Below are 144,179 nucleotides of genomic sequence, written 5' to 3'. Positions count from 1 at the left end.
CAAATGTGCAGCAGGCTACACAAGGTCTGGTAATGGCAAGCACATTTCTGTCTTATATAGCTTGTTATAATATATGCAGCACTTTCCAGCATGTAATGAGTGGGCTTCCCCTTTAAGTTTGGTGGACAGCAGGACAGGGCTTTGATTTTCTGGCTGGCCTGTTTGTGGTCATCCTTCTTTGCAGTTTGGTTTCAAAATGATTAAATCCTGATCCAAATGATATTTACCCAAAGTGTGATCATTTTCTTTTGGGGCAATAAGCTATTCCCATGTATCAGAATAGCTTATAAACACAAAAAACAAAAAAAACGATTAATTTACAAATGAAAGTGAGGATATTAGTGCTCACCTTTGTTATGGGTTAGGAGGACTCTGTGTCAGGCTCATAGCTTTGATAGGCCAGTGGGGAGAATCAGTGACAAGTTGAGTGACAGTCTGATTGATAAGAGAATAGAGTGTAACTTTATTAGTGCCACCCATCAATCAATTTTAACAAAGATTTACAGACAACTTTATGAGAGAACAGACATCATGGTGTTTTGACAATTTGTAAGATTTATTGGACCATATGGACACTTCTGTCTTTCTCATTACAGACTTTTGTATGTTCAAAAGATATAAGTTCAGATATATTTTGTCATTTTGTCAGAGTTTTGGGGGAATTAATGAATGTGGAAGGGGGAAAATTCAGAACTGATGATAGCAATCAAAAGTAAGGGGTGGCTGTAAGCAAGTGTAAGGTAAGTGACTTTACCCATTTCTTTTTGGCCATTTGTATCTCTTCATGTCTTGGTTAAGCTATATGGTTATGTGGAGACTAAATCAATCAGTCTAAGTGCTTCTAAGCAGTGATTTATTGACCCAAGAATTTTGCAAATTTTTGTTAATTATATTTGTAATGAAACAATCTATTTATACTACAGTTACATTGAAAAAGTAATACCTTTTGGAGGAATTTGTCTCTGAGCATAAATATGCTTTAGATGTGTGTTTCTGCCCTTTCGTGGGGAATATTATTATAAATAATATTATTATTATTTTACAACCCATATTTACACTAATTGTTAGGTGAACTATAGTGACCATAGGAATTATGACAGGAACACAGGAGGAAGTCATGTGACTTTCTGATGGTGTTCAGACAGCTCAAACAGGTCTTTCACCCAGGAGACCACTGTTCGTGTCCCATGCGAAACCCAAAGTCAACGTCGATTTAGTTTTACTTGCATAAGTATGTTTACTTACATAATGCACTTAACTTATATTGCATACAGAAGTTAATGTGTGTAGGTAATTTAAGTTACATAACCAAAATACCAATTTTATTACAAACCACGATCTTTTCTTACACCTAACCAAATAATTTTGTGCTATGACTGATCTAGAGTACCAGCAACAGGCTCACCAGACAGACATATGCTTAACCTTTTGAAATAGCTGCAGTTTGGTTAAGTCATTCAATTCAATGCAGTTTATTTATATTGCGCCAATTCACAACAAAAGTCATCTCTTGACACTTTCCATTTAGAGCAGGTCTAGACCAAACTCTTCAATTAAATTGGAATATAGAGAACCCAACATTCCCCCTTGAACAAGCACTTGGCTGACAGTGGCGAGGAAAAACTGCCTTTAGAAGGCAGAAACCTCGGAGCAGACCCCGGCTCAAGATGGACGGCCATCTGCCTTGACCAGTTGGGTTGAGAGAGATAGAGAGAGAGAGAGAGAGAGAGAGTGTGTGTGTGTGAGAGTAGGAGAGAAAGAGAGAGAGAGAGAGAGAGAGTCATGGTAACAAGTGGTGAACATTATTAAGAGGTCACAGTTTGGTTAGATTTAGATGCCATAACTACTTGGGTAGGTTTAGGAAAAGGGCACTGTGAGGGTTGAAATATGTACTTTAGTTACATAGGTTCAGTTACACGTGTAAGTGAAGTTACATGACATGGAAGATGTAACTTAAAATGATCATATTTGGCAATCAAGGACTTGTCAGATGTAACAGACCAAAAACTAAACAAATAGTACACTATAGTATACAATGGTACACAGTTGCTTTCAGCACACATCTTTCAAGACATAAATAACTCAAGTTTAACTCAAGTTTCTGATGTGAACACACACTTTAGGTGCAGAAACAAAGGAACAATTAGGACACCAAAATAAAGAAAATATAATGAAAAGGATGCTTATCAAATAAATACTGTAATAACTGTAATAGCAGATACTGCAACAGATTGAACATGTGATTTTGCTGTGTTTATTTTCCCTTGTATGTGCTATTGACTTTTTTTTGTTTGTTGAGCATCTATGTTGTTGCAGTTTTATTCATTTTTTTCTTTTCTTTTGCAGTGAGGTCAGTTCTACTGAGGTCTGTTACCACCTCCTCCTCAAGCCGAAACACATTATGTTATGTTATCCACTGAAATCATGAACATGGGCTCACTGGATATCATTATTCAGTCATTGCTTCAGTGATTGCCTTGCAATTTGTGCCAATAAAATTCAGACAACTTATAATGTCACCTGTCATATTCAAAGCGTAATTTGCCTATTTATCTGCCACTCATGATCTATCTGCAAAATGCTCAAAAAAATCTTGCTTTCTGTTATCAGTTCTTGTGTGTGTCATGTACTTTGCACTGATCAGAACATAAATTTCCACCTTCAGAATACAGTTTTATCTTGGGAGTACTTTGACATGAGTAATTTGTTTGATCCACAGCTATAATTTTCTTAACTAATCTCACAGAACAATGAGAGACTGTTTGTTACAAAGCTGGGAGACACAGATAGATGACATGCAATCTGCTCTGCCTCCTCCATTCTTTCACTGCATTCCCCCCTGGTTAACAACACGCCAACACACAAAAGGATGAGAAAGGGTCATTTCAACTTTAGCTCTGACAGAATCAAAGACCTAATGGTAGAACATTAAATTATGGAGCTACAAACATATTTTTTCTTTCAACTACAAGTAAATATTTCAAGCAAATGGACAAAATTAGACAAATGCTGCACACAAAACATGTTGCGCTGCTGTACCATCAGCTCACATATCACTTATATATATTAGAGAAATATTTCATCAGCGGTTGCAAGTCATGAACCAGACTTAAAAACTTTCTACATAATTTGTTGGTGTCATTTTTCCCAGATAAATGGAACATCTTTTTTCTTAGTTCTGTCCTCTATTTTATTATGATCACAGTTATTTGGCATGAATATATGTTCTTCAACATTTAAGAAGATATTTTTGTTCTATTCGGTGCTGCTTTTTTAGAAAACAGCTATTCACTCCCGATATGAATCTCATTTTGGCAGGGAGCAGCACAGCTTTGCATGATTGGCTGTATTGCTGTCCTCTCACACTCCCACAGACATGTATTTGATTTGTCACCAGCATCCAAAGTCTTATCTAAACACTGCAAAGAATCTCTGAGTAAATGTCCCCATTGGCACACTTCAGCAGCACAGAAACCAGCTATTCTGCAAAGGGATCTTCTAAGTACCTTTTTTATATGAAGGGAGATTAGAATGCACTGCAAAATAAAGAGAATAAATGATGTGAAGATGACTTAGCACATAAATACATGCAGGCCATGGTACATTATTACCATATGATAAGAGAGCTGAAAGAGGTTTTCATTCAATACTGTCTTGTGAGAGGAGAATGAAAGAAAACAGGCAAAACTTAAGTAATTGGCTTCAGAAGTTGCAGCTTTCTTGTCTTCCATTTCTGGGCTGAGAAGAAGAAACCTGCCATGCTTGTCAAATCTTCCTGACTGTTACTGTGATGGCCAAAGAGAACAAAAATGGCTTCCATCTAGCAAAAGTGTGTGTGTGTGTGTGTGTGTCGGGGGGGAGGGGGATACAGGTTTAGTCATGTGTGAAAGAACGTCTCGTTATGAAAGTGAAATATGTCAGGCTGGCAGCCACCAAATTGACATTTTTAAAATTCCATTTTTCAATTCACTGTGTTGTTAAACAATTATGAACTTTTAAAATCACTAATTATGGCAACACTGAAGAGTTGGGCAACACAATATGTTTCTGTGCACTCTGTCCCGTCTCATATGAGACATGTGGCATGCATGAAACAAGGTCTGATTTATGGTTAACTGTAGAAACAGTGTAAATATTAGTTTCACGTATGACCATAAATGAGTATGATTTCTATGTAGAAAGATTACTTGTGGAAGGCCACATTATTTTATTTTAACAAAAGGAATTTGACAGGATTTAAATAAGAGAATAATAGGAAGCAATAGTAATATAGATTACCTATAAAATGGAGAGCAACAGCAGTTTGTTATGAGGAGACAGAAATAAGTTTGATCCTTGGGAGGGGACAACACCACCCTCACCCTCATTATTAAACTGCTTAGCACAATATAATATAGATTCAGAAATGCTGGATTTATTCCAGTTGCCAGACCACTAAAGAAGCCGAGAAGCTCAAGCGTGTGTCTTATGGCTTTTGACTAAGGCATTATTTTATTTTGTGCATTTTTTTTTTCAAATCAAATAACAAATTGCAACTTTAGCAACACCACAACGATATAATAAAATAGAATCCCCAACATTTGCAAAGAAAGGCTTATAGACCTCAAACAGTTATGCAAGTACATCTTTTTTTTCTTTTTATTTTCATCATGTGTCCCTTTTTGTACACAGATTATGTGCTTGCATTTAAAGACATTTTGCTCATTTCACAAACTTTCAGGCTGGATAAGTTGACAAGTGAATCCAAACAGAAAGCTGTAATCCCAGTAAATGATAGCAGGTATTGTTGTGAAATCTTTTTAACTAAACTCACATTTCATCACTGTTTTAAGATTCCCTTAAATACCGTGTAATGAGTTATCATCATTGGATTGCACCGGTGCCAAGCAAACACAACTTCAAAACTCTGGTGTGCATTACCAGTGATACTTGTAATCAGCTGAGTCCTGATTTTCCAAAACTGAATGGCTGCTGCCATTCAGTATTTGGCAAGCAGCGTCCCCAACTGTTCAACTTTCAGAGCTGAAGCTCAGAATGCCTCTTTTTTCTGAATTTGTCTTCCCTGTAAAGACTCCAAATGTTCTGAAGAAAGTTCTATCACACCAAATTATCCTTGGTGAAATAGGAATAAGCATGAACTTAAGTTAAGCACTTAAGGTAGCACAAAATCAAGCCGTCTTCAATGCTCAATAAATCCTTAGGAGTGGCGTTTTAAGTTCAATTCTGCACTTGGCAGCCAGATAGAATGCATCACTTTCCCGAGAAACTGGCTGCTCAGTAGGAGATAAACAGCCAGGGTACAGGACATGAGCAGGTGCTGCAGCCTTACATTACATCCTGACTCTCCTAACAGAGCCACCCCCTACCATGTTCCCTACACCTCCACAGCATGCAGTGCAAACCTCAAGACATTGATTTCATCTCGCCAGAAAAGAGAAAAGTAAAGCCCTCGGTGAACAATTCGTATTGGTTTTGAGGCCTTGCATTTAATAGAGTGCTACAAATACAACTTGTTCAACGAAAATAAGCTTTTCACATATGAACCGAGTGTCAGATCTCATTTGACTCAGAATTTTGAATAATGTTGCTGCATTCAGAAGATCTGTGGAGCAATTGTGTAACGTGAAAGCATTAAATGCAACCATGTAACACTGGTGTTGCAGTTAAAGGTTGCAGCACTGCACTAAGAACGTCATTAACATATAAGTTCAGCACACTACAGCTTAAGAAAACACATGCAAATATACAAAACACTCTCAGTCACCATGTATAATGGCAATTTCTCAACACTAATATTTGATGTGTATATGTGTATGTTCTTGTCTTAAGGAAGGCTATCCACTCTTCTAATCTTATCAATATCAAAATCAATTGTTTGTATGTTTGTCAAAGCCTTTTCATAAAAGGATCGTAAAGCCTTTATCTTCTAATGGCCATGCAAAACTAAATCTAGTGCAGATATTACAGCAGTTAGAAGAAACTTTCATAAACCTCAATGCCGTGCCCTCTCCAGACATATTTACAATTAGGGAATTGTAATCACAACATGCAATACTGGAAGAAAATATATTGTGTGTTCACTCTGTTTTTATATAGGCTACATGCTGGGGAAAAAGTCTAGAAAAGATAAGATGTGATGTTTCAGCATCCATCATTGAACAGATTTGCGTCCCATATGTCTATGGCAACAAAAGAGAAGAAAACAGAACCTTCGGCGGTGATACAGGAAACAAATGAGATGTTGAGATCTTAAACATCTAAAGCAATAGGCTCAAATCCAAAACAGAGGTCTGGAGTTGCAGGGAGGAAGTAAACAAGCATGAAAACCCCACTGGCTGGGAACTGAGGTGAGAGGTGTGAAGGAGAAGATAGAATGCTTAAAGCCTATGAAGGCAGAAAGTGATATCCAGTCACGGATTTTCTAATTTAAGACATGAATGCAGGAGGAAACAGGAGTAAGTGAGTTTATTTGGTTAGGATCAGAAAGAAAAGGGAGAGAGTGAGACCTTTATTTGACGAGTCCTAGACATACGAGGTGAGAGAAAGAATGAGAGACCTTTAATTAGACAAGATCGACAGTGAGAGGTTGTGAAGTCCAATTAGGCATGTTTGAAAGTGAGATCACTCAACTGAATGAGAGACTTCATTATCGCTGAAAGAAAGCGAGAGATGGTCGGTGTATTTTTTTAAATCACTATGGGCGACATTTTAGATAACAAGTGATTAGTTCTTTTGTCTGATTCATTAGCGAATGAATTTCCTGTCAATTTAATTTTCATGATACAGAGAGCCCTAATTTTGTACCACAGCAGATCAAGCTCAGCGACCTTGTAAAGTGACAGTCTAGTTGAACAAAAGCGGGTATTTCCTGCCTGCACCCATTTAGTTAGTCAATGGTTCTGGATAACATCAGCAGTAACAAAATGCAAGGGGTTGCACACTAAAGAGAAATGTCAATACAAATCGGGCAATTTGGCATTGAATATGATGTTGTCTACAACTTTCAAATGACTTAACACAATGGCTCCCATTTTGTGCTGTTTCTTATGCTTTAGCAGGAGAAGGCACAATATGGGTGTCTGAAAATCAATACAAACCCCTCAGCCACTTCTGTACAAATTCCCCAAATAGCAGCCAGTAAATGTGTTATCCATGACTGCATTTATATTGTGGAGAATGTGGATGAGAAGAAAACATTTTCTTATTTTTTTTCTCTATGCATACATGTCATACTGATGAAAGGCTTAATTGCAAATAAAAGGCTGAAGAGATACTTTAATTTGCACACTACTGGAGCAGTCACATGGTAATCTAGTGGTTTATCATTCCTAAGATCATAAGATTTTCTTCATTAAATGATCAGCAGTTAATTAACCAGTTGGATTTATATATTATACTCATGTTTGCAGTTTATAACATGACATTATAAAACCATCATTCAAATTTCTAACTGTTTAAAGATATTAAGAAACAGACTAAAATGTTTCAAAATAGACAAAATATAGCTATAAAGAGAAACATGTTATGAAAAAGAGGAAGACGCCTGTGATCAGTACAATCAAAACACACACTAATTTTTAAGAAATAAATCTTCCCAATAAGGCGAAAAACTTTTTTTTTAAGCTGATGCTGAACTTATAGAAGGAGACTGGATTTATTTACCTGCAATAATAGATTTTCTGCCCATAATGGGATGACGGAAACAAACTATGGACAAAACATTTACATATTATTAACTTTTAAACATACTATGAGGAGTGTTTAACTGGTTATAAAGCAATGTCACTTTAATACAGATGTTGCTATATGTCATGTATGTTTATATATGCTATAAAAGAAAACATCAGTAAGAAGACTGGCTCTTGTTATATAGTTATTCACCATGTCTGAATTCCAGAGAAATCTGACAAAACAACTTTCTTGACATTTGCATCAGGTTTGCATCAGGTAAAAACGGACAGTGATAGAGCACAACAACAGAAATCAAAACTGTCACATTCAACAGATGAAAAAATTGCAGGTCCCACTCTGATTACATACCTCCAGACAGGTATGTAATACTGATAATGCTTAATAAGTTTGCCAAGCAACCTTATCTTTAAGTTGTAGGCGTACATGTAAGGTGTATAAACAGTGCTAAATCAAAGTTCACTAAACCATCTTATAACAGCTTACACAGCCACAAATCAATACATTAGCTCATCCCTATTCATCCTGCAAACAGCTGTCTTTAAAAAAGAAAATTATTATTTCATATCCCTGCGACCCTGACGGATAAGCGGTATAGAAAATGAATGGATGGATTATTTCATATCATGCCTTTTCACGTGCTTCCAAAACAAATTCATGTGCTAGCCAGATCAAGATCTTATGACACACAGCGGAGGAACCACTCAGAATCAGAATCAGAATCAGAATCAGAATTCCTTTATTTATCCCTGGAGGGAAATTCTTGTTTTTACAGACATTGCACATGCAGTATTCCCGACCAAGAAAGGAGAAAAGTGCAGAGTATAAAAAATAGGATAAACAACTTGTAAGTTGACATGATGATTTGTTGCCTATTTATAGCAGTGAACACGTTTCTAGCTACTTTTTGACTTTAAGTCAAACGTTCCTTATTAGCTCAGTCTAGTCTTGACCAATTTCTATTATCTGGCTAGTTACGTACTTTGTCTGTCTGTTGTTTGGTGCTGCACTGTTAGTCTACAGTGGGTTTTTCACTGAAAATAGCTGCCTACTATGGACAAAAGTGATGCTATTAAGAGTGAACCAAGAAAGTAAAATTGTGAAACTGAAAGCCAAAACAATGAACAGAAAGATAATTTTAAAAAATCCTTAGAGCTGAAAGGAACTGCCAGCTGTGACCAGGAGCTAACCCTTTCACTTTACATAGTCATTTGAGTACAACAGATCACATGTGCTGTCTGACCTGTGCTGTCTCATGTGTGAGTATTGATGGGTTAGGTTATGTAACATAAGAAACGCTGAAACTGGATGAGCATGGATTTTTTTTGTTTCACTTACAGTGATCTCAAACCAATTTTGAATTGGTGCTAAAACACTTGTCATCTAATCATCACAGAGAATGTGTCTTCCTCCCGTTCTCTTTCAGCCTAAACAGTTGTGAGGGAGTCCGGTAAAACTGAATGTAGTCTTTATCTCCCTTGAAACCATTCTGGAATCATTATAAGTTGAATTAATAATTTTTTGGAAATGGTAAATTGAAATCTTTCCCCACAGTGATTTTAAAGTAGTGGATTTAATAAACTTGAAGGAGAACAATACCTAGTAGTCAATATTTGTTTCGCATGCAAGAGCAATACTCACCCCAAACGTTCTAGGTAGTTGCTGGTTAATCAGGGATGAAAGTATCTCCATATTGGCAGTTTGTTTTCCTGACTGAGTTTTAGGGCCTCGAGGTATTGCTGTCACATGGATCTATTTCAACAGAGATGTCAACACCCTCTCCCATCAATATGTAAGCTACTACTGGCTTCCCTCTCTCTGCATTTACAGAACTGACTCATCCTGTCATGATCCCACTATGCTCATGGCTCCATTCAGTATTGTGCACGCGAGTTTCCCACTCAGCCTCATTGAACACACACAGCTCACTGACATCAACAAAACCTCTCTATACACCCACCTTTTTGAATTACATTTCACAGTCTCAACCGGACATGTACTCGAAAGGGCTCTTGGTTTCGTTTTATGATTCCGTGTATTCTTCCTTGTTTTCAAGTATCTGAATACTTCAACACCGTTCAATGTTGCAACTTAATTCAGACTTCAAAATTTTTCAGCTCATTGCGCATGATTTCAGGATTACAATTACTGATTGTATCTTTCATGCTTTCTAATTTTTTTTTACACTTTTCCAGAAATTTTGCCCTTTTCAAATGAATAAAAGGAATGCACAGAGAGTGCGGGCCTCACATTCAAAGCGAGGTAAAGCAAGACTTATACATTTAGCACCAAGAACCTCATGAAAGTGACTGGAGTGCCATCCAACTGCCTCACTGTCTCCAAATTTAACCTCGACCAGAAATTTAGGATCATATTTATGACACCACCAGACACATGTTTTACAACATGTATCGTATACAGTCTTCTCTGTCACGATATAAAAGCTTTGGTGATAGGAAGTAATATGGTCTTGAGAAATAAGCCAGAGTTTGATGTGCGCTTCTCAGCTTAATCTCAGTTTAGTTCACTGCAGGCTTCATGAGTAATGAAGACTTTGAAAATAAATCTCAGTTTGTCTTTACACACACACACACACACACACACAATCATGTACATGGCTGTGCTTCGGGTTTACCTTTTAGTCTTTTATCTCACTAAGACATCAGTGACGCCTCAATTCTTCTTTAAGCTCATGTGAGTCTAACTTCAAATAATTTCATGGTTTACAGTTTATTGTACTCCCTGTATCCCGTTCCTTCTATTCCAATACTCCATACGCCTTTAGCTGCTCCTTCTTACACAGTTAGCCATACAGTTTAACTCTTAGCCATTTATGGAGCTATGCTGTTCGTCCGCCTGTTATGAATCAGAATCAGCTTTATTGCGTGTACAAACAAGGAATTTGACTCCGGTTAGACTTTGTTCTACAAAGAGTACAAAAACAAACACCTAGTAGTAAGAACACAAAGGTACTATATACAATAAGGTAAAGATAAAAAAATAGAAAAAAATACTATATACAATAGCAGTGAATCTGTGGAGTAGTGCAATGACAGCAGTACAGTCAAGTTCACCCGCTTTTCAGCAGCCAACAATCCAACCTTGATTTTTTCAGTAATTATATTCTCTCCTTCTCTTTCTTTCTCACTCTCTCTCTCCCTTTCTCTCTTTTTCTCTCTGTTTAGGATATATGACCAAAATGCAATGTTTCCACTGCATTAAATAAGTCTCAAGCCAATTAATAAAATCATGCAGAAAATGGCTGCGGCCCTGGAAATCTACTGCAATGTCCTTGAAACCAGTTGTAAACCACTGACTGCAGCACCAGAAATAAATTTCTGATCACTGGACCAGAAGTAAACAGCTGACTACACAACTGGAAACAAACAAGCAGCAATGAGACCAGAAATAAATGACTGACCCACAGAGCTGAAACCCAACTAGTGATCACAGGAGAGTAGAGAGATGACCAATTATCAAGTGGTGAACAGGCAAAGCTCCAAGGGTTTGACATCCGTGAGCTGACTGCGTATTCCCCTCAGCAAACCGGTGCCCTTTCGGCCGCCTCTTAAAAGACTTGGTCGCTGTATATTTGCTGTCTACGCTGACTGTCCCTGAGGAGATGGGTCAGTTCCTCATAAAGGTTACATTCTGTCACTTCAGGGGAGAGGGTCAGCTGTTTGTAAGGACTACAATCAGCTGGTGATTACTGGACAGCAGGTATGTGTGTGTGTGGAGAGGGATGGACCGATAAAAAGTATGGATGGGGAGATAAGTATAAATGCAATAGATGTAGCATATAATATTCATAATGATTTTTTACACAATATGGAAACAAAATCAATACGTTTCCATATGGATTTCTCTTTAGGGGTAAAAGTGTATTGCAATAAGTAAGCAAATAGCATTTAAAAGGCTCTGAATAAGCTGATAATATACACTTTGCTGCTATCTAATATTGATCCCTACTGAAGGCACAGATCAGTACAGAAGGTGCAAGTTGAAAAATGTTCTCTGTGGTTTTTAAAAGAATGTAAGACTGTAAAATCCACATCCTCTTTGCTTTATTGTACTCAACCCCAAATTACCAGTATTTTGGACTATGCTACACTTTGACAATTTCAAACTCATCTCAAACTCATGACCAAATTCAGGAGTGTTTAAACACTGCAGTATGTTGTTTATGAGACTGGTAAGCACCAATTAATTCAGCAATAAAACCCCCGGTGAAATAAAAGGTTGCTGCAACCAAGTAACATAAAGCGTCACACAGAGATAATATGATGTTTAGTATAATGAGCCAATCAATTATTTGGATCTGCTCAAGTGACAGTTGGCTCCCACCATTCAGCAAAGTCAACTTATTGCCTGCAAAATATCACTGGGTGTTACTATTTCACAAAAGATTCCACTGTCACCTAACTACCCTCAGAGAGTAGAAGGCACATAAAACAAAAAGGAACTACAACATCTCCCTCCTGGAAGAAAGTGAACCATAACCAATTATTCTATCACCTAAAGGCATCTAAAAGCTGACGGATTGTATGAGGCAGGTGATTAGTTCTAAGTGTCAGATGATTGGGCTGTGAACTCAAAGAACTATTACAAGAACTAATGGAAAGAAAGCTAATACTCCTCAGAAAAACTCCCTAACAAGCTTTCTTACTTTTTTAGTTAAACATAATGAAACAATTCAAATGTGAAACAGCTTTCTCTGTCAAATACCTAGAAACCCTTTTACATTGCTGTCACAGGCATAATGATACAGGCAGTGAACAGAAAAACTTATAAGTGAGAACTACTACTGTACTTTTATTTAACATCTAACGTTTTAAGTTACTGAAGGTTGCTCTGATACTGTGAATTACTCACCAAGAAAGATTCAGCTAATTAGACTTAATATTTAATTACAAATCACGGCCTGTAAAATATAATAAGCCAAGACTATCTTCCAACAACAGACTGTAATGCCTGAGGGCATTACAGTGTTCTACACATAGGTCTTGTTTAACATTTAATTTGCCATGAGATTTCTTCTGTTCTCACACATGACTTTGCATGTGTCATGCTATTTCACGTGCGCTTAAATCTTGAATTTTAATGAATGAGCATTCTAATATTGTAAGCATTTTTACTCCTTCATTTTTTTGGAGCAATGAGTAATCATGTTTTTAAATCTTTAACATGTTTTATGTATATATATATATATTTTTTTTTTGCCTATTTTTAGTCTTTATTGGTATCTTGCTTAAACCTTGTTTATGTCTCTTCTACTTAAGGACAGACATGCATATTTCATGGTCCCTGTCTGCCTCTGTCATCATTTAGCCCCAGCTTTTGTGAGGAGCCTATTCTAGTCCTTCTTGTGGTTCTTTCCAGCAGCTCATATTACTCAGAGCATTAAGTGCTGCACAAACCTCACCCAATCTTCCCTCCAATCACTGAAGTTTACTTTCCATTCTTATCTGTACCTGGTTTGAACTGGGTAACATCAGTCTCAAAAATGTTTTTCCTGTAATTGCACTTGACAAAGAGCCTGCTGGCCCAAGTAACTGTTTATTGACTTGTCTCTCTACAGAGTGCTGCTGCCCCTCATGGTGCAGTGCTACTGTAGTTGTTTGTGAGGTATAGGGTGCTGGCTTGCACCAGTCCCCACCCAGGTGCCACAGTGTGTAAAGGCAATGATCGATTTCAAATTTCTTGAGAGCTGCAGGGAATGCCTGTGGTTACGCAAACTGTCCCATAATCATAGAATCCAAACTTCTTTCTGCAGGGTGCCACTGGGCAGATAGTATTTGCTTACATGTGATTACATGTCCCTCTAGCAGTGGTAACTAAAAAGGCTTAAGCTTGTGTTTGCAAGTACGTCCAGTGTGCACTCTTGTGTGCCTGCCTACTCCAGATTAGTTCAGCGGCATAAGGCATGTTATTGATATGCCTTTCATTGTTTTTGGATAGTTTAACATATTTGTATTAAGGGAAAGTATCAGGTCTTATTACAACTCCATGAATTTTATTGCCATAAATGTGTATTTGTAAAAGGTTTGGCTGGAGTTCTAACGGTATATCTAACTCAAATTCAAATGGGCTCATGGGAAAAAAAATGAAATTCCCACCACGACCTCTGATGCTGAGAGCTTCTATTAGTTATTGCAGATACTGGTCAACATTATAAATGCACAGCTTAGACTGCTAATGGAAATAAGTTTGAGAGAAGGGAGAAACTGCTAATGTAGCTGAGACATCCAAAGACATCAATGTATATGCTGAATACATCAAACCATCTTGATTCCATTTGGGCCTGTAGTGGCAGCTCATTAGATTACTGCTTAAATGTCATGTTTATCAGGTTTAGAGATGTAAATGGAAATCATTAAATGTGTCCGGTAAGGCTACAAAGATGTAGTAAGTGAGCTCTCCCATGCTAGAAGAAGGCTTGTGTCGAATCTGGAACAGAATTTGTGGCTGATTTAATGTAAAATCAGATCACTACTGGCCTGAATGCCTTTGAGTATGTGGGTGGTTTACATTAAACTAAATGAATATTTGGTGCCCAGAAAGTATTTGGACAATAAAATCCTGTTTGATATTTTGGCTCCACTCTCTTTCTACTTCAGATGTTCAACAAGATGATGCTAACGAGGTTAGTTGATTTTAATTTTAGAGAATCTTCAAATTCAAATTAATATTCAATGAAACACTCGCTCTTTTCTCTTTATTTTACTGTTAGAGCCATTATGTGCATGTTGCGCCTGCAGACACAAGTGTCTCTCCACGAACAAGGGGCTTGTTGTGAACAGAGGCCAGCAGTGCTGAAGCACCGCTCACCTGTTCAGCCCGACAGCCAACTCTGCTCTGCTCTGCACTGCCAAGCTACACCACAACCAGCTGGTAGCAATCTTCAATTACAACACCTGAGCCGCATTAACTCGTCAGCCCCGACCCTGAAAGCCAGCAGGTGCATGAGGGAGAGGTGCAGGGGGCTCACTGGTGTCTGTGGAGAAGGTTTGGCTCATGTCATAGCAAATAAAGTTGTTTATTAATTTAGTGTTGTACAAAATTTTTGTTCCTTTTTTGTTCAGCTGTTGAATGGGTGAAATACAGGAAAACAACAGAGTCCTTATTAAGAGCTTTGAAGAGTGATGGATGAGCAGAATATACTGTTAAAAATGTTTTAATTTTCCATTAAAATCATAAAACATCCATGTAATAGCAATTTGCAGCTTATGGTGTTATAATAATAACTCTAATACAATACATTTCCCATTAATGAAATACATTTTACCTGCCATTGATGTGACAATTTTCATCATGTCAGTGTAACAAATATCACATTATTGGATTTTATTGGGCAACAAATGTATTTCAGTATAAGAAAAAAGGACTTAATTAAAGGATGAGATTTTTTATGTGTAACAACTAAACTGATGCTGTAAAATGGAAATAATTGCACATTTGGTCTTAAACTAAGACAGTGATGATTTTAAGTAATCAGAAAGCCATTAACATTGTGGGAAGTTATCATATTTTACAGCATTTGGTGTCAGTAGGATTATTTTGGAGAAAGAAAGGAGAAAATCTTCAGGATGAGCAGCCTGTAACAGTCTGCACATATTACTACATACCACATTCAAGGAACTGAGCAAAAGTCAAGGATCAGTCCCCTGTGGCATTCTTTACAAAGGAACGTGCATGGGAAGAAAATAAGGTGTTCAGGTTCACAGTAATTGAACAAGAAATCTTCTGACTGGTTATCTGACCAATTTCTATTCACATAATTAAAATAAAGAATGAAACATAGCCAAGGTGTACTTAAGAGATGTGTTTTCATATTGACACCCTTCATTTAAGTAAACCTTCAGTCCTTCAACCTCACAGTCATTATATGTTTTCTCTGTAAAACAAATCATTACAACAAAGTCAAATCCACTCAGCACAGTCGCATCATAACAAGTCCTTGATCTTGGTGGCAGAACGCTGCATGGTTTGAATTCATTTTGAAACACTCTCACCCACTGTCTGTATTTAGACAAAGATTTATTGAAGTGAAGATATCAATGCTGAAATTTATTTTCTTATATTCTCACAGAGGAACTGAGAGTGACAGTTAAATTTGAAGATTCTGTGAACTGTTGAAGGGTTTGGTTTTTCAAGGGTTTCAGGGGCATCCGTCTTTTTGGTTATGATAGATTACTTTATCTATGGGTTGGGTTGAATACATTGTCTTTAAGATAGATGTTCTGATACTGTGAGACTGAATGGACCACTGCAATGTTTAAGACTGTGGACACCTTGAATTGGACTTGTCATTCGGTTACAAAAGGTCTGTCAATGCAAATGGATAGCTTGTATGTAGTTCAGTAATGACTGAGAGTGTGTTCAGATGGAACGTAATAGAGTGTTAAATGTGTGACGCGAGGCTTCACAGACACAGCTGAGTGGAGAGAGGTTGCACCGACTGCTTTCAGTGGCTGCTGATACACATACAGTGTTTTTTTTCTCAGTTTTTAGTATGTGTGAGAGCAACTGATGGTGAAGATTAAATTAATGATGATGTTGTACATGAAACACACCAAGTGCACTTCTCAAGAGTACTTATTCACTGAAAGCAAGTGTCTTGTAATGATGATTCACTTTACTTCATCAATTTTAATGTTGTAATAACATCCTGAGTTAATCAAAGTAAAAATGTTGGGCAGTGATATAAATTGCTGTGTTTGACCAGACTTAGAAATTAAAAATCATTATTGGGCTAGAAACATTTACTTAAAATTTTGGCATCAATAATAATATTTTGCAATAATAACAAGATCTGAAATGAAAAAGAAAATACTGGCATTGAAGCAGTTGGAAAAAGTTTTACTGGCACTAAAACAAGACAGCCAAATAGTACTGAAGAAAGTTCTACTGAAAACCAAAACAAAACACTCAAAATTATTAATTTTTTTTGTGTTGTGATGTGTTTATCAATGACAAATCAATGTTTTTTTTTCCTCATGACTTTCTATTTTTCAGTGACTGTTGTCATGTTGTTTTTCAGTTTCGCATTTCTGTCACCATTTTGGCATAGCAAAAAATGGTTTAAGAAGGGTTTTGAGGGGAGGTGCAAGAAGAGTGTGACTTGCATAACTACATGCTAGTGAGAAAATCTCACTACTATGGACTGGTCCAGAGCCTGTGCCATGATCACACCCCTGGCATGCAGCCTGGGTGACTGGATGGTTGCACATGCATGTGATTGTGTATTTTAGTGCAAGAAATCTTCACCTATCATAAACTAGAACATGTTTCTAAGAAATGAGAACTAGACTATATAGTACAGTATTGTTTCATATTTGATTAGCACTGCCTAATTTTACAGTTTGTATTTGGATTCACATTGTTCTCTTTTTTTTTTTACAACTTTATTGAGTGAACGATACATTACTTTTGGTATAGTTCAGGTTTTGTATTCAATGTCAAATTTTAGTGTCACTGTTCTAGCCCCCTAACCTTCGCTCCACCTATATATCAATCTGAGAACCAAATGACTATCATCTGATGACAAGTTAGCCTCTAAGGGCAATGGCCAATTTTTCAGGTCTTCAGGTGTAGCAGATATCTGGAAAATGGATGTCTGACATAAATCTTTACAAACTGATGCACAGCTTGAGGTGCTAGAATGTAAGTTGAAGTTGAGAGACAACAAACAGGTATACACCAATCAGCCACAACATTAACACCACTGACAGGGGAATCCGAATGCTTGATTGATCCCTGGGGGAAATTGGGTGAATAATATTACTCATCTGTCTGCAATGCAATATTTTGTGAGGAAACGTTGGGTTCTGGAAATCATGGGATGTTCATTTTGGCAGCACAAGCAGGTGGTTTTAATGTTGTGGTTGATTGGTGTATGCCCTTTGTTTGCCTGTTTATAGGTGTTGTATTTATACAGAAACTGAACGGGTGACCAAGAAACTCCTCTGTGTAATTCCTCTCTCCAGTACTTGAAAAAAATAATGGACACACAAGGATGCAGAGTTGGGCTGATCACTCAGACATTTTTCTTTCTCCTGTGAGATAACTGTGACATTGTCTTGAACATTCTTTTGTTTATTTGAGTGCAGAGTAGACTTGAAAAAGCATCACAGTAACAAGGCAGTGTCTGATCCACATTGCAATGTGATAATAAAACACAAGAATTTTGAAGTCTTTCAGTGGTATAGCAACCATAGTGCGTGCTTTTAGAAGCATAGTTCCCAGGTGCATGGTTTATTATATGAAGAGCAGATGTAAGTTGAAGAAACATTGCTATTTGAAAGTATTTAATTGGAGACTGCATTTCAAGACAGCCAGCCCTGCCGCTGGTTTTTATTCTAATTGCCAGCAGCAACGCACTTAATGAAGCGAGTGGTGAAGAGTGTGGATAAAAGAGTGAGAGTGACCAGGTTTCCAAGGCAACAGCAGCGGTAGCCGAGCAGTGTTTTCATCTTGAGGAAAAGGCTACAGAAGAGCTGTGTTTCCCTGCAGTGTTTCCTGCAGCTCTATAATGAACATCTATATCGTAATAGATATATTTGTGGAAGTGTTGCAAGGCTGAAAATGTACGCAAACCTGTAGAGTCCTCTACAATTCACCAGAGGAACACCTTTCTCGCAAACATCAGGATTAGACTTGTGTAGGACATTGCTGAAGTACAATAGTGCACCAGCTTAAAAGTAATTCTGCAGGGAGAGAGCTTGTGTCTGATATATTTCTGCCTTAAGATTTGAACAAAGAAACAGTACTTTTTTGCCCTGCTTATCTTACAGATTTGTATTAATGCAATTTCTTTGGAATGAGGAAACTGTCCATTTGTAATATTTCAACCACAGATGCACACAGTGGATCATCGTTCTGTAAACTGACCCAAGCCCAATGGTCCAAACACAAGAATGAGCTTTAGGGTTTATTTTTTCCTGCACTCCAGCTATGGGTAGCATTCAAGTTTGGTTATTTTCAAATATTATTTATAAACGCTATCTGTGTTTTTTTGGCCAATGGTCTACATCCATGTATTGTCCAAGTAGGACACACTATGCCTATCAGGAAAAGAAAAAGAGAGGCAGAATGTGTTGCAACATTCAGTAATGGATGAAATAAAGCAAAAACTTGCTAAAGGGAGCGTCTCCAAATCCCCAGTGATTCAGGGTGGACTTCTTCACCATAGGAACATCATGACCTTGTGTGATCCACAATTGTGACTGCCCATTGACCTGGCAAGTTCATTTGGCATTTAAAGTTTTAACATCCTGGATTTGGCAATTATTTGGAAAAGGCAATATTGAGCTTGATAAGGACTAACAAGTTGTCAGACCAAAATGGTAGTCTGCTCTTGCCTAAAATTAAAATGTGAGAATTCTACCACAGCTACAGTGAATTTAAGGTGCAGAAGGGTTAGGGTTGAGTTAGGGTTAGGGGTAGGGTTAGGTTGTAGAAGGGTTTTGGGTTTTATTTCTTCACCGACTTTTGGTTTTTTGTGCACTGGCACAGGGGTCCGGGGAAGATCGTCAACCACGTCCTGCTGTGCCCTCCTGTGTTTATTGATGTCCCTGAAATATGAGTCTACACTGGATCTTGGTAATAGGTAAGTATGGGCTGAATAACATCTCATCTGAAGTGCTATAGTATTAAATAAATAAATAATAAATAAATAAATAGATAAAAATCATTAACAGGAGAGAGTCAATACATAGATAAATAGATCTTATATCACAGCAAACATGCAATTAAAGGTAAGTGCTCTATATAATAAATTATCCACACAATCCAAACAGTAGGGTTAGGGTTAGGGTTAGGGGGAACGTATCGGACCGGAACGTATTGGTCAAGTACGTGTGCAACAGTCCCATGGACAAGGTGCCCGTTCGCAAGGCGACCTTCATTAAAGTGTTTGGGGAGTACAATTTTAAAAGCATGCTAACGTGACATGGAAACTACTGATAATAGTACTAGCCCACTGATGTCATTGCTATAGAGCAGGGGTAGGGAAGCTAAGTGTGTGTGTGTGTGCTTTGAGGTTAATAAAAAACTGTAGGTTGTTGTTCGATTTAACAATCATTGTTCAACATGTTCAGACTGAGCCAACAAACCATTTTAACAGGAAAAATTGAATATTAACAAAATGTGTAGGTCTAGGTAAAAAATGTAATTTTCCCAAAAACTATTAAAATGGATATATAGCGTTTTGGAAAAGACCTCTTCCAGTTTAATTTTGTTGTCACTTAATTTTCAGTAGACAGTGGATCACTTTAGACCAGATATCAGTTTCTTTCAAGAACCAACGATGTTAGATAACATTAAAGAGTGCACAATACACTCAAAGAGTTAAAGCAAGGCATCTGGACTTGTGAAGATTGACTTGAAGACATTTCACTGCTAATCCAAGCAGCTTCATCAGTTCTGAAGAAACTGTTAGGTGGGGAACAAGTATATGTACCTCAGTGGGTGTGACTATTAAAGAATGCACAATACTTCTTATTATTGGTAGTCACAACAGGTATGGTGGCAATCAACTACTAAACAAGTTGGTTTTGAATGGAAGAGAATACTGTTTTACAAGTGAGGAACTAGAGGCTATAGTGTGTGATTCTTTATGGAATAAATACAACATGGTGTCAAAAAGCGGTGTTGTCACTGACGCAGAGTCATAAAAGGGCAGGCAGGCAGAGAGCCAAAACAATAGGCTTTAATCCAAATCAAAAGAACTCAAAGGATCAGGATCAACAAAAAACTGTGGCAAAGAAATCATGGCATGGTAAGCAACTCCAAGCCAAAGACAAAAAACACAACCTGACAAGGAGTGACAGGGAAGACGAGGACTAAATAGACAATGTAACGAGAGACAGGTGAAACATATTAAGGGAGGAGAAAGCAATCAGGATAACCAAAGCAAAGTTACATGAAACAGACACACAGGGGAAGTGACACTTTCAAAATAAAACAGGACATGACAAAAACCTTGAACATAACACATGGAAACAAATACACATGACAAGACAAACATCAAACATGGCACATGGACTCAAAAACCAAAAGACAAAACACAACTTAAACACAAGGCGTGACACATTGCATTTATACAGTAATTAGTTCAATTGTCCATTTATCTGTCTTTCATGTTGTCACTTCCACAAGAAATGGGACACATTTTGTCATAGTTCTTCTTACACATATGATTGGGTATCTTAAACCATTTGTTTAAGATTATCCAAAGTGCTTGTTCATAAGATAAGATAATATAGGCCTTAATTCACGTGGCTTATTATGGTAAGTTCTACTCTTATTCGCACGTTTCACTGTGCTCCAAGGCATTGTTTTCTGCTTCACCATTGTATAGAAACACTGGCTGCTGAAAACTGTTTGAACAAGCAATAAGTACACTTTTCTTTGTCTGCACAGGAACTAACGAGCAAGACAGGTGGTTTATTATTATGAGATATTATACTTTGATCTGCTGTCACATGCCGTAGCTGCCTGTAGTTTGTGTTATTTTCATTATACTGTACATGGAACAAGAGGAGTTATATATTTGCTTGTATAAGCTGCTTGTTGTGTCTTAGCATGCTGTGTATTTTAGATATTTCGGTTTAGGGATATTTCTTTGTGACATGGGAAGAAATAGTTAAAATCAAGTCAATCTCTAGTCTCAAATTTGTCAGTATGTTGGTAGATTTAACCTATCAAAATTCCTCAGTTTGATATTTACACTTTCCAACTTTAAAACAAGCTCACGTTACCACATTTGATGCAGGCCTAATACACAGTAATAGGAATATGATCGGTAAAACCGAATTTTAAGTCAGACTGCTCATGAGATATGTATTGAATTATTGACTCAATTTAACATCTTCAATTTATCATCTTCTAGGCCTCATCTTTATTGCGTTGTCAATTACCACATGGTCTCAAGTCTCCCTCGGCCAATTCCAGGTGAATCTCCTGAATGGCAAAATGCTTCCATGAGTCAAAAAGCAGATAATAACCATAATACTGAGACAGCACATCCCTCAAGTAAGAGGGTCTCAAGCAGAACATAGACACATTAATAATTGATAGATAGAAAGCCAGCACTACATGGCAATTTTAAGAATCCCAGCACCTGCCACAGGAGAAATTTCCAGCAGCAAATAGGTCTTGAAGGTGCCAGTTATGTCATCTTTCACTACAACAGTGAAAGGAAGTGCCGTGCAAGTCTAATAGGCTAATAAATCAGAAAATGGAGCCCCTTACCCTAAGTTAATATTCAGTGGAGATTAGAGGTGCTGCAATGTCTAAGTAACAATTTAAGCAGTGTTGCTGAGATCACAAAATATCTGTGAATGGTAAAAATACAAACAAAAAAAAACTCCCCTCAGCCAAAATCTAAAACATGGGTGCAAAATTACCTATTTGGACAAATAATCCTGGGCTTACCAGCATACTACCCTACTTTTGCCCCGATTGTAAAACTGGGTTAGTAAAAGATGTAGAACATCACTGTACTGTAGCTGATAGCATATAGTGTCATAAGCTTTAACATTTTTTTCTGTTACTGGAGTAGATGATGTACTGTGCACAGCAAGCTACCTGCCCCATGTCCAACTTTAAGGTTACATGCTATTGATAATATTGACTTCCTCTCAGTCCTTAGGAAGCAGACAAAGCTAAAATTAGCAGCAAGTTAAGCATGGTATCAAAGCTGATAAACTCAGTGAAGTTACTCATGCAAGTTCCTTTTGCAAGGAGCGTATTGGGATTGAACACTGGAGCAGAACAATTATATCTGCAAGCTCTTGAAACACTTGTACCTCCACCCTGCTGCTTGGACTCATAGACAGAAACTAATTGATTAGCTGGACCTTCTTCTTCTTACTATTATTATTATTATTCTTGTTGTTATTATTACAATATAACATAAATAAACAAGACATAACAGAGTTGTGACAGATAATACAAACAGAGACAAACCCATGGATAATGTACAGGTGAAGACTGGGGGTGACAAAAGACACTGTGCAAAGGAGGACAGACTATGAAGTGGTTACAAGTATGTGGTGATTGTGAGTGTGTATGTAATTCCTGAATAAAGATACATCAAGGGCATTATTCCATTTATACCATGGTCACTTGCCAAAAGAAATAAAAAATGTAAATCTTTCCAATCAAAAGATTTTCACAAGCTGTAACTCAGTTTTCCTGGTAACACCTGGGAGTTTGTTTTGGTTGACAAACAAAAAGTATAATTTAACAGCATGCTTAACAACAGGACTATCTAGTTATCCAGCCAGGCCATTGTTCCCAAATCAAGTTCCAATTCTTTTCTTTAAAAATTATATGCCGCGTGTACTGCCTGAAGTTGCTGTATCAATCATTCAATTGAGATCAATCATCTAAGATGGTGGTGTCCACAAAACAGTGAAGACAGTTTCAGTAGAACTGCTTAGCAGGTGTCCATTATCGGGGCATCCTGCAGCCTATCAGAATCAAGTATTTTGATACTGATGCCATGAATACCTTTAATATACATCAAGCGAACCCCCTTTGGCTTGAATGTAATCTCAAACTGACTTGATGATTTTGAGATTGCAGCTCTGTGTGGCCATGCAGTCTATTGCAGGACACTTTGTTCTATTTTTTATTAAAAATCCATCAAATCCATTTTTTGGCATATCTAAACGGTACTCAGATTGTATTTAGAAAATCTGAACAGCAAAAAATAATTGAAATCCATCCATCCATTTTCTACACCGCTTATCCGTCAGGGTCGCGGGGGGGGCTGGAGCCTATCCCAGCTGACTACGGGCGAGAGGCGGGGTACACCCTGGACTGGTCGCCAGTCAATCGCAGGGCCAACACACAAAGACAAACAACCACACACTCTCACATTCACACCTAGGGGCAATTTAGAGTAGCCAATTAACCTAATGTGCATGTTTTGTTTTTGTTTTTGGTATTGTGGGAGGAAGCCGGAGTACCCGGAGAAAACCCACGCAGGCACAGGGAGAACATGCAAACTCCACATAGAAGGGCCCAGACCGGGATTCGAACCTGGAACCCTCTTGCTATGAGGCGACAGTGCTAACCACTGCACCACCGTGCCGCCCACAATTGAAATCCGATTTTTGCAAATTGGACTCAAACCTCATTAAGAACGGTTTGAAGCACACACGACGACGACACCAAAAACAGAGTGACAGAAGTGCATTGGTTGCGCTGAGCAGAATTCATGCTAGTACTAGCAGAGCAGTGTGCAGGGCAACACAGAGAACGACGACGTACGGACGACACTAGAATAAACTGTCTGCTCCACAACTTCACAGAGCAATTGAAGATGTCGGATCTCTTTTTCTCTTGTTTCTGCATTGAGAAGATGTGCCACCGATGTACATAGTTATGTTACTCCTGTGTTGTTACCACAGCAACCCATACAGATTGGTTGATGATGTCTGAACACACAAATCCAATCTGGTCACTTGCCAAAGAAAAGAAAAAAAAGTGGGCACCCTGTTTTATATACCTAATTTTCCTGCAGTCTGAACAAAACCTATGACTCATGACTATGTTTGGAGTTTCTTATCATGCAGCAGATTGAATTTGGGATGAATTAAATGCCTTCCTGGTTGTCACATGATGGATAACATTCTGCTTGTAATTCTCAGCATTAAGGAGACTGCTAACTCAGACCAAATACCATCTCCACTTGTAAGAGCGCAACTTCAAATCTTCAAGAACCCTCTACTATGCTTCACTGTTTCCTGCACACACTCGCCCCTTCTGTGAACAAACTGCTTTCCATTAGTACCATATATTTCAAATTTGGATCCTTCAGTCCGGAACATCTGCTGCCATTTTTCTGCAATCCATTTTTAGTGTTTATCGTGCAGAGGTGAGCAGCTTGTCTTTGTTTCCAAGTTGGCTTTTTGATTGTGAGGCTGCCATGAAGACCACTTCCTGATTGTCTGATTTCTTTAGTCTGGAAATTGGTGTACTAGGGTCTTATTGGTTTCTGACAGTTTTGAGCTGAGGGTGTTTCCTTGGCATACCATTGCATTTCAGTCCTCTGCAAAAGAGCTTGGACAGCACATCTGGACAACTCTTGTTTGTCTTGAAACGTTTGCCCGAGAGACCTTGCTGATACAGGATGAACACCTTTTGTGTCTTGCTGCTAAATTTACTCTGGCCATGGTATAAGAATTGGTAGATTAAATGGTCATGAACAACCTTGGGTGGGTGGATTATATTGGCAAAGGAGAAGAATCAAATGTGTTGCATTTATATTTTGTTTAGTTTAATATTAATAATAGGAGAGTTGACTTGGAAGTTGAAGGCACTGGGGATTACCAACCCCTGATTTCTATGACTCTTGTGTTCCATGATTGATAGTGGTAGTCCATTTTTCATATGTATTATGGAAGAGGTCTATCCATTATGAGATGTTCAGTTTTTCTGCTTTTTTACTTTAAGCTTAACTTGGCCACGGTTAGCACAGTCAGTGTTATTTTTCAAAGAGTTTTGTGTGACTGATGATGGGTCACCTGGTATACAAAGAGATGGGGAGAGTGGAACCCGCACTCCAAAGTCAGGGACAATTTATCAGTGATTTCCTTCCAGACATCTTGTACAGGTGGACAGTACCAGTTTGCATAGGTGTCATCATCTAAAGCATCAGGGGTGTAGAGGAAGCAGTAACTTAAAGCAGAGAGACCTATCTGGTGCATTTTTGTTGACTGTGATATATGTCCTGTGGGTTCCTATATTGAGTTTATTTGTCATTGAGAATGTATTTGTAAAGATTTTCACCAGGAGTCAAGATCAAGTGATGTGGATAAATCTCTTTCCCATTTTTGATTGGGAAATTATTGTCTGATCAGTTTTGTTATTTCATCAGAGAATTGATTGGCTTTGCAATTTTTATTGGCTAGAACAGTTTCATATTGATTTTATGTGAAATATTATTGACTGATTTGAGTTGTAGGTATTGAGGATTCCTGGCCTTTGTCAAACTTGTTCTTCAAAGATGTTGAAAGCAGAATTTTGTATATTGTGCTGTGACATACCTTTAATCTTTTAAGCATTGTAGCTGAGTATTTCCTAACTGAAATTCTGGGTTGTTCCGTAGTGGCGTGTACTTACAAGACTGTGTTAAGAGCAGGATTTCTACCAAGAGCTGTGGCTGTTGATATGATAGTATCTAATCAGGGGTAACATTGTTCAGTGGATCTGCTAATGCAGAATTTGATGAGGTTTCTTTTGTTTGTTTTGGGGTAAGGTCGACAGTTGGACTCTGGGTTTTTCATTTTCCCAATAACATTTAGTTATTATTGTGATCTAGATAGTAAAGTAAGTACTTGGTGGGTGAACTGGAACTAGGTAAAAATGTTATTTTCAGTATGGAAATCTTGATGACTGCAATTTTTCCACTTAATGAAATTGGTAGTTTCATCTATTTCTTAATGATTTCCAGGACCTGGAAGCTATTATTGTTAGGTTTATTATCTTGTGTTTGTTTTTTGCTCTTTGTATCTGCTGTTTTCTTTGTCTCCTCCCTGTTTATAGTGATTCGTTTGTTGTGGTTTGAATATGCTTACATGGTCCGAGTGGGTCTCTCTTCCTATCAGTATCCTACCTGCATTGTGAATTTCAATTTATATTTCCTCCAGTTATTAATTTCTTTTCTTTTTATTGCACAAGTATTGTCAAATCTTTTATCCCCACTGCCGTGTTGTTCTCATGTTTTCTTCTTCTTGCAAGTTGAACTTTATTTTACACAGCATTATACTTCTCCCAGAATAATTGGTGAGCTGTTCAAAAAATCATTTGTGTCCATGAAGGATGTCCATTTAAAACTCGTCAAAGTCTGGATCTCTGAGGAGTCAGACATTAAAGTGCCGACTTGAAGGGTGTTTCTAAAACTGCTTACTGTGGAGAACTAAAGAGATAAGTACATGGACATTTATTATAATTGAACTGATTGATATATCAGTGATGTTCTGTATAATTGAGTTACTAGTGAGTAAAAAAAGTGGGAGAATGAGTCATATAGCAGAGAAAATATAAATATTCATTCACAAATATTCATTGCTGTTGGATTATTTATGAGCCAACTGTCACCAAGTCCTAACTCCCCAATGCAATGTTTCATTGTCTTGGTGGATGCAACTTCCTGTTAGTTGATGATCAGTCTATTGTTTGGTTAATAACTGTTTTGAAATTATTTCTATTTATTTGTTATTGTTTATAATCTATGAAAACAGGATATGAAAAATTTGTGGGGGAAAAAAAGGGATTTCTGTTATTTGAGTTAATATCAATGAATACGCTATCTGGGTCAGTCATGGTTTAAGTGGGGAAATGATGGGTTTTTGGGATGTTGCATCCTGGTGAGTATTTGCCCAAAGTAATGTGTGTTTGTGTTTGATTATGCAACCTTGCGTGTGAAAAATTTGGATGTGAGAGTGTATATGTGTGAGTGGTTGAGAGTGACCTCGCTTGAAAGTGACATGCATGCAGGAATGTATTTCAGTGGGGAGGGCTGCCCTGTTGAACTTTTGTTTTCAAGCAGCGGCAGGGGGCCTCCATGATGGAGCTCACCTCCGTGTGTTTGGGTCTCGCAATACTCAGAGTGCCATGCCTCATGAAAATCCAACTGATGAGCAGAACTTAAGTTTTAGGTTGTTGCATAGCTGTGTTGGCTTTTCTGATTAAATTTGCATTTGTGTGAGCAATTGTTCACCAATTCAAATCTCGCACATCCCATTATTAAGTTTAAAAAATGTCTGTTTTTAGGGATTCACTTCTTGGTGTTCAGAGATGTCTCCCTGTGCAGTGGTCCTCAAGGCACTCGTTAGGTACTAGGTTCTTGGAACCCATTAATTGAATCCCTCTCAAGCTGCTTTCTATTAAGACTGCTTGCCTTAACATCAGTTAAGAGGGTGAGGGACCTTGGCTCTCTTGGTCTATCCAAGTCTCAGTCTAATCAGACTAGACCAGAGCTGGGCTATGCAGAGACAGAACGTATCCTTCATTCCTAAAAGCACTGGGATTTCTCATTATGGTCCGTGCATTGCAGTTATGCCCTGAGCTTGCCATAACATGTTATGTGCAATGAACTGGTGCAACACGACACACAGCCGCACAGCAGTCTCTTATACTGTTAGTGGGGCGGGTAAGGAAGAGATCATGGCCAGAACTGTGCAACCTCTTAAAATGCTTAATGTATCAAGATCTCTTTTAAGGTCTATTTTAAACTCTGGTCCAAGTGACCTATGAGTTTTGAACTGTTCTCCGTTAGTTTGCCCATTACCCTCATTTTCCATTGTGTATTGTTTTCAGCAGCACACATCCTTCTGCCTCAACCTGTGCTAAGCACCACTTGTAAGGTCAGCAGGAGCAAGAGGCCATGGAGAATACCCATATCCAAGAACATACATTCTCAAGAGATTCATTTCACATTCAGTTCTCCTAAACTATTATTAGATTTTCTTATATATATTATTACTATTCTTATGCCATCGTTCAATTAATATGCTGTTTGGTTATTGGACTATATTCTCACATTTATACATGACTGGATCTAATCTTGAATTCACTGTAAAATTGTATTTGGAATATGTTGGCTTTTTGTAGAAAATCAATGATCTGTGGTGTCTGCAAGATCCAGTAAACTGTGATGAGCCATTTTATACTTAAGGTCTCTTTTTGCCAGTGTTCACTGAGATATTGTATGAAAAGAATACATACAACTACTCACAACACATAAATCTTCATACAACACAGGCATACATTGACTTAAATCTTAGCTGTAATGCTCAGCGACAGCTATGACTGAGGATCATGGGTGCAGATTAATAGGCTTATAACAAGGGACATTGTTGTCTTTATTTATTTCCAGAGTTTCAGTTTCAAATTTTCAGAGAGTTACTAGCTACAGTTCTTTTGGCCAGTGCAGGTCAGTAGTCTTAGGGTACCAACAGCATATGTTTTATTTTTGAAGTAATTATAATGCAGACTGTAGACTGGTCCACTGTTAGAAGGAAAGGCAACAAAGAGTAAAATGTGTTGTGGCATATAGTGCTATATTCTTTCTGATTGTATGTGAGAGAATTACACAGTTAGGACTACATTACTAAAACTTGAATCATCCTGGGAACTGTTTGTGAAAGATGCCTCAAATTGTTTAATCACTCATGTTACATTATTGTAATTTACACATTATTAAATAATATAGTATCTGTGCGACAACAATTAAGTCAATTAAGTTCACAGCTCATGTGCTAATGATCAAACACAGTAGAAATGCATAGAGCGTGAACATCCAGACGTGGAAAGAGTTCCCCTCTTCAGCGAATGCTTTCAACTGTAACTCATTGTCCACTAAAAATAAACCTCTCTGACTTTTAAGGAAATGCACATGGACATCTCATAATTAGCATCACAATAAAGCAACCTTGTAAGCTTTGCATTAAATGTGTAGCAACGGGAATCTAATCAATGCTTTAAAGAAATGTTCCGTATTAAGCTAAATGAATGATGGTGACCGTGTGTCTCTGGCACATTGTTTTTCCAGTTGAAGTAGTGAACAGAGGTCCTGGGACTCTCCTACTTCAAGCCTTGGATTGCTTCTCTCTAAACATTCTGGAGCTTCCTGACTCAGAAATGAGGCTCTGGTACCCACATGACAAGAATACTAGTTTCCCTTAATGAGCCTGAGTCCTAGAGTGAGACACATTTTACACAATGTAGCTCCAAGGCTGCAAAACCTCTTATAAAAATGCAACAACCAAACCCTTGTTTAACACTCAAAAGTGATGAATAATAATAGAAAACAAAGAAAACACTGACAGCATTCTTTTTTTTTTTTCCCTGAAGTGATTTTATTACAAAGTTCATGAGGACTTACAGTATTACAAGAGAATTTGTCAACATGCGAAAACGGAACAAAGCAGAACACAGGAGTTTAACAAACTGGTAAGATAAGACAATCCACTGATCACAATAAACATAAAAACTGATTAAGTCCTCAGGAGGTGGGAGCCGGTGAATGACTACAGTGCAGGCATAGAACGGCCACATTCACACTGACTCAGCAAAGGTCAATCCAACCAAGGCAAGATGTGCACATCTCAAGAAAACATGTTACAATTTTTATATGCCATCGGCTTTTCTCAACTTTTAGAAAGCTTCACTTGTATGTACATAAAACTGTACAAAAACATGGCATCACAAGCATTTTATCCTATATAAATATACCAACAATTAGAATAACAACTAGATTCTCTCTTGCAAAGACATATTTTCAAGGCAATTGTCTTTGTTCTAGATGAACTGTGAAAAAGATGAAATGTTCAGTTAATTTCAGTTCGTTTGGGAGAGGGCCTTTTGAATCTGAACCAGTACTGACATTTCAGAAAGTAAAATAAAAGAAAAAAGAGTAAACAGTTTCTACCAATTATCTTTGGAATTCATGCTAAAATCATCACCTGCTTGACAACAGACTCAGGGTTGTGGAGATCTATGTACACTATACCACCAACAGATTTCGTTTTTTTTTGTTTTGTTTTTTTTTTTTCACACAACCAGTTTGCTAAAAGTCTTTGATCATTACAAAAAAAAAGTCCTTTGCCAATTTCAGTACAGCAATTTGTCCATCTGTCCACAGAAATGATCACCATACGATACACACTACAGAGAGGCAAAAGATACTCAAGTGAATTCAACATTAAAATCAATGTTAAGTACAAATTAAACATTATTCAACATACTTTTGAGTGTATTTAGGTGCTTCATGATGTCCTCTTTGATCAAGGAGGACCATTCTGTGTTCGAGAGAGAAGTAAACACAGTTCATTCAGCATGAGTTCAAAAGAAAGGTCAAACCTGGTGATGTATTGTTCCAGGGGTGAGTAGCAGGAGGTGATTATTGGCTGGAGTCCGACTCATTAAGAGAAGCGGAAAATAGGCCCAGGCTTGTTCTGAGTTTGCAGACGACTTAAATCAAACTCCTATTTGGAGTTACCCCATTTATTTCATGTACTGTTGATCAAAGAGACAAATTTGAAGGTATAATCCAGATTCATTTAAGCGATAAAGGTACTCAGGCTGGAATCAGGTTAAGATTTAACCCAGAGATGAATCTGGACGCGAAGCAGTTGTGAATCTGAATTGAGTCAAAGCATTTAAATAGATAAAGTTGTGATTGAGGCTATTTGACGCTGGTTTTTATCACTCACTGCTGTCCTTCTCACTTGTCATTAATTCCAGGTCAGTGATCTTACCCGCTGCTTTGAGTTCGTGGAGCGGCTATCTGGAGCTCTGAGAGGGGTGCTTGGGGAAGCCGTGGGGGTTTAATCACAGTGTATCATGGCTGTTGTTTGAATTTTATTTCAGTCACTAAATGGCTTTGAAAACGGCATAATGTGCTTTCTCCCCCTCAAGGCAGGATAATCGCCCACCTTATTTAATCATGGCCATGTCCAGTAATTTCCATATGTTTCCAGTTTAATTATTCTAAATGCAGTTTTCAATGGCAGCGTGATGAGGCAAGTGCTGATAAAAATACCCCTTTTAACTGATTGTAGCTCTGCGGGTGGATTTGCATTATCTGGTGGGTGCCTTGTCCTGGGGGTGTGCTCACACATGCCCTAGCTCAGGACTCATTACTCACCCTAATTAGGAAATGTCCATTCTAAGCTTTTCCACCCTTACTCAGAGACACAATCTCACTCAGAAGATACTCTGCAGAGGTGAAAGGTATCTACAAATCTAATCAAATCAATGTTTAAATCAAAGACCCTGGCTAGCTCTACGATGTTGTAAGGCAGGCTAGTGTTGTCATCATTAACATCAAATTACTGACTAATACATGGTGTCCTTCAGACATATCCTTCAGATTCACTTGGAAAATCTTTGCAAAGATAAATGAAGCCCACGGGCATGCCCTATTTTTCATTCTCTGTTCAATAGCCAGACGAGGGAAAAATGCCTAATAATTTATGAAGCATGTTGTCCTCAATACAAGGGAAATCATAATTAACAGGAGTTGCAGTAAATTTAGCCTGATTCCTATAATCTAAACCTTTGTTTAAAGAAATTAAAAATACATTTTTTCCTCTTTCTTCTAGTGCAATTTGTCCATCTACATTGTTCTGGTGTGAGTTGCTGAGTTTTGGAGATATCGACACTAGAGATGTCTGCCCTCTCTTGAATATAATGGAACTAGATGGTACTTTAATTGTGGTCCTCAGAGAAGCAAAAAAATATATTTGAAGCTGGACAGAAACCTTGTTGTGAGCAGTTTTGTATCATCTGTTTTCTTTCAGTATCACCACACAGAGGGAAATGTGTAGCTACTCAGGCATGTTTCCTTCTGCACGGTGATATGTAAGTAGAAAGAAAATAGTTTGAACATGAAACTGCTCACAACAAGGTTTGTGGATTATTTTGAGTAACCAGGTTATGATTTCTGGGAAGAGACAACATTGTTGGTGAGTTTTTCAAGTGTATTTTTTTTTTCTCTGAAACTTTGCAACCCACACCAAAACAGTATCCACTACACCACTGACCAAAAAACGGATAACGGATTCAAGAATTCCCCTCCAGGGATTAATAAAGGAATTCTGATAAGTAACACTACAGGTAAGAAGAAAAATGTGTTTTTTTAGAATTTGGAATGAACTGCCCCTTTAAGCTTACTGTCATGTTTTTGATGATAATTCCCAAGATTTCTTCATCGCTATCTGTTTTTTAACTTGACAGTATACGTTGTCTGTTAATTCATGTCAGTGGGTGAACTGTATATTGTAGTCACCTCTGAAGAAGTATATCTACTGAGATTTTTCAAAAACAAAGCAAGTACTCTCGACATAAAGCTCTCATCTAGTTTACATTAGTGGGACATTAACCTCCTATGTACTCAACCCTTGCAGTGGCTCTCCACACTGAAGTGCCCTTTTATGTAAATAACTCCACAGAAGTTCTTTTTTCATCGTAAGGGGAAAGGACTGGGAGCTTTAGGGGAAGGGATTGTGAGTTACACATAGAGCCTGTCTGATTGTCACATTAGAGAAGAGCTTTTAAACCTAATACACTGGTGTGATTCTATCATCAGGGTAAGTCACCAGGTTTTATATGAAAAGCCAATCACAACGTGTCTAGTGAGAACTCTGTGATGGGCACTGTGACTCGGGGGGTTTCTGTGGCCAAGTCGACCGTTTTCATGATGAACAACAGGTCACAGTGCTGAGAGTCAGAGAAACATAATGTCAGTTTAAATGTTGCCACACAGCTTTCTCCACCAGTGGCAGAGCTCTAGAGGGAGTAGAGGTAAAGGCCATTCTACTATGATTAGGGGTCAAAGGTGTGTGTGTGGGTGTGTGTGTCTGTGTGATTGTGTGGAGTGGATAAATGCCTACCACAATACCGAGCTCCAATTCTGGAGATGGTTTCAATCAAGTCTAAACAGCAGCAGCAAAGAAAAGCTTAAATATGCTAAGATTCTGAGGCAATTTTTTTTTCAGCTTATGCCAGACAAAAATATATGTAGAACACACCATTCAAATGTATTTACAGCACTGTACATTAAGATAGACAATTTCATTTGATTGTTAGTCAAAAGTGTTATGCCTTCTGATAGGGCCTGGCTGGCTGTCTATTAAATTATATCTAATAATGGCACAATAGCACTGATCACAACTTTCAAATTCAAGAGATCACTTCACGGAATGGGACTTGGCTCACTACAACGATAATTAGTTACTACTTATGTAGCAATTGCCATCTGTATTTCCTTTTGATCAGTTTGAATTGTATCCTTCAAGATTTTCTATGAATAAAAGAGTAAGTGCATCAATTAACTTTGTGGGATTCTTCATAAATATCCTCATAAATTAATAATTCAAGGAGGAGATGACAAAAAAGAAGTGTTCATGCCAGTGATTGAATGAGTCACAGCCTATTGTTAACTACAAAATGGGCATTGGCTTTAGCGTGTGGACAGCCTGTTTCTCCTTCTGAAGTGAGTGTATCTTTTCTTCATTTGTGCACCAATGGGATGATGATATTCTTCACAGGTAAATTTCTCTTTTTGGAGTGTGGGCAGAAGGAGAGGTGGGCGGGAACTCAGAGGCTACGCTCAGGGGCATCTCCTCCAAGGGGCAGTCCTGACTGGCGTCGCGACCACTGTTGGAATAGGCACTGCGGGAGGGCGGGAGGCGCGACCGGTGCTCCTCGCCGCCCAGCCTGGCGCTCCCGTTTGCCAGGCGTCCCAGGCTCCCTCTCTCCTGGTAAGGCACGAAGGTGGAGAGTTTCGGGGGGTTCCTGGTCTTGCGTACGGGGGAGGGATGCCCGGGCATCCAGCAGGCGTCTGAGTGGCCCAGTTCGCTGCACTCGGTGGTACAGTTTCCAGTCATCGCAACGTCAGGGAGGGAGCGGATATCTGTGTGTAGAAGAGAGAAAACAGCACCATCAGAGAGCTTCATAGTGATCTGAACAACATTCAATCAATAAATAAATGAATTGATTAATTAATAAATATGTCCTAAAAGGCATTTGTGTACAGAAATGGTGTCATCTGAAACACCCCGTGAAAACCCCCTCCACCCTCCTTGACGTCTTTGCAGCTGTTGCTAAGCAGTCAGCAGCAGTTGCTATGTAGCTGTTGCTATGCAGTGTGTAATGAACACTACTGTGTGTGTAGTCCACAAGCTGATGTGATACAATCAGGAGATGGCGAGCTGTATCTGTGTCACTTAGAAGTATCCAACAGCAGTTTGTCTGATATGTTGCAATGTATAACTATACTGTTATAACATTAATCAGCAAGATATTAATTTCGAGGACATGTGATTTGTATGAACATGTCAACATAAAAAAGGACTCAACAAGAATCGACAAAAAACAGGCACACACATATTGTAGACATGCAGTGTTTGGTTACAAAGGGAAGCTGGTTGCCTTTGGGCAAAACCATTGTTGAATGAGCTATTGACTGACAGTGCTGAAATGAGTTCTCTGCCCTTGATTATCATCCATTTTCTTTTCAACTGTTCCTAATTAAATAAATGGGTCTATGACCGAGTGACCTCATTTTAACGTAATAGCTGTCAGCGCTCCAAAATAAGTTTGCTTCAGCTATCACTCAAGACTGCATACCGTTTCTGAAAGTAAAACTGCACTCAAGAACCCATATTTGTTTAGCAGGAATGTGCAGCTGGCAGCCAGCAGACTTGTTAAGCAGCCCACCTGTTGACAGGATAAACATACAGGCCACACTTAATGGAAATACCACTCAATTTATCTTTGTTATCCCTTCAGAGTCAGACTAGGACAGCCAAATCAATGTCTGTGAAGAGAGGAGCAGACAGCTAAGATCTGCAAGACTATGGTGTCATCCACATGTAAACTTTTGATTGCTGTGATAAATGCATTAGTGTAATGCCTCAGTGCTGTCCACGCTATGAAAGAACGTGTCCATCACCGTTGCACAGTCTTGTTTTGTGGGTACGGGATAGTGTGAGAATGTACTTGTGGAGAAAGCAAAGAGCTCAGAGCTGCGCACACATGGAGTAGAAAGATGTTGCTGCATGTGAATGATGCAACCACAAGAGATGACGTATTAGAAGCTCTAGCGAGAGTTCACAGCTAACAGAGAAAATGCCAGCTTGACAGTAAGCCTATGAGACGCACCATCAGTATTGTACTCATGACCAGTGGCAAGATAATTATCCTGCAAAATGTCAGACCGCTGTGGCTGGAAAAACTGCATCTGGCCCACCAAGACTTCAATCAATCAAAAGCCAAAGTCAGACAACTTGTGTAGTGGCAAAGAGAAAGATTGGTAAATACTTAATAAAATTAATAGAAGGTACTTGCTCTCATTTTCCTTATTCATGCCTAAAATATTCATTTCTCGTGGGTAATCCATATACAAATGTCCCATTGTTTATTAAAGAATACATAGCTTGATCTATTGTTGTTGTTAATCTCATTGTTCCAATAATCCCAAATTGCTCGATGTTTAGGCTATTTAATACATTTACTTTACAATTGAGCAATGTTCTGCCTTATTCATGCTTAATTATATCATTATGCTTAAGTGGCAAATTCTTCCCTCTGTTTACTAGTCAGTGGTTTACATGTCAATGATTCCTTTCAAATGAATGAACTACACTTTTATGCCTGATTAAGAAAGACGAAACAGGTTGAAACTGTAAGAAATGACAAGAAACCAAGGCAAGAGAATGTGTGCCTGTGCATGTCCATGCACTGCCTCATGCATGATGATTGGAGTTTCATTTTCTCAGCGCCGCTAAGAGCGTTGTCTGCATGCATCACTGCAGTGAAATGGGCTCTTACTACAAAAGATGTTCATGGGAAGACAGTTGGGGAGAGGGTTGAGGAATGTGCTCCCAAGCACAAGCACAGTCGTGTAGGCATCTACTCCAAAAGGATTTCACACTTGATTAAAACCTCTGCACAGCTTCCAGGAGGTTTATGCCACACCAAGCAGCTTCGTGTAAAATTTGGAGTAGCTCCACATCAAAAAATCAGTTTACAGGGGGAAAAAGGTACATTTACAAAGGTTTTCTAAACTGCTTGCCACAATTGGGCATGTTTCTTTCTTTGTGAATTAGAAACTGCCATTTACATGTGAGCATGTGAGAGGGCTTGGGATGTATACATGCACAGGGAGCTCATAGTTAAAAAGAAAAAAAAGAAAAAAGAAAGAAAAAAAGCAGATATGGTCCACGTTTTCCCATTTAATGAATCGTTTCTCTTTGAACTCATTCAGTCTCACAAAAGGGAGGATAAAAGACATCAAGGTTAACACTGAGTGCCACATTCTCACTGACGGTCGGTTCAGTAATTGACTTTAGGTCGTCTGTGTTTTTAGAAAATAAAATTTGGACTTATGTAATGGAATGCCAACTAAAAGAAAACATGTAATGTAAAATGATATCATGCACCGGTGACAGGAATTAAAACACATCCTGAAATGTACTCATCATCATCAAGGGCCATAAAATCAGCAGTGACAGCTAAATACATCGTCAAGCTTGCCAAAGTCTGCCCTTTTCTTCCAACAGTGCCAAAGCACATATCACACGTCATCGAGAGAGAACATAGATGCTCTAATGCCAGCTATTTTAGTAGGCCATTACCTTGTCTGTTAGTGTTTCATCAAAATTTTATATGGTTTTATTTATAAAGTCACTTTGACATATTGTGTGTTCTTAAGAGACAATTTAACAAATGAGAGGTCGATATCCAACTCCAAACTGGAGGAATTGTTCCTACATGCTGTCATTAGCAGTCTATAGTGCATAGAATTTTCAGTCACACATGTCAGCTCAAAAAAAAAAAAAAAAATCAACATAAATTGCTTATTGTGTAGTTACAGCATGTGATGAGAATTTTCTGTATCATTTGAGTCATCATCATTTCCCTGTTTCAACAAAAATGAAAAATTCCAGTTGTGAAAAATATGTCACCAAATACAGTGCAACAATGGCATATCTTCAAAATAAAAAGTTATTCAAAGACCTGGGAGCATCTGCAGAAACTGTCCACACACTTTATTGGACTGAAATGAAGAAACTGATGATACAAAAGCACAGTATTGGCTTGGCTTTCACACTATCAAACACAGTACATGCTTCAGCTTTTAGATGTATTTTGTGTTTGCAGGTGTTTCCTCAGGTTGCAGTGAGTGTTGTTGAGTTTTGAAAGTGTCGCCACATTTGCAGGGGCGACGTTTCTCTTCACTGTAAGCTGTTCTCTAACACAGATGGGGTCTCAAGGACCAAAATTTGGCACCAATAGCCTGAATCAGTGCTCTGTGGTACCAAGCTTATTGGTAGTACTACCCTGGTAGCCATTCCTAGTTCTTTTACTTGATGTCATTGACCTCTGTGTTACACTCAAATCTATCTGTACAAAAAAAAAGTACTTATAATTACACTTTTTCCATTTGTGGTTATTAGTCATAAGTAGTTGTAGTACCCACCAGGTGTGTGGCAGAACACCGTCTGCTTTGCACATCAAAACACACTCCCACACTTGATTGTTTGAATATTTGTTGGACAAGGTGGAGCAAATGAGTCAACCATGGGGTGAAGGAGCAGCCAAAGGCAAGGTGGGAAAATTGGTATTTTCTCACCCACTCAAGCCTGTTTTCTCCTGTACTTGTCCCTGAAATAAATCTGTTCAGAGTCTGGAACAAACCCTTTACAGTTTATAGTCTTGTATGTCATGGATGGAGAGCCAAGGTGGACAATGGAGAACAGATGGGCAAATCACAGCACTATTATGCCAGTGGCTGGAACGGACTGACTGGATTTAGAGAGCTTGTGAGGAGCAATGACATTTCTTACTTTGCACAGAATCCTGTTCCTATAGACGTGGAGATAGATTGCACCTGTCGCTTTCTCCTTTTATATTGGGTCAGTCCCATCTGCTTGCTTAAAGCAATATCATGGAAAAAGTGAAGAAAAAAAGAAAAACAGTAATTTCCATCTTCTACCACCTCCAGTACCACATCGGCGACTGAGAGTGAACCTTAGCAAAGCTTCCAAAAGCACCTCCACTGCAGTAGTGTAACATGCACTCCACAGTGCAGTTACAGAGTGGGGGCACACACAGAGCTTAACCCCCCGGCTGACAGATACATGTGAGGGGTGGGTTTGCATGCTGCTTGCATCAGGGTGCCAGTGGGAGGTGTTGAGTGTCTGAGGCAGGCTTCCTCATCGTCTGATCCCCTGCCCACAGGCATGGGGGAAGCTGCCTCTTCCTGAGATTTCACACTGCTCCTCGCTGTTTGATTGCAAATGCTGCCTCTCCCCACCGGCTGCTTTCCAGCGTGTGCGCCACACTGCTATGATCGATGGCGAACAAATATGAGAGACCCACAGCTCATAGAGGGATGGCGGGGGTAAAGCAGCTACTATCATTTGGGAGTGTGTGAGTCATATTAATGGTATATTTGTGGTCCCTGCAAACAGTTTATGTGGTAAATGACTAAACCGTTCCAAAAAACAAATGGAAAAAATACGAAATATCTCACATGTGAGCAGACATTAGTGCCTGGTGCCGGCTGTCAGTATAATAACTGAGTGTGAATGTATTCTATGGTTGTCAACCTTTGTGAAGAAAAACAAGAAACCAGGGTTTTGTATTTCTTTAGCTACGACATGTCATGTCTTGTTATTCAGGTGCTCAGAACAGTTTTTCACAGTAAGCAGAAGCTACCAAAAACAGTCTTTTTCCCCTCCAGAGTGGTGAATTTTTAAGAGAGGAAAACTTGCTACAAGCACACAAACATAGTGTTGACATGCAGATGTTCCTTGCTCATTGTAATGGAATACAAAAGAACAATGGAGGAGTTTTTAACCTCAGGCATGCACTTTCTCATCTCGCGAGCAAAATTAGAATGTGTAGGTTTGAAGGCTTTGTCTCCTTGCCTATGAAGAAGGTAACAGGGGAGAAAAAGCTGCAGCTAACAATTTAGTTACAATACTGTGATGCTATTCTGTAGATCACCTGCCTTCTTAGACAGGCTTGTGGGAAAAGTTTATTTTTAAAACGTATCATAAAAAATTGTTTTCTGCCTTTTTGTTTCATGAAAACAACGAAAAACATGAATGTGAATGCATGTGAGTGTAACCTGTTTGGCCTGTTCGTAAATTGTTAAATACTGAGGTGGAAACAGCTTCATCAATTCTCTGTGAAATTGTCTGCAGGAGGTGATGCAAAGATAAAAACTGGTATTGAAGTTTAAGGCACATGTATCAAAGTCCCTCACAAGACTCAGTAAAGTCTGCATACTCTGCCTCCTGAGCAGGTGAGCTTCTTGCTGCCTGATGAGTGGACATGTCAGCCAGAGGCATGTCAGGAAAAGCTGCGGTAGATGGTTCAGTGAGTGATGGTACACTTCCTGTCAGTTTTCTCGCCATCCACCATTTTGTCTTAGAGTTCCTTTATTTGAAGACTGCCTTTTGTATCACTGCATTTGACAAAGCCTTAGCACCTGCTGACAGATCACGGCATGCACCAGCTCCTCCAATTGAGAAGTTGATGTGCGGTGTGAAATGTCAACCAGTACTAAGGCTTTGTCAGACTGTGACACACACACACAGGGCATCTTCAGATAAAACAGAATCAAAACATAGGTGGCAGACCAAGAGGAAACGATATAGTTGCTTTTGTAAGTAAAATAATCGTTTCCCTGTTGGTGCACAGAGGTGTTTGTAAAATGCCTGTGTGGACAACAGCTTCATGGCTCTGCCCACAACAATATGTTTGGCTCACTGGCCAATTACTGTCTGGAAATTGCATTGTGAACCTTGACAACAGAATATTGATCGGCAGTGGCTGCCAATGCTAAAAAACAAAAGTAATTATTTATCATGAGCGTAAGAGATTCAGCTTTATGATTATCATATAATCCCAGTTTCAAGACTATTTCTCAATCGACTTAATTCTAACAACACCAACTCTGTTTGTGCTGTCAATAAATGTCAATAAATCCATTTGCATTAAGGCATTACATAACCTACAGTAAAGTATGTCTGGACCATAGATTTATTGTTACTCAAGTTAATTCCAGAAGGAAAGATGCTCACATTGTTTTGCCTAAATCTTTCATTGGAGCAGTCAGCTTGGATTAATGAACAGCATTACTCTATATGCTGGATTTAATCTCATATTCATGCAGAGAGACCTTCAGGGACTCCAAGTAGAATGCGCATGTTGAGTTTGAAAAGCATTAGTCAGACATCAGTGGCTAAATTTAGAAATTTGCATTTGTTCTTTAGGCCGGTGCAGGTATTTTATAAATGCTGTTCATTTAAATCTTTAGTGTGGGCTGCTCCACAGCTGAAGTAGGGTGTATTACTAACTATAGGGATGCTGATTAGGATTAAGATACAGCCTTGAGCCACTTCTTTATACATATGCTAAATAAGATGAAAATGAATTTGAGGATAACATATAAATGGCACAATGAACATTAACAAAAAAGTAAAACTGAATAATGTAGAAAATAATTGCATGGACATTCAGCTGTCATAGGTTGACTGGGAAACGGATTTTGTAAAGGGTTAGCAAATTTTATAATCTTATCATATATTTGTGCTAACCATGTAATAACCTACTTGCATTATTACATTTAGGCCCACTCGTTTCCTTCTTCTCTCTGATTCTCTCACTCCTGAAATAGGAAACCTCGTATTTCCCTTTCAGTTTACTGTGTAATTTAATTAGAAATGCTCAAAAAATAAGGCTAAATCCCTATGGTGTTGAGTTATAGGCAGATGATATTTTTTTTACTTTTTCTTTTGCCACAAAGTACATCTCCATTACTGATTCTTCACAGGTCAAAGAAAAAGAAAACAGCATCCATCAGTTTGACTAAAAAACAAAAAAATAGACAAAAAAAAACAAAAAGCAAGACTTTTATTTGGCTTAATAATTGGTGACAGCGCTGAGGTCAGAAGTGAAGATGGCGTCGGAAAAAAAAACCAACACCAAAAATACCTTTTTGTGATGTTCATGACTGATTTCATGAGAAACATTGTCATGATAATTAGACTGACTGTTTTATTATCCAACCCTTCTCTGATTCCTGTGTGACATTTACTTGAAGAGTCACTTGTCTATTCCTGTCTCACACGCAAACGTTCTTTCTTCTTCTTGTCTGAATGCCTCTTTCTTGGTCCCTGCCTTTGAAGCTTTCTTCCTGCTTTAGGCTTTCACATTTGCACTCTATGGCCCTTTCTCCCTCAATGGCAGCACTCCATGGCCTCAGTCTGGCAGGTAGAGGATGACTCATTATGCAGAAAGGAAAACATGCAGTCTTACTCTTAATTTTCATTGCATTAAAGTTTTTTATTTCCTTAAACCAAACATGTATAGAGACACTTACAGTAATGGGCTTTTTCTGCTAAGGTCGCAATATGTTGCTTTTCTGCTTTTATATGTGTTTGTCGCACACATACTAACCTGTCTATAAAAGCCTTTGTTTAACCTCTTACAGAATTCATTTTCTTGCTTTTATTGGAAAATGCTTTTTTTTTCTTTGTATTGAGACTAAGAGAGAGGCGAAAAATGGTCAAACCAAGTAACGTGGGTGCAATTGATGCGCAGTTTTATTTTCATCATTACAAAAATCAAAGTCTTCCTTATATGTGATCTTCAGCTCTAATTATCAAAGGGGCGAATTTTCCCCTGGAGTTAATTCCTATGCAGTACCACTTTCATGCTCACTATCTTTCACTCATTGATCTTATTGACATGTAAAACAGATGTCTTCCATGATCCATTTGTTGTTTTTCATCCCCTTTCGATCATGATGTTATCTCTTTGTTAATTCTGCCTCTGATCTCCACAGTCTGCAGTGTGAGACATGGTTAACTTGGGAAAGATAACATTAGCTGCTAATTATCCTATACCTGCATAGTCTGAATAGAAAATCAATAAAATGAAGAGCACAGTTTCCCATTTTTTTAACTGTGTGGTGACATTTTTCTGTATCTTGTGTGCTACAGAGCATTGCCTATGGCCATGGTTGTTCTAAGACCACTTTTATCATTTGATCATACATCATATCCTCAAACCAAATTATCAGGCTCAGGTTGCTATCAGAGTATGATGGAGCCTGGAAGTATTCCAGGCAAAATGCATAAATCAGCACAAGTGATAAAGAGATAAAAGTGATAAAAGTTAATACACGCAGATTTAAATAATATAGTCACAGCACTTATGTCGTGGAAAAGTATGGACAAACATCAACATAATCTCACAAAATCTGATCTGTAGAATCGTGTAAGCAGTCCACGCTGTGGCTAAATAACGACCCAGGAGAGGCAAAGCTTTATTTGACCATTTACTTTAGATGGAGAGTTGCTGCATGACTGACAATTCTCTGGGAAAGTCAGCATACTAACGCAGTCAAATGGAAAGCTCTGTTCCCACAATGCACTGAACAGTACAGCTATGCGTTTGGAGCAGGACAATTCAAATTTATGACAAGATGAAGTATGAAAATTGCCTTTTGTGTTGCAGAGAGGCAAAGCAGCAAATTCTCAGAGCTGCTCTACCAGTCTATACCCTCTACCAGATGATAGCTTTTCTGACAAGGGTTTGATTAACGGAAGGGGAAGAAATATCACATGGAATCAAGACCATGATTGAACACATAATTATTAAGGGAAACTGCAAATCTAAGTCTTTAAATATGGACTTAAAGAGAAACGCAAAACACAGAAGGCAGCAGGGGGTCATCAAATTGGGCTTTGAGGCCAGCAGGATTCCACCATCCCCTGTTGTTCCTCACTGATCCAATGCATTCATCTGTTTGTGTTTGACTGACTTTTATAAGCTTTAGCATGAAGAAGAAGGGTCAACATTCATGTCCTTTGATGTTGTTGAAACACCCCCAGCAGAAATCTCACACAGTTGACCTAATATTTGCTCAGATATTGGAGTAAATGTGGGGGAGAGGCAGAACACTTAAATCTGGGAGGCTAAGTATTTTGGTTAATTGAATGAAGACCATATCTTCACTTTAGTGCTGTCCCATGTATTAAAGCACCATTAAAACAGCAACATAAATGTTTTATCACATTAATATAACATAAATGGACAAGACATCCACTACACTGTGAGATAATAAAATTAAAATTTAATCAACTGATGGGCAAATTGGGTCATGTAGAGTAGTCTGGGTCAGTCTGCGAACCTGGGTGCTCATGGCTTGGCATTATTATGAACAACGCTGGGCATATTTACTGTAGTTTTGTGTCGTGCAAATGTGACTTGTGGTGAACTAAGTTGGGGCTATCAAGTGCAAGGAAGCCATAGCAATTACCAATAATCAAGAAGTAAAAGCAGGTAGATAAGAAAATAAATATACAGCAAATGGACAACAAGAGTAAACACTGCTGTTGCTTTTTTACTCTTTTTTTTTATTAAAGTGTCTGCACTTGCCATCTGTTTTTAAGTGCCTGCGATGGATGCTTGTCTGATGGGTACCTCATTTCCAGGCTAGAGACTGTTTCAAAGTAGACAGCACATCAAGATGAGTGACAAGTGTTGAGGCCTTACAACATGACCATCTGAGAGGGAGGGACCCAAAGGGGAAGAGAAAAAATAACATGCATAATTGTTTTAAGTAAAATAGACCTTTGGTAGTGACCAAGGAATTATTTGAAAATCTACATTACAGGTCTGTAGTTTGGAACTACAGAAAATCTGTCAACATTTTTACAATGAAGTCAAGCATGCTCTCTAATTAGAGCAGGGATCCAGCAGAAATGCATGGTTGAAACAAGATACATCGTCATGCAAAATTCTGTCAGAATTACTTTTGGCTTGAGAACAAGGGTTCTTCAGGGATAGTCTGAGCTAGAATGTGAGATACAAAGTGTGCTTTGAAAGCCAGAATTTTTGGAACCAGTGAAGTAGTCACTGAAATGGGATCAAAAACTCTGTCAAAACCTGCAGAAACATTCTGATGGTTATGTGTAGTAGGCCAGTAAACTGTTTGTTATGTCACCTTAAATTCATAACCCTGTAACGTTGTTGGTCATGAGGTTAAGTAAGAATAATTCGAGTAATTTCTATTTAGCTTAAGGCATGTAAAATATTGACTGCATGATATACCATGTTAACACAAAACTGCAAATTAAGAATTGATCCAACCCCAGGAGGGTATTTCCATTTGTTTAAAAAAATGTACTGCTGATTTCCATTTAGTGTAAAGAGGAGTTTTCAGTTTCACACAGTACATAGTTCTATTGGAGTTTGTAAGGTTCTTGAACTGCGGTAAATTGCGAGATATTGTCTACTCACTGTGAGAAAGCCTTAAAACAAGAGTGGTTCCATTCCTCTTTAACTGACCAGAAATAAGGAAATACATGTCAGACCTATAGAGTACAATTCCAGTCCCTCAAGTGCCATTCATCATTGAAGGGCAGAACACCGGTTAGAGGGAGGTTCAACAGCTCACAGTCCCTATCACACTATGATGGAGAGATGACCCCCCGGGGCCTTTCTCTTGATGCAGGCCTAGGCTGCCCAACCAGCTGAGGTTGAAGTGGATCTGGCCCCTAGCCAGCATCCTGTCCCTTCTCTATCTGCTCTGTGAATCACATCTGGGGTGAGACTTAGTAAGGCCCACTGAGAGCAACAGAGCTCTACAACCACTTTCTATGTCTGCCTACATAATTATCCTTAAACTTTCAACTCAGGGTCCCATGAACCCGCCAGTGGACACACAGCTATAAGAAGTGTCCATTAGAGCCATAAGGTACACCAGGATAATTAAGAAATTTTTCTCCATGTGTTTTTTTTACTTTCAAAGCCCACGTTTACACGCACATTACCACCTCCAAACCTGCTGCTTCAGCATGCTGTTGCCCAGACTCACTGGCGTGGCAAGAGCAGGCCGCGTGCCATCCAATTTTTGCCTTAGTACAGAGAGCCATCCACTTTTGTTAGAGTAATACATGAGCACATCTAAAGCTTAGGGATAGTGGCTTAGGCATACTGGCTCACTCATTCATTTTACAAGCTTAGTGCTAAAACCGGACATTTTCCAGTGGCAGCATGGTGTTAAAAGCACTAGTTATGAAACCTAATGTGTGCTTATATATATGTGTGTCTTTCGGCAAACATGTTATATACATGTGGATAAGAGCTAAGTAGCTCATGTAGATCTCAATTACAATGAAGAGGACTGGGAATCTGTCCCTGAAAAATGTTCTAGAAGTGTTCTCCAAAATCACTTGTGATTTTATGCTTTCCTTTTTTTCATTATTTAAACAACATTTATAATATATTTTCTCAATTTTTTAATATTTCTTCTCTTTTTTAACCTAACATGATAAACAAGCTCAGAATACTTGACATTTTTTCAATAAAAAATACCACCTCTCTACAACAAACAGTTACAAAGTTTGGTTTCCTAAATCTGTCCTAAGTAAACCTTCTTCCCTAACAAATCAATCAATTGTCTACTGTCAGAGTTAGCTGAGCCACTGGTCAGTGAATCGTCTTATTGCACACAGGATAAATATTTTATAGTGCTGCCTGAGGCTTCTTGTAAGATTTGTCCTTAAAGTGATTTAAAGTGTTTTGTTGTTTTGTTTTATTTACTTTGAATGTCCACAGAGGTGGAGAGAAACAAAATATTGTGAGAATCACTGATCCTGCTTTTGATTTTGATGATCGGAACTGAAAAGTGATTTTGATCAATTCATTATAGGAATCATGCTACTTCTGACAACGAGTGATATAGAAAATAGGGAAAAATAATTTAAAAGAGGAAGAAAATAACACATAAAAGCCACTTATGACACGTATTAAAACTGTAAGAACTACAGCCCCAATAATTTTCAGCTCTTGACAAAAACAGGCTATTATTACTCATGTTACCAAAGTCTTCCAGTCAGCTGGACACAATGATGAAACTATAGAGAAATCAACTTTATGTGTAAGAGAAGGTAGTTTGAAATTGAAGGCAAGCGGAAGATTTATTGGGATAATGGGACTTCTATTCTGGTTCCAACTAGATTTCATACATGGCTGCAATCTCTGCCACACAATAATACGTCAGTTCACTCTAAAAGAAAATAAGTCAATTCTTTACTTCAATTCTTTACTTACTATAGTTAATGGTCTGAGCTATGATACATGTCCTTTCTCTGTTCAAAGGTCTGGTCTGTCTGTAGTCATTTGACAAAAAACTATAATGCGTGCAGCCAAAGTTGGGGATGAGCGTGTGTAGGTGTCATTGTCAGTGAGCACACGGGCGAAAGCACAATTTCAGATTCAAATTGGGCGAAGGGAAATCTAGACACATTCAAAACTGTGAAGTGTTGATGCATCATCATCCAGATTGTATTCAGCTGCACTGCCCCATAAAGTCATTTGTAGGAGGGCTATAGTCGTCCATGGTTGTCCATGGTATCAAAGCCTAATCCAGGTTATAGCATTTAATTCTGCTCCAGTTAGGCTCTTTCAGTGACCTATTTGCTCCAAAAAATATTACAAACAATTGGGGGGCAATAAACAGCAGCAGCTGATGCGAGCGGAGCATAATACGTGAGCTAGAACGCGCTCAGGATTATAAGCGTATTACTCATGACAACTTGCCTCAGGGGACCACTTGCAAGGACTTTGTTTCCACAGAATCTTCCACAAAACTGCCAACCCTATGACCTGTTCCTTCTCGAGCGGTGGCAGTTCCAACAGTGGCTGGCATAGGCCACAGTGCTGGTGCAGGCTGGCATGGTCTTACTTCACTCAATAGGCAAGGACTCTGACAAGGCACAATGACATCTGACTGAGGAAACCCACACCCCTGCATCGGCATGCTATTCTGGCACATGGGCAGGGTCCCAAGCTGGCACTCGTACGACAAACAAGCCCCATCAGGCTGACATTCTGCTTCTCTGTCTGCATGCTGTCTTCCTCCACATCTGAATTTGTTTAATTTGGCTTATTTGTGTTTGTTTTGTACCAAAAATTCAAAGGGAACTCATGATGTTGAAGCAGCAATGGCTAAAGCGGTGGTACCCTGTAGGATACTGATACGGCAAGCACCGAAAGCAGAGGAAAATCCATGACAGGAGTTAAAAAAGAACAAGTATACAACGTTACATGCATCATCTGTGAGATCTAAGGCAGGGAAATCAGACAGCATTACTAAAGAACCTCATTATCATGCAAATGCCATTTATTCCATTTTATCTCACCCTTCGCAATAGCCCATATGGCAATGAGTGTGTTCAGAGGAAGACACAGGGAGACCTCATGCTGGGCAACTGGCCACATCAAAATTCCTCCGTATGTGGTCAGTTGAGTTTGTGTCTGCAACCTGATTTCAATCCACTAGTGCTGTATTGGTGCTAACCCTCATACCACAGCCAAGATACCTAAACACCGATCTGCACAAGAGTGATTGTTGCCTAGGTTGTACAGGACATGACAGGATCGCTGGTCAAACCTGTATCTCAGGGAGAGGGAAGAGGCCTCTCATGGGGCCTGAGTGATGCTCAGGGTTTTTAGGTGGTTTATGTTATGATGGGACTCCAGGTGTGTGCTTGGTCTAACAGCTTTGCTTTAAGGCTTGGGTCAGTAGAGATAAAACATTTGTTTTCTTTGTAATAAAAATTTAATTGCTGGAAAGAGTTGAGAAACTATGTGAAGTCAACTCAAATAAAAAAAAAACAAACAACAAAAAAAAGTCGACAGGGAATTACAGTTGTGCTACTGACATTTTGCACTTTTACTTTAACATACACTTTGATACATGTGTCCTTTAATAGAACTTGTAATGTAAATGCATGTAATGTAAACAGTAACTCCTGGAAATGTAAACAAGTCAGTAATAAATACTGTAAATCAGGCTGATTTGACTATGAATCAAAATCTGATCAGCAGTGTCTGAGATATGGAGGATGGACAGATGGAACAGCCAGAGACCAGTGTTTGGTCTCCCTCTAATTTCACTGTGCAGAACAAACCATGCATCTTGCTCAGGCTGTCTGATGCAATCAATTTAAAGGGAACTAAAGATTATGAAGAGAACTGATTAAAGTAAAATAACGCACTTATCAAACTGATTGAGAAATTTGGGGTGTGATGCAACACTCTTCAGTGCAAACAAATTCATCCACCTGCACGCACGCGCACACACACACACACACATGCATGCATGTACATAAACATCTCTGATAAGATTAACCAACAGTACAGCAATGTGCACCCTACATGCATGAACATAAGAGTTTAAAATCCACATGGGGAAACTGAAATGGACTGCACTCTAACACAGCCTAAAGACAAGAATTAGATGTGGGACGGGGAAGCAGCTGCTCAGGCATACAGAAAACGAAATTAATTGGTGCAGATCAGGCTGCATACATGACATATATCAGAAATTTTTACTGCTGTTGCTTGAATCTGCTTTTAATTCCTTGGCCAAGCACCACAAGGGAATATGTTGATGTCTGCTTCACTGAACCACAAAGAATCTTACAGACCACATACTATTTCCTCTCTGCCACCTAGTCCAATAAACCTAGGTCTTCTTACTTCAGTCTGTGAGAATCTTCAGAAGAACACATAGCACAAAATTCAAAAAGGTCTGACTGATATCATAATTTCAATAAACAGCTACAAGTGGATCTAAAATGTATCATGTACTACATGACTCTCCACTGTGGGCCACTGACACCTTCTCAAAATGTAGATGTGCCACTGTCAAAGTTCAACTTGTAGAACAAAACACACATCCATGTCGATATTTCTGGGGCCCAGTGATGCAGAGGCTGACAGTAGGGGGTTCATATATTGTGTTTTAGTCAACTTAAATGGAGTGACACATCATGCTCACCTCCCAATTTTTTCCCTGTCAGTCATCTCTACTGCAATGAATAAAGCTCTGCACCAGTACAACCTGTCACTCTGTCACTCAAGTGCTTGAAAAAAGACTTCACGTCACCATACAGGTGGAGCTGGGGAGGAATTCCTCTGTCTTGTTTGATTTTTCTGTCTAATGCTTCATTTTATGTGGGCTCTTTGTTATCTCCCTGAAGGGGAATCACATTCTAATTAGGTATATCCTTGGTTAGCAGTTCATCTTAGCATTTCCCTGTTCTATGTGCTCCTCCTATGGGTTATTCCTCTTTATCAGAGACTCTCGGTCCCTGCTCCCTGTCACAGTCTAACATCTTCTCCATCTTGTGCCATCTTTTCATTCTCTAGCTGCTCAATCTCTGTTCACAATCTTGCTCTCCTGCTGCTGACAACAAAGAGCACCCTGTTTGACAAAGCCTGTTTTCTGCAGATGGGAAAAACACAATAAAGAGTCACAACAATAGAAAAAAATGAAAAAGAAAATGCATATATTACACATCCTAAGTGCAGAGAGCAAATGTAGATAGTCGACTGTTGGCTCCTGGGCAATGAACAGCTCACCTGCATATGGGGTTACTGAATCTGTTTATTAAATGGAATATTAAGCAATCTCTGACCTCTATAGGACCAAATTGAACTTTAGTACAGTCAGGAGTTATCCTCTTTTCCACCTACCTCCTATTCTTGAATTATTGAACTGACATAAACAAAAATAAATGATGAGATGAATAAGCTAGTTAATGAGATCCAACACAACTGTCTTGTAAAGAAACAATGCATCACAATGTTAAGATACTACACTAATAATAGAAGTTTGTCACCTGATGTTTTGGTGCAATGGTGACACATTTTTAGCCTTTGATTCTGTAGCATTTTGCAAAAGGGAGTGCTTGCGACTGAATTTTTTTTTTTTTCCCCTCTCACTTAAAAAAGTCAGCAATCTCTCTGCCTTCGGGACGTACAGTCCCATTGACAAAAGGTACATCTGTGTCTTTGGCACTGTGACAAAGTAACTGTCAATGCTAATCACCTACTCTATCAAGTCCTTGCCGCCACACAACCCATTTCGCACTGTTTAAATGTTCATACCCGTGTACAAAAAGCATGACTGCACATGCTTTTGTGATGCAACCATATATTATTACAACAAAATAATGATATACAAGTATAAGGAGAAGGGGTGAGACGTTCTAGGTGAGCAGCGAACCAGCACAGTATAAAAGTGTTTGATCCAGAGAGCAGCGCAATGGAAAATGCAATAATGAGTGGAAATGCACCATGTGAATCACTTATCATAGTGTCTTATAAGACACGTAATGGATTATGTTTGGCAGCTTAAGGCAACAAAATTGTTATTATGATACACAGTTCACAGAACAGCAGTCACAGCTTTGGCTATGACTTTTTTTTAAATATGGACCTATGCTGAGACCATCAGTGTTCAGCCTGTGGATTGATTACTGTGCGTAGAAATTATGGCCCCTGCACACCTAAGCTGCAGTGCAACGTGGGTCCAGCTAGCAGCAAGGAAATGCTTTGGGTAAACACAGTGATGTCTGCACAGATGTCGTGGTTCAGATTTATTTAGAGGGCAAATGCTCCATTAGTTGGACTTTTTAATTAGCACACTTGTGAGAGAGGGTCATTAAAGAGGCCTGACAGAAGACCTGCTGATGAGGAGGATGGAGACACTGCTAACCCCAGTCCTGATAACACATACACACCTACACCTACACAAGCACGGATCTGCTTAGAAACCAATAACATCTCGCACAGTCATCGACCAACACAGCAGCTCAATGTCTTGGGTGCCACAACATTTCCACTAAAAAATGGCAACAGAGCAAAAACAAATCTCCCACAAATGTCTCCATCGCCAGCCACATCACACACACACACACAAAACGGGCCTATTAGAGTCATTTACATTTAAATACATATTCATAGAGAGACATAACAGATTGGGGGGGATTGTCACTGTACCATTTTCAGGGTGCTCGGTCTCTCCGATGCTGCCATCTGGAGTGGTTCTCTCATAGTGGTCCTCAGGCAGGGTCAGGGGCCCGATGCGAGGACCAGACGATGACTTGCTGCTGGGAGTCTCCGATTCCTCCAAGCCGCTGTCATAGTAGCTGTGCTGAGAGGCATCTTGCAAGTCCTGCACAGGGTTGGCAGTGGAGAAGGTCACTCGCCGATGGGGGTGCTAAAAAACAAACGGGAACAACAAATGAACATCTTCGACACAAGGAAAGTATTTCTCCATGCACTTTTCTTCTTCTTTGATGGTGTGACAGAGACAACCCACAGGTTGTATGGCAACAGTTACAGCTCAAAACTCTACCATTTAAGACAACTGTATGAATTTCGCTGACCTTATGAAGTTCACTCTTCAAAAGCCTGAAAATAGTATTAAATATTAAACACTCTTAAATATTAGATAGTCTTTTGCAGTATTATTATTCTGAAGATTATATAAGGTAGAAATGCACGACCAGAGTCAGGTTATGGATTTAAATAATAACAGCAGAGCAGCATCATTTCAATAAATTGACACCAAAAAGCATACACTATTAAAATATTCCATGCTAAACCACAAAATTTTAATTTTGAAAGATGGTTTATGTGTTTAAATATATAGAAAGAATGAATTTATTAGCATGCAGTGCATAATAAATGAAAGGATATAAAATCCTGTATGCTTCATTTAAGTTGAAATAGCAGGTACAGAGTACAGAATCTACAGAATTTATTTCGTTGAATGTCCATCTTATCAAGAGCACCAGATGGAGGGAGCATAGAGTACATGCAAAAAAAAAAAAAAAGTAAGCGCCATGTGTATTATTGTCATTGTTATGTTCACAATTACACCAGGACACTTATTTGGATAGAAGCAAACCCTGTGTAGGGATATAGAAAGACATTCCTATGGAGACAATGCCTATACAAGTGTTCCAATGTGAAAGCAAACATTATAAACAAGAGTCACGGGGTGTCACAGAGATTGAGAATGCGAGAGAATTATTATTAGTCAGACAAAAGTTTCATTTTCTAAATCTGCCACTGCTAAATTAATTCTGACGACAATGATTGGTACACTAATCAGTAGCCCCAGTGAGATACTTCCCATCTTCATATTTTAATATTTCCCTTTTCCACATCTTTTGATGTTTAACCGAGTGGAAAGCTTGACAATATTTCTGCCCTTTAACTAAATAGGAATCCCAGTCTAAATAAGACTAACAAATAGAACACAACAGGGCTGTGGAAATATAGTTTGCGACACTCACTAATCTGCCAGCATTAGAATATATTATTAGATCCCCTTTTGCTGTTATGTACCGATGAGATTTGAAGAAAGAATGAGAGAGTAAATGAATGAATGAAAACATTGATGAAATCTTGAATCTGATAGCTTGAAGTGGAGCATTGCAGCATATTATAAATCATTCAAGATCACACCCTTTATCAAATTGAATGGCTTGTAAATACAGTTAGGAGACCATTAAATTTCCTCCTCCAAAGATCAGTTTACTAATGGCTACTTACCACCGATCCACAACAGAAAGATGACTCCTTACAGTGCACATGCACTTCCCCCACCCCTACACATACGAGCACCACTCGTAAAAGTCAGGAAAGCACTGATACAGCAGAACAGGCCTGCCTCTGCTGTACAAGTCAGCCCAGATCAATAGCACGGTTCTGTGCTTTCCACCATTCACCACCACTTTTCTGACAAACAAATCCATGATCAAAATCATTCGAACCATCAGCCTTTTAGTACACACACATCAGATACTGTGAAATGCTTTTAGAGCTTAGGTAAGTGCTATCAACACTGTGTCCTTAATACTGTTAGTGGGCTTCAAAATGTTTCCAGAAACCTGCTCAACTCTCCAACTAGGCATATTTTTCTCACTGCACTGATGCATCTCTTGGTCTTTCATCTAAATAATGATTATTTGAGTTCTGACATGAATCAGATTTTTTTTTTCCCAGTAGTGCTATTACATCACTACATCAATAAATCATACATAATATATAAGAATGAGACTTTGAGCTTCTTGGTTATCTGTAACATTTAATAATAAAACTCTAAATTAAAAAAAAAAATGGGAAGAGTTTTGAAACATTGTGCTCCTTGCACAAATGAGAACAAGAGGGGAACAAAAGGTTCTTTGGGCATGGAAGTATAATACAATATACAGTACATAGACGGAAGTATAGTATAGTATAGTATATATATATATATATATATATATATATATATATATTTATATTTGTTTTCTATCTATTAAACATAATGTTCAATTGTAAAAATGTGCTTCTAAGTTCTATGTTGAGCTGAGTTATTTAAGTAAGAGCACACTGTTTATCATTACAAAAGAATTTAAATTGCACTGATTGTTCCCATTCAAATTCCAAAAGGGCTACATTGTGAAAACAGACCATACTTAACAAAAAGTCTCAATAGAGACCCACGTCAACACATCAGACGATATTGAGTTATTCTTCTATTTTTTGAAATGATACATTTCAATGGTGCATCCTTAAAATATGATTGGGGGTCGCAAAGCTCCACAACTATTCAAATGTGAGGGGGCATTTACTTGTTTAAATATGGATTCTTGCTTAAACTTCTCCTCAAGGCATCACTCCAGAGAGTCAGCATGTTTCCTGGGCATGATAACTAGCTAAGACTGCAGAGATGGGAAATAGATTCTCCTTTTAGTCAGAGCACAAATCCTTTGCCAGGCCTTGGGGGCTGTGGGGATGCAGCAAGACCGAGGAATGGAAGGGGAGGCTGAGCAGGAGTGGAGAGTTGGTCAGGCAGACATGGACGGCACTTTGGCTGGAGGGGACAAGCAGAAGGATTAGATTCTGGGAGACTGGAGGCGGGAAAGTGGGATTGTCTGGGCATTGTGGTAGTAGTAAGAAGCTATGGGGCTGGGAATGAAAGAGGGGACATTTATGATGACATCTGAATTCATAACCCCATTTAGATTGGACTAAAATGGCCCCATTTATACCCCTATTATTACAGTCCCAACGCAGATGGAAAGAAACAGCAGGATTCTGTCTTTATAAGGAGACCAAGATACATTTTAACGCAGTAATAAACAGCAATCATTCGCTGCCTACCTAGAGCTCCTGGAACCCATTGGAGCCCCCTATTTTCTGACAAACTGCGAGAAATATCATATTACATACAACCTACTGCTTCAGGATATTTTTAAGCCACACATGGTTACATGCTGAATATTTCCACTGAAAAGCCAGAAAGAGAATCTAAAGATTTGATAATAATGTGGCTATTTCCTGTTCATTAGTATATAAAAGAGTTCCCCTTGCTATAATGGAAAACCAGCTGTACTAAACAGCAAAATTTGTCAGGAAAAAAAAGCAAAAAAAAAAACAAAAAACAGTACAGTCTGTGCCTTTATTTCCCATCTGTAACCTCACAGGCAGATAATAGTGGTATTGAAAAAAAAACAAAAAAACACGAGTGAGTACCTGAGCCAGTCAACTTTGAATGGAAAAATCAGTTGCTTTTCATGAAGACATCCAGATATGTGGTTCATACATCATCGCCTTGATGCAAGTTCACTCATCTCTCTCCTCTCTCTCTCTCTCTGTTTCTCTCTCATTTTTGCAAATATTTCATTTTTGTTTTGGCAACATATGAAAAGTATTCTCCACACAGAGAAGGCAATGTTTTGACTGTGATTGATTTTTCCTTCTTTATGCGGACAATAAAACATTTAATAATCTAAATATTGCCACCCAACTGGAGGAGGCATTTTTAAAAAGACCTTGTCACAGAAATCAAACATTTTTCAAGCACTCATGGGCACAGAAAGGAGAAAAGATGCGCTAAAAGCCTTTTGATGTGCTTGTATTGCGGTTGTTATGTAAGTTGAGTGTACTCATTGTTAATTAACCAAACTATTGATGTCTTATAAAAACGCCCATAAGAAAAGACATTTGATTTCAAAAGAGCTACACCTTCACCCCCTCTCATCCTCCAACTGATTTATACAAGCCAACACACATACAGTATTTTTCTTAGTAGAGACGGTTACAAAGATCACTTTTCTTTTGTTTTCTTTTTCTATTCTTTTCATCTTTTAACTTCACTTTTTTTGGTGCTACCTCTGATAATGAGGCATATCAGATATTAAAACAATAAGATACACCAATAGCCAAAAGTGTTCAGTCACACCTCTTTGTTATTGAATTCAGATGTGGTATGGGGCTTCATGTTCAGGGGTTGGACTTGGCCCCTGACATCCAGAGAGGGGAAATCTTAATGCTTCAGCATACCAAGACATTTTGGACAATGCTATGCTTCCAGCTTTGTGGCAACAATTTGGGGAAGACCTTGTCCTGTTCCAGTATGACTGTGCCTCAGTGCACAAAGCAAAATCCACAAAAGAGATGGTTGCATGACATGTGGAGGAACTTGCCTGGCCCACACAGAACCCTGACCTCAACCCCATCCAACGCCTTTGAGATGAACTGGAGCAGAGACTGAGAGCCAGACCTTTTCATCTACTGCATGAATGGGCAAAAAATCCCACAGAAACACCCCAACACCTTATGGAAAGCCTTCCCAGAAGAGTGGAAGGTGTTGCAAAGCTGTCTATGTATTTAGAATGTGATGTTGTTAAAGTCATTGTTGGTGTAATGGTCAGGTGTCCTAGTACTTTTGTCTATACAGTGTACCACAACATGATATGAAATAACTTAGCTCGAAACATCTATAATATACTATAACTATAAAGTCAAACAGTCTGAAGCAGATAATGGTAAGTGGTGATGTTTGGAAGTTAAATCACAAGCTCAAGGCTTAAAGACAGGGAAAAGTGCTGGTCTGAATTTATAGTGCATTTCAGGTGACATCGGAATATATTTTTCATTTATCAAAACAGATTTAATCCACCTTCATGGGTGGTTTGATATCTGATTTGAACATTGGCTTTCAAACTGTCCTTTATATCAGCTGCAAATTGACACATAACAGTGACGTCACGTCCAGAGCGCTGTTAGCCCTGTTATCGGCCTGCGACTGGTGCAAAAAAAAAAAATATATCAGCCACCTCTGTCACTAATGTTGTCTGGTATGATGGAGGACTTCTGCACTGAGACAAGATATTGCTATGGTGTGAAGACTGAGAGAATACATCTCCATTATTCACTCAGCCTGCAGCTTGCTGTTTTGTGTCTGTATCAGAAAAGTGCACCACCAGCTTGCAAATGTACTTTCACATGTGCTGTGTCTACAGCAACCATTGGGTTATCATTAATGGGTTTATCTAATCACAATCCTAAAAATAGGATTATAGGTAAAATTAATAAAAAAAAGTAATGTATTTGCTTGCAGCTTGAAGGAAGGATATGAAGGGATTCCTGGGGCAAATAGCTGTGCCTAAGCAACAGCGATAGCATTTTGGTGACTGTGCAGCATTTCTATTGCCACTGCTGATTTGCACCATTGATCCCTGATGGGACAGCAGACCCCACCGATGCTGTTCCAGTTCCCAGTCCATTGTGAATGCCCTGGAGCTACCTGACACCACTCTGCCATCAGGTGCCCTGTCATCCAGCCAAGCCTCGTTGATTGCCACTGCAGAGGGCTGCTGGTACTCATGCAGATGGGAAAACTTTTCTATCTTCTCTGCTACTTTTCGAGCAGCCTTCCAGCAGAGTCGCAGGTGAGTTACATTTTTAGTTTGACTGTCTGAGTTTTCATTTGTGTTTTGACCGATCTGTTTGTGAACATGTTGTGATCAAGCTGGTTGATGCATATGGTTGGGACAAGCACAATCCATATCAGTGTGGTGGCAGCAGAATATTAACATAACCGTAAAGTACATTCAACAAATATAACTCAAAAGATGATATCATTACTACAGTATAATAAAACCATAGTTGCTTTTCTACATAAGCCCCCTCATATAATATGAATTTTTATAATAGCACATCCTTTAATATCTACCATAAGATTTGAAACTTGAGGAATCATCCAATCTTTTATGCATTAACCTCTGAATTTTAAAGCACAGTGGTTGATACTTCATTCATGCCGCTCTGATTGCATCTCCATTTATGTTGCTCCGACTGTTTGCTAAAACGTATCTCAATCAAAGTAAGAAACTGTATAATTTTTTTATGAATTAATCATAACAAAAAAAAATAATCCTTTTAAATCAATCCAGATTTCTATTTTCTTCCAAAGACAAACAACATGTGCTAGATGGGTGCAGATTAGTGAACAAAACTAGAGGATGTGCTATTTGTAGTAAAACTAATCTAAATCTCCACCTCTGTATTTCATTGCTGTGAAGGCAAAATATTATCCAAAGGGTGAAATAATCAACAACGGAGCAAGTATCACAACACTGTCTTTGAAGAGAAGATCTTGTTGCTTCCCATGTCCAGTGGGTAATGTCACAGTTAGTTTGTTGCCGAAGGTTTTTATTACACAGAGGTATTGTTTAAGCTGAGTCACTGTGGCCACTGAGACATGCTGAATATTCAGAATTTTAGATGAAGGTGGAAAGACCAACAAGCGGCAGAGTTTCATAACTTTAAAGAAGACATATGAATGGGAGCAATAACCAACTTAAAATAATCATTGCTGTGTTGTATAGCAACTTGGGTGCAATTTGCCAGTGCAAAATATGGCTCCTGCAAAGACATTTAGGGTGCAATATCTTTTTTTCATAATAAAAGCAAACTGGTAAAATGGGGAGCTTCAGAAAGTGAAGAACAATTGGTTCACACAGACACAGCTGGAGAGAAGGATATCTATGATGTTATGCTTTTTATTTACAATGGAATCCTTTAAACCCATTGTGAAGCCAAACAACTACGTATACTCTACTGGAATACCTTCAACTTCTCAACCTGCAGGAAAACCATGTGGCCCCGTTTATCAGTCCTGAGTTGAGGAATGGTGTATGTGAACTGGTGCTAGAAGCCAGCTTTTGCCTTTTGAATCACAGTTATGTGTCTCTCTCTCAGATATTACGAAATGGGTTTTCTGCCCATGTTAAAGGAGACGGCTGATGTCTCAGTGCCCCTGTGATATGAAAAATTCAATTTAAAAGGATGAGAGAAAGAATGGTGCACGGCCTATTTTCATTCCCCCACACTGAGAGATATGAGAATGATGTTCTGTTGTGAGGAGGAAATGATGCCAATCGTACTGCGGAGAAATTCCTTCATAATTCAATTCAATTTCTTCTAAATCCCAATGGCAAGCTCCTCTGCCAAAGAGAGGCAGAATGACAGAGACAAAGAGGGAGGGCTAGAGACTAAGATGGAAGGAGAAGGACTAAAGATTGAGACTGAAACAATGGAGAAATAGAGACAGAGAGCAGCCAGACTTACTGAAAGGTAAAAGAAGGAGACAGTAATACAAAGTGGAGGGGAAGTGGATGGAAGAAAAATGTTTTTGTAATGATTAATTTTGATCACTCTGGCATTTTAAGTATAGCCAACTAATTTCCTCTAATTACCTCTCTGCAGCATCTGACGGAGGCAGAGAAAATCATTTCTTGTTGAGATCTAACAGCACAAACTGTTAATTTTCATGAAGTAGTCTTCAAACCGGTACCCTTGTGTGTACTAACTCTGTGGTATATACATTTTCTGTTATTCGAAGAGTATCATTGGTTACAAAATGTGCATGTAAACTCTTTGATAGCAGTCTGAGAGCTCCCTGAGTGTGGGACTAAGAATTTCCATTTAGTTGCAATGTTTGTGAGTACATCCTGGCTCTGGCGTGAGGGAATCAATGAGCTGCTGCCTCTGAAGGCACAGAAAAAAATGAGCTGCACCAACAAATATGACAATGAAGAAGTACACCTCTCAGTGTATGCAGCAAGCATAAAACCATAAAGACTGAAGCACTTGCAAAGGAAATGCATATGGAACTGTTTTTATTTTCCATTCCACCATTATGTCCTCCATTCTCATCCAATCTACTGCTCTCTTCTCTCTTGCTCTCTTTCTCTACAGACACACACACACACACACACACACACCCCCACACACACAGTTGTTTTTGTAGGTGCAATAGCTCCAAGGCAAGCAGCGTGGAATTGGAGTCTTCAAAGAGTCTTGGATTATCAAAGAGACACAGCTACCAGAAAACTAGGGGACACACTGGAGAGGGGGGGAGGGGGGAACATAAGCGAGAGGCGGGGAGGGGGAAAGAGTGCAGTGGAGTCAGCATGGGTTTGGGAGGAGTATGAAGTGATCAGACAGGGGAGGTGCGGGGGTGAGGGGTGGATAAAGACCATAAGTCCCTTTGTTCGCGTACTGTAAATGGAGAGGGGGAAAAAAAGGCTGGAGTGAATGCATTAAAAAACAATCACATAGATGTTAATGGTCTTGATAGGCAAGACTGAATTCACATTCTTCACTGTCTGTGTTGCTGCCTCTTCTGGACTATTTCCTTTTTCCTACATAGAGAATTTCATTTCTGTGCAAGCACTAGCCTTGAAATACCATAATGTTGTCACAGTAAAACCAAGTATTACTGCAGTAGGACCCACCATGTGTGAATATAGCTGCCACATCTGATGACAAATCTGACTGTTCACGCCATTCCATATGACAGGATGTGGGAGTGCTGGTGTGAATGCATCACCCTTCGACAAAAAGCTCTCCGTCAGCCTCTCTGTCCCACAATGAGCTATGGGTGTCTTTTTTTCCCATTACATGAAGACCTCTGACTATAGAACACATTTCAAGTCAGTGTATGAAACTGATTCTGGTCGGTTCAGTGCTGTCAGCTGCAGGGTATCATCCAACAATGAAGCTGTCCCACTGGCACAGCTAACACACACAAACCTCCCACCTTCGCTGACCTGCTTTGAACTAAATTAGACTCATTTAGTGTGTAATGAGAGCTCCTCACACACAATGTCAAAAACAAATCAAAGTCCTCAAAGTTGAAAAAGTGGTCCTTGTAGGTGTGTGCCAACAAATGATCATTTGATCATGTGCTTTGGTCAAACTACTCTTGATTCTTTAAGATTCTTTAAGTCATTTGTTTTGAGTTTCTGTGGGTGTAATGTGAAATTCAATATTCATGGTGAGCCAGAACTGATTAATAATACACAATATATTTTGTTTAATTGGTATTTTTTTTTTTGACATAATGAAATAAAGATGATGGAATGGGGAAGCAGAAATGCAATATTCTTTGATTTGGAGAGGAGGGATAAGCTTTGGGGAAGTCAATGAGAGGATCAGTGGTAAAACTTAATTGGGAAGGGCAGAGGATTAAAATTTTGATTGGTTTAGGGTTTAGGTGGTGATGCCTTTCTACTGACACTCTCATTGTCTTAAGCTAAATATGTTAATATGAGCTCATAGGGCCAAGAGAAATCTTGGAAAATGATTTTTAGCGTTGGGGGTTTGCAAGCAGTGTGCATACTAGACACTCTGGAAAGAAATCAATGCTGAGAACAGAGGAATAAAAGGTAAGTACGGGAGAGTTAAGACAGACGGAAAGTGCAGAAGCTATTTTCTGCCACAACGCAAAGGAAAAAGAAGAACTTCAAAAGAGGACATATCGCCATAGCTATTAGGAGGAAAGGATGTGTAGTTAGACAAGACTGAACGAGAGTGATGTTATGAATAAGAAGAGTGATGTTATGACTATGTCCAGATAAATAACAGCAGGGAGGTGAAATTCTATCTCTAAAATCAAGATTCAAATGCAATTAATATGCAATTAATATGACAGAAGAGGAGCTTTATTGATGGTTCCTCTTTGGGCCTGTTCTTCAACTGAAGATAATTTTTCCACTTTAAAGAGTCACATCTTTTGACCCTTGCATGTAGCAGAGCTTTTATAACACACTGCAAATTTTTATCATATTATCTCTGCGTTTGTGGTGAGTGGTTGTTAAATTTGACTATGTTCATCCATTCACATTGAGGCTTTTAACAGTTATCTGAGTTTTAAACATCTCTGGCTTTTATTGGAATATTGCTGCATGCTAATGTTTTTATGTTACTGAAGAGTCAAGGTTTGTTTGACCATGAATTTACATTTACACAACTACAGGACAACATTGTACCTTGGCACCAGGTCAGCAGGGTGCAGGGTAAGTGAGAAACATGAAAGAGTCAAGGGAGTTGACAGAATATAAGAACTGTGAATAGGCAAAGTCTCCTCTGTGCATGTTATGTTTGCTTGTTTCACTTTAAACATATACAGTATAATTCATACTATGTGTCTCTCATGATCACTCAATGATCTCCTGCACAATGGAACCACTACAGACAGCAGTAGTTCAATTGATTTTATGTAGTTGTAAGAATCTTTTTCTCCCATCTTAACCATGAATTCATATCACCACACATTGTGGTGACAGTGATTTTAATACTACCAGAAATTTTTCAACTTAAAACCTGTCACCACCTGACCTCAGCAGGATATTTTAGGTGGCCTATATTTGCACCGTGTGACTCTGCACCTCTGAAACAAGAATATCACTTCCCTCTTTTATGAAACTCCTCTAGTTAGAAACAGTCTGTGCAGCACCGGTGGAGAGTTTGCTGCTTTTAAGAGGAACTGATTTAATTTCATTATGATAGAAATCAACTCCCAAGCCAGCATCTAGGCTTAAGGTTCCTAATTTTTCATGCCAAAAGCAAAATAAATCAAATTTTACTAAAATATCTGGAATTCTGGCAGCTTTGTAAATTGTGATATCTGTGTGTGTTTGGCCTATGGGCTCAGAGCCCTCCAATGGTCAACTGCAACTATACTTTTTATCTACATAATGTCCCTGGGGCAAGTATCCAATTCAATCACCAACAGCTGTGCTCCTAAACAAAACTGAATTGAAGGCAAGCAGAACTTAAAGGCAATACTTTAACCGAATCACATAAAGAGAAGTAAAGCCAGTGGACTGACTTTCTACCATGCTGATAGGAAGGAGAAAGAGGTCAAAGGCATTTACTCATCTGGACTGATTGGATGTATGATACTGAAATAAATATCAATTCACAGCCTTGTCTGACATGGATTACAGCTGATGTGTTCAGTTTACAATACATTTTCGATTTGTTTTAGCTTGCAAGTAGTTGCTTGAACTTCTGTGAAAGCAATCAATATTTACTGTTTTTAAGCCCAGAGCAGAAGTTGCACAGTCACAACACCTTAATAACTGTCTGTGGACCAGTATGTACTTTGTCAGCATACTCATGTCAGCAAGGAATGGTAATCTCAGTTCAACAAGGTTTACATGACGTACCCACTTAAATGTTCTGAAGTACGTACTCATAGCAGATTGTAGATCGGCAGTTAGCTTTGCTTTTATTTATCTTCTTTTGTTCATCTTATATTAAGTAAAATAAGCATCTCCCAAACAGTCTTCCTGAAAGACACATCAGGAGTTAATAACACCAGAAGGGAAAGATAGACAGAGAAGAAGATGACGGAAGTAAAGAGTCAGACATGAGAGAAATTAATCCTCAATATCCACTCCCTGCTGGGGTACCTTATTGCCTCTCAAACTTCCCATCTTCAGAGTTAATATCTTTATTGCTGCAGCATCTGGCTGAGAAGCATGCATATAGTTCCATTTGTTTGAACTGGAACATAATTGGATTGGGGAGAGGGAAGAAAAAGCCTTCAACCATACTTAAAACTTTTTTTTTTCCTGGCCATCATCTAATGTGCACGACAGTGTGCGATTCAGCGTTTCAGGGTGTGTGTGCATGTGCACGCACATGTATGCGTTGCTATAAATAGCATCTCTCATGGTCTCGCTTGTCTTGATTTGTTACCCTGTATCTGAGATGTCCCGATTGGCAATACTATCCGAGAGCTGGACGATTTTGGTGTGTGTCTGCATCTCATTCTTGCACTCAAAGTAATCCTTTCGATGCAACTTGATGGGGAGCCCTCACGCTCCTCCATCTTACCAAGGAACTGAAAAATCATGCTTAATTAGATTCATGGTGACCTTTTTCATCTCAGGCTACAAGCGCCCAGTCGCTGCCGAAGCAGGATGTGTTCTCAGCATTGATCTTTCTGCAGACCCGGGGATTGAGAAGAGCCCGGCGCAGTGAAACGAGGCAGAAAAACAACATATCAAAAATCATCAGATGAAGAGATTACTCTGTTTGAGTGAGCTGCTCTGTGTGTTGAGGCCTTTCAGAGTTAGCGTGTTTTTGTGAGAAGAGCTCTGTAATCCACCTACTGCATCTCAATCATAGTGCAAACAAACTCACACACAACGATCGAGTCCTGCTCTCTGTCTCATCGCATATTTGCCAGACATGCACATGTAATCCATCTGCATTTCTCATTCCTAGATCCTACTTCTGATTGCATCTCCTTTTGCATCCCACCACCCTGCTTTCTCCTTTCTGCAACAGCAGTCTGCAACTGAGCAATGATCTTCCTGAGGGCTTCAAACAAAAGACGACTTACAACTTCCATCCAGAAAAAAAAAAAAAAAAAAAAAAAAAGATGCCCTGCTGAAGAAACCAGAACACAGCAGTCTGCCATTTCCAGGGGGATATCTTTCAACACAGATGCACACATATATCTCCAGCCCACATCACCAAAGCTCAATTAAGTTTACACAGTTATAAATAGCATGTATATCACCAAAAAGAGAGAATTTTTAAGACATCTTAGCTAACTGCTAACTGACACAATAGCAGTGAATTCTCATTTTGAAATATTAAAAAATACAAGCTGATTTTGTCATAGTCCCTCTGAAGCTGTGGGGGAATAGACCAGACCCAGTTGATACAGATATGGTATGATATTGATGACAGATTTGATTAATCTACTGATGGAATTTTGGTGGAGTGCTTCACAATGGGCTTTGGACAGAGCCCCAAAGCAGAATATCTAGAATGAATACTCTATTGCCATATCCTTTCAGAGCTCATTTGAGTCATATCTGACATATTTATGGCTCATCATGTCATATCGTAGCCATCAGAGTACAAGCACCATGAACCATTTAAATACTGTGGGCCATGCTGTCATCTCCTGTTAGTAACATATGTCTGATAGATGCATAAGAAGAGGCACTCAACTTGATTTTTTTTTTTTTTTTTTTTCCTGCGGAGAAGCTTGAGCCCATAGTTGGTAAATACACTGGTAGGAATGATTTTGCAAGGAGGCCTATTTAGGTGAACAAAAAAAGAGACAGTTTTATGTTGAATGGAATGCATTAGGGACAGATATACTGGGATCATTAGAAAACACACCAAACATGAACATTATCTGCATACAGAATGGCACAATATTTTTCTTGAAAAAAGTACAAGTTAACTGTTAACCGCACTCAAGAAATCTATAATGATCCTTTGTGTGCACCTTAACAGAGTTGCCTGGCAACAGAAGTGGAGCTCTGCAGTGAATTTAAGTGTCAAACAAAAATACATTTGTAATCCAAAGGCAACATGGATTAAATTTTAGACAGTAGGAGTGCCTCTTGGACAAGATTTCAATAGCTAAGGTGGGCAAAGTGAATTGGAAACAGGCAAATAATTTTCAGCGCCATAATAACTTTGAGATCAGTGACTCGTACTTGAATATGGATGGCTGACTGAGCACAAAATAAGCACAACTAATTAACTGTGTAGCTTTAAAATGGGCTGTCTTAATGGATGCAGTTATTCATCTGCCTTCAGCTGGAATCTATGAAATATCACAAGGGTGGACGTGAGGCTGATAAATCATGATAGCGTATAGATCAGTGTCATACCTTTTTCCTCTGAATTATTGATTAACTCATACACAGAGCTGCTGGTTGAAAACACATTTCCTACTCGTATTTGGCCTCTAAAAACCACTTGATAAATATCACATCAAAAAGAGGGTTCATGGAAAACAATGCTCTTAATATGCTTTATGTATGAATGATGAAAACTCTTAGAAACATGCTTGCTATATCCCTCAATTCCCTTCTCCTCTGTCGCCACAAACACGCACAAATAAACACAAATGCTTCATAAGTAGGCTGCTTATTTACTGCTAAACAATGTTAAGCATTTACACAAAGGGGCCCAAATGAGCCTCTGATTAAAGATAGAATCAGTGCCCAAGCAACCCATCACAGAGCCTCTCAATCCTGCATATGCATGATTAATACATCAAACAACATCAATTCTCCTTCCTCTTCCACTTGTCAAGCACACACGCACACACACACACACAGCATACAGACAAACCCACACACACACGCGCACACACACACACACACACCCACGCACACATACAGACACAATGTACCCAAATCCTTACAGGGCTGCGCATGAACACACAGACACTGCCCCCTCCATCATGGTTAATACATCAAACAGCATTAGCTTCCTGGATTCCTGAAGCTTAGACAGACACGGTTCTGACAGCCCATGATTCCTCACTGGCTGCCTCCCCCTCCAGCTTCCCCACTTTCTTTATTCCCTATGAAGTCTGTTTGGGCGGTTACAGAACACGCTGCCAAAATAGATTCACTTACATATTACCTTTGCTTTTTGTAAGCTTGTATAATGTCATGTTAGAAAGCCATCTCTACAATAAGATGACACTGCGGAGGAGCTTTAGAGGCTTGTAAGATGTAACAATAATAACCGCAAGCCCTGATCAACAAACTCTTTATTTCATACAATTTCCATATTCTTGTGACATCAGCTGGTATTTATAACCACAGATGTCCAAGAGTTGTTTTTGCACCATCAGTTCATGGAGTCCCACATCCGCATAAATCCGACAAGGCCATCAAATGTATTCAAATCTAACCTTTCCCATTCAAACATTGTTCGTTTTTTTGTTTGCTTTGTTTTTTTTGTTTTTTTTTGAGGAGGGTGGCCATGTCATACTGTAACATCAATAAATAGCCACCGAATGAAGAGAGCAGGTGGTCTATTGGATCACAGTGTAATAAAATGGACATTCATTAGTATATCTTTAGCATAAAGTGCTCCGTAATTACCACCAGCGGCCTGTATCCTTACAGAGCAATCCTGCATATGATCTCCATTTGATTTTATGGCGCTTTCACTTGGGTAATGATTTCGACTCAATTTTTCTATAAATTAGGAAACCAGAATCTTTGACTTTCCTGTGACAAAACCTCAATGACAAAGAACGTGTTAGTCGTAGCGTATCTCCCATAATACTATTGGCAAACTGTCAGTTTTTGTGATGCTTTCAAAGTCAAATGAATAAACATGATGTTCCCTCCAGTCTCCATCTGTTTTCATTTCACTGTGTACTATCATAAACACTATAGCAGGCATAAAACGAAATAAAGATCTCCAGTTTAAAGCTCATTATTTACCTTATTCCTATACAAACCACACCATGCTGTTATCTGTAAACTGCTGTGGTATCTTCTGTTATCTAATCTGTTTTTAGAGCGAACAAGTGATTTACGAGTGAGCTTCTTAGGCAGCAAAGACAGATGTCGCACTGATATTTTTCCAAAATACTTTCATTACCTTAGAATAGTACCATTAAGGCACTTAAAAAATTGCCTCACGAGTTTGGAATGGTATCCAGTGAGTATAGATCTTCAATAAATACAAAAAAAAGAAAAGAAAAGAAAAAGAAAGGAGGTTATGTGTGTTATGGATAGCCTACTGGGCTGCTGATAGTGTAGCTTAAGTGCAGAGACTCACATGTGGTCTGCTATACTGCAAATCCTCAAAAAGAGGATAAAGAGGTTTTAAAATCACATTTACAGCACAGGAACAGCATCCCGCCGATAAATACAGATCATGGTATTTGACCCAGTCCATCAGCACATTGAAAGGCTCATGGTTTCTACACTATAAAATCAACCCAGCCTTTGTCACTAACAGATACAGGGCAATACTTCATGAGACCAAGGGAACAACTGGGGGAAATGTCAACTATGACATCTGACTTTCCTAGAATTTGTGCTCAGTTATTTGACCTTTTATTTGATCTACTAAATGAAAAACTTGGTCCTGTGTTTAACTCTCAGACTTGTGTTCTGAAAAAGCCAGATTGCAAAGCATGTTGTATGCCACATAGATCAATAGATTTCTAAAAGCCAGCATGGCATATTTGTTCCCTCATAACATTCAACAACAACTTTAAATGTCAATACTGATCACCATCTGCTAGAGATTTTCCAAACTACCTGAAAGGAATTCGCTTCACAAGATTACAGGAATCCAGTGGCAGCAGAGACATGGGTTTTCTTCCTCTAGCTCCATTGTTATTGCTGAAACCAATAACCTACAATAACCTACATCACATACCTATGGTAATATGAAACCTGTGACCTTTACTGGGTGAAGGTGTCACAATGGGCTTTTAAGTTAATAATACAAACAAGACCGAGACCATGTCAACTGTGATTAACTGTGTCTTTGCACTGGAAAAATAACCTGCAGTTTAGTAGTAAAAAGTGATTTTTAAGGGTGAGTTTATGTTTCATCGATTGGAAATATTTTATTGTCCGTATAATTTAACAGGAAGAAAGACACTGTGCATTGGTTTCCAGGTGTCTCTGTGCTCGCTTTTGCTTTTGACAAAAAAGTAGAAGGATAATGCATGTCATAAAATTTAAGTATTTTCAAAATAAAATGAATGAGCCTGAATACAGGGCATACTTCAAAAATCTTTTCCATATACTGTACATATAACTTACAGCATGATAAGATACAGCTCCTAACAGCCGCATCTCTATGATTTCACATTACGGAGATCCACATTAGCTTGTCAGAGGGGAATTAAATAATTAAACTGAACGAAAAACATTATACATGAGCTGACATCTCATGTTTATTTATATTTTATGTATACACTTCATAGAAAATTCACTGAAAAGAGTAGTGTCACACACTGCAGCATTTATAATTCGTAACTCTTGTCCCTAGATGGATTTTCATAAAGAAAAATGCATTCAGTGCAATGAAAAATGGATATCTAACTGTGCAAAACACAAACTATAAACACAACATGCGAATAACAATTAAAGCACCAGAAGAGAGTCTTGAATTCTCAGGGAAGTTGGCTGATCACTTCAGAAACCGTTTAGAATTAGTTTTAAAATGGCCCCTGGTGAAGGAGTTCCACATATTTATCCTGTGAATAAAGAAAATTCTCGGGAGTAATTGAGCCAGAAGCAATGAGAGGTTTCACCATGTCACTGAGCACACAGAGCAGTAATATAAACATTTATAGATACAGTAAGTTTAACACTGAAAAGTCAATGAAATTGTTGTGCTTAATATGTTCAGGACTTGGCAATAATGGGGTCCTGACATTTGAAATCTTCATAGCATAAGATCTGCTGACTTGGTTGTCTTCAGTGTCTGGATTGTTGTGGAAGATGCTTAGAACAATTGACCACACTGAAGGAAATGCAAGAAAAATCAATGTCTGCATTAAATTTACATATTATACTTCACTAACAACCTGGCTCACCATATCTAGCTGTTTTTTGATGAGAATCTCACGTGAGGGCAAAATATTTTTTTCCTCCCTTTCAGAGTTATTTTTCAATCACTAATTGAACAAACAGACAAGGAACAACTCCTGGGTGAACACCAGGTGTCAGGTGTTAAGCGTTGCATATGGGTTTTTAAATTGTGCTACTATAGACTGTGAAAGCTGTCACAATGTTCTACAACAAGACACCTCTGGCGCTTATACAAAGCTTCAGCTATACAGACAATGGAGCTATATTTTCCCTACTTTTAAATCTAAACTGATTTAGTACCGCTGTGATTCAAACACTGAGGATCATCAGACAGGCCTGGGATGATAAGCTTGTTATTTGATGGAGATAATGAACAACCACTTGAGGAATTCAACTGTGTTTTCTTCCTTCAGACATTAGAGGCATATGAGGAAAAAATAGCTCTATTTCCCTGGTGGCATTTTAGTGACATTTTGATGTGAAGCGTCTCTGGTGAGTAGGGCAGAAATCTAGTATATATGTTCAAATAAAAAATCTTGTGTGCCTGATAACCACCTTGTATCATCTATCTCAGTTCGATCGCCGAAGCCAAAATCCAGATGACCGCCCTGAATCAATAGGAGGAAATTAAATGTGTGTTCTTTACCTAATCTCCACGCTGTCTCTCTCATAACTAAACTGTGTCTTCACATTGTGCTGATGGCTAACGGCGCTCCTGGGCTCATGAAAGCAGTAGCAGAGAGGTTAAGTTTTAAAATAAATACAGTCGTGGCAGGTTTTCACGAGTGTTGGGAGGTGGTTTGTCATGCTTTACCCCTTTCCAAAACTGAATGAGAACAGACCTGGATGACTCATTGGCACTACAGTAGTAGGTTCCTGTTTTATTTATGAGAGCTGGTGGTTTTCTCCTGCGTGTCTCCTAGGCCCAGTGATTCATGAATGGACTAGACAGCCTGAGCCTGCAATTGTGGAGGTGCACTGGGAGCAGTGGATATTGAGGATTAATTTCTTTCGTGTCAGACTGTTATTCCCAACCCCCATCAAATCCATCTCTCTCTTCCTCTCTATCTACAATGACTTTCCCATTTCTTAGTTTAATAGTGTGAAGCACAATTATTTGTCCACCGCCTGACAAATGGTCTGAATATTACGATAGAGCAACCCTCTGATATACTGTATATATAATGTTGTGGGTGGTGGTAATGATTTACACCACCAGTCGAATCCCAGCTTGTTTTTTAAGCACATATAGGGTTTCATTACTTGCATAGTGGACCGGGGCATAGTGCATAGTGAATTAAACAGTATATTGGGCGGTGCTAAAAATGTAGCTAAGCTCAATTATGTCCTGGCTAACAGAATCTGGTCATTTTCCTGCTCACTGACTACACAACATTGTCCTGGTGATCAAATTGGGAATGCTCATTGGCTTAAATATCAAAAATAATGCCACATCCCACCACATTTGGAACTGTTAGACAGTTAACTTGAAATGTAGCACGTCTCCAGTTTCAGTGACACAGTAGGTGTCCAGAGAAATCTTTGAAATAGATGAATATGTCCTGGTTTCAACAGTATGTGTCCCCAGATATTCAGTTTTGGCAGATTGTTAAATATTCCTTTCTATGTAATGTTCCTTCTGCATCCTGACCCACAAAAATCAAACCATAAAACAAACAGCTATAACCCCATGTGGGGTTATTTCTGCAGCTGTTGATGGTTGCTCAGCTGCTGACATGCCAGTCAATCACAGCAGAAATAGTTTGAAGCATCCTCACGACAGTCTGAAGCAACTCCTGCTGTCTGCCAGGAGAGATTGCTGACATTTTGCATTTCACCTCACCAAAGACGAATTGCTCAACAAAGACCTTGTGTTAGAATTCTTCTATCTTTGGCTCATACTTAGGTTACTTATAATAATCAGAAACAAAAACGACAAGGGTTCTCCGCTTCTCTGCTGCACACAAAGGGAGTGTTAACCTACTCTGAAAGTGGGATGCAAATTCATTTGTTTGTTCACAAGTAACAATCTTTTGGTTAGTTTTGACTCAACTAATGAGAACTAGTAGTATAAAAGATTTCTAAAGGGCCTGAAACCTATTTGCATTAACTATCAAAGAGGCAAGTGCTGCACACTTTAAAAGACAGATGACACTATTCTGTATGGCCCAGTCAGTGTTGTTATAAGAAAGCTTCCTGGCTGATCAATATGTTAATGTGATTTATAAAGAACAAGAAGTATTGAACTTAGCAATTACTAAGGGCTGTACAAAATGACTTCAGGGAAGCTCTGCGCACACTCACAAAAACCCATTTTGTTCCAACAGTGGAGCTTTGATCTTTGCGAAAACAGATGCAGATCTGCATACATCGTTTATGTTCTAATCCCATTTTGTGGCAGTGATCTGTTCTCCTATAGTGCTCTTGTAGTTCAACAGTCATTGTCAAGAGCATGACATATAATGATCCTATCTCAAACTTCAGTAGATAAAGGGTGTTCCCCTCCGGTTCACATTATCATTTCTGAAATTGTTAAAACGATTTCCTGGAAAAAAAAAATAATTTCGCAATGCACAGACTTGACACTGTTATGAAATGAAGTATTCAAGATTTGTGATACACCTCTCTGGCACTGTTAATATTACAAGATAAGCCACTGGCTTGCAGAAAGATGGGGCTAACAACCCTAAAAATGACACATTAAGTGCCTGTTTGTGCATGTTGTCATGTTGAAAATATTATGTTCAGTAAATAAATCCATTGGCAATATTGCTCACAGACTAATACATGAGAAAGAGCTCTGAAATGAAAAGTTACTTTCAAACTCTTAATAGATATGATTATTATGGCTGGTGGCTGGTTGCTGATGATGATTTATTTTTTTTCTAGTTATAAAAAAAAAACATGCAATTCAACTGCTAAGACTGTAAATACGAGTTATTACAATAAACTGGGGTCAAGTCAAAGCTTCTGACTTTGTTTGCCAATTACAGCACCACATTATACAGTGTTGCATTACAACCCAAGACATGGATTGACATGTAATGACGAGAACTCTGCAAAAATGAGTATCAGATTAGCACAGTGATTTTTTTTCTTAATTTTAGAAAGATATCTCCCACAGGAAAGAATAAGAACAGCTTTCTTCAGTCTGCAGTGAGACCAAACTAAATATCCACGAGGGTTACGATGAGAACACAACCAACAGGACTCAGATAGCCCTGAAGCTAACAGTGGGTTTATCATAAGATAAATATTAGAAGAAAGAAATGGAATAATTCCAAGTAGCTCGATGGCAGCAGAACAACATGACCCAGCCACTCTTTCTCATCATGACATCTTTTTCTCTACAGCCAAACAAATAATAAGACAGAATTTTCTTTCCTCTTCTTTTCATGTCTCACTCTCCTGCCCTTGTGCTCCGTCACTCACTGTCTGTGGTCTGTTGAGTGTAAGAGCATGTCTGACACATTTCCATTAGTGGGGAGACTATTCAATTACCATAGCTCAAGATATTTAAACCTTGCCAATTACAGAACATCTCCCCTTTAAATTATGCATACACTGAGCTGATAAGGTTGTGTGTAGCGATTTCTCCCTTTGACACATTGCTGTGTATTCTGCTGTGTCAGATTTGCTTCGTCAAAAAGGAGAGAAAGCTACATATTTGTTTAATTCACACATCCATTCAGGCCTTGGATTCTACAATTATATTGGACATCTGTAGCCTGTATCCACAAGTGTTGTGGCCTGTAAGTTGTACTCAACAGCTGAAAGTTTGTGTGTGTGTGTGTGTGTGTGTGTGAAAAATGTGAGAAAGATCAAACTTGCAAAGCTTAACAATATGCAGTGCATATTTCTGGGTGGTAAACTGCTGATTTCGCAGTGTGTGAAATTTGTGATCACAAAATTGCTAACACTTGGTAGTTTTCTCTTAAACAAGTAATAATCATAGGCTCTAAATTTTTTTTTGATGCCATATCCAGTCAACAAATTGTGCTTGCTCTCCAAGAGCATCTGATCTCTTCTCTTGTATCCTAGCAACCCCCTCCATTTCAAACGATACAGTAACATTCACACATCCTCCTACTCGGCAATCCCACATACCTCTCCCTACCCTCCGTCTCTGCTCTCTGCACCTGACCCAATCCCCAGGTGAGCAGCCACCTACAATCTCCTACTAGACTATTTCCTCACCTCCACCCCAACCCACTCATTGTTGCATCTGTTCTGGAGAGACACGTATATAAAAAAAATAAACTCAAACCTTAGTGCCCCTCTGCTTTTCTCTTTCTATTCTCTGATTGTGTTCTATACATGAACCGTATCACTCTGAATTTATATGTTGTGTACACTTTGACACATACAGTATGATATGGTGTAGCTGTGTGCAGCTACTATTCCCCACTCTCAAACAAGCAGAAACATTTCACTTGTAAAAATACACTCCTTTCTTTTAGACTTGAGAAGAAATTAGCCATGCCATCCATCCTGCCCCTACATAAGATGATCAAAGATCCATGCTAAATGCTGGTTCACAGAAGAAGCTGCTGACTGATTGGACAAGAGTACAAGGAAACTGAAAAACCAAAGTACAAGGAAATGAAGGTTATCGGGCAAAGTCATAGGGGATCTGCTGGAGAGTTCAGATGTTTAATTGAATTAAAATGTTTCAGAGTCATTCTCATTCTTCGGTCAAAATCGGTGCCGGGGTTATGCTTATGAGTTATACCATACAGTTCTCTAAATTATCAGTTGGAAAATCAGTACTAATTCATAACTTTTTGCATGCCACGGCTCTTAATTACTGAAAATTAAAGTTAAAAATTACTAAAATAACTGTCCTCCCTTATAATAAATAAATAAATAAATTATCAATGGCAACCTTTCTATGCTATAAATCCCTTCATGCTTTTAAAGAAGTTCTTTAGTAATTACAATACCTCTAGACAATTCTGTCGCTGATACGTTTGAATAACCCAATATGCTCTTAATGTTGAATACACAATATATTGTTCAGTATTTTGATACCCATTTATAGCCACATTACAGTCGCCTAACAGTCTTCACTTCAAAAAGTAGTCTTAAAAACTACAAGATACAAGATATTGTAAAATATATTTGAGAATGACAAACTGTCACATAACACATTCAAATTTACATTCTCCAACACTTAATAAGATTTGCTTAATAATGCAAATATACAATAAACTGGTACTAAAGATTTAGTCAGATTCTATTCCTTTTTCCCAACGATAAGCGTTAATTCATCCGGCGCTCAGTACTCAGCAATGGGAAGCAGAGACATCCAGGAAGGAGATGCTACCTCCACACTTACAAACTGAGTCAGAGTCAGGCGACAAGAAACTGATGAGCTGTGTCATTTGCTTGTTAGTCCTAATGACACAAAAAACACACTGTGTCACTGCTTTCAGCCAATAATGTTTGAAAGCTAACCATAGGTCTATACTTAGACTGACATGTTTGTTTACAACTTAAATGCTCCTGTCAATGTAGAAAGCAAGCTTGGTAATTGCAGACCTTATTGGTAAAATATCACTTTGAAGTCTTCTCTTTCAACACCACTGTCCTGGATTTACACATTGTATGCATTAAACAGTAGTGTTGATACAGTTATTATTTATACACAACAACGTGTCCAAGTAGACTGAGTAACTTTTTCTACTTACAGTAATCATACAATAGTAATAGTAATCGCATTAATAATAATATTAATTCTCATAACCACATACAGCAATTCTACTAAATTTTCAATAGATATGAACAAAATCAATAACAAATCTTTCTCTAACAAACACTGAAGAAAAAAATGTTACTCTACGACCTTTCACTCAAAACGCTTTTTTCTTCTGCATAATGACTTCATATTTGATAAGATCAATGCAGTGGCAGCTTACTGCCGATCTGAAATGAAAATATGCATGCGTGAGTCCTGATTGGGTAACGCATGTTTTCAAAATGTCAAACATGTTTAATGTGCCACTACCGATTACTGTCCTAGGGACAAAAGAGGGGAAAAAAAGGAAGCTCACCTTTATTTACTCTCTCTTGATCCACGTGAGCCTTCGTGTCCTGGAGCTCTGAGTACAGTATGCCTTGAACTAACTGCTGTAAACATTACAGAAACCCTTAATTGTCAAAGAAAAGGGAAAACCCCACAAAAGTACTGGACTAAGTCCTGAAATGCTTGAGGCAGGAAAACAATTAAGACCAAAGGATTCTTCACAACACTGAAATGCCTAATATCAAAACTGTACAAACTGGGGGGCATCACACTGACATCACCTAATCTCTGATCTTATCCTGGAGAAAATGACATACCAAAGGACTGCTTTGATGAGCAGAAAAGGCTGATTTCAGGGAGAGGGAAGCAGATGAAATGTTTGCATCACATGAAATTCTGTTACAAAGCCCTGACTCGCTTGTTTTCTACTGTCTACTGTTTCCATACCAATACCATGCTGGTGTATGATTCTTGACATAAGAGCAAATGCCATCAACATGTAGATTAGTGGTGTCAAGTTGTCTGTGATGAGGTTGTGGCATATTGTTAAATACATGTCAAAAGAAAACTGAATGTGAGAGGCGCATTCTCTTTTCCAACATTTTCAGTCAAAACTACTGTGATTAGTCAGAGAAAAACACTGGGAGTGGGAGGAAAAAGACAAACGCACTCAAATATTCAGCGCGAGCTTGTGTTTTTCAATGGACATTTTGATAAACAAACTAAGGTCTCAACACAGACTCATAAATCATCTCAAATGAGTGGAGAAGATTAAGGACATTCATGGATCCGTGTCTCCAAGAAAGCCGCAAAAATGAAGCCAACAGCATATTGTTAAAGTATTCCCTTGTGAAAACCTGACGTCTTTCATAGGAAATAGGAAAACGAACTCTGTTATGCGTTATTACTTGCGAAATGAAGGAAATTAATTGAATTATATTCAAGTCATAAGGGTAATTGTTTCTGAGTCAATGACTGTTTTCGACAGCGAGGCAGACAAGCTAAAAGACACAACAAGCTCTCAGCTGGAGATATATATGCACAAATTCACAGAATCAAGCTAATTGCAAATGGCTATAATCAAATAGAAACACTGACAGTATTAAAACATACTGTGCTCCAACTATCTCAGTGCTTTTATCAGATAGATTTTTTTTTATCTAAACCATAAACCAGATAAAATAATCCAGACACCGTTATCACATCCAGACATCTTGTACACCTGTACAAAATTGACATTTTGGCTTAACCGGCTATAAATACACAATGGATGAAAAAGAACAGTTATTATCACAACCCCTGCTTTTCCCCTGAGGGAATAAAATGTACGGATTACAATGCTGAGCACGGCTTGTGTGAGAAAACTTCCTTCAATTAAAGGTAGCTCATCAGTGAGGCATCACAAGTGTCACACAGAGTACATGGAGGATGTATTTCACTGCTTAGAAAAAGCACAGTTCACATATCTAATTTTTGGTCAGATGGTATGCAACAGGGACAACAGGTTCAGAATTGCATGCAGAGACAGTCTAAAAGGCAACCTCTCTCCTTGGTACAAAGCAAAGTCATAATATGAGACAGTCTGTACTCTGCAACAAACAATAATCCATGAACTAAAAAAAACAAAGTACTCAAAGTCAGGATCAAAAACGCACCACTAAATGCATAGAGAACACAAAAGGCACAGGCTTTATAGAGGGCTGTAGTCAAACGTAAGGCTTATCACACATTTGCAGCACACTGATTTAAGACATATGCTTATCAAACACATACAGAAACACTATTAAATGCACAGACTCTTTCTAACATGTTCTTGGGTTGGGGCTTTCTCAAAGAGACCTTGGAATGTTCAGGTTTCTGATATATTGTATTTGAGCTTATCCATCTCTGCAGACTGTCTGCTATCTAGTTAACAAGGTGGAAATAGTCAAAGGAGGCACAAGACTGAGATGGAGCTTCTGTCATATAATAAATATACTGTTGTGAGAATGTATACTGTGATATAGAATACATCATACATACAAATCAAGTAATCATGGATCTGTTGTTGTTGTTTTTTTTTTTTTTTGTTTTTTTTTTGGATCTGTTTTTCAAATTACCGACTTTCCCAGGTAAGCATATCTGGCTTTGATAAGTTGCTTGGGGAGAACAGCAATAGCTGAGGCTGAGTTCTCCTAGAGGTAGTGGAACCTTTCAATAGCTTTTTGTAATCATCAAAGCACTAAAACTGCCCCTGGTAGGGTTCTGTAACTTATACATGATGAGTTGAGATTCCTGGGAGTCTTCAGTGTAACTACTGTTTGGTCCAAAGTGCAGTCAACATGAATGGTTAAACCACTGTAATTGGCGAAATAAGGACCTGAGTTGCTGTCTTACGTGTCAGCTATGCATTTTTCCTGCTTTGTCTTTGTGCGTGTTCAATGGACAAAAGGCGTTTTTCTCTTGCTTGCACTTGTCTGGACTTTGTGCTGCATCGGGAAAAGACACTTGCCTACTGCAAGTGTTACTGGTCATGCATAGTTGGGTTGCAGGTTTGGCAGTCTGAAGCATCACTTGTTTTGTAGAAATATTTGTCTTTATTTGAATGTCAGTGCAGAGACAGACATTAAACATGGGGAGAGAAAGGGGTATGACATGTCACCATACTTCCCCTGGCCAGGAGATAAACTATGGATGTTGCAGGCATGTGGTGCGTACCTTAACCATAAGGCTACTCCAGCACCTGAAGTACATTTTTAACTGCAGAAAAAGCTGAACTTAAACTTAATATTAAAAAACTTAATACGAAGACACACCATGCTCTTCGCAGCCTATTGTGAGTTTTGCATATGTGCCTTTTTAACACTGCATGGTTTATAAGGGAACAATAGGTGAAGGTACTTCTGACTTTTCATTCCATTACCAGACCATTGTGGTAGGAGAGCACTGCATTTAAAGGGGGTAAAGGAGCCGGCAGGACTTACTACAACCCCTAACAAACTCTTACAAACAAATCCATTATGCATTAAAATTGGTTCACCCTAATCCAACCCAATGTACATGTACATAGAGGAGTGCTGCATTCCCCAATCCACAAAAATACCAAAATTGTGTCACCAATCTTTCTGCACACTGTATTCTTGACCATATTTACTGCGCCTTGACTTACAACATTAGTGCAAATGAGCCTTATTTTGACTAACCACCTAAAAAGTCTGGACCAGAGAAGTTAAAATAAGCTAAATCTTAATATTAACTTATAAAATACATTTTAATTGATATCAATTTAAATGTGATTTGACACTAGTTTTAAATAATTCTGAAAGCCTTTAATAAAATATCAGATTATCTAAGCTACTACATACAGTAATGCCTGCTCACTGATCTCAGACATTATACTTGCAGCAAAGCTCCTGCTAATGCACAAGTTTATTGGCAAATTCCACCATCATGTAAAGGAGCCACATTACCCTACTTTAACTTCTGCATACTGATGCAACCCCTACATAAAGGGGAATAGCATTTTAAGGCTAATGCTTGTTTCTTTTCCTTTTGATTAATGGGTTAGTTAATTAAATTGCAACTTGGTCTTGCCCCAGTGCAATGCCTCTGGAGTGTCTCTGAGAGCAACAGAGCATTTTTTCAAATAAGGACATTAGTCAATTAAGAATATATACAGGTAAGTGTATATTTGGTATTCCAAGGTTAAAGAACTATGAATATTTAAGTAAAAAATCTCATCAATTATGTGCTATCTTCATCTCACAGGATATCTGTTCTGTCTTTAAGCGCTCTGGGGCTACTTTAATGGTAAGGGGCTTGTAAAACAGAAAGTGAACACTGCCTGAGAGATTGAGTTCAGTATAAGACAGTCCCATAAATGCACTGCAGTAGCTGGGAAGAAAAGTACTTTTTAATAGCAATATAATATGCATTCTAAATGCTGGCATATATTGTATGAATCATTACTGGACAGCAAAATATGGCTTCTAAAAGTGTGAAAGTTTTAAAAGTCAGTCAACAAAATCTTTCAAATGTAATTTGAAAGGCTGAACATTAAGGTGTAAGGTGAACATTAAGGTGTTGTCTCAATGTCAAGGTGATGAAAAACAGTATCCTTAATTGTGGTGTATATTGTTTTCACACTGTACCACCTTTTAAACACTTCTAAAATGTGTTCACCTAATTAATGCAACTTTTTTGTAGCCATGAAAAAAGCAGGAAGATACTGCAGGATTTTTTCCTCAGGTGACTTTCCATTTAACATGGATTTGGGGATGTAGGGTGCCTTGTGGTTCTGAATACATTGCTGCAGTTCTGAAACCGTAACAGTATGCTTACCGTGCTAACTACAGACACATGAGTGTGACATATGCGTAGACAATAAACAGACAGGCTTGAAATGTGAGGCAAATCTCAATTTTACAATATAAGATACATATTTCTATGATTATAACAGAAGCATTCACAAATGTATCGTCGAGTACGCAACACTGACTGCAGCTGCAGTGGATGCATATTGTTTGAACTGAAGTGGAAGCTGGACAATTGTCATACTATAAGATGCCCTCGAGCTCAAAGTGTGCAACCATGGAAATATCAGTGTGCTGGGCAAAAGAAACCGTAGATGCAAATCTATTCCAGCTGTGCCACCGAATCTCTCAACAGCTGGAACCCAGTGCTTGAACCTTGATAGGCCTTTTTTATTACCAATCTGCTGCTGTATAAGTGCAGTGATTTCTCAAGCAGAACCAGCATAGTTTGTGAATACATGAATTACAAATTATTATTAAAAAAGAGAAAAAAAAGACAGAGTTTGAAGCAAAGTGGAAAAGAGAAACATTCCACTATTTTGGTTGCTTACTAATTAGACTGCTGTAGCTAACAAGCAGTAGAAATGGATGAGTGGAAGTTACTGATTCCTTTTCTTTTGAACTGTTGACAAACTGATTCCATTACACAAAACGTAGTTACAGTAAAGGCCCCCCCTTCCAACATCAGTGCCCGACCCCACAAACGCTCCACTGCGTGACTGGACAAAAACGCAATGTCGCCAAAGTCCCTGTTGGTGTAATGATCATTTGTCCCAGTACTTTTGTCTCTACATTGTAAGTCAGATGTGTGCAAACCTGAGATAAATGTACATAAACATGTGTGCAGTGGCTACTTTGAGTAAGTGAAAGAAAACTCCAAGATAAAAATGCTTGTGGCATTGCAATTCATATCATTATAATATTTGTTGCCAGTATACATTCATAAACACACCAAAGGAAAATAACACAAACACATATTCATTGTTTTTGTCTTAATATTTTCCAGTGGCAACACAGAGCTGATAAAAAAAAACAAGCTTAGCATCTGCTTGGCAATATGATATCAAGTCTGTAACAACAATGTGCAAATACTTGGCCAGTGACACAGTATAATCAGTTTAATAGTATAAGAAGGCAGCCAGTTATTCTGACCTCAAAACAGCAGAGCCAACAATAATTCTTGTGGCAAATAATTAGTTTTATCACACAATGACATGGGTCACCCGAAAGGGCTTGATTATAACAAGAGAACAATATAAGAAAATGTGCTGTTCAGTGGAGCTCTCCAAGGGGATTGCTTCTTCATATCTTGTCAAATTCCAGATGACATTTTTCATATGACTGCAAACCAGAAACAATCCTTCACTGTATGAGCTGCAGCAGCCTCTGAGAGTCATTATGTTGAGAGCTGAAATTCCACACTGCAATGCTTTAGTCCTCACTCTAAGTGCTTTGTTTGTATTGACACTTAGCAGATAGGAAGAAGATACACGAATCCGATTTTTAAATCAATGTCCTTTGGATGGCTGTCTTGAGTAAAATATGCAAATATTATATGAATATGTAAACAAAATATTGAAATTGTATGAGCTGCCTTGTTTGCTATTAATCTTTACCTCTGACTGATTGACAGTATTTATTTCAGGTTGTATTATCCTTCACACTTTCCATTACCCGTGGTGAGCAGTTCTCTTAATGGCACTGTATATTGTGCCTGCCCAAAGGAAATGGTATGGCAAACATGCACATTTTGCTTTTATTTTTTCACTCTGTGTCTAATCTGTGTTATCGACCATATGTTGAATAATACAGCCTACTATTTGTTATTCCAATTACATTCGGTACACTGTATTTTTTAGCTCTGCCTGATGGATTTGCACTCATCTAATGTGTGCAGCGTACTGCTGCTTAACAGACTCAGAATTTGCATTATAATGATTTAGAACACCAATGCATTTTTAATGCTCATAAGCAAGAGTTTGCACTGTGGCTTTTTTCCACAGAATATGTTTACTCCACCATTTAACTGTGTATATGGTCATGACACTTGAAGCGACTCCTGGGTATAAAATTTGCTCTTGTTTCTGTATTAATCTAACTGTGATGGAAATGTGTCTCAACTGAAACACAAAGTCAGACGTTTAACTAGAATTTGAAGTGAGCTGCAGCATTAAAATCACGTTAACTTTGGTCATAGCTATTCAGCAGGTGTAATATGGATGAAAGCTTGGCTTTAAGAGATGATTTAAATTTATAGTGTGCTTCTTATAGTTTTGGACACATGATGTTTTGTGCTGATGAGCTTTGGTCAAAACCTAATGAATTTACTCATGTTGGGTTTTAACTTTAATTTTTGAAATTACACTTAGTAGTTCAAGAGAGGCATCAAAGTATTCATTCCTTCCTCTAAGCAACATGCACAATATCTCAAACACCACTGACTGAACTTTTACAAAAGTTGGGGAAATGATGCACGTCAACAATCCATTTGATCATTTTTAGATATACACAGATTGTCCCAAAGGTGGTGCTATGCTTGCAATGTAATCATCTGTATATTAATAGCTTGTCATTGCAGAATATTTCTGAAGATTGCACAAGGAACCACAGAGCATGCATGATACATTCATCTTGTTGTTGATTTGGGTTTTGTGCAAATGCACAATTTCCTGTCACTCCTCTAAAAACAGCAAATGTTAGCACAGCATAAAAGTATTTCTAGAAATTAGGTCTGTACAAGTAATATCTCTGTATACACTCATTATCACACTATCCATTTTTCTTCTTTATACTTTTTCTGCTTTTTATTGTTGCACCTGCATATTTTTTGGAAGTATGTATGTCACATGCCAGCACAATGCAACTTAACTCACACAAAGCACCCACAACAACATACATACAAGATTGTCAGATGAGTCTCTGAAGTTATTAGGGTGGCCCTAAGCCTTTATCTTATCAGGTTTCAGTCTAATACACAGGGGGATGGGGGCGGGGACAAAAGGAAGTCAAGCAATTAATTGTCTTCTCTGCTTGGCATCTCATTTCAACACCCCAGAAGGTCTATTACAGGAGCAAGACAGTCATTAAACCTCAACAATAATCACTGCTGAGCTATGCCTTTATCCTTCGTGCTACTTCAGTGTCTCCTGCTTAATGGCACCTGGCTATGACGACTCCAGTCAAAAGCAATAAAATTTTGGTATGCAAGGTAATTTATAGTATTTACATGCTATGTTAGTCGCGTTGGTGACATGAAACAGAAGCGAGGAAGTAATTATTATGTCCTAGAATCGGTCTATCCATTAAATGAACTAAATAATCCACTAAAATTACTACATAATGGAATGCAGTAGGACCACTTCAGATGCAAAAACCTCTGATCTCTGATATGAGCAACAGAACAAAAAATAGAAAAGGGGAAAGTAATAGTGGGAGGCAAAGAAGTGAAAGAGCATCACAGGGAGGAAGAACACCAGTAAAGAAAAAAAAGAAACAGAAAAAAAGCTGAGGCTGTAAAAGCCAGTAGGTGAAAATGAAGGAGACGGGGGTTGAGGGTGCTCCAAAATAAATGGTGGGGGGACAGGGAAGAGACTGAGAGTGGGAAAGGGGTTTGAGAGGAATAAAACTGGCAGTTGGGGAAGAGAAGATGGTTCATTTGTCACTGTCAGATCAGTTTGTTTCTCCTTCATAACTGCAAGGACGAGATCTGGCCCACAACCCAGCCCCCAATCCTCCCCGTTCTTAAGCCAACCACCCATCACCATCTATCCTCCAACCTCTGCCAACACCTGCCCTCTCTCCAGTCGCTGGAGATGAGGATGCAACCCATGCTACACTGCACTCTGTACACACACACACACACACAATTTTGTCTGCCTGCGTGGACATGCTCACTGAGTTTAATCGAATCCATGTCCCAGTAACAGTAGCAACCTATAGCCTGGAGTAAAATCATCTAACCAAAGGCATGTCTGAATGACATTAGCATTTCTTTCAGAAGCTAAACTAATGAGCAATAATTCATATCCACACAATTGTAATCTTTAACAAAGCTCACATATGCAGTACAGAACAGCTGCTTAAGCTCAGTTTGACCACGGCCTCTGTTTCTTCTCTATTCATACCTCCTGCAATGAAATGGAGGTAACATGCTGATACAGCACCCCTGGATGCATCACAGGCAGAATTCAAAAAACTTTTATTGGCAAGCCTGAGCCCTGTAATGACTACTGTGGTGGTGCTTCCTCAGTAAAAAAAAAAAAAATCTCAGTTGGAGGTTAAAAAAACACTTTCTTTGGCTCACCAAGTATGGTGTAGTTGGCAATAATGTTGGATGTTCAGTCCTCGGTGGGAAATGTGCCTACGCATCCTTCAATAGGTGCAATTAACCAGAATTGTCTGTGGTGAGTAGGTAAGTCTGCAATTACTGCACCTAACTGTGAGACATTTATGCTGTTATCTGACAAGAATTCTGTTTCTAAACGAGAAGAATGGTCATGAGTGTTTTCATAAGGATAGCTTTTTCTTTATCTTTTACTTGAAATGTTTTCTGCCAACAGCTGGACTATTCATTCCTTGTTTTCCGCTGCATATTATCTACCCATTTCCTTTGTTACTTTACGTCCATCATCCATTCACGAAATTACAGTCATATCTACTGTATGATGGATGATTCATTCATCTCTCTTTATCTTTTATTTTCAACTCAAAGAATATTTCTGTGTACTTTAACAATCTTGAAATGACCAAATGACTGAAATCATTGCAGCAATGTGTAACAATTCATTAGGGCCTGTATGATGGACTGTGTTTCCACTGCATGGTACAACTCAGGGCTACTTGATTAAACTCAGTTTCATGGTACCAGGTACTTTTCTTGATTTTATTTTCCAATGCTTACAGTATTGAAAAATGCTGGAAAAAACAGGAGAGCGTGGTGAAATCCTACATCAGAGCACAGACAACGAGACAACTGATGATCAGTGTCGCGTGAGTGACGGCTTCAGTGATGATTCTCTGGCCAATCAGTGGCCTGCAGTGTTTTCCCTACAACCACAGTTTTCTATTTCTACACGTGTTAATACACACATGCAACGTGTAAGCTGACAGCTGTTTCTCCTGCTTGCGATTTTAGTGTGAAGCTCCAGTAACACATCATAGAGCTTCCTCTGCCATAAACACACAGAGGTGACACTGTTCCTATCTCAACAGATAATAAAGGCATCCTAAAATATCTATGTATTCCTTTAAGTTTTAAGGCTGTAGCTTGTTGGCATCTTCACATGGGCTGCTCTGCCACAGCTTACAAGTTCAAAAGTACAACAAGTTACTAAAGGAGACTGGAACTTCTTACAGTTGTATCCAAATGTAAAACGAACTGAGTCTAATTGCTTAATAGTTGTCATAAATGTTGGATGTGTCAAAACGTTTTCCAGTATAAAGAAAATTTGACATGATCGTAATTGTCACAAATGTTAAAGAAAGTCTTGGTTGTTCTACTAATACATTAAAACCTTCACAGGAAATTTTGATGTAAGCTTTTGATTCACATTGAAAATGCTGAGCAGATCAAAATTAATGAGAATAATTCCTTCTGACAAGTTTCTTTTCTTCCACTGGCTTCTTTTGTTTCAGTTAGAAAGCACAGGAGCAATGACGTCTCTAATCAGAAATGTAACCAGTATGGCCACATTACTTTAGTCTTAACCCCATTCATTTGGCTTTCGCTTGCTTACAATGCATTTCAGAATTTTATTGACAACACTTAAGTACTCAAATCTGTTAGAGTCAAGCCCATTTCATAAAGCCAGTCTGCATTGTTCTTACTTTGATTGCCAAGGCAAACACACTTGGCATGGGACCACATCACTGTTGATTTTTCACTCACTAACTCATCAGTAAGCTTTTGGCCAATAAACTATGTATTTCAAATTACAAGATACACACTGTAGAAGGCCTCTGTGAGTGCTAGAAATGCAATGTTGCATATCTGTAATAATTTACATTTACATAATTTTATTCAAGTGAAACATTCATGCAATTAATGAAGGTTCCCGAGATACAATATCTATCTCCAAATGACACTATAAGAGACATAATGGGTGTGAGAAGAAGAAAGTGATAAAGGAAAGCAACAGAGGAATGAAGAGAACATAACCACTTGTAATGTGCAAAGAGAAATGTACACTGTGAAACATTTAAGGCACTTGTGTTTCAAGTGGTTTCAGCTCTTTGGAAATTCTTCTCAGCTTTTCCATTAGAAATAACAACCATGTCCATACAAATGCCAAAAAATATTATTAAATATTATGAAACATACATAGGATTATGAAAGTGTGTTTTACCATATAAACTTCAAGGGGTAAGCGTTATATTATAATGTATTAAATATAGGTCCTCTGAGCATTGAGAGCATGCAAGTCTATTCAGAGCTGCATTCATACAAGACAAAACTAAAACAACAGAGGTGCATTACACAGACTCTGTTCAATGATCACTTATACAGTTGTGTTTAACATGTGCAAAAAATGCATCATCACAGTTCAAAGAATGTATGTTATTTTCATGTGTTCATTTTTTTTTTATTTTCATCATCAGCATTATAAAATAAAAAATATCAATATAAAAATATTAAAGTAGAGCAACATAACAAAAATGAAGCAAAGCTTACTTTGAGTGAGGCTGTAGAAAAAAAATCAATCTTGCTGCTATTAAATAAGTAACAGCACGGAACACATGAAATCATAAGCCCATAACCGTTTGTCACAAAGAGAAATGTTTCCCCCAAGCTAATTAAAAAAACATAATTACGCAGAGCTCCAAAACTGTGTGTGGCAAACTTTTGTTTTCATGAGAGTGGGCACATTTGTAACTGTTGACAGTTTTTTAACCAAATGCACCAGAAATAGCTATGTATGGCCAAGTCAGGGATTCACCTTTGACTTGATCTAGGATTTAGAATTTCAAACTCGCTATGAAAAGTGGTCTGCCACTGGAAAATTTGGGTCAAGCTCTGCAAATGTAATAAGCAGTGCTCTGATCACATGAGAGGCAGTATGCTGACACCTCTCAGCTGTACGCCATTGTTCAAATGGAAGGAGGGTGAAAGTGTGTGTTCAGGCACTTACAAAAGACTGGGCGAAATCGCAGCTGGGATCTTTTTTAGTTCAATAATGCTAATTTAGATTTATTGCATTAATTTCCATTATGTGTTAGTTTGCTAACTAGAAAAATAATGCTATAACTGCACAGTTGAAACAGCTGTCACAAACTTAACTGAATTTGAGGATGATTAAGACTTACTGACACATGACTGCTGTTATTAAATTTCAGAAGCTTTTTCGCAACCATGTGGCAAATACGCTCGACACATGAACCAATACTTTTTGAAAAACAGTATGGGACACCCGGCGCTGAATAAACATCCTAAGGAAAACATGGTGCTTCAGACGCAAATCAAATAAGTTTTACACCATCTGTAACTGTGCACCTTTGTGGCTGGTCTCCTTAAAGGTGTCTCTGGGCCAGAGCACTTCCCTAATGGACCTTAATGGGTTTTATGGTGCACTGCAGGCTTCTATAATGGGGTAGTATGTCTGATGGGGATGCTACTCTTTGGTCCTCCAGGGTCCTGTCTAGGTTCCTAATGTGACCTGAAGAGAAGAATGCATAATGTATCACGGTTTCTCTAAGGCAAAGGTTAATACTTAGTGTTAAAGAAAGTGGAGAATTTTGGGGTTGAAAACAGGGAAATGTGAGGTTATGAGAATGTGTAAGAGCAAAAGACACGAAAAGAGAAGCCCAGGAGTTAAAGCAGCTGGAGAAAAAAAATACCATGGCATATTATTGAGGGACACTTTGGTGCTAAGCTGCTTATTGATAAAAGCACTAATCTGCCTGGCAGAAGGTAAGGAGGCTGGGATGTGTGGTGATATAATATCTAAGCTAAAGGCAATGCCTTCAGGGAGCTGAGCCTCCACACAGCTTTACCTAAAGGAGTTACTCATTTTATTTTATTTTTTACATAAAAGACAGAATATGACCGTACGCCACTTGCGGAAAGCAAACGAGCCTGAGGAAAAATGAGAGCAGATCATTGCGAACGACTGGCTTTTCATCAGACATTTCATCAGATGTGATCGATACGGAGAGACCATCACTTTTTAATATGTATATAGATCACTAGTATCACCTTAATCATTTTCCCTCTACATCAAAGAGAAAGTCAGCATTGCTGGGCATCAAGGGGGAGCTTGGTTGGCAGTCAGGGCAATCGCACTTAAGCTCAGTTAAGATTACCATACATCAGGAAGACTGTTGTCATGGCCCCTTATATCAATACATTGTTGCATTATTCAGAAAGTATTTAGTACACTAAAGATGACTCATGTGACACAGTACATGAAAAGTGTTAATAATTGTTAAAAAAAAAAATCTTGGTTTGAAGGTAGGCAAAAAAAAAAAAAAAAAAAATCTACCACTGGAACCTCTTATCTTTAACAGGAAATTTTTCAGGGATGACTGTAACATTACTTTATTGTTGTATTTTGAACATATTTTATTAAACTTTTTATTTCTCCTCGCTATTATTATTATTTTTTATAATTTTTTTTATTGGCAAGGATCAATGCTGAAAACATGTCAGCACGGACTGTTGCTTTTGTTGATTAAAACGTCACCGGTGGTAATTATATCAGCTGTAACTAATTGATGTTAATTACATAATAGCCAAGCTGAAATTTTTATCGGTTGGTTAATATCCCCTCATTGAGCTGTTGATTGTTTTCTGCCAAAGATTGTTTGTGCATGAAAAGACACATCACTCTTGAACATCTGATAAAAATGGTGAGTCTTTTATCAGGAAATGATCTAGCTGATTGCAGTATTAAATTCAGATAAGTCTCAGATAAAATTTGATGCATTTATTAATTCAGTATTTTGAGCCTCATAGTTCCGTTATGTGTGTATGTTCATATGTGAAATGCAACGGACGCAGGGGTATCACACTTCATGGGTAGATTTTAGAAGTTTTGATGATTTGCCTGGTTCATAGTATTTTCTGCAACTACACAACCAATCACAGAGCAGACAACATGCTTCCTGTTTACAGCAGCACACACACATGCCTCTTGAACACGAATGATCATGCAATGTGCGATTTCAGGCACGTTAGTATGGACAGAGGTTGTTTCTGGTATGATGCTAACATTCCCCTGTGGATGGAGATCATTTTTGTTTTTAAAATGAAAACATAATAGTGTGGACACAACCTAAGGCTGGGGCTAGCAATCTCAGAGGAACAAATCATTCAATCCAAGAGTGAGGTGCAAATGAAATCAATCCTTACGTCCTGGTTCAAAGAATGGCTCTCTCATTAGGGCAAGCCCGCTAATTAAAGTCATTTGCCTCTCTGCTGTCTCTGTTGCCGTCACCATGTTGATCTTCTCTCTAGTTAGAGGCTTTTTCATTTGGAGCATACAAAATCAATATGCCCTCTGTCACCTAGAGTAGCTGGAAATTATCAGTTGTATTTGTCTTACAAAATTTGTGTATGTTGCAAATAATTTCCAAATAAAATGTTTTTACACCCAATTCATGTTACTTTTGTTACTTTAGTTAAAATCAATTCTAATTTCTTGAGAAAACAAAATAAGAGACAAGGTACAAGGCAAAAATGAGAGAGATGGGACAACACAAAAAAGACTTACTGCATTGTGGGAAAAAGTTAAAAATTCATTGCCACTGGCACTAATTTTACATTTGCAACAAATATTAGTCCAGTATTAGTATATTCCCATACTGAAAAACTTAGGTGCCTTTAATAGAGTTAGTGCTGGGTAACATGGACAAATGACTACATTACATAATTAATGAAAAGTGATTAACTATATACAGAATATATATAGACAATCCAACATCAAATAGAATTCTACTTGTTAAGTCACAAGAATTTAGAGAGTTTAAATGCCTCTCCAAGTTTCAACAGTTGATTGACCTCTGAATAATTTAGGATGTATCCTGATATTTAGGTACTCAGGTCTTTAAGTCAACACGAAACAAGACAGCATCAGGAGCCTATGTGAAGGATGCCAAGAAATTGTAAATGTGCTGAGTATAGCAGGCAGGCTGTACACCCAGTGTTTCTGCATAAGCCTTGATTATTGAGCTGTGCCATCTTTTATACTGTGCAGAGCCAGATCGCACAGCTGACATCCGTCTCCGTCTACTGTAACTCAAGGTAACACACACCCTTCCAACACTAGCAAGATACTTCAAAGGATGTCTGGGGATGTTATGTGAATATTTTTGGCCTCAATCTCCACCAGCCTAGCGCAGCTTTTAATAGCAATGAGCAGGTACACTGGAGAAGACATGAAGAGGTGGAGTTAACGGATTTTAGGCGCTATCCCAGAGTGAAATTACTAGACCAGAAAAAATAATGTAATATTTAGCTCATGTCAGTTTGTTGTGGTTGTATTGATTTTATTAGTTTGTGGCTGGCTTAGACAATAGTCCTTTCTAGTCTGCTGCAGTGTTGTCTGTGTATACTCCTTGTCTTTTTCAGGTTTCCACAACAACTTACTCAGTTTTTTCTCACACAGTTTCTTTTAAGTTGGTGTTTGCAAAAAAATTAGTACATCCAGATTTTGAACGAAATTTGTTCACGGAGCTGTCTTGCTCATTTGCTAGCTGGGGTTATGAGAGTGGATCCAACAAACAGGTCAAGGACTAACCCTTCAATTTCGAGGCATGACTGAAGAAAATGAATCAGCAAATGATCACGAATCTATCTGACATCTGTAAAAACAAAAGGAGATTCCGCAGTGTTTCGGAGATTATGTTTACAGTCTGTCTATGAATTTAGTAGTTAGAAATATGGCAGTTAGTGGTAGCATGATGAACAACATGAAATGAAAAAAAGAGGAATACATTTTCCAATAAAAAATGTTCATTTAATTAATTAATTTATCTATTTTGCGAGAGTATTTCTGTGTAGGATAGCCCAAATCATTTCAGGATGTGCAAAGCATATTTTATTATGCTTTAACTTAATTATTGTCCCAAGGGTAAGTTGCCAGTTCGGTCTTCGTGTTCAGCCATCCTAAACAAAATTAAATTAGAAGCACACAGTATTTAAAGGCAATGCTTCAGCAGAAAATAATGAAAAGGCTCTGGAGTCTTGGGCTTCATTTTCTAATGGGAAAGAAACTGAGTCTGGGAGGGAGCAGCTGGAACACTGACAATCCAGAAGACCTGTGTAACTCAGCAGTGTCATGCATGACATTTAGGTTTGTTTAAGCTACTGTATCTTTATCAGAGTCAAAATGGACAAGGACAAACACATGTACTCAACCTAGAAGAGTTGTACAGTGTTCACTGGATAACCAGTTCAACCCTGCTTGGTGTTCTTTTGTTTCAGATGATGATTAGTATGTTTGTACAATTAAAGACCGCAAATTAATCAGTGTGCTCCCATTTCTTTTTAAGCCTTGGAAGTTTGCTGTGTTCAAACTAACCTGATTCAGCTGCAAAGTGCTGGGAGATGTGCAGTGTGCCATGTTTCAACTTGTGGGTGACACTCAGCACTAAATGTATTGTTGTACTAACAAGGAAACCTTTTTATTATTTATTCCTCTACAGTTTTATCTCAAAATTATCCTTTGTCGAAATCTTCTTGAGTCAAGCACACATTAGGTTCCTCTTTTTATTATCCTGTGTTATATGACCTGTAACATAGTCCTTCACCACCAACTCAATCCACACACAAATATTCATTTTCAGTTCTGTGATATAATCCATTTCTGCCTCACTCACAAACACTTGTGTTGCTTATATTTTATTCTGAATGCTGTCAGCAGCTCGGCTACACACGGACACACATGGCTTTACATCCAGCAGAAATCACTGTGCTTCCTGCATCACCCCCTTTCCGGTTCACATTCAGACACAGCCTCAGACTGTCTCTATCTCTTGTCTCAGTGTATTCAAGAATGTTGCTTTTTCTGTCAGTCCTCCCCTGCCTACACTTTCCCTCCGCTGTAGATCGCATGACCCTATCAGCTGTCTACCGAGCGGCTCCTCGTCATAAATTAGTCCCAGTATTTGTATAGGGCTGCTTGCTGCCAGGTTACGTTACTGTTCAGTCCCAACATTTCTCTCATTACCTGTTTGTCTGTCAGAGTATCTGTCTGTTTCTGACTTCCACTTGTTGGTGTCCTGACTATTTGTCATTTCTACTGCTAAGGGCCAGTAAATTGCCCTTTAACCGCCCCTGTTGTGCATTGGTGTTTGCATTTGAGTCCAACTCTCTGTGTCAGTTCCCTGAATTGTGACAGCATGATCTGACCAAACTATGGACCTAGCAGACTCTGTATTTACCATGGAAGTTTGGAAAAAGGGTAGATATGTGAAGCACCATAAGAGCAAGTCCGCTATGTGTATTATTTTGTTCAGTGCTATTATGTGCTTTCCCTAACAGTGCAATAATGCCAATTAAAATGTATTGAAACCTATGAAACCTCCCTCCTGAGAATCTACTCCTGTCATCTTTATGACTGTCTGATTCAGCCATGCCTTGGCTCTGTCAAGTCTGGATCAAAGTAACATGTATTCATTACTGGCTGCTGCTCTTAAAAACAGCCCCTCCAGTACTTGTTTCCATGACAGAAACATCGCCTTAAATATGCCAAAAATAATAATCTTATTCACAACAAGCTGTTTAGTTGATGTGTTAAACTGAACTATAAAATTATGTACAAATGCATAATTGCAGATGACTTGAAACGTATAGATGTTGCTGAAAACCCTGAGATAGAAAAATATAACAAATAACAATACACTGGAAAACAGTAGGCGTTTTCTAGGAAGTTCAGTTATATAACTGTACTCGCAGCCATTCTCAGAGGTGATATGTTCCAATTATAAAAACACACTGAGGACCAGGCATACTGTATTATGAACTAAAGTCACTTGTCTGTATTGAAGTAGGTTTGCGAACCAACAAGCATAGTACAGTACGGGCCAACATTTGGAAACCGCGTTGTCAGGATGTGAAATGGTAGCAGTATTGGTGACTAAACAATACACCATATTTTCATTACAATGTCTTGAATTATGCATTTATTTATGTAATAAAACAGTCAGAAAAAATGCAGTACAGGAAGGGTAAATGATTCCAGCATCTACAATGCTTTTTAGCTTACTTTCCTTCTAGCCTTCCTTTTCTGGGTAATCAGCCAGGGCAAATATGCAGTGCACAAAGAGCCGTGTGTGTGTGTGTATATATATATGTGTGTCTGTGTGTGTGTCTCAGTGTGTCATACTTGCTTGAAAAGTACTGGGAGGCAGATTGGAAACAGAGATAGGAAAAGATAGGGAAAATAAGTCAGCTGCACAACTTGATTTCCCAACTATTCACTGAAATGCACATGGCATATTTCCAGTGGTTTCTTGGTTTCACTGGTTTTGAGTGCAGGTAAGAGAGAATAACAGTCTTGTAGAACAAGTGCAAAATTTGCCTCTGGCCCTGTCTGTAATACACCTCTGCTGAGTTCAAACAGCAGTACTGGGCTAAATTGGGCTAATCCCAGCTCAAAGGGATGCCTAAAGTTCACAAAATGTGGGCCCTGCTTAACAAAGAAGCAGGTTAATTAAGACTCAGAGTGACTCACTCTATTCCTTTTCCTGCTCTAACAATCCACTGGAGTGGTTTTAGGTAACTGCAGAAAGGAATGGAGATGAACGATTAGCCCACAGGGGGACAACACTCATCCATTTTTTTTAATAAATAAAGCATTTTAATGGTGTGAATGTATATTAAGGATGAATTTACAGCCTTTCAAATAGCCATGATTGCTGTGTAACACAGAATCCTCAGTGTTTCATACCACGAATGCTGCATTTTGTTCAAATGCAGGATTCTCATTAAGTGAAGTGTGAAAATAAGGTGTTAGCTGTTGGACCCAAAAGGGCTAATTATCAGTTCTAATGACTAATGTGAGTCACTGGTTTCTCCAGCAACCATCATGCAATATCACACATTCAAAGGTGACGAGGGGAGAACCAATAACTACAAAGATAGTCTTTAAAGCAGCTTCTTGTTTAAGAAATGTAAAGCTTACTGTATCTTGATATCATATGAATTTAACTGAACAAATCACTCATAAAGTTCAGACATACTGTTTAAAGTATGCAACGTGCAAATATATTCTACTTATAATTATATATAATTCAGGAACAAAAAAATTATATGCAAAGTCCCCACTGATAATTATTCCTCTGAAATATCCGGCTTCCTATATTTGAATGCCTACCCAGACTCAATAACAAAATGTGACTTACACCTGAGAGTGGTTGAACTTGCCAAGACCCTAAGGGAAATTCCCAATGTCCCCACTTTAATTACAATATTACCCAAACAGGTGCCAGCAGTATGGAACTGTAAGGACCTCGTTCAACACATGACAGTTCCAGCACCCTATCATGCAGACAGCTAATCCCGTTTGCTTAAATCCAGTATACATCAGTTAAGCCTTTTCTTGTCAAAGAATTTGGTTTTCTGATCCAAAATAGTAGAGAATTGGTCAGGTGTTTTTTTTTTCTAAAGTGCTGATGGGCTTTCATTGAGCGTTTAAGAGTAAAACACAAGCTTTTTGTATGTTTGTCTGGTTTTTTATATATATATAAAATTCAGCATTGCATAAATTGAATTAGTATTTGGTATAATTCTAAAGATTGCTGACAAAGAACAGCAGACGACAGGAGTCTGTTTATATCATCCTCCCATGGGCCTGTCATCTTTCGCCCTGTTTGTGATGCAATGGCACTCTATCTGCACAGAGGCTCTGGAACAGTTGGCAACAAAAAGAACTGTCCATGGTTTAGAATTTCATTGGTTCTAGACACATACAGTATGAGACAAACACTGGTTACAACTGTGGTTTCGGGTTTCGGATGTCTAAGTCTATTCCTGTCATTTTCTGCTTCTTTTATTTTTTATTTTTTGGAACAAGCATTTTAGAAAAAGGATTTATTTTGAATTTGCTGTCAGGCAATGGATATTTTTTGCCCAACTGCCTATAACTGTGTTTAGAGGCAATATGCCTGTTGTAATATATTCTAGCCCAGAAGCTGCATTTCAGGAATTCTGTTCCAAAGTGGGTTAATCTAAAGCAATTACAGAGCTGAAAAATTCTCTACAGAGTCTTGGGAAAAGATCAAATGTTTTCTGAATTGATACACAACTAGCTCCTAGTCTAGGAAACAAAACAAATATTCCTTAGCACATATAGTTGGCACATGCTTAGATGAAGCTTTGATCAAATTAGGACATCTAAAACATCTGTTTGGGTTTTGGCACTCAACAAGCCATTCATGAGTATACAGCATTTAAACATTGTGGTATTCGGTCCCAGGCTGTTATCAAGGTTGGCATTCATAGATGCAGATTTTTCTATAACATGAAAATATTCTCTGGCAGATAGATTAATTACATACTAATGGGTAAATCAATTAATGTAAAAAAAATAGCTGCCATAAACAAGTATGTCTAAAAAGACATTATAGGAATGTCTAACACTTGTCACTTTTATCTCTCTCTTCACAGTGAAATAAGATCTTTATAATATAACCTATCAAATCTGCTGCTTTGTACATGCATACATTTGCAAAGATATTTGTCAGTGGGGGTCCCCTAGGCTCTAATTTTAACGTGAGTCCTACATGACTACATGTCTAACTCTCACTCTGAACCTAATCTCATTCTACCCTAAACCCCCAAAACCAATTCAGGGAAACATATGTCTTAAACATGCACTCACTATCAATGTTAAAACCCTTTTCCAGATCAAACTGCTTTAGTTAGTTGAACACTAACTCAGATTTCCCCTAACAACAGATCATTATTCAGAAGTAAAACCCCTTTAATTAAATAAAGCTGAGGCAGCTAAAGAAAAAGAATGATAATGCTTTAGATAGTTGCAGAGTTAAGATTTGTGGTAAGATTCCTTCAAAGTTTTGCAAAAAATTACACTGTGTGTGCCCATAATCTGTTTACACACAACCTGTCATTTTCAGAAATAACATCAAGAATTTAGTACAAACCTAGTCACCAAACCAAGTTCCCCACGAAAAGCCATTGTCAAGTATAGCTTAGTTAATTAAAGCAAGGGCACCACTCTACATCTGTCACATCACTTGGCAGTTACTTTAATTATATATTTTGGTCAATCTGTTCTTCCTGATGTGAGAGGGGATGCCATACATGAGACAACATCTGCTGAGGTATGTCACACGAGCTTCAACATCTGTCCATGTTTTTACACGGCCTGTCAATCACTTGAGTCACGTCTCAGATGCATTTATGTTATCATATTGAGAACCCATAAACACTGTCAAGCACTGAGAGCTTACATCTGTGCCGCAGTAACAATTAACACTCTTTTACTAAGCCACAAATCTACACGCAAACAGAGATTGGCACTACACACAAATACCCAGACACACCCTGTGGCTTGCAGTCATTTTGGTCCCTTATGTTGTCCATCATGGAGACAGTGGTGACTGTTCTCTAAACTGACTCCACCCACGAAGGCTTGTGATCACCTAAGCTGTCAGCTAGCATCTGCTGAAACTCCCAACCAGCCAACTGTGATACTGGCTCTGAAGATATCTCCACAGAAAATGTGTCACCTACACATGTTCAGAACTCAGTGGCATATTTTCCACATCTATTTTTGCTAATTTTTATATGGCAAACTTTATCTGCAAAGCCTTGGATAATGTCAACCTGTTTGGTATGTATGACACTGCGATCTAACATACGGAGGCACCAGAAAAGCTGATGTCAACTCATCTGGGATGAAAATAAGCTGTAAAAAAGATGTCCACCTCCTGATAACACGGATAATGCATTGTTAAAGCTACTCTTTAATTCTGTGCTTGACAAATACGTCTATTAACACTTAGAAAAACTCTGTTAATCATGAAAGCACTACATTTGTTTGAGAAGGGAATTCCGAGGTAGAAGACAGTCTTTGGATTTGGAGGTTCTTTGACCTTATGTGATGCTGTTTCTTCTCCCTTTACTGTCAGTGGTGGGTGATTTTTTCCCCTCATACAGAAAATTCCGTACAGTAGTGGAAAAAAAAGGAAATGCACTTCAAAAGTCTACATATCTGTCTTAATAAACAGATGGAATCACAATTTGCTGTACTATATATGACTTCATAGTATTTAAGGATACTCTAGTAGCCTGCCTCAATCCCCCTGAGCACACACACATGCACACAAATACACATCTACACTTGTCTAGCCCAAGACGCACATTCACACACTTGCAGATGACACAGAAACCTAGAGACACACTAGCTTTCTATCCCTAGACTCTACATTTTTTCTGTTCGTAATCCCCTCTGAGTCTATTAATATTTTGTTTCCATGGCGATTCAAGCATTGCCAAATGTTGTACAGATAAGAGGAGATAAGAGCATAAGGAGCGGGGAGATAAGTGCAAGTGACCTGCAGAGATCAGAGCACTGGAGGTCAGGCACAAGAGCAGAACTAAGTCACTGAGAAACGGACCTTCCTTGCTCAACTCCACGGAAAACCTGCTGAAAAAAGGCACATCCATGTTTTCTAGTTGTGCAACACTTGACCACATATGTGGACTTACTCATTTATCCAACAATTTGGATTGTATATCCAATTTAACCCTCCATAGCAGTTTCATGTGAGGAAAAAATAAATAGTAAGACAACAGGTCACTGCAGTTAAAATTACTAATACTGTATTCTATCCATAACTAGAGTCCATAAACTGCAAACAGTATAATTACAATTATTCCCAAAGCATATTAATGTTGTTCATCTGACCATAAAAACTTTTTAGTTACAACTAGAATTTATGTAAACACAATTTCATTTAAAGAAAGTTAGATGCTTTTCAAAAAGGAGTAGGCATTTTGTCTCTTAATCTGTCATCTCTCACATTATGTATAGTTCTTCACATAACAAAATTCTAGATATGTAATAAAGAAGTGACAGTAACAAACGCACTATACATTTTTCATTATCTTTCTGAGCTTTAACAAACCAAACTGATGAGACAAAGGCAACAGAAGTCATTTAAATTGTTCACATTTACCATCATGTTATTGTTTTGTAAGTAGACTGTATCTGTCAACAGTGTTGCGACATGAATGTTCTTTCTATGAGATGTTTAAACTGTTGCACACAATAAGAATAATACATATGAATTATTAAATTGAAATATCCCTCCTCAGTACTCTCAAACAATGACACACGCCAACTATGTACTCCTCTAACAGACAATCTAGGCTGTAGTTTTGTAAGAACATTTTGTAAGGCATGACCTTACCTGTTTGTTGTTGTATTTCGGCTGGCTGGTCTTGTAGCTGTAATCTGAGTACTGGTCTGAGCCAGTAGAGTTGTCATCTCCTCCTGTTCCTACAAAGGTGTTGGTGGCAGGAAGGTCCTGGACAGCCTGATGCTTCTGTGAAGCTGAAGGGGACTGGGCCTGCAGCTGGATAGAGGGTAAGGGGGAGTTGGAGCGGTAGTGCCTGCCTATATCAGGGCTTCCTGGTGAATATGTTAAGGGCAGGTGTATCCTGGGGCTGTCATTGACTCCATCAAGGTTGAACTTGAGACTCTTTTGAAGGCTGACCTCTTCTTCTTCCCCGAGTGGTTTTGGGGACTTCTGGGGTTTTCCTTTCCTTCCTCGTTTGCCTTTGGCATTCTTTGGTGCCTGTTTAGGCGCATATAAGTCCTTTGTTTCCTTCTTGCCAGCCTGATAGCCACTCTTAGTTTCTCTCTGGATGCGGTGTCGAATAAATACCACCACCAAGATCAACATGACAACACCTGCCACACCAGCAAGGCTTCCAAACAAAATATTGCTGCGCTGTGCAGCAAAGCCATTGTCAGGATCCCCAGCAATATCCCTGTCCAGTGGAGTGTAAAGACTGTGTCCAACTAAGGCCTCCACTAAGCTGACATTTGAAATGGTTTCATTGACATATATGTGGACCAGGGCAGTGGCATGACGTGCAGGCTTCCCCCTGTCACTCACTCGCACCACCAGACGATGTAGTCCGCCGTGTTTTCGGGTCATCTCTTTTGCTAGAGTGATCTCCCCACTGGAGGGGGAGATGCGAAATAACTGGTAAGGGTTTCCACCAGCAATACTGAAAACAAGCTCTGCGTTAGGCCCACTGTCAAGGTCTTCAGCTTCAACTACCTCAACGTGGCTATCTGGGGAAGCGAGAGGTGACAAGCGCCTGAAGGAGGAATTGGAGGGCTTGGTGATGACAGGGTCATTGTCATTTTCATCCAGCACATTGATAGTAACGCCCACATATGAAGACCTGGGTGGCTCTCCTCCATCCACTGCTTTCAGACGGAAAGTGTAGCTGCTTTCTTTCTCCCTGTCAAATGAGATGCTTGAAAGAATGGTGCCTGTTCCATTCTGAACAACAAACTTCCCTCCATCTGGCTCTACAGAGAGATGAACATGAGCATTCTCACCTTTGTCCACATCCAAGACTGTCACCATGCCAACTGGACTGAGAGGAGGCATGTTTTCCAAAACTGAAAAGCTGTAGCCACTAAGCATGAACTTGGGGTCATTGTCATTGCGGTCCAGGACTTTTATTACAACAGTTGCTGTTCCTTTGTGAACAGGTGACCCTTTATCTGCTGCAGTGACCCGGAACTCATAGCGTTCTTTATGCTCACGGTCAAGTGGGCTTCGAGCTCTTACTTCACCCGTATTTGGGTCAATCTCAAACAAACCTTTGATGGATGAATCAGCCACAATATTATAGAGAAGTTCTGCATTAGTGCCACTGTCAGCATCTGAAGCTGTAACATCCAAAACCTTCTCCCCTGGTTGGTTTTCTTCAGCAAAATCTACTTCAAACAAAGTTGGGGAGAATATTGGGGAATTATCATTCACATCAGTAACCTGCACCTTCAACGAGTTTGTACTAGAGAGTGCTGGATTTCCAGAATCCACAGCCACAATTTCTACTCTGTAATCCCTAACTCTTTCATAATCAAGAGGAGTGGTGGTCTGTAGGAAATACTTCCTTTTGTTGTCACTGGATGAGTCACTAGCAGGGCGGAGTTGGAAGGGCACATCTCCTGCAACCACACAAGTGACCACAGCATTCTCTCCCTCATCTTTGTCAGACACTTGCACCAAAGCGACGGCTGTTCCCACTGGCATGTCCTCTGAAATGTTAGCCACTCCTTCACTATGTGTGACAAGGCCAATCCCACGAATCTCGACAGCTGGCGCATTGTCATTTTGGTCAGTCACCTCAATGGTTACAAACGTTTTGGAGCTTTTAGGTTGAGGACCCTTATCCCTCGCCACCACATAGAAGGACAAGCTGCTGATTTCTTCCCTGTCCAGTGGTCCCTTGACATAGATAATGCCAGTGGACCGATCAATTCGTAAGAGTTTTGGCACTGGATCTACTGCTTGGTGAAGGGTGTACTCAATTTCTCCATTAGGCCCCATGTCAGAGTCGTTTGCTTTGACCTGCAATAAAAGGAATTCTGTGGTTAAAGGCATGATTTTTGTGCAACAATTTGGGGTTAGAAGTAAAAGGAGCTGCTGTGGGAGTTTCTCTACTAATCGTTGGTCAGTGAATGAATGAGTAAATGAGTCAGCAGATTTCTGATCACTTCAATGCACACAAATAGAAGCTTTATTTGGGCATATTTCATTATTGCACTTCTTTGCTTTTGATAATAATGTCACTGACCTTTTTCTCTCTTTTTCCTTTCTTTTATTACAATAAAACCAGCAAGAGAAAAGGTTCACACAAAAACAAATGGCTAAATATTAGGGCTGCTTTTTACTTTCATGATAGTGAGTATAAGCTCACAGCATAGTAGAGAAAATCCAACACAGAGTATCTTACTCCTACACTCCGACACTGTGTATCACTAACTCTATTTCTGTAAGTATAATAAGACAACAAAAGCAATAAGCAGCTTAATTACCTATACAAGCATAACATGCAAATGTTCTAACAGTAACAGTAACTTCTCATGTTACTTCAAATGCACATTAGAGTAACAGGAGTGAAACAACAAAAATATTTACAAAAACATAAATATAATGAAGAAGAAATAACTGTGGCTTTGATTTCTCTTCCGGACTTTGGAAATTTTGAACATTCCGAGTTGTGAAGTTATTTCTAAATATTCTAAAGCACAATGGCAGAATAAAAAATTTGATTTGGATTTATACTAAAAGATTGGATTCAGGGAATGAACGCTGCACAAACATGCTGACAGAGAAATTTTGCAAAAACATCTTGATCAATTGGTGGAGTATTGTAGTTTATTCTTTGCTGAATGCAAAATTCAAAATAGCTCATCAGTCAGTACAAACAATTTGGTTGCAATTAAACCCACTTCAGACTGCAAAATGACTGCAAAAAACAAAAACTTGTCTTACCTGCAATACAGAGTGCCCTACTGGACTGTTTTCCGACACTTCCGCCTCATACGTGGACTTTTCAAACTTGGGAGCATTATCATTGACATCAGTGACTACCACTCTTAGCAAAGCACTGCTGTAGCGCTGAGGGTTTCCTCCATCCACTGCCTTAATTGTGAGGTCATAGGAATCCTTTAACTCACGATCGAGGTTGCCCAGGACAATGAGCTGTGGAAGCTTCCCTCCCCTGTCGTCAGCCACCTGCAAACCAAATAGGGTTGCTGCATCTGGTCCTGCAGTCAGAGCATAATCCGCTACTCCATTCCTGTCTGAGTCCCTGTCTGTAGCTAGAGGTATGGAGAATAGTGCCCCCATTATTGTGTTTTCAGGGACAGAGATGGTGAGCACAGAAGAGGGAAACTGTGGAGTGTTGTCATTGATGTCCTGTACCTCAATGCGTCCTTCAATGAGTCGTGGGCTCTGGTTCTGTATCAGATCTGTCACTGATACTTCAAATTCCAGGTAGCACAGCTTACCCTTACCCAGGGATCGACAGTCCCTCAAGGTCTCTCTGTCTATGGGAATCTCTGTGGTGAAAATGTCTCCCGTCTTTCCATCGACACGAAGATAAGGGGCACCCACCTCCAGCTTGTAGAGATGACCTGAGTCTGGCAGGCCCTGGTCTGCTGCCAGGCTACCAATAAGAGTGTTGGGAGGCTGCTCTTCCTGGACTCGGTACAGGATGCTACCTTCAGCAGAACCACAGTGCAGCACCAGGACCCAAAACAGCACTACTCGAAAATTAGGTTCCATTAGGTCATCAGAAATTCAGTCTGCAAAATGAGAGTGAAAAGAGTATTTGTGTCAAAATGTTGTTGGGTTTTGGAAATCATGTTTAAAGATTTGGCTAAAGCACCTGGTAGCCGTAACGAGTCGGCAATAATTACATAGCTTTAACAGGAAAATTCAAAGAACTCACATTAACACATCCTTAAGAGCATTACATTTAGTCAACAGGAAAAAAGCAGGTCTATACTGTTGTTCTACCAAAAGCTACAGCAGGCCTAGAAGCAAAATATAACAATTAAACAACAACAGCAACAGCAAAGGGAAAATATGAATTTCTTTAAAAATGAAACCATAACTACATCCCAACATGGTTTCTTTTCTGTCCTAGAGCCTCAATGAATGTCTCAGCTTTAAGAAAAATACGCAGAAATTATTGTAGGAAGAAGAAATTAAATCTTGTGAGGTTATACACAAAACAAACTTGAGGGCCAGTGTGGATTGTTTCAGCTGTATAATCAAATAAAAATGTAATACAAAATCTGTTTGATCACAGCCTAAGAGACTCATTATTTTAGTATTACACTAATAGACATTGAGTGGTGAAGCAATGTTTCTCAAAAGTAACCTGCGGTATCAAACATTCCCTAAAAATAAATCTTTAAGAACTTGCTGAGATATTGTCTGCTGACAAAGGTGACCTGTTCGATCTTTCCAGAGAGGCCTCTAAAAACAAGGGCTTGCATACTACAGAAGCAATGGGGGCATTTCTTCCCATGCAGATTATGCAACTTGGCTATTATCATCATATGCAGCTTACAACAATACACAATGCAGAAATTTCCATCCATGCTCCATTGCTACTGGCTAGCTCAAACACTGTAATCATTATGTTTGATTTTGAACCTTTCAACTCTGTAATTATGACCCATTATTTTAGTGTCTTCTTTGATCTACATTCCCTCTAGCTAAGAAATTCTGGCTTTTTTCGTGCTACAGTGATTTTAGACTATAATTATTTCCTGTGTGTGTGTATCTCTGTCTTTGTATGAGAGTGTGTGTGTGTGTGTGTGTGTGTGTGTGTGTCTAGAGTTGTACTGGTAATTGAAATAGGAGCAGACGCTGAGGTTAAGCATCAAGGTCCAGTCCTCTGAAAAACTTAGTGGTGGCACATTTTTGTATGATGTCTACTCAATAACCAGCACAGCAGCGCTCATTTATGTGTGCTTTCTGTGCACGCTGTTGTGTATCGTGTCCACAGCTGTATGTTTCTGTTGGTGATGCACCAATCCAATATGCTGTAACTGAATATTAAATTAGAAAACTTTTCTAAACTTCCTTGAATCATATATCTAAAATTTACACAAGCCTTTAAGAAACATTTGTACAAACATGACCCCTTTAGCTATGTGTATTAAGCTAGAGAGCAAAACACAAATATACAAAAATCCAATGAGAAATCCAATTCCTTTTGAATACATTAAAATTGGAAGTGCAGTTTATTGATGCACTAATTGCTCAAATATCGATGTGTCCCTTTTTACATTTGCAGGGCAAGCCTCTAGTCAATGTGGCGTGAACCATTTGTGCTTTCTGTGTGTTCATTTGCACAAAAGAAAAGGCAGGCAGGAGTAAAAACATAATCTGTGGACACAACCCCAAGCACTTTTTTTCTTCTTTTTCCTACAGTTAATCAAAATAGTTATGATATAATTAAAAGGTAAATGTAATTCTAAATACAACTGTAAAAGTTTCATACAGTATTATTGTCCATATTTAAATGCTTGCAATGTAATTATTGAAATTAATAGAAGGTTGTTGTTGTTTTTTTGCATTGTTATTGAAATAACATGTAATATGATATATTACATCATATAATATGTGATCACTCTGTACAAAGTGACACACAGGTCCAGAGGGTTATGGTGATATGAAATGTGCTTTTCTAAATATTCACTGTTGAAACTGTTGCTACAAAATAGCCATTTAAAGATGAAAACCATAATGTTTTGTTTAGCTGTAAGCGTCCTCTTACTATTAGAGCCACTTCTAGAATGAATAGGCATGCTTTGATACTGACATGATTGTTATGGTTGATGACACTCATGACTTAATGTCTTCCAGTTGGCCTCATGCCTGTCTTCCAGATGGCACCATGCCTGGCGGCCACAGCGAAGTGGTGTTCTTTTTTTTTTTTCATTGTTTACATTTATATTAAAATTCATGTTGTTTGTGAAATAAGCATTTTGCCATCACTCAGTGAGAATCTCTGATATTATTGACAGCATGCCTTTGGGTTCTTATCACATTTCTAAGCTATCTCACAATTATTTTATCAAAAACTCGACAGTATCATTTCTCCCCCCTCTCATCTTAAAGGACTATAAGGTGGTAGCGAAGGGGAACTTGTGCCGAGATTTTTCATAGCTGGACTACTTTATGCCTCACCAAAGTTCACTACCTGAGCAGCAAAATGGATTAATAAGAACTGCTGAACACAACTAGGGGTGAGATTTCCTATGTCTCAGCACTTTTTCTTTGAAAAACTTGGTTATCATCTGCCCTCCCAGATGGTGTGGTAGACCCACAAGACCACGAGCTGATTCAGGGAGATCATGATACATAACTCAGCATAAAACCAAAGAGAAGACCAAGAAGTTAGTTCTTCTACTGTGCTGAAATACTGACTGTCACATTACAACCCTGACCAGTCTTCTTTAACAACAGAATTCTGGCAACAAGTGTAGCAAAAAATAAAACTGGATCAGGAATTGCAACACTGAAATCCTCAGGAAGTGTGAGGCTGTGAAAGTGAGATCCTTTTTTTTTGTTAAAACTCACCCTGACAACCCTAAAGAATTGTGACAGCTCAGTGGTGGTTATCTGAGAGAATCACTGCCGAGACTTTTCTCATTCGTGCACTGACTATCCATTATAACTACAAAACTGCTGAGGTACTTTGTAGTAGACACCAAAGGAAAGCTTAGACCTGGTTAATGCTAGGGTGACCCCTTCTGTGCTACTACTTGTTTGAGTGAAGTACACACTGTACTTCTTTTACGCAGAGCTATTAAGGCTCTGCACGGCCTTAAGGGCTCATACTGTAATTCCCTTAAACACTGTTTACTGCAAAAAGCATCCTGCACAAATAGAAAAACCAACAACTGCAGCACCAAACACTTAAAGATGTGCGTCTGTAGAAAGAAATATTCTGAAGAACTATCTTTCCAAACACAATCAACACTGAGGAAAGAACTTTAACTCTACCACTGAAGCAGCATTCAGCATAAAATCTCATACTGTGATCACGCAATGGTCCAGATGGCTCCAACATAGAGAAACACTGAAGGCAGCCTGTACCACAGTATGGATTTGGACCTTCAAAGACAGTCTCAAAATGCCTGACGGGTTTGCTATTTGCTGTACCTCCTGTGAAGATGTTTAACTCTGCAACAAAAAATGCAGTCGAGGCAAAACTGCTCACCAATGGAATTGAAGACCCTGAGGAACATCACAATGAAGGGTTGGCCCGCAGCAAGACCTCTGCCTGGCCAAAGCCCAGCTTATTAAGATCATCAGGGGTGTCAAGTCTAAGTACAAGACCAGACTAGAGAGTAAGTGTTTCATGACTCATGCTCAGCATGGCCATCACTCCATGCGCTCACAAGCTGCAAGAGCAGCTCACCCAAGCATACCTCTTCACCTGCCAGTGACCTCTACAGATAAATGTGGTGCTAGGAGAAAAGGGGGAAAGTGGTTCTCACTCCTGCCCACTTCGTCACCTGGGAGTCTGTTGTCGCTTATGTTTAAGTTTCACTGAAATGTAGAAGTGTTGCGACTGATATACATAGCAGTTATACCTAAGGGTGAACATACTTGTTTAAAGCCAGGTACAGCTGTTAAAAAGAGATAAAATAGGGGAAATTTTTGCTTATTTAAATAATATGCTAACATCAAATGATACTGTGTTAAAATTGTCAAACACTTGGAATATTTTTTTCTTGTGTGTTTGTGTGTGTGTACATATATATATATATATATATATATATATATTTATTTATTTATAAAACCATATTACCTTTTAATAATTTAAGAAAAGTGTGTTTGTTTTGTTACAAAATACAAAATTTCAAATGGAAAAGAGAAGATATGAATTTTACTGTGGATGCAAAAATAAGAGGATGTCTCTTCACACTGTGGTTCCCCTCCCCTTCCTTCTGATCCTTCCCTTACCTCATGGATCTAACCATTACCCCCAATGCCACTTTGAATGACACTGAACTCCTAAATTCCTCCTAGCAACCTGCCTACAGTCCTATATCCCTCTCCCTCTCCCTAAAGGCTCAGTACCCACTGCCAACACTGCTGCTCTGCTGCTCACACAGGAGGAGGTGAAAAGTCTTCACTGGCAGTTAAACATCAGACAAACTGCAAGGTCTGATTGAGGCTCACCTGGAGCCCTCACACAGAGCACCACCCAGCTGTACCAGCTGTTCAAGGGAACATTTCAACTTCTACATGTCTACAATCTCTGACCCCACCTGTGGCAAACTGTGCACAGTTGGACTCAATCTCAAGAGAGACTCAGTTTTCTGTTGTAATTAGGTCTGGGCTGCAGCTGAAACCAGTCATAACAATGACCCCATGACTGTTGCAACCTAATCAAAGCGTCATGATTTTCATTTGCGGTACTAAAAGATGTTGTGCTCAAAGCATTGATATTAAGTGAATCTTAACAGCTGTGTGGTTATCAAAGAAATACCATGCATGTTGTTAGACCTGGAAAAGCAGATCCTGTTGTGATATTAACCGGTATAATGAATGACTAATGTTAATGACTATTAGGAAAAGTAAAGGGTACAAAATATAGAAATAAAAGGATGAGTTTAATTCAATAGAAAAATACATGAAAAGTACCAAAGCAGTACTTAAGTCAAAAATACTAAAACAATGTAGAGTCTGTAATGACTGCCATGCATTTGATCAATTAATTTAATTATATTATGATATTCTTTTCAAATGTATTGAAGGAAGTGATTTTTTGAACGCTTTTCTTAAAGTAGGAGAAGTAAAAAAAAGATGTGCGGCTGCACACAGGTGAGTCTTCTCGCAACAAATTCAATGTAAAGGTATGTAAAAAATGAAGAACAATATAATTGTGCTGCAGAGCATGCGAGCCTGTCCTGGTTACCATAGAGACAGACAATCTCCTGGCTGAGTCAACTCAGTGACTGACTGGGTGACACTTGCTCTTTAAGTTGGCAGCTCCACAGGTCCAGCAGAAATGACTCATGCTTAGAATCAACTGAGGCATGATTGTAAATTACTAATATGTCAAAGGGTTATTGTGTCTGGAAAAAAAAAATTAAAAATCATTGGCAGACAGGAATAAAACTTTCTTTATACTAACTGATTGCCGTGCAGCAACTGCAAAGAAGATCATGATCCAGCAACACCACCAGATCTCTTGTTCATCTGCCTGAAGGGCCTGAATGTTCAGCTGGGTACAAATCAAGCTCATTAATTCATACCATAGGATGTGCATCCCTGCTTTGCTTGAGCGTGGAAAGATAACTGATGATTTAATGATTTTCTCAACTGATGTGATTTGATATATTGGCTGACTCTGCGCCTTTAGCTAGTATAACAGGTAAAATCCATTATCCTCCCACCAGCATGATTTATGATGGGTAGTATCACAGCTCAGGTCTCCCTACACACTTCTAGGGTCTGTAAAACCTGGCCGTTGGTAATGAGAAAGCAATGGCCTTTGTTTGAAAATACTTACTAAGGGCATGGGTATTAGGTTTAGCTATTCGTGTAGATTGCTTCACACAAAAACAGTGACAGACGGTCACTCCCACCAAAGAAAAGACCATTAAACACACTGACCAAAGAGGTTGCGTTCAGACATCGTCATAGTGTTTAAAGGGAGATATGAACATACCGACAGGTCTTACATTGTTATATTCCTTACTGGTCTTCATTAAAATTAGAGTTTTAGATTCAGTTAGATTTCCTTACAAGGACATTTTACTGCTTTTGTATTATTTTGTCAAGGTTCACTCTCTTAAGTTCAAATAACTGTTGAGCAGTCATGTCAGGAAACACCCATTTGAGCCCTTTCTACGATTTGACATGTTTACCAAACAGTTAGCCAGCCTTCAGCAACTCCATTACATGACACACTGCATACAGTATTCAGTATTCAGTATTCAGAGGAGACCGGAGGGAAAATGTAAAGTTCACCATTGCTCAACTTTTAGTTTTCATCGCAAGTGAATAACATAATGAAAGGAAATTGAAATGACAGCCTGTCCTTTTGTTCCTTATTCCTGATTTTACAAGGATAGATAGATACATCGATAGATAGATAGATAGATAGATAGATAGATAGATAGATCTTTCTTGTCCACAACAATTATTGCCAGAACCAGATTACTCTGCCTCTTGCCAAACTCTCATCTCACACAACTGCTTCCTAATGAGCTGACTTTGATCATCACATTAATCAGGTTTATGTCTTAGGGACACTTTGCAGATTTGGGCTACAACTGGGTTACAGGCCTGTTTTGATCTGCTCTATTTTGACGGCCTTGTAGCCTGCAGTCTATGTGTGGGAACTTAGACCGACATCACTATGAGGAGCAGACTATTAAAATGTGCCTGGTGGTCGGTGGAGTGGCGAGAAACAACACCCCAGACTCTCACTGGAGAACAGAGGAGACTATCCGTGTGGATGCGCTAATCAAAGATCTTTTTTTTTCCCCTTTCCAATTATGCGCACGAATCTCTCCATCGGAAAACTGCCGATTAGTTATTAACATGGCAGCCAAGACGTCAGAATTATTTACGCAAAAAAATAACAACAAACAAACAAACAAAAAAAAACCCCACACACAAAAATGAAAAAAAAAAAATACTCGTGAGTAAAGAGCTTCAAATAAAGAGCTACTAATAGAGGCAATTAGTGCGATGTTTCCTGCTAGTATAAAAAAAAGGCGAGGGAGATATGATAGAAACGGATCACATTTTCTACTTCACAGAATCATAATGTTGTAATAAAAAATGCAATTACCCGATGGCCAATACAGATCTGACTGAATCGTATGCACTCACACTGGAGGTGAAGTGCAGCGATATGCGGACTTAATGACCTAATAGGCTACATTACCCACGGAGGCTAGACCTCCACTCGGATGTGTTTTAATTGCTATGCATCGTATTATCAATCATGCAGAGCATCATTACTGTGGCTGACACATCTACACCGCTGCGTCCTATCAACCTGTAACACCGAGCAGCTGTTGTATCGGTTTGTCTACGATTAAGTGCACCGGACAACTTGTTGTATAAACAACCTATTTAGACCGTGGCCTGCTTTATGATACGCCACTTCAGACAAGTCGGCGATGTTTTCAAAAGAAACTTCATTCGCATCGCGACAACAAATCTCCAACAATGTCGACCAAGCTATAGAACTTTCCTGCTTAAATTCTGCAGTCGTTTCCGTACCTGAGCCAGAGACTTCTCTATGAGCGCTTGTCGCGTAACGTTATCCGTCCTCGGATGGTATGTCCACCGGTGATCCCAGAGGCAGGTGTCTCACCCTCAAACCTCCGTCACAGTGCTGACATCAAAAGAACTTCGGCGGCCACAACATCCATTTAGAACTTTCCGCGTCAAAATTCAGGATACTGTGTCCACCGTCATCCGGCACTCTTGTGGAACAGATGACAGATTTCTGCCAGGGAATATATTAGAAGTTGGGAGCTAATTGCGTTGGAGTATTTTATGACAGCGCTGGAAAACGAGTTGTCTCATTCCGCGGGGATAGCCTACTGTTTGCCATTTCCAATCCTCAATAGATGATCCCTGCAAAGATATGCACTCGCTGGTGCATCCCTCCGGTCCAAGTTTCTCGAGCGCTCCCCCTGATTTAAGTAGCCTAGAGCGCACTCTAAGGACGCACTGGATGCCTGAACGACAGCAACACAAATGTCATTTCTGCACTGTAAGAACGGAAGAGCTAACCGGTCCTAAACAAGAAGCCCATCTGAAGCATTTCCAGAGAGCAAGTGGTGAGATACTGTGGGTAGGTTAGTTGCTCCCCTCTCTCCCTTTCTCTCTCTACTCATCAGAGCGTGAGAGGAGGTGGGGCTCCCATCCACCGCAGCACACAGCAACTTCACACTCAGCATCACATTATGCCTGGGCTGCCGACCAGGAAATTGTGTGATTCTTACAGTTTAAGAAGATCTCATCGAAATAGGTCACCTCAAACAGGGGAATGCACCTTGTTAAATAAGCGCATCGTGTGCATGTCCTGCACTCGTTTTTATTCCTTCCACAAACCTTCCAGTTTTCCTCCGTTCAGATCAAATAACACTGATTCAAAAAAAAAAACTGTCTAAATTTGAAGTAACAGGTACCCTGCACTGACAGTTTACTTGTTGATCTGCATTCCATGTAGCAAAATGAATGGCCTAAAATGGAAGCTGGTTGACCACAATTTATTCATTTGGCGCCACCCTCAGGCGGTTATGAAAACGAAGGGAAGTAATGCAGTCCTCTACATCAGATGAGGAAATTAGGGAAATTGAATGTTAACACTTGCTTGATATTGGAGTAATGCACATTACAACGTTGGTTTCCTGCCAGTGAAGACACTCACTATCAGTTGCACAGGAATAAAAAGGCTATGCTGTTGGTGTACATTGGAATAAACCAGTTAACGTCTGACATCATCTTTTAAAACTGCAGAAGTGTAATTAAAACAAAAAAAAAAAAAGAAAAACAATGCTTTTGCTCAGGGCAATAAATCAGCATGGCTCGGCAGGGAGTGAAATCCATCCCACGCCACAGTTCTCTCCTCCTCTCTTCCCAAACACTGATGCCAGTGATCATAACTGCTTAAGCATATGCAATGGACCAGGAGCAATGAGTCAAACACGGGTTCTGTCACAAAGGAAAGCCTTAAGCAATGTCCTCTGGAGAAAACTTGATTTCCTATCTGCCTCATACATTCTGAGGCAAGAGTTTATCAGAGTGTTTCCAGTCTGTGATCCTTTACTCCTCCCCCATCTCTCATTAGCTGCAAACACACAGCTGTTGGGTTACCTCTCCAGGGCTCCCATTAAGGGCTGCCACTCAGGCTTACAGTGTCCCTGAGCCAATCATTTTAGAGCTCCCGCCCACGCACTGCCACTGCTATGCTGCTCTTCACCAGCCATACTAATAACGTTTAAGTATTTTCACAGGTGGCCTATAAGAAGTATGAGAAGAGAGTGATGGAGAGAGAGGAAAACATGTTTGGGAAACAGAAGTTAACATTCATTTATATGTATGGTAATACAAGACAAAATCATAGAACTAGTAAACTGAATCAACAGTGACGGATCAATGATTTGAGTCAGATCGTTATATTTTATTTAAATGTTTTACAGGCTCATTTAGAATGGTGTTTAATTGCAAACAATTTGAATTGACGCTTTTTGTCAGTTAACAGAAATTTGCTGTTTAATTAAATCTTTTCTCTAAAGTTGTGTTTTTTATAAGGCGTAAATAATCACATGAATAAAATCATAAATTTAAGGCAGTGTTTCAAAACAATCACATGTAAACTTTGATGCAATTCATTCATGTATTGAAATTCATTTCTGAAATCAAACAGCAGAGACTGACTGAGGCTACAGTTCAAAAGTGGTGTTGTCTGTCTCAGGTATAACTGAGTGTGGGCTGAAATACTGATTCATTTGATGTCTTTATTACTCAGTTTAAAGAGCGCAGTATCGTTTTATTCCCACTCACCTTTTCCTTGTGGCCATATTTGAATATAAGAGAGGTAAAAGCAGGACAAGGCAAGGGTAATCGGTGCATCAGAATAAAGTGAGAGAATGCCCTCAAACTCTCCCAAATTCCCCAAAAGAGTCTGCCCACCATGCAGTATCTGGCCAGCACATTGTCTTTGGCCAGTGCCCTGAATATTTCAGCCTCATACTTTGATGAGGAAATGATTCTTCCAAATCTGACTTAGTCATCTTACCACCCAAAACAGGCATCAAATAAATGTCTGCAAAGTCAAAAAAAAAAAAAAAAAAAATGTTTTTGAAAGCCATCTCGATATGCGTCTATTGATGCCGGTAACCTTGAAGCTCAGCTCGCTTGACTACTCCGTCGGCAGACTGAATCTTTTAATTCCCAGCTCATGACTTGTTTGCAGTTGCAGCACATAACAACACGACGTTTGAATGTGATATGTACACATTTATATCTGTTCTCTTATCACCTGCCACACCTGGAGCACCTTTCCTCCCCACACAAACACACTTTCACAGGAGGTATATACAGACACAGCAACAGACAGACGGAAGTATACACACACATACACACATGTATGGGATGTATCTAAAGAGAAAGAAATGAATGAAAAGAAAACAAGTTTAAAAAAATTAACGCTACTGAATGGAAAATTGGCAGAAATCTCAACTGTACTGATCTCTATAGGTACAAATGTTAAAGGCTGCTGCACCTGTGAGCACCCATCTGTGATGTCACAGCAGGTGTTATGCTTTTGACAGATGATTGAAAACAACCCTTGTGACATCATGGGGTGTGGCCAGACATGCAATAACATTTAAAGCCCACAGGCACCAGTACGTAGCATGTTTCTGCCACGTGTGATTTGGTGTGGATTTATTCTTTAGATGTCATGGCAATAAAAAACAGAGTTTGACATATTTTGTCCTCAGCTCTTGAGAGAAACATCCTTTACCTTCCTTACTTTTTTCTCCTCTTCTTGGCCTGACACTGACTTGAAGGGTGTGAAGCATTCAGATTTGTAGCACACCCACATGTGGAGCAGAAGCAGTTAAAGATGCGTCAATCGCGGGATAGGAGGAGCAATGATGTACATACGAAACTTTATGAAACCTGAGCTGCCTACATTTTGAATATTTCTGAATTTAGAATATTGTTCACAAAGTAAGTGAGTAATATATAAATGGTTAAAAGATAGCTAAAAGATAGGATAAATGGATGACATCTAAAAGCAATGAAATAAGAGGTTGAAATGTTTTAATAAAAGTAATAGATCAATAGCAACATATTTAGGTATAAGGAGCTAAGCTAAGTGATTAATTAAAAGCAACAGCTTTGTTTGCTTAAAAGCTAAATTTATCAGATACATTTCTGAGCTTATTGTTAGTTGATAAATAAACCAATGTAGCTAAAGGTCGTAGATTAATAGTTGAAATGACTGAGTTCTACCAGTCAAGTAGTTAGCTACAAATGCAAGCATGAATTGGCAAGTCAGTTGTATGAAACATTATTGTTTTACAGAAATGAATAATATCCAGTTTAAAATGAGTTTAAAATTACATATTTCATGGTGTCAGTGATTCAGTTCATCTAACAAAGTCGTAAGTGTTCTGGCAGATAAAAAAAAAAAAATGGTTGGAAGCCACTGCTGCACAGCAACTGTTCAGTTCAGATGGATGCACATCCATTTGTCATTATCAACTGTAATTCGTAGACTTAATAACAGTAATGCTTTTATCATAAAAGCAACTCTCTTTTGTGCTATGCCTAATTCAATAAGATTTCCTGCGACTAATTTCTGCTTTAGTTCCATATTCTGGTGCACAACTTGTGTAGCTTCTAATAATGTAATTGTGCATGGTCTAATAGAAATGCTTTTTATCCTAAGCTGAGAAAATAGTTTCATTATATCACAATGAAACAGATTTTATTTTGGTATCACTAACTCATTACACAAGTTTAAACCCCACTTGGTGAGGAGGGAAGCAAGTGAGCATTATTTACGGTACAATGGGTGCACAGCTTTGAAAACCTTCTTCATGAATATGTTGATTTATCATTGTAGAAATCATAATGCAACTTTAAATAGACAATACCAAATTAAATTTTGTCCTAAATGGGGCATATGGTAGACTCAGATACATAATAGTACCCCAATCAGCTGCTTTTAGTCTCATGTGTCTTTATTTGGGGTGTCTCAGTAAGTGTTTAAGTTAGCATATTATTACATCACAAATCTCTTTTCAAAACCTCACCTGGTAATTCAGATATTTTTCATGTCAATAAGAAATAGAAAAATTAAAAGCGTGATTCTATGTGGTTTGGCTAGATGTAAATACTGACACGTGTCAATGGATAACTGATTACCTAACTGGCACTCGCATCTGAGCAGATATAAAAGCAGTTAAAAGCTGTTTATAAAGCTATCAGAAGCACATGAACAACACACTGTCATTCCTGCTATGATTTAGCTCAGTGTGTGTGTGTGTGTGTGTTTCTGATTGGCAGCTACAAAGGCTGAACAATTTACCTACTAATAATTCAACCAGCATCTGCCAATTCAGTTATCACTTCACTTCATGTGCACTTGTTTATCTTTTCCAAACAATACCATACATGAGACGGGTGGGGAGCTTTAGCAGTAAGACCGGCACTCATGTCAATAAAAATAGAGAAGAAGAAAAAGACAGCCAGTAAGGTTGCAAAGCCAGAATGAGTAGGAAGGGAAGGGTTGGCATGGTCATAGGTTAAAGCTGTACTTATATCTGCACATTTATTCTTTCTGTAAGAGATCTGACCTTCAGTTCCCCTTATAGCATCCTACACACAGGTGTATATATCTGCCTTTATTTTATCTGTAGTCTCTGCTTTTAGTTCTCATTCACCGAGAGAGCATAGCCTACAGTGAACTTAAATCAAAACAGGAGAGAGCATTTGGACTTGTGTTTGGCCCCTTGTGGTTTACTTAATTAACAGAATGGGCTCTCTAGTAAGCAGAGTATTAAGAAGTGGGAGGATCTGCATCACTCCTTTCTCCCGTAGAAAAATGCAATATCTGAATTTGGAAAAACAAGGTGCTTCGAAAAATAGTCCTTTCATCTTCATGAAACTGGACTTCAAACAAGCGAATACAGTCTTAAGATTAATGTTCTAACACATTAGTGAGTGCAATGAGTGTATTGCACTGTAGGGGCGAGTAATCCTGTTACTGTCATGTAAACATGCCTCTGTGTCTTATACTCATGCCTCCTTATCATATTCAGTGCATTTATTCCTGATTCTATGCCGCAGTGCAGGCTGTAAGTATTTCTAAAAAGGCTGGGGGGGGGGGGTTGCATTTCTTTTTTTTCTTTTTTTTCATTGTTTATGTTTGCCATTGGGTTGGGATTAAATCCAGATGATCTTGACAGTTATTGCAGGCATACAATAGCAGCAACAGTAGCATTTCTCATAGTGAAACACTTTATGCACACCTGCAGTCAGTTGCTGCACCACACAGCCTCTAATCCTATACCATCTAAAGAAATTAGGAACACGACAGAGAGAGGAAGAGAGAGACAGAACGACTAAGCAAATTAATCTACTTAGCATTTTGGTCTTGCTTTTTAAAAATATTAAATTATGTAAGAAGTCATAAATAAATTGTATAGATTTGAACTGACTAGCAAATGGCAGCATTCATCTGATTTTGGAGCTTGAAACCAGGGCCAACTAATTGAATTGTGGATGAAGTTATTTTGTCTAATTTTCCAAATTTTATTTATTTGTTTATTTTATTTGCTGTGCGTATTGCCAAACCATTCCTCTGATTACAGACTCAGTCTAATGACAGTGGAAAGCTTTCAATTCAATTTATATTCTCTAGTTAATCTAATTGTAGGAAAACAACAAGAGTTCTTGGAACTCATAGCTTTAATATAGGTATAGTATCATCCACTAGGCCATATTTTCACTGGGTAACTGTCTAAAAGACTGAATGAAGAAAAAAAAAAAGGTTCAAATGTATATCAAGTGGTGAACAGATTAGACATCTTGCTTTGGATGCTTATTTGCACAAACAGGTCCAACCCAAATGAGAAAAGCAGACCAAGAGCCAGCTAGCACACAAAATAAAACATAATGGTAGATAACATGTTGGGATTCAGCCAGTCTCCTGTGTGCTATTTTCTACGAAGCCTATGAAGTTCTATCATGTAAAATACATAGTTCAGCTGTAGCTCAAGTCCCATACACCTCTGAGCAAACCAGATAAGGTCACTTGCACGTTCCTGCGGTTCAACTTTGTACTCTCTTAGATTTTCACCAGCAATAGAGGTGTATGCCTTTCATTTTAGATTCAAGTGTGTAATATATGAATGACATGCCTTTAATATTAAAGACTTCAACATGCCCTGGCATCAAATCCAATAAAATGCTGAAACTTAGATGATGTGTAAAAGTTCTATGTTGTGCAATGCATTATTCCATATCATATTTAAATATGTCTGGGAGATGTATGGCTTGCAAGGAAGAAGACTCCAGTAGACAGATGAAATGCCTCTGTATTAACGGTATTATTGTTTCATTATTAGATGTTGGGAAAATGGGTTCTCATTTCCATGACTTCAATAATATTCAAAATCAGATTTAGGCCTCTAAAGAATTTTGGGCGAGGGCTACAGCAGGAAATCACTTTTTTTTTTTTTTTATCATTTTCAAATTATTAAAGTTGACTTAATGAACACATTTATAAATATGAGATAACAGTATGCGTTTGTCAGTTTGTGTTTGCCAGTGAGCCTGTCACAAACACTCACATGCTGTGAAACAGTAACAGATGAGGTGTCTCCTTAGGAACAGCAGCCTCAGACTTCACCTGCCAGTGACAGAAGCTGACCCATTCACCGGTTCATTGGTTTTAAAAAATGCTACATCCTCTAATTGCCTTAGCTCGCCGTAGATATCAGCTGAAGTGAGAATAAATTATCGGATGATTACTGAAGCTCTCCCACGCGACTTCATTCATAGGCACTGTAAGCGGGTAAAGACATTACATTTTTTGGGTTTTCAAAATCTTGATCTTGGCCTTTCACGCCACCTTTCTTTCTAACTATTTCTTTATGCTAACTCAGTTTCGGTATGAATTTGAATTAATGTCGTTATTGCTATCAAACCCACAGCTTTTGTAAATAAGCAGTGCACCTACTAAAGTATTATCAACAATAACACAGATAGTCTTTGGTAGTACATGCACTGCCAGAACTACCATAGTACTAAAACATGCAGTAAATTTACAGCTTGATCATTTGGTCTAGTTTTTGTCTGTATTTCTCTTACCAGAACAAGTAGTTACAAATTCGATTGTACAGAAGAGAACAACTGGTCAAACCTCTGAAACGTTTCATTTTTCCCCTCATCCTATTAACTGCAGTCTGAATTAGATTACCATCTAAAGAACAACTTAATTAGACTATTACTTTGTTGTGACTGCACCATGGATATTCACATGTTCGGACCCATTCCCAAACAACCTGTTCTGAGTGTTGAGTATTGAAAAAATAATGCTCTGGAAAAAATACAGCCATATTTGCAATTCTTTTTCCAATTCAGTGCTTGTGTTGCTTCAGTTTTTGTCTAGCCAGAGCATAGTGTTTTTAGCAAGAAATCATTGTTTGGCCATTGTTCTGAATATATAGTCTACAGTTCAAGAGGTGTATGCCTACAGTGTTTCATCTTTCAGACCTGGTGAGGCTATTAAAGAATGTCTTATGAAGTCACATGAGTCAAATTCACAGTAACTTTCAATGCTGTTCAAACTTCGAAGTCTTCTAGTCTTCAAGTTCCAATGTGTTGAATTTTTCATCTCAGTGCATTTTAACGTGATTGCAATCCTTGAAGAAAAATAAGATAACTGCAGTCTAACGTTGTATTTCAACTGTTCCATGTTAAAAATTGGCAAGAAACTGCGAAGAGCTGGCAAAAACCTCAAGCAAAGCAGAGAGATTGTTTACATGCGGTGGACACAATAACAGTAACAATCCAATGCAATCTAATTACCTTGCAACAAGCATCTTGGTAAGCTTACTATTGTTAAGTGTAAGAGAGGGGTGATATGACTGTATATGTAGCTTTGAGGCTGTTGTTTGAGGTGATGCATTGAGGTGTATTTTATCAGGCATCTCTATTACATCCTGTACATGCACGTATTGGATTATAGATTTATAGTTAAATGAATACTTACTTTAATATGGAAAATAATTAAATTAAGTGTATTTACTCTGCTATCATCGTTTGAGTTAATGTTCAGCATCTAAACAAGGGCTCTGAGGTCTGTGGACACTGATAGGAGGCTGGTAAGTGCACTGTAGGTGGTATTAAATTTACAACCCGTGTAGTCTTCATGTGCTTTCAGAAATGGAAAAGAAGCAAAATCAGCCCTTGACTTTAACATGTTACAATCTTTATGATTGTGAAAAGGTGAAGTGTAATAGCTCCAATGATCCCTAAATCCTGCAGCTCACTGAAGAAAAACCTTGGTGTGCTATCTTTAATGGTTATACCATTTAACAAATTTATTAACTTTCTCTCTTCATTGGGAGTTGATATGGCAGATATCCAGAAGAAGAGACAAAACTCCAGTGTTTTTGTTTTTGTGGACCATGTTGGGAATAAAGCAAAAAAGAAATAATATGAGAGCGGACCTATAACAGTGTATACCCACGTGGTCTTGTAGGGAATTTTGGATGAAAAACATTCAGCGAATGACATCTATATAAGTACATCCACTGGCTGAAAATGAAAGAAATTTTTCTTGCTTTATTGTACATCCAAATAGCTTCTTGAAAAATACAGAAGCTGGAGGCTGCCAACAGAATACTTTGGGGAAAAGAGAGAAGGCAAAACATCTGGCCCCTGAATTTTGATTAGAATTACTACTGGGGTTTCTTTCAGTTTATGTACTGGGGTATTTCTTTTCCTTGAGGAATGTTTGACAACATCATGTGAAATAAAATAATAAAATACAGACTGTAAATTTTAAGTGGAATATCATTTATTTAGGAATTCATTTAAGTCATATTTGACTGTTATGAAAGGTCCAGAAGAGCAGCTCTAACATGTGTGCTCCACATGCATTTATAACTGGTGTTACAAGAATTTGAACCCAGGACTTTGCTCCAAAACCGCAGACTAAGATTTGGGCATTGTCATTATCATGACGTCTGAAACTACACTGTCAACAAGCAAAGTTATTTAGTCAGTTTGTTTGATTTGAGATTTTATATGCTCAAATTACTAGTTCAAATAAAGTACAACTTGCAGTGAAGCAGAAAATGTATTTTTATCTATAGGGAATACCCCAGAGTGAGTTTATATCACACAGGGAGGAAAACTACTGCTTCACTGCTCTAAATTGGTTTGTTTGAAGCATTAATCTTTCTCTAAGCATTCTTTGGGCCGTCTCTCAGTCACCACTGAACATTGTATTTTGAGATTAGCGAGCCCTGCCCTTACATGAGCTCAAGTGGGGCATACGTTGATTTTATAAAGGGGAGTATTTGCTATTTAAGATATAATGTGCAGCTCAACAGTGCAAGATCCTGTGAGTCATGTTTTTTGTTTGTTTTGGTTTTTTTTTACATGAAAAACATCATCTGTTCTCTGTGCCATTGCCTGCTAAAGATATGAAACAGAAAGTTTGTTTATGGCAGTTATTCTAAATCATGAATGTATCAAAATGCTTCAGTGGGAGCTTCTGTATCTGACTGACAGTGGTTGTCCTGGTAATATGATTGTAAAGGAACACACTTTAATTTAAACTAGGCTTAAATAGGCTGTCCTGAATGTGGAATCTCACAAAAATACAAACATCTTAAACTGCAGATAGCGCTTACCAAACAATTTGTTGACCTATTGGATCTCGCTGCTCTCTTTCAGTTTTTCCTTCTAATCCTAATATTTCATTAAACTGTATTACAGTAAATGTTTGCTTGCAAATGTTCTGCCAGGTCTCTTTTCGAGAAGTGACTGCTGATCTTAGTTGGACTCGTAAGTTTAAATCAAGGCTATATGAATAAAATCAAAAGTACAGTGGAGTTGTATTCCAAAGCAGAACCTATTAAAAGTTTGTCTTTATTACACATTTTTAACTTGTGCACTAAGCTTTTCTTAAATAACTAATTCTTAAATATTTCTTTTCATGTTTTTTGTTTTTTGTTTTTTTTTTTTTAGGCATGCCAGTAATTGACATAATTAAAGTGTGGAGTAATTTTGTACAACACTTTTTAAACAGGGCTATATAATTATGTATATATAAATAACAAATAAACCCAATTTGATTATAAAATGCCACCATGCTAACATGATAAGAGAACAATTAAATCATAAAGATTATGTTACACAAATTGTCTCTGTGCACAGATATCAAATGAAGAAACCATGAGATGCACTGACTTCTTCAATTTAAGCTCCCCAGGTATGATGGTCTTAGAGCCTGAGGGCCTGGAAAGCAAAGAGTGAATTGTCTTTGGTCTTCAGTCTAGACTACAGAATGGCCAGGGGGTCCTGAGGTTCTCAGGTTACAAACTTACTCAGGTTAAAAGATCAGAGACAGCTTCTCTCAGACATGTCAGAGCATTCTATGCAATCAGTAGAACCTAAGATCAGTAACTCAACAGAGAGCTACCACCTAACTTTAACACAAACCTGGTCAGAGAAGCTGAATATGAGATATTCATAACTGTATGGTAGTTATAACTGTATGAGGAGGACATGAGAAATTATTTCAAATTATTGGATTACGGGAAGACTTTTGGACATTGGAGTTACATCCGTGTTTGGTATTATTATGAGCAAGACACTAAATCAAAGCTCTTTCTATTCCTATGCATATGTATCACTGTAGGTGTGACAAGAAACTAGAAAAACCTGTAACAAAGTTTCTGTACTTACAAGTTACGGTATGATGTTAATGTTAAATTACATGTAATGTTCGAGAGGTCACCAGTCACCAGTGCCTGTCATCTGTTTCACAACTAGAAAGATTTATAACTTGCTCAAGCTTATTGTTTCACTTTCCCAGCCAACAAATTTATTGTTTGGTTCAGCCTCATGGGTTCCATCAAAATAGTTTCCAGCCACAGCAGGAAGCTGTTTGACAGTAACCTCTGCATATTGAATCATTATCATATTCAAACATATTCATGTTCAATTATCATATTGAACTTTTAAAAGAACTAATGCATTTTTAAATTACATATATTAAGTTCGAGGTGTTAGGCTGAAAATTGACCTCAATTGACCTGGTACTGAGTGGACTGCTGGAAATGTGCGTAAAAGCAGACTTACAATCTAGTGAGCAATTTTGATAATGATCAGTCAAAGCAAAGAGATGTCTGACATCCTCTTTCAGCAAAACTGTTGTGAAATTAATATGTATTTTATAGACAAACCTCTGCTGATAGGGACATCTAAATTGTTTCCTGCCTTTTACCATATACCTAGTAGTGATGAATGAATCAGGAAAAGAAAAATGTGCTTTTCACAACTGAACGGTGGAAACAGCTCAGACAATATTTGCTGAACTGTTGTGCCTGCAGCTTATATTACTGCACAGTGACAATCTATAACAATGATTATGATCAGGGAAAAAAATGCGGTGAAACCTACCACTAATTATTACTTATTTCACATGTTTGCAAATTAATTTGCATATGACTGATCTTAATGGTTTTAAGTATCAATTCTGATTCTGATTCGATAGGCCAGAATACAGATCTTCCAAAAATGTTTTCTATTGTGAATGGTAGATTAATGGTATAGGATTTTTTTAAAGGTAATACTGACAAATTGGAGGCCAAATTGGAAATACTGGTTTGCATATAAATTGCAAGATTTGTCTTCTTCTGCAAAATAAGTTATATTTAAAGCGAAAAAGAAAAAAATTGTGCTTGTGGCAACCACGACTGGCTTTTGCCAGTATGCCAGATGGGCTCTATGACTGTAACTCTACATGATTTACGGGCGACAGAGAAACAGAATTAAGATGGTTTCTAGAGGCTTTTCTTTGAAAATGTAAAAATGATGGTACTTCAGCTTTTGAGTGAGATCGAATAATTGTGACTCTCAGTGCTATCCTGCCATGGGTGAACCTCAGGGACACAGATTAGCAGTTTTGTGAGCAGACAGGCTTTTGTAATCCATTGCTGGAGTCCTCAGCCACCCATTGTGATACTCTATAACAGGATATTTCAAAGCAATAGTCTGTTCTACAGGGTCACACAGGGCAAGGGTTCACACAGTTATTCTGTGTATCACAGTTTGGAATTGATGCTATAATGACCAATTCATATCATGAACATTTTGTAAGGTTTTTCTTCTCAGCTTGTGGCACAAGATATCATGATGAAGATGCCATTACCATGAGAACTGTCACTCCATCTTGTTTTGAAGTAGACGCCAAGATACAGAGGAAATGAGAAGCTTTTCATGTTTAATTAATAATGCTAATGAAACTTAATTAGAGCAGCTTATGAAAAATGCATTCAAATGAGAGATGAGCTTTATCCTTAAATAACAAGCCTCCTGTGCTGGATTTGGTGTCCTATTACATGCTAATTAGACTGCACTAGGGACTGTTAATGAGCACAGATCATTTCAATCTTTAGCACAGCAGGGTCCCCACTCAGCACTTATGACCATATCCATATATGTGGAAATGTCTTTTCATATAGAGCCTACAGTATATTCAAATGTGTGTGGGCTATTGTTAGTATCCACTAAAATACTGTATGTGGCTGCATGAACATGTATTCAATGCAGTTACTTCTTACGCAGTCAAAATCTGATATTGTTAACAAAGAATTATACTGTAATGTGAAGGAAAACATGCATGAAGCCTCGTTTTGCTTGTGTTTTGCCAAATTGGGAATTTATTTAGTATTTCAAATATAATTTCATTTTTTATTTGCTAGCTGTTTTTCTGCTGCATATGGAGAGGACATCAGATCAATGAACCTTTTTTTTCAAATACAGACTGTTTTTACAAGAAGGGTGATGATTATCTTTTTTATTTATTTATTTATTTTGATTATTTTTACATCTCAGTGTGAAATGTTTTGCAATCTATTTTCATTGTATATTTATACATATTTATTATTGTGATATGTATGTATATATATATATCACAATATAAATTTTCATTGTGATGACTTAGATTTGTGGCGCTGAAAACGAGTCGGGACTGACAAATGCATCATACATAGCTTCAGAGCATTTGGGCATCCTATAGTCCTTTGGGAGTGTCTATTAAAAAGATGTTGCAGACTGCAGGCTATCCATTCACAGTTTGCAGATCTGGAAAAAAAATATCTTCAAACAAGCTTGTGCTGTTCATTTTGTGTTCACTGAATCCCATCCAAAAATTTTCAGACATTTTGTATCTTTGTATGCAATTTTCTATGTTGGTCATGTCAATTATCCACATCTGGTTTTCTGCTCTTTCATCTAAATGCAAAATGTCAAAATTAATAGATTTGTAATGCTATAAAAGCATTTTTGTTGTTACATGCTGTGCTCTGAAAGTACATAGATGTTCTTTATGTAGAGAGACAGTGGTGAACTGTCACAGTGTGTGTCATCTCCAGCTTTCTAAGAGCTTACTAACATCCCAGCTCAGTCGTTGAAAATGCCTGTATACCCTGCAGGTAAGGGTCTATTAAATCCTCCTACACTGTGATCTTGCTCCTACGCTTGATTCTATCTGAACCTGTAAGGATTTTGGTCAGTAGCACCTATTGCAATTATTTCTCTTGAATTCCAACAAATTAAACATTGAAAAAGGAACAACGCAATCATTAGCTTTATAATGTACAATGATTTACACCAGCTGACAAATGATGAGTATGAAATGTATAGATAAACTAATTAACTATATAACCGGTGTCTGTGTGCTGAAAAAAGAGAGGGGGTTGGATGAATGGGTGGATGTGTGTGCTCTGTTTTACACTGTCAATTTGGCAGACGCTTGCAGGGGCTGGTGTGTTGCCATGGTGATATGAGCAAGGCATGAAAGAGCAGCAAGGTTTGCCTAACAGGACCAGTTTCATAAGGACGGATAAAATGAGAACCTTTCTTTAAGAGTCTCACATATACTATGTGCCTGTTCAACACAACCCAGAGCATCTCTCTAAAGCTTGATAGGATTTACAATGAAATTGATTTAGACCTGCCCATTTCATGCTTGAATCAATTTGAAACACTTGCTTTTTTAAAGATAAAATTATGCTTTCACCCCCAGATTCATCATCTGTTCTAAAAAACATTTTAATATCATCTCATAAAAATAGTCACAAGTTCTATCATTACCCATATATACTCTATTGTCAGGGGAAAACAAATGTCTTTAAACTGAAAGTACCTGAGATTAAGATTAGTTCCATAGCCATGTATATCTGGTTGATTTTAGGTCTGACTATCATTTGTCCTCAACAGAAGCTTGAATTTTTAATATGCAAAAATTATTGCTGGCAGTATCCTGAGATGTAAACCTCACAAGGAGGTAAAAAATCAAGACTAATGGGGATATATAATATTTATTATGTCGTGGTCCATTTTTAGAAGCTGAAAAGTCCAACTGTGTTTGTCTTATAATGTTCAGAAAAGAACCACCTAGGTTTTTCACCAGTGAAATTGAAGAAAAGCTACACCACAGAAAATTACATGTTTGGTCTCATCCACATGATTTATTAACACAGACTAACCACTGCAACAACTACGTCTCACTGTTGTATTGGATACCCACGCAGAGATGGACTATTCAGATTGGATCAGTAAGTGAGAGAGACAGCCTGACAGACAGCACTCCCTGCACATGGGCAAGCACTTATCCCTTGTGTCAACCATCTTCGTCGCCAAAGTCCAACCAGGTACCAAGGTAAGGATATTAGGTCTTAAAAAATACTGCAAATGGGTTGTCAGAGGAGAGTCATGGAGAGCAATACAGAAACTGGACAAAAACAAAAATTGGATACCCAAAGGAAAATCCAATTTTTTATTGAAGAATCTTCCAGCCGCAACTCAAGGCTTGTCTGGCACACATGCACAAACAACCAAACCAATCTTGGGTTACCAGCACCCACTGTGGATTCTAAATGCATGGTCTCATGCTAGTTTCTAAGTACACAAATGAAGGAATCATCTCCACCAAACAGGGGAAATGGACAATTAAACAAGTGATCAAACAGTTCCAGAAGCCTCTTGAAGCAATGCCAACTGTGATTACAGCATTTAAGCATGCATCTAATGTTAAAACCACCACAGCACTCTGTGAGAATTTGTTCTCTACACTTAAGAACATCTCTACAGAGTATTACCATACTATGTTTCATGAATGCAAGCCATTCGCAGTAAAGCGATAGACAGTGGCACATTGGCAGCATGTCTGTCCACGCACTGTAGAATGATTTCACCTTTTCCTAGCAAACTGATAAAACTGCTGATAAAAAAAAAAAAAACAATAAAAGGCATTGCAGGTAGCAGAGCATAAGCTCATTCATAATGAGCCTACCAGATGGAATTCAACTTTTACCAAGTTCTGTGAGTAGCAGCAAGACATCTGTGAGGTCTTGGTCGAGAATTGCAAAATGATCGTCTTCTTGTGCTCAACATGGCGACACATCTTGATTCTATGTTTAAAATTACATTTGTAGCAATAGGAAACGATGTGATGGATGAGCTCCCTCAGGGAGCTCTCATGGCTGTCCTCCCTAGAGGAGAACATGGAGCAGAACACGATCAAGAGGATCAAGGAGATTCAGTAGTACAACAACCAATGGAGAGGAAGAACAAAATGGACCTGGGAATCTTTCAGTCCAGCGAAACATTGAGGGGAGCATCAGCACAGTCCTTGAGAGTTGATTTCTAAAAGACAACACCTGTAAGAATAATGAATTTCATGTCTACAGCCAAACTAAAGAAAGTGGAGGTCCCACTTGCCTTGTGGAAAGATCTTGAAAACAGCCTGCCAATCCTTGCATGTTTTGGGAAAAGATATTTGTGCATTGCAGCTTCCAGTTGTGGCCCACAATGCATTTTCATTACCTTTGGCATCATTGTCCCAGGTGCATAAGGTAGGCAGAGGAGCCCGTGGACTTGTATTCCTGGCCAAGAATTAAAAACAGGTACAGAACCTGCCTTAAACATAGCCTGATATCACAGGATATTGTCAGTGTAATGTGCATACTAATTTGAAACTGAAAGCGATTTTATTATGAATAGAAGCTGTATTCTGTTTTTATTTTAATATTACATGTACAAAGGAGTCCAACCTGGTCCTCTCACTTCCTATAATTTATCACATTAGCTATACAATGTGTGGTTTGGAGACTTGCTACCACCCTGCCTTAGAAGAGCAAGCAAGCAAGCAGTTTCTTCCCCTTGAAATTGAGGTAATTGTCAAACTTTCCCTTACAAGTTGAATGTATTCTAAATAACACAAAATCATCAATCCAACAATCTGACTTGTAGATAAAATGAACAATAGGGTTCCGCAATCTAACAGTGTAAGGGTTTTAATAAACTATGTATTCTAAAATGTGATAAACCCCTGTGAAAATTCTGTCAAAATTCTGGTATTGTGACAAAACAAATGGAATAGTAGTATGTTTTCATATAGTTGTTCTGTTGCATATACAGCGTTTGTGAATCAGATAGTGGTAACTCACAGTGTGCCATAGGCTGTAGTAACTGGGCCCATGGTGTAATATAATGTTTTAATGATGATTAATCACTGACAGTGCAGTTACTCTGGAATTGAGATAGGCCATAATTTTGTTTACGGAAGACTCAGACTGCTGCCTGTGTTGCTGAGTTGAGGAAAATAAATGAAGACACCCTCTGAAGATTAAGTTTTTGTAGTTAGTTTTTGTACAAGTCAATGTTCTCTAGGAAGCCCTCTTGCTTGAATGCTCACAAGGAGAACTTGACCATCCTGTTCCATTTCCAACTTAAACATTATTGAGGCATATCATACATTGGAAAATCATTGTGCCTCTCCAAGAAGATGTGATTTCCACCCACAGATTTATTTTTCCCATCAAGTCTGCTCAAGAGAAGTCAAACATGAAAAATGCATTATAAAATCAGGCTATTTCACCATAATTCTCTACTCAACACATAGGAGACAAAAAAGCACCAATTCAACAACCTATGATTTCTCACACAATTCGATTTTTCTGTTTCCTGCACATCCCTCCAGCTTATTTTCCTGACTTTTAATTAATATTCACTGTAGCTCCATTGTGATATGACTGAAGCAGCCAATAATGCCTCTCGCAGTAGGTAGGTGGCTATATTACTATTTTTTTCTTATTTACACCAAAGGTTCAAACTCTTTTCAAAAATGCAATACAGAATACAAAAGTCCAAAAATTCTTTGTAAAACAAGACATTACTTTATTATAATACACATTCCACATATACTGACTAAAATGAATAACTTAAGAAAGTAAAATAGCAAATGAATTTTCACCAATAATATGTCTCAAATTAATAAATCACCTTTTTAAAAACAGGCTATTCAAAACCTTGTTTCATTGCAATTCATTTCTGTCTTCTATCTTGACAGAGACTGCATAGCATTGATAAAATATAGCCATGAACCCTGGCACTGAATCCTGTTTTCAGCTTTGTGACAATGCATTTTCCAGGCAATCCACTGTAGTAGCAGAATTATTTGAACTCATAAAAGAAGATCCAAGCTTTAATTACTCTATTGTCATATGACAATGAAAATCATCATTTTCAGGCTGTTCAAACAGTCTGTAAAAAAGAAAGCATTGCCATTAAAAATAAATATCGAACACATTAGACAGGAATGTATGCATGTGTAAACGTGTAGCAACCACTGAGTAATAGTTGTGTAAATGTAACATGATATCATATAATTTAAGTGTCACAGTGATGAGCTTGAGAGCTCAAGATTTCAACTGTCTTACGGCCTGTTTCATGGAAGCTGTTCCTGAGCAAGATGGTGTGGGACCACATGCTGCACAAGCCACTGCCAGACAGCATCAGGCTGAACAATTTATGGCTGAGGTGAATGAGATAGTTGATGATCCTGTTGGCCTTCTTCCTGCACCATCATCCTCCATAGATGGCACTTTTGTCCTGTTGATGTTCTGGGTAGTTTTAATCACACTCTGTAATGCCTTATGGCTGAGGTCGGTGCATTGTCACACCAGGCAATGATACAACCAGTCAGGACACTCTCAAAGGTGCACCTGTAGAAGTTGCAGAATATTTTGGAATCCATGTTGACCCTCCTCAGCCTGCCTAAGAGCTGTTGCATCACTGTCTTTGTGAAGGTACCATTAAGGCTCGGGCAGTATCAAGGTATTACAGCATTCCAGGAATTTAGAAATTCTAAAGGCATGATTTTCAATACCCTCATAAATACAAACACTCCTCTCTCTACTGAACTGATGAGGGAGAAGCTGTACTGAGGTGATGTATTCTGCTATCCCAAGAATACTTGTAACTGGTAACTACAATTTTTGGTCATAATTGAGCTTTAACTAAAAATGAGCTTCTTGGTATCAGTTTGTCTTGTGACAAAGTTCAATTTTAGAGTAAAAATGAAAACCAAAAAACTGCTGTAACTACAAAATCCAACTAAAAACCACAGCAGATTGCAATAACTGAAGTCACTACAGTCTGCTTTAGCATCAACCTGACCAGTTTCACATCTCTACAAATCTAACTTCACACAACAAATAGTGTGAGATGGTGCTATCCAGGGGGAAAAGGATGGTGGAACTGGCACTGAAAAGAAAATACCCCGAGTATGATAAGTAACGATGACATTAAGCACTGAAAAACTAGCGATTATATTATAAAAGACTTGTCAAGCGCATTATTTGCTGACTGACAGGCAAAACATTAGCTTACCTGTTCCCTGAAAGCTGTAACATTATTCTCTGTAACTTCACATCCATTTCATTTACAAAGTTAATTTAGCCAGTGGGGGAAAAAATAAATTGAATGGAAATTTGAAAGGCATCATGTGTCAAGTTATCCCACAAAAATCAAGCAGCTATGAGAATGACCTCTCTCTTCATCCAGTAATATGAACAGCATTTTCACAATTTTTTTCACAAACATTCAGGAGAATATTATCCATATATTGCATATTTCAGTAGAGTTCCAAAGCTTTTACTGGCATTTAAAGGCAGATGATGTAACACACTGCCCACCTGTCAGATGAGTTTAAAACGTGAATGTGACAGTGACAAAGATGAAAATGAAGAAGATGATACAAAGTTTAACTGATGATATTGAGACTAAAATATGACATCACTTGATAATAAGTAATGTCTAAAAAATTCTCAGCTTGGCTGCAAATGTCATCAGGTCCTCCAGCAAGGAGGTGCTTATTTCACAACTACTAATTATTCAATGGGCAGTATTTAAACCCAGCAAGTTTTGCCTAAGTGGACTAATTGTATATTAGACAGCCAGCTGTTGTAGGCTAGACAGCGTCATACATGGTACAACCATTTCTAACACTAGCAGTTGAACTTATATATTTTGTCTTATATATTTTTGTTTTTTCCTTAATACAAATTCCTTCACATGGTTCTAGCTAATGGGAACCCTGAAGAATCTAAAGCTGCTGACTCCCTCCACTATAGAAAGAATTGATGGTGATGGGGGCGAGTCCTACTCGTCCACAACTAACCCTTTTGATTTGCTAAGGTATAGATGGAGGTTGTTATACTGGCACTAAGATAGCTGGGCACTGACCTGGAGGGCACAACAGTATTGAAATCTGAAATCTTGTCAATGAACAACGTTGTCACGTGTTCCTGTGGCCCAAGTGGAAGAGGGAAAGCGCAAGCTAGGACCTAATCCTTTATCAAATATCATTCACGGTTTTCACTTGATTCACAGGTTGTGAACAATTGTCATCTGTAAAGTATTAGTAGCTCAAGCTGTCAGATAAACATAGTGTGAGTAAAAAGTACACTGTTTACCTCTAAGATGTAGTGGAGATGTTTAAAATTGCAAAATAAGTAAAATGGGAATTCTCAATTTCATCAGATTTGTAGTTAAGTACTTTTTGACAGTTACTTTTCCACCACTTGACATAACATAAATGACAAAATACCAAGGATAAAACCACAAATATGAGCTTGATAGTATCCCTGGTGGAAAAGTAAGGGCAATGTCAAAGTTTGTATGATGAATCATCATGGAACCATAAATCTCTGTACAAAATCCATCCAGTAGTTTCCTTCTTGGCAAAAGTGGTCGACAATCAAATGGCTGCCATTGCTGTCCATAAAGTCACACTAAAATCCAGATATCCTGGTTCAGTCCTCAGTAGAAATACTTCTGGATAAGCTTGATGCCTTATCATACACAACTGGCATTGTGCAAAGGTGGGAAGCCAGTGAGAGATCCTTTTCTGCACTCACTACTCCTGCAACCTTCAGGTGTAGATAGTGTACCAGGAAATTCCATGTGGATTAAGTCCAACCAGTCAGGCTCCTCACTGTCATATGAAAAGAAGTATTTGAAGACGTAATTGATTCAACTTGATTTGTACATGGCTGTCCATACCCTCAGGGACAAGTGGCACAAAAACGAAGCCATACCATTATGTATTTTTACAAAGAAAACTATGAGTCAGGAAACACATATCACGATACATCAGGACTCTTGACTATGACCATTTAGTCCCATTCTGAGACAATGTTTTGAAACATTGTGACTTATTTTTGTAACTATGAGCACCAGTGCAACTAACATTCTAACACATAACACAGCCAGACATCCAAAACAAAAAGCAAAAAACAAAAACAAAAAAAAAAACATAAATAAAACATTCCACTTTTAATCATCTGATAGACTTTCTCAACACTCTCCAGCAATCTACCTGCAAGACACGATCATCTCTGCACTTTCTCCATACTCTCCTGTCCATGAGAGCTCTCTCTCTGGTTTTAGGAGGTGCTCCAGCCCCCCCCCCCCCCCAAAAGGAAATGACTCTCTGTTAAAGCAACACTTCACTTTGTGACTTAACATAAATATATAACAGCACATTGTTGTTACTGCAAATTGTGTATTTATTACCAAAGCATTTATCATTAATACAGTCAAGATGGAATCATATCAATTGAAAAGGTGCTAAAATTTTCAGTAGACAACACTAGTGCTAGGAGTGCAGTATCAGTACCTTTTTGATACTGCCCAAGGACTTTGTCACATGATACAACTCCAATCACCTGAGGCTAGATATCAGCAAAACCACTCAGCCTGTGGTGGACTATTGTTGAATGCCTATTAGTTCACTGAGAGAATCAAAAAGCAGAGTCAAATACATAGTTCACATGCTTTAACAATAGAACTGATAGAACAGAATAATTTTGCAATGACAGTAGACAATGCTTGCTGGTTGCTGCAACAAACAAGGTAAAAATTCTAAAATATGGATACTACATCTTCATCTGGTAGCATAAATTATTTATATGCTATCATCACAGTTTCAAGGTAGTAACCTAAGACTACCTAAAAAAAATGTGAAATATGATCACAATTTCCCCTTGAGTCATGGAATCGAATAATGGGAAGAACACTATGATGTAACAGCGAGGTGGACCTTTGACCTTTTGGACATAAAATGTCATCACTTCAACATCCAAGGGGACATTTGTGCCAGACATAATAAAGGCATCCAGGCATCTCTGAGCTATTGTGTTCACAAGAATGGGACCAATGTGAGGGCACAGGGATCATGAGCTTTGACCATCAAAATTTAAATAGCAGATCCTTATGTCTAAGTGGATATTTGTACCAAGATTGAAAACATTACTTCAAGGTGTTCCTGAGATATTACATTAATGTGAATGGAACAGATGAACAGTCTAGCAACTGGAGGCTTGGTTTATAGTCACACATTTTATAGTCGAAGATCAAACAGCCAGGATCTCGCATTCACTTTAGAAGTTAACAATGATAAAATAAATGAAGTGGTGTAGCAGCTGAATGTGGTGATACTATGAAAGATAAATGAGGTTTTGAGGTTAGAATAGATAAATACTTGTGTGCAATGTTTGTTTCTGTTTGTCTTTCTCTTCCTTTCTCTTTCGAAGTGACGGATAGTTGGATAATGTTAGTCTTTTCCTTTATTTTCAAAGATTTCTTTTCTCTGAATAGCAGTAGGTTACCTGCAGTTGATTCCTTCGTTATTTTGTTTTAAATTATAAGTATTTTCAATCGGCAGCCTTCATTTCTTGATTACTTCTAGCGATTCCAGTATTTTTCTTAATTCTTGTTGTTACTGTGTCAATCAGTGCGGTTTGGTTCTCTGCTCTTGTATTGTCTCAAATACTAGCTTGTTGGAGTGTGAAGGGGTTACGACCAACAAGTCATTAACTATCACTAATGGCATCAATAATTTGATGCAGTGTTGTGGATGCTTTTTCACAATGGAAATTGCTTTTGTGTAACAGTCTGAACCTGAGACATGTCTCTACCATGTTAAGACTGTGTTACACTCTAACCAGGCTGTAGCACAGCATCTTTTATCTTCCAGCAATACTATGGAACAATTGAGCGTTTACTGTTCTCATTAGCGATCTGTTACACTCCACTCATTATTCCAGCTGACAGGTCAGTGTACCCTTTGGGTGAGCCTGATTTGTTTTCATGCGTGAGCCCAATCATTAATTCGACCGGCAGACATGGCCTACAGCTTTAGAGAAGACAGAATAGAGGGTACTTTTCTGCCTTTCAGCAATCTCCGAAGCCCGTAATTAAGAACTTCCAACCCGAGCAGATACACTGGAGTGGCATGCTAACTCTGAGTTACAACCACTGATGGAATGTCTGATACCAAGGCCAAGGTTTAATAGGCTGAAACATAAGTCTGCTATATTACTAACAGGCTGAAAGGGCTTTTTGGAGATTTTGGTATTCAGTGAATATTGATGGATATGTCCATTAAAAATGATGGATCAATCATCCTCTGCACACACAGTAATGATGAACACATCCAGAGCTTTGATGCCTGAACCATAATAGAATTGAGAGCCTTTTAATGGTGAAATGATCTGAGCATGCCTCAGCTCCAGACAAAGCCAACTCCACACTCCTCCAGAAGGAGCTGCTTCGCACTCAACCACCTCCTTGTGTCAGCTATTTTCAACTGCGTGTGTCTTAACAAACCAACTGCCACAAAAGAGGAAGAAACAGTCTGGATTCACAAAAACTGGCCCAAATGCTCCAAATGTTTTTGACATTGTTTAAAAAAAGAGCAAATGAAGACAGCACAAATGTTCCTCTTTCACTGGTGCTTCCAAGGCCTGAATTTATTCTGAGTATATAATTTACACACCCCCACACACTGTGAGAGTACATTCTGGCCTTTTAGTGACATGTGTTGTTGATATATCATCATCTTTTATGTGTGGTTAGTTAAAAAATACATGAAAACAGAATTCAGTGAGACAAATTTGCCAATTTCAGAAAAATATTATGAGAGGTTATTCAGTAGGAGAAGAATAAATATAAAGGCAATAATGGCACAGCCGTCCTCTATGCATTTCAATTGCTCATTATTACACAGTGCAATGTCATTACCTAGACACGAATTAAGTAAATAAAATAAAATAGAAGGGAAAACAGCTTGCTTCAGAATATATGCGCTGACATTTTTATCACCTCTGTTTTCTAACTCTACTGAAAAGGGAAAAAAATAAATGCAATTTTCTCAACAAGAAATTTGAACTTCAGACTCGAGTTGTGTTAAAACTTTCTGGAGTCATTCCCGTCTTACAGTACAGTATGAATGTTTAGAGATCTGTTTCTACTGATTATGTATGCCCTTGAGCTCATTTAAAATTAAAAATCAGAATTGTTGATTCACTATTTTTATATGACCTTCAGGTTTTTCACATTTCCCTTGTCCCTCCTTTTTAATTATTTTCTTTGACTGTCCCTCTCAAATTCTTCCATTTATTTCTTCTGTGTCTTATTGCGTCTCTCCTCCAGTTTTTACCTTTTGTTATTCACATGTCTCATACAGGCTGATTGTTTGTCTCCAGTTCTCTCCTGCCTCCTCCTCCTCTCATTTTAATATTCTGCTCCTCTGCCCTTTCTTTATTCTTCTTCCCCTCTCTTTTGTTTCTTCCTGCTTCATTCCTCACCTCGTATCTTTCCTCTTTGCATTTTACTATTGTAATTCTCTCCTCCATTCTCTCCTATCCTTTTGTGTTTCTCTGTTCTTCTCATTTTTCCTGTCTCCCAGCTCTCTGTGTTCATACTGTGCTCCTAATCTTGTGCTTCCTTTGCCCATACTCTGAGCTTTTTGTCCTCTTTATTTCCAGCTTTATAATCTTGTACCCTTAAATTAACACAGTTAATATAAGCAATATTAATGCAACAGCTGCACTTGTTAACCCTGTGTTCTAAGTGTATGGACAGTGCTGCTGCTGGTGAATTACATCTGAGAACTAGCACAGGCAAAACACAAACTAACACCAGCAACCGATAACTTTTGGCTAACAGGTTTCAACAAAACATATGCACACTTGGCTGTTGGGATCATGTCTTCTTGACAGCCTGACAGAAACAGCTAAGGGAGCACTGAGTCTGACATTACATACTGTAAAAGGTGGGGAGTAAAAGTATGACTCTTCAAGATCAACACTAATGATTTTACTTTTCGTTCAGAGTTTTTAAATGGGGGACACAAACTGCCAAACTGCAATGTTGTGTGCATCTTTGAAGATAGCTGACAAAGAACATGCTGCAGAATGCTTACAACTCATGGAGTTACACTCACAATTGGTCCTCACTCACTGCCGAAGTTTGATCTGTGCTTGCTAATCTGTCCCTTTTCTCAGATGTTGACATGAAAGCTGATGTCAGTGTGTGGTGAGAACATGGTGATGATAGCTGTGGTCAAAAAGCAGAAAGACTTGTATCTTGCAACCTATGAAAGTCAGTGCATCAACGCTTTGCCTCAATTAAAGATTTGGTATGGAAAGATGGATGAAATGATTAGGAATGGGCCTAATGTGCAAAGGGATCATTTGTAGTGAACCCACAGACTAATCACCTGACTCCGAAGTTCCCTTAAGCACTACAGAATTTATTTATATCATTGAGCTCAGTGTTTTATTTTGACAGCTAGCATATTTATTGCTTTTGCTGAGTCTCGCTATTATCACTAGTACGATTTCCAGCAAAAGGCAGTTGTTTTCAGCAAACAAGCTCTGATAAACCCACTCTAGATTACTCGCCCAGCATCAAACACCAGATAGACAATTTTACCATCTAGCTAGTGAAGCAGAGTTTGTTTGACCCCAGGGAGGAGATTAGCCTACATTAGCTCTGGCACTGTAGTTAGCAGCTGGTTCACCTGCACACTGTGCCCACTGCTCAGTCAGTCACTCTGTTGCAGATATGACACTGGAGAAATAGAGCGCAAATCGTTGATATTCTGATAAAGTTGCTGTGCCGCTATTTCAAATGAAAAGACACAGACACAGCAGAGCTTGTTTGACTGTGAGGAGATTAGGTCAGCATTCACCTGTTCACCCAACATTGTGGGCAGTGTAGAAGTAGGTCTACCTTTTGTGTGATTATTTCAAATTGCACCTACACTTGACAACGATTAGCATAGACTGTTATGCTGCTCTCCTTTACGCAGACAGGACAATCTAGTTAACTCCATTGTTAGCTCTGCTGTCAGTGTTTACTAGTTAAATTACGGTCAATTTTTGACCGCTCGTCTGCTGTCCCCCAACCCCTAGTGGAGAAGCTTCATGCTACTGAGCCCACTTACAGTGCTCCACCAGCCATAAAAACAAATGCTGTCTGGCTGCATTACAAATCCAAAATAGATGGTCTCTTAAGTGTGAAAAAGCAAATTCAACTGAGGCAAATGCACAGATGTTAACATCTCTCAACATCTGCAATGCACAATCACTTGCATTTTAAACATCATTGCCTGGTATCCACCCAACCTCCCAACCCCACCTACCAACACCCCATGTGTACATATCTACAATACAGCCATGTCCTATCCCCGAAAGTCACTCTTCTACATCACCTATCTTAACTGTTTTGAATAAAAAAAACAAAACAAAAAAGCTTTCTCATACCTATTTCTACTTTAATTACAGTCTATTTACAAAATCTACCTCAAATTCACACCAAAATGATGAAAAAGTAACTTAAAATATTAGCAAATTTTATAAGTGATATTAATTTAAAGTGTGAAGATATTGAACACTAAATGAAACCCGCTGGCTTGCAGGTCATGTGCCATCTCTTGGTCATCATTTAATCGAAAGCCAGATGATAATTAAGCAGTTTCAGCTGATGAGTTTAATTAATAGACACAAACCATGGGAAGTGGATTCTCAGCATACGTTTACTTGTGCGTATGAAATAAATTTCTTGGTTTAACTGAACAATGAAAAATTTAGACATGTGGAATCTGTTCCATTAATAGGGAAATAGAAAACATATCGTTTGAAAAACACGTCTCTGATTGCACTGCTGCCATCACATTCATTTGTGAGGCTTTTAAAGGTAGCAATTATTGCAAAACACGGGTACAACAGTGCATGACAAAAAGTAGTCATGCACTATATGTATTAAATTGAAATGCCCTAAACACATATGCAGCTCGGTGTTTACAAACAGCATTTTGATATTTTCAAATTTCACATTCGAAAAACCATGTCATTAAGTCATCCTTGTAGCTGTAGTCGTGCACTGGGAGGATGTGGTGCCCCTGCAAATTCTTACTGCCACAAAACAGTTCATGGAAGCTGATGCAGTTACAAGCACGGCAGTACAACAACCATTTTACATTATAGTCTTTTGTTTTGCTGTTAATATCACAACTATGTACACAGACAAAATTACATTTGCTTTTAATTACTGGCAAGACTTGTGAAACTAGGAAGACATGGTGAGTAGGTGTATGACCAATTATTTTTTTGTTTCAGTTTTAACATTTCTACTTCAGCTGACGTTCATACACAGTTTATACATGAGCTCTGTGACTTTTCTCTGATTACATCAATTGGTATCATAAATAAGGCACTGTAAATAAATTAGTAAACTACCTAGCACCTTAATTCCAAATTGCATTATACGTTGGGCCAAATTAAGATTTTCACTGGACAATTTATGACAAAATTTTCCATATAATGTCACACAAGCCAACAAATGTAAACTCTATTCTAGTCTATCACATGTTCAAAGGCAATGCACTCAAGTAATCCACCTGCAACAAAGTGTGTGTCAAAACAGAACTGCTTTCACAAGGGCTGATCATGAAATACCACATACCAAACAGTATGAGTACACTTGCTGGTTGAAACAAAGTTGGCTGAAACAATTGGATATTTTGTCCTCTTTGCACTTTGTAGTGATGTTTGTGCTGTCAGCTGGAATACAGTCAGCCAACTACCGAAATAAAATCTTAGTGAAGGCAAAAATCCCTACAGACATGGGGCTCCCTGCAGCTTTGCTGATAGCAATACTTTGCTTTCCAAAGCATGCTAAAGCAACACACACACAAACAAAATAATTAAAAAAAAAAAAACAGCTATATGTAAAACAATTTCCTCATCATTTCCAGTCAAACTAACAATTCAGCTAAAAGCACCAGTGTGCTGCAGGGTGTTAGCCCTACAAGCATACCAGTGGATTTCTGACAGCATAACAGCAGATAATAGCCTACATTTCTGTTGAAGCCATAAGCGTCCCAGTATGTCTGCAGGGGAGGTGAGCATAACAGCTGTGGTGCCAGCTAACAAGCCTGTAAGTAATTGATGGCAGTGCTGCGGAACAATCCATACACACAACAGCAAACAATCAGATAAGATGAGCAGAATTTGTTTGTCCCTTCAGTGCTTTCCATCCACAAAGCAAACTTGCATACAGAGCCACTAAGAGATGTCCAGAGTGATCCATCCAGCCTCCGCATCCGCTTTCTTTCCATTGCTACATGGACCCATTTCCTCTTTATTATCCCTTGTAGCATGATTGGTTATCAGTGATTTAGTAACTCAGACATTTGATAATTTACTCTTATTTGTGTGGTGCAGACAACCTTTAATATAAGCCTTAGATTATGTTCCACAATGTACAATGTAATCCTTTTCCTTTTCTGCTCATGTCATTATCCACCTGCTGTAAATTTGCATTGTTTACCTCACCTACTTGCACTATACTTCCAACCTGCACTACCTCACTTTTGGACTACCTCCAGAACCATATTTATTTTACTTATCTTATTTTATTTTGTTTTACCTTATTCTATTTTATTTTATTCTACTATTATATGTTACTTGTTACGTTCTGTGTATGCACCAATCACCAAGACAAACTCCTAGTAATGTGAAACCCCTTCGCTTGCAATGGCAATAAAGATGTTTCTGATTTCTTTCTAATTTACGCTTTTTGTGTACTGATGGTGCACCACTACAACACATACTGATGCAACTGATGCAGACATGTCTAGCAATAAAAGGGAAACAATATGGGAATGTGTGTATATAGCTATATCTATAGATTTATATCTATATATCTATATGTGTATTTATACTATTGTTGGTATTTTTAAACTAAAAGGGTCTCTTCTCTGTTAGCAACAAAGCTAGAGGTTTGAAGGAAAAGGGATAAGAGGGTAATAAATAGCATTAGCATTTTATAAACCTGATGTGATTTATTTAAAAATTACTGTGTACCAGTTATCAACACTGGACAGATGAAAAAAATCTACATTAACTTTTACTTTGGAACACCCTTGACTCATGAATCAACGTTAATGTCTCAGATCCAGCATTAACACCAAACAAACTGAAGCCAAATGGGGCTTAAATTTGTGTTGGGTGTGTAAATCTCAGAAAGCTATCCACCACACAAGTTAGTCATCTAACAATAAAACTATTCTGAGTCTACCATGTTTTTCATTCATGTATGGGTGCACCACTTTTGTCTTTTCTGCTCTCTGTGTCAGTTTGCAGAGACAAAGGACTTCATAGTACATTCAGGTGCACCTCCTCTGAGCAAACACACACACACACACACACACACACACAGTCACTGTGGTCAACAATCATTGCACAAAATTGAAACTGAAATATATATCAAGCCATGGGTCATTTCATAACTTTCAGACTCAGCATGTCTCTTCTAAACGTAAACTAACAATTTAGAATTGCATCCAAGATAGAGCTGACCTAATGCCAAAACCACAGCAAAGAGCTACACACCACATCTCTACAGAGTCCCTCAACAACAGATCCAAATTGTCTGCTACAACCCAGACTGTCTGAAAACTACATCTGACTGGTGAATGTTGTAATTCAGGTTGCAAAAAAGGGTTTGTAAATGAATGATAAAGGAAGTAGGTCATGCATGCACTTCACATCTGAGGTTTGGGAAAACAGGAGATGAGGGCAAAGAGACATTTTGTGGTACATACATTTACAAATTTGTAAATTTGTAATTTACTAATTACAAAGTAGGCAGACCAGGTGGAGCACAAAGAGGCATCATCTACCACCTGATGATTGTTTTATTGTTGTTTTTTCCCCCTTTTTTGACAATGGGATTGAAGGTTATTTTCTAAAAATGTCCTGTATCACACTGACACAATGTCACATAGTCACACCTTTCACTTGCCAAGTCTGGTGAGCGATTGGCTCACAGGGAACAAGGGAGTAAGTGCAGTAAGTGCCCCTCTGTAGGGCACTTGGTGAGGGAATATAGCCTATTTACATTAAGTACTGCACTTTCCAAGATAGTCCAGGGATTTTAAATAGTATCTTTCATTGACAAGCCTGACATTTAAAAAATAAATAAAAAAACAGCTTTAGAATGCTTTTATTCCTGTACATTTGGACAATCAGCTTGTCAAACTGCTCATTGTACATTTAAATTATTTTAACTGCATCAGTGTTGTGATGTGGTTTCAGAGCTGTCTGGTCATCTGCAGCATCCATTCACGGATTTCCAGTAAAGGGGTGTGTCAGTGAAAGATTTCTGTGAAGGCTGCTGTTGTGTATCCTTCCTCAATCCTTGCAGTAGAAACAAAGGGTACTGAAATGGCTGACCAGAACCATTTCTGGGTCAGGTGAGAATCGATCCTTTAGACTTTAGACTTTTGTTGAAGTCTGTCTGGCAATATTATGGCTTTGAACTAGGATAAACTGTGCAAATATTATCAGATTTGTCAGACTTGTGATTGACTTATTTGGCTTTTTAAATTTACCATCTTGTCTCGTGCTACCTGTAATGCCATTTAATTGTTCACACTGTTCTAAGTTTACAGTTAAAAAATTTGGTTAAGATGCATAACACATTGAAGCTATATTGCAGTTTATGTTAAATAATGACAGCATAAATTTGATAACCAATTACACAAGTACACTACTTGTGGTGTAATGAAAATGTATTACATACCCATATAATCTCATTTTGTTCATACATGGCTTCCTGCAGATATTGAACCAAGCACCATTACAGAGCAGAGTGAAGGAATGAGTGCTAATGACCGAGGTGGATTTGTCAATCAAGCCTAACAGGGCTATGTGCATGGCTTTACATATCCTCCCCATGGGATTGTTATATCAGGCCATGCATTCTGTGTATTTGCACAGTGTATGTACTGTTTGCTCTGACTGGTGCGGATATGTCTGTCACTGCCTCTCTTGAGGCTTTATCCAGGAGGAGACCATCTGTTTATTTTGTCCTGACATCACCTCAGCTTACAACATGTTAGAGGCCTATATCTTCTGAAAAGGTATAAAATGACTTTTGGGCTACAGTATTTGCCAGTTTGTTGTTATTTCAACAAAGAATAATCATCCACAGTTTCATCCTGTTCTTTTTAAATGTTAAGTGCGTACCATTAGTTTTAGATAAAAACATGTGATGGTGTTATTGTGTACATTTTCATCACCATCCCACTCATTCTACGGTGCTCATTCTACAAGTCAACAGATTCAGATTTCTTTCATCAAAAAGACTTACTGTATATATATATATATATATATATATATATGTCCACACATGTATTGTCAAGTACAGAAATAAAGAATCTTTACTTGCTTGCATCAGAAGCTGAGTAACAAATACAAACACAGATTGTATGCTTGAATTATCTCCTAAACCGTTAGTAACAGGATCACAGTGTCAAACACAGCATGTGGACCATTATTAGTTTAGTGTTTTGAACCTTCTTACAAATGTAAATCATTATTTCCAACAGATACACATCAAGTACTGTCCTTTAAATAGTAAAAGGTATGTCCTCCTAATAGGGAACACATTCCTGTAGTCATATGGTCATTGTGTAACACAAGTGGTTATCTTGAATTTGAAAGGGGTGGTGTCCTCTCTCTCAAAAGACCTCTATTAGCTTGCTACAAAGTGCAAAGATTGCCAAAGATGATGGAAAATGAATATCGAGTGCGATATATCATTCTTGTCTGAGTAGGAATATGGTAGTCCTGGGTGGAAAATTAATTAGATTTCCACTACAACCTGACATTGTAAGATGAGCAGCAGGAGCACTCTATGTATTTTCTGCTTGTACTGATCATCACAGTGTCAAAAATCCCAGATTCTGAATATATTTTCATATTTTTATATTTTCACCATTTTTATTCAATATAGGGTTATCTTATTTTTAGATTGGGCTCTCTAGTACTGCAGGTTGATGAGACAATCTTGTTAGATTTATACAGAGTTCCTACCCATTTTCCATCTTAAAATCCCACCCAGTGGCAAAATAAGATCAGTATTTCACTAGATCGTGTATGTTACTATTTGAGGCACAGGTCACCAGGCAGGCTGGTTAATTTCATGTTCCCAATATGTAGTTAAATATTACAAAATCTGTTTGGAAAAACTCACCTGTTGCACTTTTTGACTTCATTCAGCTCAAGAACCACATTTTTACCTGGTTATCTGGAGTGTGTTATCCATGCATATGCTACAGTAGGATGATAGGCTAAAGGAATATCACATCTTACATCACTTCCTAACTGGAAGTGTTCTGAACAAGCACGTCACAGGGCTTCTGCACTCTGTGCTCACTCACTGCACGATAGGAGGTGAAGAGGTGAATCAGGTGGACAGCCTCAGGAGTCTTGTGCATGCTTGAATGACAGTCTGTAGTCATGTCACCAATTAATGCAAATGAGAGTACATTTGATGTTTTTCTGGCACGGTGTCACTATTAGAGTTGTTCCATGAGTCTACAGAGATTTCTACAAAGACCTTCACACCACAAAATAGAAATTGAATAATTAAGTAATGATAAAAATTGTACATGGGTGTCACCCTGGTACAGAATGACAGAGAGAATGATGACCACAATAATTAAATTTCATCTTCAGCTTGTGTTAATAGCTGCACATATTACTGGTGAACAAGTGTGCTGCTTTGAGGCAAGCTGAAATGCATGATGAAAGAGACAATTAGTACTTATACAATCAGAGGGAAACATATCAGCAAACCCAAAACAGCAGAGATTGATTGGAGAATTTATTTTTCTCATTAGAGGCCGGCAAATTAAATCAGTCCTCTAGACTAATTCTTCTGAGTACCTCAAAACCCAGCTCTCATTCACCAGAGAACATCTAAAGGTCTAATCATGCCAGTCCCACAGCCTACAGTCAGGGAGAGCCGCTCCATTCACATGGTTCTTAAACTGCATCTGTGACACTAGAATCCCCAGGGCGTGCTCTCCACAGATGCTGCTGCCAGACTAGCTCTCCCATCTACAGTCCCTATTTGGAAGGAAGAGATATGCAATGAAAAAAGAACAACCTTCTTTATATCCCTGACAGCTCATTACCACGGAAACAACCCTGGCCTGGCATCAGTGGCGAGCCCCCCTCAGTGGAGGAAACAGACAATAAAAAAAAGGAAAAGTTGAGGAGAAATGAGAGTGCACTATTACATGCACTAACTGGTCCTTTAATTAAAATATGTTTAGCTGCAAAATGTGGAGGTCTGCTATATTTTGAGCACATCAGCCTCCATATGTATGATATTAAAGGGTGCCAGGGTAAAACCAGGTGCCAGAGAATGTCTGACATAATAGATACACACAACAAATTTGGCAAGAGCAGCATGACTTTGTTGGTCCCATCATGCTTGGCTACACTCACCACTTAAATTGTTTTTGTTCCTTTGTTCAGAAAGGGGGAAAAAACAAACTACGGAACAGGGTAGGCAGGTGGGAGTCTTATCTGTATTCAGTTCTAGAATAGTGAGAGCACAGGATTTTTTTTGTTTTGTTTATTGGGTTTTTTTTTTTTTTTTTTTTTTTTTTACACATGCTGGGAACTTTAACCTTGACTGCATCTGGCCAAACAACGAAAAAATCTTTTTAATTATCCAAGACCAAGTCAAAACTGTAAGTATAGGAAAAATCTGCAAACACAACTGTAATCCCTTGGTTTTGTGGTAAACTGCCAAGAACTGTTTTAGAATGCAATGGGGTCACATTTCAAAAATCAAGAAAAGCAAGAATGTTCTTCACAGTTTGCATATTTTCTAACAATATCTTATTTCGAAATGGGACAGGTGACAAGGAGGAACCGACCAGGAAAACTACAGTAAACAGCATCTTTACAGCGGTGGATTGTTTATGGTTGACTTATTTGTTGCTGAACAGCTTTATATGGCTATTCTATTCTTGCAGAGTTTTTGTATTTTTCCCTTGATTAAATGGTTTTAAGGTCTTTTTGGTCAACTTCCATTGAACTTCTAGTTCTCTCTCAACCATGTTTAATTTGAGCTGCGGTGTAACCTATGAATCTAAGTATTATTTCACAGATGCTATTTAAGTTTTTTGTTCAGCTGTAGTTTCACAAGTCTCTGGCATTAGGGTTTTTCAGCCTGAGTGATGCCATAGAGATACGGTACAGGGTACAAATTGTCCCGTTTGAAAACTAAATTGACTTCTCTGACATTGTTTTGGGAAATGGTGCTGGTCAAGGGTAATGGATGACACAGCATGCTTTCAGTTATTTGGAAGTCAACATTTGACTCAGAAAGAATTTTCATTTGTCAGTGGACTCAGCCAGAATCCATCTGGGCATCAGAGAACAGTTCTGTCCCACTTGTTTTGGAAGTAGGTCAGTCTTGAAGATAAACATGTGGAAACATTTTCTCCATAGCTTTGAGCGAGGAACCATGGCTGCACTGTTTGGTTTACTCACTTACATTTTAAATGAAGCTCATTAAATGAAATCTCTAATTCTTCCTCCACTTTAGGAAGAGGTCAGACTGGGGCATAGCAGTACTTTACAGCATAGGAGAAGTATGCTCAGCTCACACACTGAGTATACAGACAAAAGTATTGGGATAACTGACCATTACTGCAAAAGGAACTCAAATGGCAATGCATTTTTGCCATGGTGCCATTTTTGGATGGTGCTGAGCTCAGAGCTCTGTGCAGGCCAGTCAAGTTCTTCCACACCAAATTCATTCATTCATGTCTTTATGGAGCTTTGCTTTGTGCACTGGGGCACAGTCATGCTGGAATAGAAAAGGGCCTTCCCTAAAGTGTTTCCACAAAATTGGATGCATAGCAATGTCTAAATTGTAGTAGGCTGAAGCATTAAGATTTCCCTTCATTGGAAGTAAGTGGCCCAGGCCAACCCCTGAAAACCAGCCCAATAAAGAGGTGTGTCTGGATACTAGTTTAGAAAAACATGACACGGAAAATTCTGACTTTGGCGGTCTGTTGAGTAAATAGACCATCAAATATGTTCTGAGAAGTCAGAATTCTTCATTCATTCAGACATTGTATTAGGACAGGTGACATCCAATAACAAGTAGTGTGACAGTTGGATGTGATATAGTGTTCAAAATACAACCTGCTGCAAATGATACATAGCTTCTGATGTAATTAAAAGTGACTCATGGTCCACTTAAAAGTCAACAGTTTTAGTTTTAATCTTAATGACTGATCAAAGCATTGTTCTACTAAAGTACTTATACTTATACTTATAGAAATACCCAAGTGATTCTTCTGCTGTTCACCTTCCACAATGTGGATCTGTGTGGTTACAAAACATGAACAGAAGCTACAACTTTTCCTTTAAACTCATCTTGACTTATCATGACAGTAACATTATATATTTTTTTTTTAGCTTTGAAATTTGCAACTATGGTGTATTATGACAACGAAGCATAAGG

The 144,179-nt window shown here is 38.4% G+C and overlaps 1 protein-coding gene across 1 annotated transcript; it reads right to left on the bottom strand.

The window, feature by feature from the left end:
- Window positions 1-33,311: 33,311 nt before the first annotated feature.
- On the bottom strand, window positions 33,312-101,213 carry pcdh1a (protocadherin 1a). The gene is made up of 4 exons (XM_046411371.1): window positions 100,368-101,213; window positions 97,254-99,440; window positions 51,091-51,310; window positions 33,312-34,123 (listed from the first exon to the last, which is right to left on the bottom strand). Exons 1-4 carry the CDS (start codon window positions 101,160-101,162, stop codon window positions 33,753-33,755), a joined length of 3,573 nt encoding a protein of 1,190 aa, XP_046267327.1. The 5' UTR covers window positions 101,163-101,213; the 3' UTR covers window positions 33,312-33,752.
- Window positions 101,214-144,179: the final 42,966 nt, after the last annotated feature.

Source organism: Scatophagus argus, chromosome 14 (genome assembly GCF_020382885.2).
Source record: "Scatophagus argus isolate fScaArg1 chromosome 14, fScaArg1.pri, whole genome shotgun sequence".
Taxonomy (NCBI): Eukaryota; Metazoa; Chordata; class Actinopteri; family Scatophagidae; genus Scatophagus; species Scatophagus argus.
The sequence above is the reverse complement of the archived record's forward strand: the minus strand, read 5'-3'. Positions and strand labels throughout refer to the sequence as shown.

What these genes read in the sequence shown, in the direction of transcription:
- pcdh1a (XM_046411371.1), bottom strand. Translation starts at nt 101,162, where the DNA reads ATGGAACCTAATTTTCGAGTAGTGCTGTTTTGGGTCCTGGTGCTGCAC. An exon ending in TAGGGCACTCTGTATTGCAG is followed by an intron (nt 99,441 to 100,367) that starts GTAAGACAAGTT and finishes CTTTTATTGCAG; the next exon opens with GTCAAAGCAAACGACTCTGA. An exon ending in GACCGAGCACCCTGAAAATG is followed by an intron (nt 34,124 to 51,090) that starts GTACAGTGACAA and finishes TTCTACACACAG; the next exon opens with ATATCCGCTCCCTCCCTGAC.